This window comes from Carya illinoinensis, chromosome 2, assembly GCF_018687715.1.
Source record: "Carya illinoinensis cultivar Pawnee chromosome 2, C.illinoinensisPawnee_v1, whole genome shotgun sequence".
Taxonomy (NCBI): Eukaryota; Viridiplantae; Streptophyta; class Magnoliopsida; order Fagales; family Juglandaceae; genus Carya; species Carya illinoinensis.
Window position 1 is genome coordinate 35,997,870 of NC_056753.1, and position 103,339 is coordinate 36,101,208.

The 103,339-nt window shown below is 34.8% G+C and overlaps 10 protein-coding genes and 2 long non-coding RNA genes across 25 annotated transcripts; 7 read left to right on the forward strand and 5 right to left on the reverse strand.

Moving 5' to 3' along the window:
- Positions 1-3,917: 3,917 nt before the first annotated feature.
- LOC122301426 (L-type lectin-domain containing receptor kinase S.4-like) lies at positions 3,918-6,259 on the reverse strand. The gene has a single exon (XM_043112781.1). The coding sequence runs from the start codon at positions 6,134-6,136 to the stop codon at positions 4,037-4,039; it is 2,100 nt and encodes a 699-aa protein (XP_042968715.1). The 5' UTR covers positions 6,137-6,259; the 3' UTR covers positions 3,918-4,036.
- Positions 6,260-10,332: 4,073 nt separating this feature from the next.
- Positions 10,333-13,110, reverse strand: LOC122301427 (ribulose bisphosphate carboxylase/oxygenase activase, chloroplastic). The gene is made up of 7 exons (XM_043112783.1): positions 12,948-13,110; positions 12,296-12,612; positions 12,085-12,190; positions 11,891-11,976; positions 11,255-11,727; positions 10,824-11,139; positions 10,333-10,602 (listed from the first exon to the last, which is right to left on the reverse strand). Exons 1-6 carry the CDS (start codon positions 12,990-12,992, stop codon positions 10,859-10,861), a joined length of 1,308 nt encoding a protein of 435 aa, XP_042968717.1. The 5' UTR covers positions 12,993-13,110; the 3' UTR covers positions 10,333-10,602; positions 10,824-10,858.
- Positions 13,111-14,861: 1,751 nt separating this feature from the next.
- On the forward strand, positions 14,862-18,878 carry LOC122301429. Its single transcript, XR_006240184.1, has 3 exons — positions 14,862-15,155; positions 15,283-15,378; positions 17,446-18,878. It is a non-coding gene; the product is annotated as an uncharacterized LOC122301429 (long non-coding RNA).
- Positions 18,879-22,609: 3,731 nt separating this feature from the next.
- Positions 22,610-24,876, reverse strand: LOC122301428 (AT-hook motif nuclear-localized protein 15-like). Of its 4 annotated transcripts, XM_043112787.1 has the most exons (3): positions 24,474-24,876; positions 24,340-24,354; positions 22,610-24,199 (listed from the first exon to the last, which is right to left on the reverse strand). In XM_043112787.1, the coding sequence occupies exon 3, from the start codon at positions 23,804-23,806 to the stop codon at positions 22,823-22,825; it is 984 nt and encodes a 327-aa protein (XP_042968721.1). In that variant the 5' UTR covers positions 23,807-24,199; positions 24,340-24,354; positions 24,474-24,876; the 3' UTR covers positions 22,610-22,822. The 4 variants fall into 4 exon arrangements, with proteins under 4 accessions (XP_042968721.1, XP_042968720.1, XP_042968719.1 ...); XM_043112786.1 differs by lacking the exon at positions 24,340-24,354; XM_043112785.1 differs by lacking the exon at positions 24,340-24,354 and having other exon boundaries at positions 22,610-24,209.
- Positions 24,877-26,662: 1,786 nt separating this feature from the next.
- LOC122301430 (thylakoid lumenal 15 kDa protein 1, chloroplastic) lies at positions 26,663-29,024 on the forward strand. The gene is made up of 7 exons (XM_043112788.1): positions 26,663-26,825; positions 26,929-27,156; positions 27,276-27,348; positions 28,245-28,306; positions 28,423-28,504; positions 28,617-28,677; positions 28,755-29,024. The coding sequence occupies exons 1-7, from the start codon at positions 26,730-26,732 to the stop codon at positions 28,804-28,806; spliced, it is 654 nt and encodes a 217-aa protein (XP_042968722.1). The 5' UTR covers positions 26,663-26,729; the 3' UTR covers positions 28,807-29,024.
- Positions 29,025-41,693: 12,669 nt separating this feature from the next.
- On the forward strand, positions 41,694-43,007 carry LOC122301431 (zinc finger protein 10-like). Its single transcript, XM_043112789.1, has one exon. The coding sequence runs from the start codon at positions 41,937-41,939 to the stop codon at positions 42,816-42,818; it is 882 nt and encodes a 293-aa protein (XP_042968723.1). The 5' UTR covers positions 41,694-41,936; the 3' UTR covers positions 42,819-43,007.
- Positions 43,008-49,206: 6,199 nt separating this feature from the next.
- On the reverse strand, positions 49,207-50,226 carry LOC122301926. The gene is made up of 2 exons (XM_043113275.1): positions 49,789-50,226; positions 49,207-49,590 (listed from the first exon to the last, which is right to left on the reverse strand). The coding sequence occupies exons 1-2, from the start codon at positions 50,224-50,226 to the stop codon at positions 49,207-49,209; spliced, it is 822 nt and encodes a 273-aa protein (XP_042969209.1).
- A 9,420-nt stretch (positions 50,227-59,646) lies between these two features.
- On the forward strand, positions 59,647-62,046 carry LOC122301432 (protein phosphatase 2C 37-like). The gene is made up of 4 exons (XM_043112790.1): positions 59,647-60,357; positions 60,436-60,747; positions 61,067-61,172; positions 61,404-62,046. Exons 1-4 carry the CDS (start codon positions 59,878-59,880, stop codon positions 61,751-61,753), a joined length of 1,248 nt encoding a protein of 415 aa, XP_042968724.1. The 5' UTR covers positions 59,647-59,877; the 3' UTR covers positions 61,754-62,046.
- A 2,168-nt stretch (positions 62,047-64,214) lies between these two features.
- Positions 64,215-71,250, forward strand: LOC122301433 (protein HESO1-like). Of its 4 annotated transcripts, none has more exons than XM_043112791.1 (9): positions 64,232-64,589; positions 64,944-65,290; positions 66,889-67,053; positions 68,018-68,196; positions 68,277-68,372; positions 69,298-69,367; positions 69,760-69,890; positions 70,214-70,324; positions 70,420-71,250. In XM_043112791.1, the coding sequence occupies exons 2-9, from the start codon at positions 65,152-65,154 to the stop codon at positions 70,807-70,809; spliced, it is 1,281 nt and encodes a 426-aa protein (XP_042968725.1). In that variant the 5' UTR covers positions 64,232-64,589; positions 64,944-65,151; the 3' UTR covers positions 70,810-71,250. The 4 variants fall into 4 exon arrangements, with proteins under 4 accessions (XP_042968728.1, XP_042968727.1, XP_042968725.1 ...); XM_043112792.1 differs by lacking the exon at positions 64,232-64,589 and adding an exon at positions 66,385-66,521 and having other exon boundaries at positions 65,151-65,290; XM_043112794.1 differs by lacking the exon at positions 70,420-71,250 and having other exon boundaries at positions 64,215-64,589; positions 70,109-70,234.
- A 2,863-nt stretch (positions 71,251-74,113) lies between these two features.
- On the reverse strand, positions 74,114-75,109 carry LOC122295543. The gene is made up of 2 exons (XR_006238154.1): positions 74,706-75,109; positions 74,114-74,622 (listed from the first exon to the last, which is right to left on the reverse strand). It is a non-coding gene; the product is annotated as an uncharacterized LOC122295543 (long non-coding RNA).
- Positions 75,110-76,329: 1,220 nt separating this feature from the next.
- On the forward strand, positions 76,330-80,002 carry LOC122301434 (BTB/POZ and MATH domain-containing protein 3-like). 2 transcript variants are annotated; one of them, XM_043112796.1, is made up of 4 exons: positions 76,330-76,928; positions 78,275-78,623; positions 78,831-79,161; positions 79,561-79,694. In XM_043112796.1, exons 1-3 carry the CDS (start codon positions 76,537-76,539, stop codon positions 79,122-79,124), a joined length of 1,035 nt encoding a protein of 344 aa, XP_042968730.1. In that variant the 5' UTR covers positions 76,330-76,536; the 3' UTR covers positions 79,125-79,161; positions 79,561-79,694. The 2 variants fall into 2 exon arrangements, with proteins under 2 accessions (XP_042968730.1, XP_042968729.1); XM_043112795.1 differs by having other exon boundaries at positions 76,332-76,928; positions 78,831-79,107; positions 79,561-80,002.
- A 15,058-nt stretch (positions 80,003-95,060) lies between these two features.
- On the forward strand, positions 95,061-102,636 carry LOC122301435 (ultraviolet-B receptor UVR8-like). 7 transcript variants are annotated; one of them, XR_006240185.1, is made up of 12 exons: positions 95,061-95,434; positions 96,152-96,225; positions 96,476-96,560; positions 96,838-96,966; positions 97,060-97,296; positions 97,478-97,723; positions 98,481-98,542; positions 100,104-100,286; positions 100,961-101,051; positions 101,354-101,466; positions 101,949-101,992; positions 102,175-102,273. XR_006240185.1 is itself a non-coding variant. In XM_043112798.1 (11 exons), the coding sequence occupies exons 1-11, from the start codon at positions 95,215-95,217 to the stop codon at positions 102,295-102,297; spliced, it is 1,491 nt and encodes a 496-aa protein (XP_042968732.1). In that variant the 5' UTR covers positions 95,064-95,214; the 3' UTR covers positions 102,298-102,636. The 7 variants fall into 7 exon arrangements, 6 of the variants coding, with proteins under 6 accessions (XP_042968736.1, XP_042968732.1, XP_042968731.1 ...); XM_043112798.1 differs by lacking the exon at positions 101,354-101,466 and having other exon boundaries at positions 95,064-95,434; positions 97,063-97,296; positions 102,175-102,636; XM_043112797.1 differs by lacking the exon at positions 101,354-101,466 and having other exon boundaries at positions 95,066-95,434; positions 102,175-102,636.
- Positions 102,637-103,339: the final 703 nt, after the last annotated feature.

A 103,339-nucleotide genomic window follows, 5' to 3' on the forward strand; every position in this document is an offset into this window, starting at 1 on the left:
GATTAAAAAAATATAGAAACTTCTCAGATGTTTCTTACACATCTCATAATTACAGCCGTATTCCCATAAATCATTTTGTCTAATCAGATCAAGATCATTTCGAGTTGAAGAACTTGGAAAGATTATCTTTTCCATTAGCATCTTTTGGAATCTTCAACATTTTCATCAAGATGAAGTTGAACGGAGAAAAGGGATTTCTTAGAGGAAAGTGCAATAGCCCAAAACCGAGTGCCATATGACCCAAAGCCATCGAAATATTACTGAACTCAGCGGGAAAGCACCTTCTGTTTTCTCAAAAGTTGGTTCAAAATTCACCATCAAATTCTATTAATATATAACTCAGATGTATCTATGGTTTCAACTTACGGGGGAAGATGTCATGCATAAAGTCAACAACTGCTAATTCAGCTTTTTGTTGCTTCCTTTGAGAGAAGGAAAGACATATTTCATTATTCTAATAGAGAATCAATTACAACGTAGCAACACCCAAGCGCACTAAAGAGGAATTTCCTCAGTCAGTGGATGGGCAATTTAAACTATCATATTATATCTAAACAATTTTAACATACTTAGGACTTGTTCTTGTGAATGTATCGGTAAGAACGAGTAATTTTTGTAAAAAAGATAAAAAATTAGGCATGAAGATGGAAAATATCAAAAAATATTGATAGAAGGAAAAGATGAGGAGGGAGGAAAGAAAAGGAGAGAAAATAAGAGGGGCAGTTTACACGTCCATGCTAGAGAGTAGAACGGCATATGATTATTATATTTATATAGTTTAGACTTTCAATGCTCAAAGTTAAATGCCTTGAATTTCTTTTGTACACTATTAATGTTTTGCAAGTCAAATGCCGTGGCTTTTCAATTTTTTCATTAGGTAGTAGTTGGTTTCTCCCTAAATGTCATTTATTTTCCGTACTAAATAGCCATTGAAAATTTTAAAAACAATAAAAAATCCAAAAAATCATATTCAGAATAATATTTTAAAAAAGAAAATACTTTAATCACAAATAGATTATACACAAATAAACTCACAAACTAATGTGACTTGATATGGTACGTCAGATTGTAAAGTTACCTTTATTATAAAACAAATCTAACGAATTCTATGAAATTACATTAGTTTGTAGATTTATTTTATATTATATTTATATCTGTAGCAGTTCTCTTTTAAAAATAATATATAGCTGCTACCCCTTAATCTGCTTTGTTGGATTGTTTACTTGGGAAACATGTCATAATAACGAATTATTAGTTATTTGAAGGTTTTTATATCATCTATTACTTATGTAATATAATTTGATTTGTAAAATTTAAATTTTAAAATTTATTTTTTGATTTAAATTATATTACATGAATAATATATAATATAAAAAAATTTAAATATAATTATTCGTTACCAATATGTCCACAAATTTAAGAAGTGAAATGTGAAGGTCTGAAACGGTTGGGAGTTGGAACGACCTTAATAAATGTGCTTCTTTTTTTTTTTTTTCAATTGTAACCGAGGTTTTAAAAACCGTTCCGTTCCGGTCGGAATGGCCGGAATTTTTCGTGCCGGAACAGTGACCGGAACCGGATAGGTGTCTATTCCGTTCCGGGTCAAATTCCGGCCGGAATAGTAATTCCGGTCCCAAAAAAAAAAAAAAAACCTCTCTTGTAAATAAGTTGAAAAATAATGAATAAAATTGTACTTTTAGAATTCAAATACCTCTTTCCGTGCACTAGAAGTATTGTTACTTTTAATAATCTGTCTATTCTTTAATTTTTTTCCTTTATTTTTGTGTCTTAACTCAAGTTTATGATTTTTTTAAATATATATTCATTTTATAAATCTTTAATTCTTATATATATATATACACATATACATATCACACACTTACATATATATGTATTTATTTTATTAATTGTTAGTTTATATATACATATAAATATTTATATATAATATATAATTAATTTCGAAACGGTATATTAAAACGTACCGGTATCAAAATATTTCGTTTCAGTGTCTTGACCGGAATAGTTTCTCAAAACTTTGATTTCAAAACTTTGATTGTAACAATTGTTTTGTTCTTTTGCCTCCTTGACCGTATAATTAAAGTCCCTTTTCTTGGGCTTTGAGTGAACCAATGGCCGATTTCCTTCTTCCCCCCTTTTTTGGGCTTTCTGACTACGTACTCACGCACAGCACTTCAATTATTTCATGAACTCCATTTGAATGTAAAGCCAGTTAAAATATTATTTGTTCTGAAAATTCTAATACCACATTAAAAGTCATTAATTGTTCAAAAAGTTAAAAAGATGGAAAGAAAAAAAATAATCATTCAATTTATATAAGTTTTCCATTAATTACATTTTAAGGAAAAGAATGATTCAAGCAAGCTGGCACTCAAACCTCAAATGTAGATACAACTATACAAGATTATTGTTTCTTGAATCCCAATTCAGGAAAACAAATGATGCGAACAAACACGGGGGATATAGACTGTAGGATTCATCTAGTGCAAAACGTAAGATATGTCATGTTACGGCCTGTCAAACATAATGTGAAAGGGCGGTGCTACACACACCGCTGGGGCTCCCGCTAATGGTTCGGAAATTTTTTTTTTTTTGTATTTTTTTACATGTATTTTTTTAATATATTTAAATATTTTTTAAAAAATAAAAAAATTCATAATATTATTAAAAAATATTTATTTAATCATTAAGTAAAAAAAATTAATAATAAAAAAATAAAAACATCACAGCGGTAGAATCTAGCGGTGGAAAGCACCGGTAAGACTAGTATTTTCCAATGTGAAATGAATAGATCATAGACTTGATGTGATATTTAAATTGTAAAACATTTTTTCTTTTATAGTAACATATCAAGTCATTATAACTTGAAAACGTCCTATAATTTCTCTTGTATGCTGTCTAACCTTCGCCAAACCAAACGTACAATTTCGTATGGAATTGGGTTAAACACAATCAATCTGTTTAAAAATTGTAAAAGACAAAGGTTTATTGGTTCGGTACATTAGTCAGGCAATGCTTGAATTACATTACCAGTTACAAACGTGATTTTTGGTTTAGATCGGACAAGAAATTCATGGTTATTGCAATGATGTCAAAGTTCGATTGCGTGCACAGAAGTATGTAATGATACGCGCAACAACGACCTAAAAAAAAGGCGAACGCGTGCGGTGGAAGCTGATATTCACAAGGATAAAAAGCAGAAACTTTTACAAGTCTACCTCAGCAGCTCTAGAATATTCACAACTTTTGTCCTTTTCTATTTCCGTTGTAACCAGCTTAAATCTTTTTTATTCCCATCTCTGATATTGTATACTGCACTGCCTGACTATATAAAGGCAAGAGTCCTTCTGTAATGGATGGGTTGAATATAATGAATATTTACAAGGCATTTTACTCTTCATTTCTAGCAACATTAACTTCTCATTGCTAGCTAATTTATCATAGATCGAGTTCTTGAATCGGACATGTAGGATGTGAATAAAACGCATGGCTTAATTAGCTATATAGTACCCCTCGACGCGTTCTCTCTATAAACATGAATATTTTGGTTTAAAATGGGGATTCGAATTCCAATGCATGCAATCTAGCTACCACTACTCCACCTTCAAGCATTACATTAATTGCCATTTTTTTTTTCCTTTTTGGGAACCTGATAAGTTAGCCGGCCTGCTTATTGAACAATGAACAATGACATATATATATCGATTTAATCATAATATTATCTTTTAATAATGACTGATGAGAGGGCAGCAAACCTCAGCTTTGCAAGCTCAACCCGATCAAAATATTGGGATTTTAAGCTGCAAAAGCTAGCTCAAGTTGCGCTTAATAACTTAATCAAATCGCTATTGTTCATTGATGCTTATTAATTTATCTACTTACAGATAAAGATACTAATATCATAAGTACCATGCATGTGATGAAAATTCTAAATCCAAAACCAAATTATAAAAGAAAAGATAAGTGTTGGCGGGGGAAGGTAACTAGACAGGATCGCGGTCGCAACTCTCTCTTATGGCTACCTACCATCACCACCACCGAAAACTGAAAATTGCCTGGTTAAACCGGCGTCAACATTAGCATCCCCATCAGTACCGACCGAAGTCTGCGTGCTGGCCTTTTGAAAATACGACGACGTAGTGGGAAAAGATTGCTCGTAGTTTTCAAACTGATCACGACCCCAAACAGTATAAGCACCCTTTTTGCCATATGGCACCACCACTATCTCCACCTCCAGCAGCTCCGACTCCCTCTCGAGGTACCTCACCAACTGCCGCGTCGTGGGGCGTGCCTCGGGAGCATCATTGGAACATATTAACCCCAGCTTGAGCACCAAAACTGCCTCAACCCTATCAAAATTCCCCTCCAACCTTGGATCTACAACATCAAGTATTGCTCCTTCATTCCACTTCTGCCGCACCCAATCCACCAGCAATATGGCCTCTTGATCAGGGGATGTTTTGGAATCTATGGGTCTTCTACCACATGCCATTTCTAGCAACAAAGCACCAAAGGCAAACAGATCTGAGCTGGTTGTCGGCTTGCCCGTGCGCACGAGTTCAGGTGCCAAATAACCCAGCGTGCCCACCACCCTGGTAGTGCATGGGTTGGAGCCGTGCTCGTATAACTTAGCGAGCCCGAAATCACTCAGCCTTCCGTTAAAATCAGAATCCAATAGAACATTTCCTGCCTTGATGTCTCTGTGAACCACGGCCTGTTCCCACTCCTCATGTAAATATAGAAGCCCTGAAGCCACTCCTTTGATGATCTTGAACCTTCGCTCCCAGCTCAGGATTACTGTGTTAGGCTCGTCAAAGAGGTGCTTATCCAAGCTTCCATTGGGCATAAAATCATAAACAAGTAGCAGATCGCCTTCCCGACGACACCAACCCAATAATTGAACCAAGTTTCTATGACGAAGACGACCAATACTAGCAACCTCCGACACGAATTCTCGCAAGCCCTGTGATGAATCATGCGAAATACGTTTGACAGCCACTTGGGTGTCTGTGTTTGTCAGAGTTCCTTTATAAACTCGACCGAACCCGCCAGATCCTATCAGCTCGCTGAAACCTCTCGTTGCTTTCTTCAGCTCATTGTAAGAAAATCTATGCGGACCAATATCATGCTCCCAGGCTTCAACTACGTCAGCCTTCCCGCTTCTCCTCACAATGTAAAAAGCCAAAGCGGTCCCCAAAATCACAGTCAAAGCACCTGAAACTGAGACGCCAACAATTAGGCCTGTGCGATTCTTTTTAGTCCCAGGAATCGTGGGAAGATTAGGGAGTTTATCAAGGTACAGATTTTTAGACTCTCCATTCATTTCGAAGCTCCAACCCAGGATATAATGCGAGCTCGCGGATGAGCCAGTTGAAGCAGAAAAACCGACATACATGGATTCTTGAAGAACTTCTGAGAGGTTCACTTGACCGGACAAAAGTACAGACCGAGGTTGAGCAGAATCCGGCGAAACCTTTACAACTAGTTCACTTGTTTGCGAATTATATATGACCCAAGCCTGAATTACCTGACCACTCTTCAAGTTAAGCTCTTCCTTGTTCGTAGGACTGCCCTTAAATCGAATGATATGAACAGATTTGTTCGATGAAACGCTATTGATGTCGATGCCAACATGGTTGTCATCGATGTCACCGAACTCCGAGTCCTTGACAGTGTCCATCTCGACCGCAAATACGTGGTTCGAGAAGTTCCCATTATTGCTGGCGTTGAATAGGCCAAGATAAGGACCTGGAGCACCCCCAAGAAGCTCTTTTGTAGGAGAGATCGTGAAAGCGAGGCCATCGCCGCCTCGTTGCCCATGCTGGGTGATTATAGCAAAAGCGAACGAGGTGGAGAAGGACATGACTTCCCCGCTGGCGTTCTTGAATTGGATTGGGTGTGAATAAAACCCGTGGCCAACTACTTGGAGCGAGCCGTTTGTCAGCCTAAGTAGGCCATTTGTCTGAATCTCTGCAACGCCGTTTACGCTCATGTTGTTTCTTTCAGCACCGAACCCATCGGTGAGCTTGGTCAACAAGGGTCCACCATCGCCTAGGTCAGACTTTACTGAGCATAGGAGTAGAACAAAAACACAGAAAGAAATGAGTTTTTCTGCCATGTGAGTGAAAAGAGAATTGGGCTTTGTGAGGTAGATGATAAAGAAGCTCAGGGTTTTATATGATTACCTACACGGTGGGTGTGGAAATTTCGTCTAGTCTTTAGTCAAGTTTTTCTCCATTTTTAGTCTTTCGTCTGTCTGGCGAATATCTGGAGAGATTATTATTATTTTTTTTAAAAGAGAAGTTTATGCTCTGTGATGTTGGTATGATCAAACACCAACGCACCAGTCATTGAGTCACTCTCATGTAGTACCAACAAAAAAAAGAAGTGACAAGAGCTAACCTCATTATCACATATAATTCGATTTTTTAAATAAAAAAATTGGTTAGAAACCCCACTTCCTTTTTTTAAAAAAATAAATAAAAGATTTGGATCATCCACAAAATTAACTAGCTAGCAAGACTGCTTTTCAGAGATCAGGATTTTCAATGCTCAAATATCATAATTTAAAAAGATGTAAAAAAATTATAAAGCCTTTTGCTGAAAGGTTCCAACCTACCGCTGCTTTGTTTTAGCAATGTTAAAAAATAAAGGAAAACAAAATCCCTATGTCATCATGATTGTAATTTGTACGGCCTCGCACCCAATGTGTTGTTCACTTATATGCAGGTGTAGTTTCATTACGAGATGAGGTTTGGTCATAGGAACGTCTCCCCAAAGTCCAGTGAGTTTTCTTTTTCTATTTTCCCAGACAAGCATCATATCTATGATAACATGAGGATCACATATTACCTATCATATTACAAAGGGGATCTTTATCACTAGAGAAATCTAGTAAGCATGATGGGATAGAAATAAGTGGGATGTTTTTAAAAATGTTGTCGGAGGCTGTCTTTTCTGCAATACGCGCATCAATTATAGTCTTGATGCATCAATATAAATGAGTATAATAACCTGAAAATTTACCAAAAATTTGGCTAACCTATTATTTAAAAATACCAATAATAAAGTTAGCATTTTCGAAACCTCGAAGGTACTTTGGATATATTAATTAAAATTTGCTATATGATTAAAAAAAATCCCAATTTTTTCTTATAATATTTTATATAAATGGAAAGCGCGAGTTTTTTTTTTTTTAATTAATCAACCACAATAATTCAATTCCTCGGGATCAGTCCCATCCGGCGACTCGTCATACTGGTTGTACGGAAAGAAAACTGGGCGTGAAGGTCCCTGATTTCCTAAAGAAAGTATAATGTTCCAGAAAGGTAGTTTAATTAAGGTTGTTGTTGTTAGTTAGTTAGTGATTAATTGTCAAGAAGAAGCTGTATTTAGCTCCCTGCATACATGCATGCACTTGGTCAACGCTACCTAATATTCACTGGTACGTACCGCGTAATTAAGCATGGTCATGTTCACGAGCCTATCAATTAATAAGGGGAAACTCTACTATGCCGCCTATTGTTAACGCTCAAGTTCATCGCTTATTAAAAAAAAAAAAAAATTCTTAATTAAAGAAATAATTTTTAATATATTGATATAATTTTTTTATATTTTAAAAATATTTAAATATATTAAAACAATAAAACAAAAAGATTAAAAAATAAAAATATTAAAACATTATAGTAGTAAACAAGAGCAACAGAGTAGCACCCCTCGTTAAAGTAAATGATACTTTGAATTCTCAATGTAAAGTCGTGTTTTTTACGTTTTTATTTTTATCATGAAACGAATGGGAAGGGTTCGAGATTGACGTGTACAGCTCATCTAGTTAGAAATTGGAAAATGATAGGGCCACCGCTAGTGGCTTCTGCTGGGTCACTGTTAGTTCTATTTTATTTTATTTTTAATTTTTTTTCTTAATAATTAAGAATTTTTTTTAATATTATTATAATTTATTATATATTTTTAAAATATTTAAAAATATTAAAAAATAATTTTAAAAAAAATTAAAAATAAAAAAATTTATTTTTACCTAATGGTGACCACCAACAGTGCCTATAATACCGTCCTTAAAAATTAGCTAGATGGCCGGCCAGGGACAAACAATGGCAGTTGGGTTCCCAATGAGATCTTGGACTTTCAAATCTTATGTTTTTTTCTTTATTTTAAGTTTTTTTTCTTCATATCCCCCGTGTTCTATTGACCAATCGATTTTTTTTATTTAATATTTAAGGAAGTAAATATTAATGAATTAATATATTTAAAAAAAATATATTTAAAGATATATAAAAAATGATTATAGAAAAAGAAAAAAATAGTACATTTACACTTATCGGTCAAATTCTCAAGTTGAATTCTTCATCCTTGTAACACGGTCGTAGATTGATTACGTTGCAGAAAAAAATCATTTAGAAATAGAAAAAAATTATTTATAAGTCTTTTTATTGATGCATTTAACATGTGGGAATCTTATATATATATGATTTATAAAAATTATTATATATATAAAAAATTAGTATTTTTATATTTTAAAACACAAGTCCCAAAAATAATACAAATATCTCGAGTCTTTGACCCGTCTAAAATGTTCTCGGCCAAAGTTCCCCATATATAGCTCATAAAGGTTAACAAATACCCAAATACCAACTACAAATTCTACGAGAAAGGCATGGTTTTCTAAAGATTTTAGAAATTTATGACATATTAATAAATAAATATGCGTTCAGACCTTGAATCAATTGATATATTGATGATGGTCAGGAGCTTTTGACTCCATCCCTGATCGGTAGTTACACAAATTTATTTACTGTATGTGATGGAAGAGATGGAATAAATACTTACTTTTCGCCAAAAAAAAAAAAAAATACTAAATAATTAGTGGAGATGCCTTTTATTTGATTTTTTTTAATGTTATTATTGCCATAATATAGGTGGTTATTGAATTTGTCCAGTAGTTTTGGACCTCTCTAAATCTAAAAGTTAGTTAAAAAAATAAGATTTTTCCCTAACATTTATAAACTAACCACTTGTCTCTTCTATTATCATATATTTGTCATTATGGTCCAAATGAAAGAAAAGGAAACTTAGGAATTCCTAGCTATCCTTTGAAGTTTGTACGAATATCGATCCCTGCATGAGCTGGGGGCGGTCCTATCTATGTTTCATGGTACAGAAGTTTGGGTTAATATAATAGGAAAGATCAAATGTCTGAATTAGGTGGCTCAACAAAGACCATTAAAAAAAGTCGGCCTGTTTCGACAATGATAATATTAATATATCCTTCCACTCAAAAAAATTAAAAACTCAATTCCATACGGAAATAATGTATAAGTTGGTAATGCATGGGAATAAAGCTGTACCTAACACGACTTAATTTCTTAAGCTTTTATGAACCGTTCCCAAGATTCTAGACTTTCTGTTCTAGTTCTAACGCGTTTCGTACGTTTACCGAAACAAAACGATGAAGAACCTTTAAGTTCATGGCAGTGAATAGGGTTACTATCCTATTACTATTAATTTACTGTTTAAATTCATTTCAAGTTTTTATTATTTTTTTAAGTATTTTTTGACATCTTTAATCACTAAGAAGAAATTAAAAAAATATATAATTTACTAATACTTATTTCCTTAATTATGATGGGAAATGCTTGAGATATTTTTCTGATTCAATTTTTTAAAAATAATAATTAAAAAATTATTTTTTGATGATATTATGAAATTTTTTTGAAAAATATATATTTAAAAATATATAAAAAAAAAATGTATGCAAAAAGTTGAAATGGCCTTGTCTGGAGGATTCCTCGATGGAAAAACTGGGGATCCTAGGGAGCTGTAGTTCTACCCCGTTATTTATTGATTTTCTGCTTTTGGGGGTTCTCGGGCTCTCCCTACGAATCCGGTGCTCAGATGCTTTGGTCCTGATTGGGCTTTGTGTTTTTTGGATCTCCTGAATGGGCTTTAGTTGGATTGGGCTTCTATATTAATTGTCCGTGCGAGCGTGTGAGTATGGACACACGTGTCGCTGCGGGGTTTTATTTGTCCGGGAGTCCATTACAGAAACATATATAATATGAAAAACGAAAAAAAAAAAAAAAAAAAAAATAGAGAGAGAGAAAGAACAGAACAAAACAAAAAATGCTACTAATTACCATTAAGTTTTACTCACTTCATGTATATGGGTATGTGTAAAAGTGGAGCTAATTAAATTAAATTAATTTTTTTAGAAGAAATTAAATTAAATCAAATTAACCTCCATGTACTGGTTAATTAATTAAAAAGGAAAACGAGCAGCAGGCAGAGCAAGAGACAAAATGCACTAAAAATAAAAACCCGATGTTAGGAAGAGATCAGTACTACACATGATAAGAACACAAAATTAGAGAATCCAATCCAAAACATTAAAACATGGTACGTAACAACAATATTGTCTGTCTAAAATCCTTTAATTAACCTAGACAAGGCTTTGAAAATGTACATGCACCTCCCATCATCACTCATAGAAGTTGGATCAAAGTTCTCCGCATTTAGATCACTACATCCTTCAAGGACAGGAATCTTCACTTGCTGAGTGGGCTGCTTTGCCTGTGAAAGAAAATTATAAAAGCTTAGGATAGTTTTCTCTTCGCCTTCACTCTTTTTATTTTTATTTTTTAAGGAATGAGTAGTACTGAGCAAGGGGAAAGGGAACGGATCTGAAAGCGGAAGATCCGAGCTAGCTAGTGATCTCCGCTTCCTGATGATCAGGGAACCATATATCTTAAGGGAAAATTTGCCGTAAAATTTTCGAAAAGAAGGATCCAAACCTCCCATCATGGCCTCTAGGGACAAGGAGCAAGCCCTAGAAAGTTCCACTCTTAATAGCATCCTGGTTGGCATCTCCAAGAGCAGCCTCGCTCAAGTACTTGTCGGCCAGCTGGACTCTCTTCACATTCTCTTGCTCTTGGACCAGCATGTTTCCGTACTCCAGGAGCTTCTCGAGGGTCATCTGGGGCTGCTCGAAACTTGGAGGTCCTTCCTTTGAGTTCACAAGTTTCTTCCCAACACCGTCCACACCAACGCCAGAAATCCACTTCCTCACTTCGTCATCATAAACTCTGGCCCTTAGGGCACCAAAGAAATCTACAAAAGCATCAATAGCATAAATTATATCGTGCTATATATTTTTTGAAGAAATTAGGTTGTTCATCTATACGTACATAGTTAGAACCAAATATTCTTTCTAATTGTAACTGACCGATTGATTGGCCTGGGAAGGTGTCAACAAGCTTGACAATGTCATCATCGGCAACCTTGTCACTCCGGAAGATTCCTTTGCAAACACCAATGCGGTCTTCCCGGGTAGGTGCCCAGTAGAACTTCTCCATACGACCATCACGGATGAGAGGAGCATAAAGTGTTGAGAAGTCGTTTCCAGTGACTATGATGGGGACACGGGGATTCTCCTCCTTGTTGTACATACCGGGAAGCTGGACATTTGTTGGGTTATCAGCTATGTTCATGAGAGTTGCATTAACCATTTGGTTGTTGACTGTGTATTGGGTGGTTCCACCAAGTCGACCAGCTCCTGCATCCAGATCGTTGATGAAGAGGCAGCACATTTTTCCCTTCCTGATTATATCCGCTGCCTCACGGTACCTTTGCCTGATCAATTTTGCAGGCTCTCCTGCGTTCCCACTTTCCAGTTCTCCAGCACTCATCATGATGGGGCTGAAATTTCATTGTTGGGAAATTAAGATTAAAGTGTAAGAAGCAAAATCATTTCTAAGGGAGAGTTTGATTTAAAGTGAACAAGAGATCACACTAATATATTAAAACGATGGGTATTGGATTTGCTTGAATGACATCAGTTCATCTTGAAAAATGAACTGACCTGATTCCCATCTTGGCAAAGACAAGCTCACACTGGAAAGATTTCCCTTGACCTTTACCTCCCCAAATACCCAGGATTAGAGGAATCTGCAAACAAAGTACTTGAAAGGTTTATTTTTCCACTTTTGGGATAATTTACAGAATAAAAACTAATGTAATTTGCATATATTCCAAAAGTTTTGAATACGTACGTACCTTGATGTTGGGTAGGGTCATGAAGTTCTTGCTGATGTGAACAACAAGCTTGTCCATGAAGGCAGGTGCAATGTAAAAACCATCCATGTTGTTGTCCAAGTTGTACCTGAAGCACGATCACGATAGATCAAAACCAACTTCGTTTAAGATAAAATGGAATTATAACCAATTTTAATATCTGAGGAAGAGCATGGAGAATAAGTCCTCTTACTGGCGAAGTCCGGTACTGATGTAGTCGTAAGAACTCATGACGGCATAGTGAGTTCCAGATCCCGAGGGAGCCTGGAAGAGCGAGTCAACCATACCCTTTCCTCTGGTGATGTCTTGCTGGTCATCGGATTCGTCGAAAGCAAGGCCTTTCCATTTGTCCTTGGCGGTCTGTTTGTCCTCGTCAACCTCTGCCACAACCTTGAAGCTCCCAGTGGAAACCTTGGAGTTGTAGAATCTAGAGGTCACCTTCTTCAAGCTGCTGCCTAAGAAGGCTGAGCTTGGAACTGAAGCTCCGGCACCAGTGCTATTCAAGCTCACCTGCATCAGCATAATCCACGTGGTACATTATTGAGAAGTACAAAACCCAACTCTTTTGTAACAATTTAAATACATACTGATATAATAAAAACCAAATAAATCTGCTTAAAGGCTTCCAATTTTTCTTTGTTGCCATCGAAACACAAAGATTCTTGTCTCATTCTACATGTGTAGATTGATACGCATAAACAATTTCGCTACATAGTCTATATTCATGAAGATACATGCACGTCGGTTCAGAAACACAAATACACAAGTACGCAGTGCACGCATTGAAGAAATATATATGGAGTGAAGCCTTCAGAATCTCGAATGACGGGAAAAGGACTCCATACCGGAACTCGGTTGACAGTTCCAATGGTGGAGACGGCTGCAGCCATCAATATCCGCGATCAGATAGCTGTGAACGGCAGAACGGGGGAGGACTTGTAGGTATTTGAGAGAGGCACTGCAAGCCAATGCAGAGAGGCGCGGGAGATGATGAATTATGAGGATTGGTACCGTAAGGACTTATAGCAGCTCCTGTTTGAGCGTACACAAATCATATCCTGAGGATTGGATTTTGAATTCTTAACGGCCACACAATCAAGATTGCCCTCTATTACACGTGGCAAGCGTTAGGGTGCCTGGAACTTGAGTCCTTACAAGTCCTTGAGGCTATAATTTAAGCTCACTTCTGCTCCACTTATAATTGGGTTAATTTATTACCACAAGCATATAAAAACAAGGTTCTGTTTTTGAAAGCAAAAGAAAAAAACAGAGAGGCGAATAAAACATGCTTGTAATATTCTTTGAGTTCTGGTTTCTTCTCGAATAGTCTGTAATGGGTCCCATTTAAGAGAGCAGTCTTAAATTAATGGAAGGTACATAATTTTGGAAAAGAAAAAAAATATCGAAGTTAATTCTGCATTATCCATTCAATACGAGTATTTGAACTTTCCATGATCTGACAGTCACCTTTTACAGAAAATAAATGATATTGGTATGCATGATCAAGAAGTAATTGCCCATAATAAATAATCTGAGAAATGGTTTGCTAAGGAAAATTGTTATGAATTTGAAAATATGGTCAATACTTTTTTTTTAAAATAATGCTATATACTGTCATACATATTTTTTTTATAAAAAAATAAAATAAAATAAAATCTATCATTAAAAATATAATTTTTTTATATAAATTCTATATTTACTTATTTTTTTAAAATATATATATATAAAATTTACATATTTTAAAAAGAAATATTTTAGTCACAAAGAAGTTATATAAAAGTAATTTTACAAACTGACGTAATTTAATATAATTTATTAGATTATAATGTTATTTTTAATATAAGATAGATTTAACAAATTAAATAAAATTATATTAATTTATAAGATTATTTTTATATAATTTATTTATAACTGTAACAATACTTTATTATAAAATTATAAATAATTTTTTTTTTCCTTATTTTCAGAGCTGCTCCAGGTATTAATCGGCTTACTTGGCATCCTTGCTGAGGTCTGGAATCTCCAGGTGGGACCAGCCCACGCTAAGCATTATTCTGTTCACAAATCCTCTTCAACGGTATTTACACCGCAAAAATATATATAAATATATATATTTTTTTCCTACCGACCAACCCTCAGATCTGTCCGCACACGTACGTCTTGAAAAAACTACAATTCTTGCTTCTGACTACGCCAACCTCGTTATAATTCCATATAAATGGGGCACAAGAGGGAAAGAAATGTACGAGTAGGCAAGACAATTACTCAAACAAGATGCACGGAAGTAAAAATCTTATGCATCTAACATGTAAATGTACTAACGAGTAATGAAGTACCTAGAAGATGAAACTTAACTTAAGGTACACGACCAGTACGTAGCAACTTCTCAAACTGCAACATTACACAGAATGTTGGTTCAGTTACCTCCGAGTCAGATTGAGATCATCTTAATTCATAACCCAAATTTTCTGGTCTAATTGAACGATAGACATACAATATTGTAAATTTGTATGTTCATTTGGGGTCCATAATGTTCTGTTCCAAAAACACAATTGCATGTTCATTTGTAAAATCGCATATTTTATGTTTCAAGTTGTTGATGAAAGCAAATTCTGGGAGGACATGATGGCGAAGGGATTTGTAGTCTTAAACTAAGAGTATTACCAATGCTAAGTCTAAAATTTAACTAAATGTAGAAAAAGTCATATATATTGGACTCGCTATATGCCTCATGTTTGACATTTATGCTACAATAAGTCTTAAGGCCTTTCCAAGTCTGGCGAGGAACTGTTCTGATACCAAAGAGATATTTTATTATTTTCTTTCTTACCACCTGCTTAATCTTTTGATCATTTATTCTCTTTCTTTCCAACACTCCCAATTTCCTCTTTCTCTTCTTTCTTTCTCCAAAAACCATTTTTTTTCTTCGACTCACTTCTTTCCGTCTTCTTTCTTCTTCAACACGCAAGGCCTCTCCATCTTCTTTTCTTCTTCAATCCGCAACCCCATTGTCTCTGTCTTGCTCTCCAGCGATCATCTTCCTTATCTCAAATGTAATTCTCTCTTCCTCTCTCTTCTCTCACATATCTCTAATTCTCATTTTTTCTTCATCAATTTTGAATAGGGTATTTGTTTTGCAATTATTTACTAGAACACTAATCTCTTTCTCGATTATTACAGCAAATCGATTATCTATTTTCTGTTGGGTGTACACATAAACTCTATTGGATTCCATTCCCCCTCTCAACCATTATAGTAAGCGTTTTTCAGTAAAAGGTATATACAATCATCCTGTTCACTCTCGTTTTTGAATGAATACCGATTTTCTGATTGTTTTGGACATTTTTTTTTTATGTTTGACGCTTCGCTTTTTAAGTTTTGATTGGTGAAAGAATTCAGCTTGTTATAGTCGATTGATTTATTTTTATACATCAAGCTTTCCTCTCTGTTTTGGTTTTTTTTTTTTTTCAATACTTTAATTTTTTCAGTTTTTGTTTTGACTTTGGCTATATTCATACCTGCATAAATTTTTGTTACTGGAGCATATGACTGCCAGATGATATTCATACCTACATAAATTTTTCTTACTGGAGTATATGACTGCCGAATGATATTCATACATGCATAAACTTTTGTTTCTGGAGTTTGTTGCTTACTATTGAAATCTAATGTTTCTGGTACTCCATTAAGTAAAAGTTAAGGTTGCAGCAAAAGTTGTGAAACAACTATATGATGTGAAGCCATTATTTTAATTTGTTTGGCAATGAGGGTTATTATTGCATTAGAGAATGGTTTTTGTTTTTTTGTTTTTAACATTAGTTGTATTCCTCATAGTTATTCAATACATAGTAGCAATACATTTTTGAAACTACTCGAGTTCCACACATACATCATCAATCTCGAGTGCTTTCTTAGCTAAGCTATGGGTCTGTTTTACTTCTGAGATGATCATCCCTGTCTGACCCCAATTCTCATGGTCTCCATTAATCTCTTTAGCTAATTAAGGGTATCTCCTTCTAGAATTATCCTAGCTAGGCCTATCTCAACACCTAAATAATGTTGATTGTAGAATTGCATATGCTCTGCAAGATAAGGATCAGGGTAAAGGGGTTTGTTCATCTTCATGGTTTCCATGACTTGTCCTTCCCAGTTTCTGATGATAGTGCCAATGCTCACCTTGCAATTCTTCTTGTCAAATGTTTGCATCCCAATTAATTTTATATTGGTCAATATGGGGTGCTTTCCACTAATCCATTGAACTAGACATGTCATATGAGGAGTTTGATTATGTTTGTGTTGTACAGTAGGCTGAGATCCTGAAATTTCTGAGGAATCTATTTCCATAGGTTCGTGGGGTTGGTAAATACTTTATGAAAAAAAATATATTTCAATTAATGATAGATGGTTATCAAAGCTTTTCTACATTAGAGAAACTTATTGGATGGTTAAAGCAATTAATGATAGATGATCGTAAAGTGTCAGTTGGCCTCATGCCTCTTGCTAATGGTAGATGGTTAAGCAATTCATATTGCTTTTCTACATTGTTTTCTATATTGGGTGTTATCTCTTTCTATAATTTGAAATGTCAAGCCTCTAGATCCCTCTAGTTCAACATAACAAGTCTTTTAAAAATTTGTGAACTGTAATCTTGTTAGATTATACAATTATATAATCTGAATCTTCAAAAATCTTGAAAAAGTATTTTTAGAACTGTTGTTTCTAAAATACACTTTTTAGGTAAATCATTGAGGGTTTTCCATGGATAAGTTGAACAAGTCCACTTCTATGAAGGAAATGAGTATGCAATATGCTTTGGTACATCTATAATAACTTAGGTATAAGATAAGATAATTATCTTCTACTCTATCTTCACCATTTGTTGAGAGCTACGTTCATTAATGCTTTGCTGTCTCTCTCTGTTTTTTTTATACTGCAATGTTGAGTAACTCTATGCTTTCTATATTGGGTGTTGAGGTGTTTTCCCTTTATATATATATATATATACTGCAATGTTGAGTAACTCTATGCTTTCTATATTGAGTGTTGAGGTGTTGTCCTTTTTTTTTTTTATTTTTTATACTGCAATGTTGAGTAACTCTATGCTTTCTATATTGGTGTTTAGGTGCTATCCCTTCTCTCTCTCTCTCTCTCTCTCTCTCTCTCTCTCTCTCTCTCTCTCTCTCTCTCTCTCTCTCTCTCTCTCTCTCTCTCTCTCTCTCTCTCTCTCTCTCTCTCTCTCTCTCTCTCTACTGTGGGTGTTGAGGTGTTGTCCCTTTTTCTTTTTTCTTTTTTTATATTGCAATGTTGAGTAACTCTATGCAACAATTTATATTGGGTGTTCAGGTGTTGTCCCACTTTATGAAACTGCAACATGCTGTTGAGATATTACATTTTGATGCTGAGATATTGGATATATGTCCAATATGCTTTATTGGACTTGAATATTGGGTACATTTTCTGACTCCTTGAAAATTTAATATTTTTCAAGGATGGATACATATTTTGATGATAACCACTTCTTCACCACTTTGTTACAAAGTGGAGGAGGAGGTTGTAATAGCACCCCAAAGCAAACATTTTAATGTTGTGGTTCAAGCAACTAACCCCCAATGATGGTGAAAAGAGGCATCCTCCAAAAAAAGTCCACAGATGTGCATCTTTCACCGTAGAGGAGGAGAACATCATCGTCTCAATTTAACTCAACATTAGCATCGATGTGATAAAGGGTACTGATCAAAAGTCCATTCAAATGTGGGAAAGAATTACCACATTTTATCATGACTATAAAAAATCGAATATTGTCAACCATTCTGAGGGATCATTGATGAATCGATAGTCCACAATTCAAAAATAAACAAATAAGTTTTGTGCATATGTAGTACAAGTAGAGTCATTGCACCTGAGTGGCGCAACGGAGCGAGACAAAGTATGTACCATTTTCCTTTTTTCATACAATTTGTGATGGGCTTACTTATGAACTCACAAATATTCCTTCACATTGGTAGATTAAAAAGGTGAATATATTGTATAAAGAGATGCTATGGTGTAATTTCACAATGGAGTACTGTTAGTATCTTTTAACACACCAACCAAAATGGCAGCAACACATATCCACCTTTGGTAAGAAGAAAATGCCACAAGAGAAACTGTTTGGTGAAGTTGCTATTGACATAGCCGAGGAGGACATGGAGGTTCTTACTCAGAGACCTCTAGGAAAAAAAGTTGAGAAAAAAAGGGAGAGGAAGTGGAAGTCGATGGAAGGTAATGATTGTGAGATCAAGATTGGCTTAGCTAAGATGATCGGAGAAAGAGCGACGAGCATGGAAGAGCAGAGACAAGGTGTGTTGAAGGCAAATCGCGAAAGAGTAGCAACATTTGAACTAAAGAAGAAGAAGTTCGAGGCAAAGATGATACTGCTAGATCTAAGTAACTTGAATGCCATGCAGCAAGAATATTTCGATGCTATTCAACTGAAATTTTTTTCAGGAATAGAGGTCCCATTCCGGAAGTACATCTACATCTCGTTCAACACCTTTTGGATGTGTTTAACTTCTAATGTATGTTTTGAAATTTTTTAGGATTTCAGTGGCTGCCCAACCAGATATGGGATGGATAAACATGTGAGTGGGTAGCAACTAAATTAATGGACTGTGGTATAATTCTCATCATTTTATTTTGTATTAGAAACTGAACTGTAAGAGTAATTTATGAACTATTTTGGTATATTGTGGATTGTTTTGGCTATTTATGAATTGGAGGTCATCTTTTGTAATTGAAGCTGAATTGTGTTGATAATTTGTGAATTGTTTTGGATACTTTTGAACTGTATATTTTATTTTCTGCTGCTGGTGGTCTTGAAGTGGTACAACTTGTGTTTGTTTATCCTTGTGTTTGTGATAATGCACCAACGGTTTATTTACAATTAATAAGAACAGTGAAGTAAATGACATATGATATTGCCTGAGTCATGACTTTATTAATTATTTTTTGTTATTTTTATTGTTTTTACAATCCTTACTTGGCTAAAGTGTTAAAAAATAATAAAAAAATATATATATATCAAATATTATTAAAATAAATAATATTATATTATTATTTAAAATTTAAGATAACTAGTTTAATATTGACTAATTTAACTAAAAGTCGATGTTATAAATAAAAGACCATATTAAAATTCGATTTTAAACTTGACAATATCAGCTCTAAAAGGTATTTAGGTCCATGGAAATGGACAAACGAACAGAACCAGATGGAAAAGAGTGAAATTGATCCACGAGGTAATAAAAGTAACGTATTTTCTTAAGAAAAGAGGTAAGGTGCGTTTTAGCAAGAACAACCGTCGAGATTCCTAGCCTTTGATCACTCCACTTTCCACGATCTGTCCTATGGCTCAGTTATTTTGATATGACAGCCCCTGCCCTTTATGTTCAATAATTGCAATAATTGCACTTACCAATTTTGAAAATAGTACAGTTCTGTGAGTGAACAAAGCCTGGTATTCTTTTTCTTTGCCCAAAAATGGGAAAACCTGACTTTTTTTTTTTTTTTTACTTCTATGATTGCTTTTTTTGTGGGTAGAGGGGGATGTCCTGACATCTCATTATTCATATGCCTACTTTCAGAACCCAACAAAATAATGACCATAAGAATTCTTTTCGACCCCAAAAGAAAAGGCAATAATTTCTCAAAAAAAAAGAAAAGGCAATAAGATGATCATTTATTTATGTAAGAACCAGAGGGTTTCAAACTTGCAATAGCTTGGGCGCCTCTACTTTTGTCTCCCGCTAGCCATACAAGTGAAAATTAGGAAATGGCAAAGCCAGCAAAGCTAAACCTTCAAATGATGCAGATCATATTTGAGCTTCCCCCGACTAAATGCACAGCTAAACCTTAGTGAGAATGAACTAAACTTTTGCTTTCTGGCTGAACATAATGTAATCCACGAAAAACAAAATCATCATCTTAAATATTACTTGTTTAAGCATATCAAAGCACAAGGAAAAAGATTGGCACATGAGCCTTTAGGCAGGACACCTGGAATGGGTGCAAGGGTTAAAAGTAGGGCAAGAACTAAAAGCAAACTAGAGAGCAAAACTAAAAGCAAGAGATCTACGGACAGATTCAGAAACCATTGAAAGCGATGCAGAAACCATTCACCAAATGACTCCAACATTGGGAATTATTCAGGATCCTAATGACTCCAAAAGTTTTGTTTCCCGTAAAAGAACTTGGTCTTAATGGAATCAAATTCATCAGTTCTTCTCACAATTGCTATTGATCTTCTCATATTAATAACCAACATCTAGAACTACATCACTGAAAACCAATTCAAAGGGGCATCAGAATGCAAATAGAAGTTACTAGAGTATCAGAATAATGATACATATAAGTCTTACAGTTCAGTCAGTCATAAAAACATATGTTATTAAGAAGTTGGGATGCTAGTGCCTGCATACTAGACCAAAAACTTCCCAACATTTTTCACATTCAAACATGCAAGGTTTACTGAAAAGGATCAGTTCATGGCAAATACATAAATGAATTTTAAATACGTTGAACGGATTACAGAAAACATTATTAAAGGTTCAAGAAGCACAGCCCACGACATAGTGCACAACATCATTGGAAGCAAAGGAAAACGAAACGACATACAAACGAAACTTATGGTTTGTGGCTGGATGGTTAAAAATGTAAGAAGAGCACAAGAAGCCCCTACCCCACCTCTCTCCCCTTAAGAAGGTAAAGACGAGAGAGAAGGCATTTACAAATCCCTTTCAACCCAACTACATTTCTTCTCACATCCATTTAAATTCTTGTATTGCATATCACATTTCCTCTAGTTCAATTAATTACTGGATATTGTCCATAAAAGAACTCATACCAATCCTTGCTCTCTCAGCTCTACATGTGCACATGCACACGAGTGTATGTGTAAAATGCATATGTTGGTTCTGTTGGAGATAGGAATTTGCACTCAAACAAATCTATATATATATAGCACCACAAGAATTTCACTAGAAACTAATGATAATCAGTACTTTTTAATAGAAGTATGCATAATTCCAACAACTGCAACCACCTTGGAAATTTCTCATTGACCAACTTCAACCACCTCTTACCAAAAGAGGGTAGATGGGGGATTTGTGGAGTTAACGAGTTTAAGAGATTCTTACAATAGTTAGTAACATATACATGAATGATAGATAATGTAATTAATGATCTTAGCTTCTTAAGCATGGATCAAAATCATTGAAAATGGCGGGAAGCTATAATCATGTTTTGTAATAGAACAGTCCAAAATATTCATACTCATGTTTTGCAATAGAACAGTCCAAAATATTCATACTTTTATTATACCTTTTCCTTGCACATTATTTGATATCTAATTTATATCATACTAGACAAATAAATGAATACAACAGTACTCGAATTACCAAAACTTCACTATAGATAAACGAAAACAAACATGGATAGATGTCATAGAAGTATAATTCTCATATTAGGGCACATATATGTTGCTATGTCACCCAGCACTCTCAATTTTTTTTACCAGCAATTAACCATCATAACAATTCCTAAAAGCCATAGTTTTGCATGCCAGAATACCAAGTATATCAACTGCTAAAAATGTATTGGGTTCTTATTTCCACTTCAGATTTAACAATCTTTATAAATTTGTAAGTGTCTTGTATTGAAAGAAATCAATAGTTTATGGAAGCAGTAAAACTGGATAAAGTCAATAAACTGCCCTAAAGACTACATGAACAGAAAGAACTGCATTAAATTAAATCAAGCATGTTGCATTCAGGTAAAATCCCCTTTACTGTTAAGAATTTATCAACAAATGACCTAGTTAAAAGAAGGAAAGTTTCCGGACAAATGAACTTACATCACCACTAGGTCACTCACTTCTAACACAATCGACTAAAATGCCATATGCATTTGTAAAAATCGTTTAATGTATCTTGACATTTGGTGATACCAAAAGATAGCTATAAGGCCACATCAGACTCAACCGCATAAAACGGGCACAGCGAGTCCACTCAAGGGGAAAGCCCATGAGGAACTCAATCTGTACAGCCAAACAAGATTACAGCTGATAACCTCCCGTTCCTCTAAAACACGCCTACAATCGCTACGTGCCACACATCACTCTTACATCACCAGATGAAACCATGCCTATAAGATGGAGCACTCATATAAATCAAACCACAGATGAAACCATTCGACCGCGGATAAATCGATACACCAGGACAGCTCTCTAAGAGAATTTGTCAATTCGCTTTATGTGGTGCTCAGACATCTTGAGCTCAACAATGAAACCCAAGATATGGCAAGCGTAAAGTGTCCCAAAGAACTTGTACTCACAGAAACCATTCTAGGAGTTACTAACGAACCTCATCTATTTGAGTCGTCAAACGGAACTGCTTACCAGAAGAAATTTCTTCTCGTAACTTGCAACTCCGACTTCATTTCTTGATCACTCAACCTACATCATAAAATTGCATTCTTCCAAAGAAACTTGATTAGAGAGAACTAAGAAATCCAAACTTTTAGTACATAGAAAATACCTAACGAAGAACACAAATTAAGAAGAAGATAGAAACAAGTCTTAACCTTCATTTCTATGCTTACAAGAAGAATATTTCAAAACAAAAAACTCAGCAAAACCATACTAACATTGAACCTCTCTCTCTCTCTCTCTCTCTCTCTCTCTCTCTCAGAAAGGAGGAGGACGAGGATGACCCCAAAAAACATCCTGGGGTATCTGACCATTCGGTAGTGGATTCGGAGGTAGATTGTACATAGGCATTGAAGCCGCTGCTGTTTCACTCAAACCTTGACATGCTGAATTTCCGGAAGTACCCGAATTGACCCCTGATTGTTGCTGCACTTCCATTGCCTCCCCAGCAGCCTGCTCATCCTCTAGTGGCAATCTCTCAAATGTTGCATTCGTAAACGTCGCAGCAATTACAATAACCGGGCCCGACGCCACCAGCGCGCCGACCACAGTCCCACCAACAATCTGCCCCTGCCCGCCAGCTAAATAAACGGTTAGCCCAGAAGCCCCAGGTGGCGATGGGGCTGGCAAGAAGGCACCCGATAGGGACAATATCTCAAATCTTCCATGCAGCGAGATCACCCCGCCGGGTGCAGCAGGTTGCCTGATAGTAACGTTGGTAACAATGCCACTACCACTGAGAACCGAGACCCCTCGATACCGTCGATTCGCGAACGACGTAATGCACTCGGAAATATCGCTGCCACTACTGATTTCCAACACATGACTTCTGAGGGCATTGGGACTTTCTTTAGCAATGACTATTGGAGGCTTCGGCTTGTTCTTCGATCCCGGCGGTCGACCTCGGGGACGGCGGCCACTACTACCTGGATCAACGCTTTCTTCATGAGGTCCCGTGTTGGGGTCCTCAGCCTCGCGTTCATTGTGATCTCGGATATCTTCTTCTTCGATAATTTGCTTCTGTGGGGCAGTGTTGCTGGTGCTGATATTGGTTGGAGTAGTGTTTGCATTGCTGTTATTGTTGTTGTTGGTGATGTTGCCGTCCATGAATTCTTGCTCTCTTCTTCCGAGCCGGTTTAATCCACCATTGTCATCTTCTGGGTTTCTCAGGTCAAGCGACAAGGTCGAGGACAAGGGTTCCCCTCTCATCGCAACATTTCCAGCCCACCAGCGATTCGCCATGTTCGGGTTTTGGCAGAGAAACAGCTCTCCCCTTTCAGAAAATCAAAGCCAGAAGGAAAGACAAATCCAATGACCAAATATACCCTCTTTGTTACCTTTGTTGCATTTCTTTCTCTCTCGTGTCTCGTATATTTGCCTTGTTGAATTTAATAATGATAAACACCCAACTCAGAAAGCTAGCTTGAATACCCACCGAACAGAGACTATGGATAAAGTAGTCTTCTTTCTTCTTTCTTTGTTTGCTGTTTTTGTAGCTTCAGATGTTAATAAGCAGACCAAATCCAACAGATAAAATCCAAAACCTTATCATCCCCTTTTCTTCACGGAAATCCAGCCAGCCATCATGCATGAATCACACTACACGCATGGTTTCCCTTGTATTGCATGAAAACCCTAAACGGTACTACTCCAAATTAATTGCAAAAATCAGATCCAGCAAACAACACATGAATCATAGATAATCCACCTCACCAGAGCTCAATAACATCAAAGATCTAGCAACAATAATTTTCAACTTTAGATATAGGACAAACCTTTCCTCGCACTCCCTACAATAATCACAGATAAAAGGAAGCCATTTTCATGAAACTAGATACGTAAATAGGCAGTGCACATGGTACAAGCCTTTTCTGTTCTGAACATAAAAGAGGAGAAGCTCAGGTACTACCTGTATGCTGTATAGCAGATTAGTAAGGAGCAACGAGATTTTCAGTCTTCTTACGCCGCCGCCGGAAGGGGGGGGTGTCCTCTAGTTTCTTGAAGCCAGATGAAGCTGCGTTCTGATGCACGGTGTACGTTAAAAAACATAGCCCATCCCGGCTCTCGATAAGGATGCGTGGGGTACTGTATCTATTAGTTGCGGTTTTGCCGTGGGCTGAGTTTTCTTGTCTGCCTGGTAAACGGTATTGTTCTTTCAAAGTTTCGGGCACCAAGTTGAGTGAGATACAATATCCTATACCCATTCTCATGGAACCTAATGAGCAACAAACGTCAAACAGAGATTGAAAGATAAATTCAATGAGGGTCAACTAGAAAAATTACTGGGAAGTATAATATTGCCATTTTGAGTATTTAGAGGGTTTAGATTTTGATCAGTGTGGAGAATGGGATCAAAGTACAAAAAGCAGCTGTGAGGATTTCCTTCTTAACAGGTGGACTTTATGACAGCGTATAGGAAAGAGAAAGGGTAGTGATAACTTGGGTTGGGTGTTGGGTAACGTGCGGATGGGCCAAGGAGTAGTGGGAACACGTCACTGTCAGCGAGTCTCGACAAGGTATCAAATGCCTACATCTGCAACATCACCGCCCAAAACCGAGCCCCCAGCACCTGCCCAGCCCGGCTAGCCCTACCGGGACTCAGTCTTCTGCTTCACTTACACGCACCCTCTCTCTGTGTCATCTGAATGATTTTTTTGAAATTTTCATTGATGTTACCGATGCTTCTGGCTTCTGGGTGACCACCCATACTGCACTAAATGTGACTAGCACCGTTCTCTCTCTCTCCTTTTTTTCTCTTTATTCAATGTGAGTTTTTTCTTTATTTTTTTATTTTTTTATTTTTTTTTAAGTTTTATGGAAAATTTATTCAATGTGACTTGATTTTACAGTCGAGTTGCACACTAACGTATAGAAAAGAATTGAGAATATTTTCGGAAAGAAAATAGAAGTTCTGACTTAAAAATTATGAAATCATCACTTGTTTTAAATTAACAAAATAAGTAATAATTTTATATGTTATTAAATATATGTTCTCTATTTAAATCTTGATTTTATATTTTATTTTATTTTATTAAATATTTTATGTATTGAATTTATTTATTGAGAGAGAGTTTCATCTATATATAAAAATAAATGTTAAAAATATAATATAAATAAGAATAACCTTACATACAATCATAAAATATATAAATATTACATAATCGTTTTAAAAAAATGATGTCTATTATTAAAAAATTAATTTTTTATATAAATCTCATATTTTATTCACTTTTTTTAATCAACAGTTAAAATATTTTTGATTACAAATATATTTTCTCTATAAATAATTAAATCAATCTCTTCGTATAAGTTTTTTATTTTCTTAATATGATTTTACTTCTAAGTTGCACACACCTTCGAGTCTATGCATTCCCACCGGCCACCAGGCAATAATTTCTTACCTAGGAACGTTTTGATATTATTTATAAAAGAAATTTCTCGTTTGTTCTTGCAATATTTATCAACTCATTTTATTTTATTTATATAATTTTTTAAAATTTTCACTTAAAATAAAATAAATCATTCCTCTTTGCCAAATTTGAAATAAAAATAATATTTTTTAATAATTTTTTATTTAATTTTTAACTTTAACCTCAAATATTTTATTACATCTTATCGAAAACAAACCAGCCGTCAGCGCTTGAATTCAATGATGGGTAGCCACTACCCATTTAATATTTATAAAGGATTTGAAGTTTTTTATTTTTTTATTATTTTCTTTTAAGTATTTTTTTAATATTTTTAATCATTAAAAAAAATTCAAAAATATATAATTTTATTAAAAATTACTTCTTTAATTATTAAGTAAAACTAAAAATTAAAAAAATTAAATATAAAAAAAAAATAGTAAATAAATAATAGGAGGATTGTATCATTTTCCTTCAAAGATTGCTCTTGGATAGGCAATTTAATATAACTGTTTTGAACAGAACCTCATCAACCCGAGTTGAACAAACGGGCCAACTCGGCCGACCAGATCCAGCCCGTAATTTGTAATCGGCCCAAATTTCAAAACCCCAGACCACTATCAAACACTTCCACCGCGCGTCATAAAACTATGCTTCAAGGCCCAAGCTTCTTGGTATTTTCATTTATATTATTATTCTTCCTCATTATCCACTCTCCGAGTCTCAGATTAAAACCGCAAGGTCGCTTTTCGCTCCCAATGGCGCTTCTCAACGTCTCCTTCGCCTGTAGCCCTCACGTCTCAAATCCACACCCTCGTTATTCTTGCTCTCTCTCCCTCTGTACTACGCTCCAGGTAGATTGAATTACTCGTCTGTTTTCCTCCTCGCAACATGTCTCTCTACTGCTAGACTTTCGCCGCACCTTGGCTAATTCTCGTTCATTTTTTATCGAAACAGGTGCCGAAGAAGCCACGGACAGCTCCTCGGAATCTGATTCTGTTGTCGTTGGGCGAATCTGCGTCCAAGGCAAGCTTGCTGGCTCTCCTCTCCGCTTCTCTCTTCTTGGCCGATCCCGCACTCGCATTCAAGGGAGGAGGTCCGTACGGTCAAGAGGTGACGAGGGGACAAGATCTGACTGGCAAGGACTTTAGCGGCAAGACTTTGATCAGCCAGGACTTCAAGACGGTATCTGTTTTTTTATTTGCCGACCGCACATGAATATGTTTATCGTAATCCGTTTTGTCTATATAATGTGCGATTTGTTTTGCATATTTATTCAATTTCATTTTTTTTTTTTTTTTCAGTCTATACTGAGGCAGGCAAATTTTAAAGGCTCAAAGTTACTTGGTGCGAGCTTCTTCGATGCCGATTTAACAGGTATTTAATTCTTCATTGTGTTTTAACACTATTGTCAGTATTGACGGAGGATAGATTATTCTGTAAGTTAGTTTTAATAAATAATTCAACAGGAAAGAACGAAGAAAATCGTCCAAAAAATAGAAAGAAACATATATGATGTTTAGTTCAAAATTATCAAATTAAATAATGTCAAAAATCAGCCCACAAGTATAGCTTAAAATCGTCATTATTAGAATTTTATCAAAAATAGTAAAATCTCAACAATCATGTTAGAATTAAATATATAATAAAAAAAAATAATCTGTCAAAAATATGATTCAAATTAGGTTCAGAATCACTTTCTAAATGATAAAGGAAATATTACTATAAAAGGAAAAAAATTTCCTAAAAATGGAGATTCGGAATGGAAAACAGGAAATTTTGGTCTCAAAAAAGATGTGCGCTAGTGGCTACGATGTGCGTGCTGAAAAGAGTTCCGAATTGGAGTCATATGTACAGTTTTGATACTCGTAGTCAAAGTTATGATTAAAATATAGAAAAATCACAATTACCTGCCATATTTGCACTTATTTGCCAATTCAAAGTATCTCAGTGTGCCATCAATGTGCCATCTGAACAACTCACAATCATCTTACTCACATTCTCTTACAGCAAGTATCTTAGATTCGCAGATATTCTTCGGAAAATTTGTTAGGCTGCATGCTTCAGTACAACTTTAGTAAGTACCGTGTGATAATGTAGGTAGGTGAGACAGCTTGGAAGAGTTGTAGTATTAGATTACTACGCCATAAGTGTAAAGTATAATCACAATCAAATTGCATTAATTGATTATGATACAGTCTTACTGTGACAGTCAAATTATTCTATTATATATATTTACAATAATTATTTAGTGTCTTTTTATCTCTAAAAAGGGGCTGATCTTTCGGACGCTGATCTCAGAGGGGTAGATTTTTCCTTGGCAAATGTGACTAAGGTATCTTGATTCGATATTTTGGTGTCTGGTTCGATTTCTCTAGGAAATACTAGTTGCTATGTTTGTGTCCGTTCTCCCTCCGAGTATGTTGTGTTTGTAAGAATCACTTTCTTCAGGCCAACCTGAGCAATGCTAACTTGGAAGGTGCTCTGGCTACGGGAAATACATCTTTCAAGGGATCAAAAATAACAGGGGCTGGTATGTGGAAAGCAGAAACTCTGCTTAACATTGTTTTCTTAGAGTTGATGTCAGATTTGGCCAATTCATTTGAGAGGGAATGAATGAATCATTGTTTACTGAGTTTGCTCAGATTTCACGGATGTTCCATTGAGAGAAGATCAACGAGAATACCTATGCAAAGTTGCAGACGGGTAAATATATAGTTTCCTTTACATTTTCCTTCTCAATTATTGGCGTTATTCATTATTAACCGCATTTTTGTTATCAGGGTGAATCCAACAACTGGAAACGCAACGCGTGATACACTGCTATGCAATTAATTAATAATATTTCATTGCCCCCAGCAAACCATCACGTTTATACAGGGGGAGCGGATTTGCTGCTTCTGTAAGAGGCTGGCTAAGAGCTGCAGTTTTCGTGGGTTTGAATTTGAGGCTGATTTATTAGAACGATTGTATCATATTACTAACACAGTAGCCCTATCTAATGATTGGATTTGATATTACATATGGTCGAGGGTATTATTTGGAGTCTAAAATTGCATCGTGATTTTTTTTTTCATGTAATTGTGGAAAAGAGTGTTGCGCTTCTGACATGTCCAAAAATCACACAAGACGATAGAGAGACAATATTTAAATGGTTCGACAACTTGCCTACGTCCACTAAAGCAGAAATTCAGTATTTTCAATATATTTGTACAAAATTACAAACACTCATAAACAACTCTCTATCTCTCAAAATGGCCCATGTTCTGGGTTTTCCCATAACCTAAATCTCGCCCAGAGCTCTGCCTTGATTTTTCACCGCAGTGAGGATGATTTTAATCTTCAACAAATGATCTGCTTTTATAGGAGAAGCCATGCGAGACAAACTCCCACACTTCTTGACCAAGAGGGAGCTTCCTTTCGGTGCAGTAAATTTTAGTCAATATTTGCTGCCAAAGACTTTCGGTGGATTGGTGGGTGGCTGCAAAATCAAATGGCAATTCACACTTGGGGGGTTTCCAAAAATCACCCCCTCCACCCAAGTGTGCCATACTAGGATGCTACAAACGGTTGCATCCCAAATGATTGCACTCCTTCATTGAAATGCTTGTTAGCCATGAGAGATTTCTACTATCAAATGCATCTGCAAGTACGTCTTCAAATGGATGTCCAGATGCCTCTCCAAATGCATCTTCAAATGCATCAGCATCGTCTACATCCACGGAGCTTGTAAGGAATTTTTTCAGAGGAGATTTACAAGTGATTTATTGCACAATCTCAACTCTCTAAGATTCTTCTTTTGCTCGAGTCCATGAATTTGCACTCATATACACATTGAGCAAACTGAGTTTCGCTCGAGCTATAATCAAGCAAACAATCTACCTGCTGCCTTTACAGCTTTCAAACCAAGCTCTATAATCCTACAATCACACCAATCTCCAACTTGGAGACTGGTTCTCAACATGCTAGCCTCTATCTCCAGCATGATCCCTTATCATCTTTGCAATTTTACAGTTCATGTCTTCAAATTAGAAGACTAACTAAAGCGATGCATAACTTTAATTTATCACGTACAGTGCCCTTAATCAACACATCTCCCACTACACTGGGAATCAATGGTCTTGCACGGACCTTGACACGTATCAGAGAATCTGTTGCTGAGGTCTCCATCTCTGACCTGGGCGGCTAACTCCTCATCCTGCTACTAACATATCCTATCTTCAGTTGATATGCCCATCTTGTGTGCAGTCTCTGCTAATTTTAACTTGCATAATCTCCATTCTTACAAGATTTTTATTCATACTGTAGTTCACTACCTTCATTCAGCAAGATATAGTTTAAGGTAGTAATCATCATGGAGGTCTGATCGTCTTGGTAGTTATGTGAACATCAACTTTAGGTGTAGATATCCTTGGAACATCTGCCGTTTTGTTCCCATCTCTCACACATTTGCTTCATGTCATGGTTTAGGGAGATTTCTTTAAGTTTAGATGAGAAAAAATAAAACTGAGTTCCCTTAATTTCCTCATCTAATTCACACGACCATTACCACAAACCAAGACTAATGAATCATTCGTGACCTTCTACGTCTTTTTGAGAAAATACTATCGAATGACTACTGTCTCCAAACTGTCTTTAACAACATTGAGCACTGCAAGAAATGCAACGCCACGTATTTCTTCAATCACTATATTCACAGCATCATTCTCAGTTTTCTCCTGATTTTAGTAATCTCTTGTGGCCTGTCTTGCCACAATTTTTAGCGAGTCATATGTTGTCCAGATCTTAACTTGCCTCTGTCCTTACTATCAACATTCAGGACCAACAACTCGAGATCTTGCCAGAATCTCTTCTGCGCATCTCTTCATCTAGGATAAGATCTCTTACATTAAGAAACTTGAACATCGTTTTCTTTGTAGAATTACTCATAGTCATTCTCATGACCTCCCAATTTTTTTACCACAATGCCAAATACTATTGGGCAACAATAGTACATTCTGCATTTTCTGAAGTTGAACTGTTTCCTCATCTGCACTTTGTTATTTGCAACTGGTTTTTCAAAAAAAGCCACAATGAGATCCGTTGCGGTTCTCCTCTTAATAACATTATGTTCCATGAGTTGTATGACTTCCAAAATCTGCAGATATAATAAGTTAATCAACATCGTCCAATGATTTAAAATTTGCTCCATCAAACTTTACGATCTCAACTAGTTTAAATCAAGACCAAACGAACTGAGTCTGGCAACATTGGACTCCAACTGGCTGACATCAAGCCCAAAACAAATGAGTCTGTCACGACTCCAACTGGCTGCGATCAAGCTCTAAACAAGTGAGTCCATCACGACTCCAACTGGCTGTGATCAAGCCCAAAACAAATGAGTCTGTCACGACTCCAACTGGCTGCGATCAAGCTCTAAACAAATGAGTCCATCACGACTCCAACTGGCTGTGATCAAGCCAAAAACAAATGAGTCTGTCACGACTCCAACTGGCTGCGATTAAGCCCAAAACAAATGAGTCCATCACGACTCCAATTGGCTGCGATCAAGCCCTAAACAAATGAGTCCATCATGACTCCAACTGGCTGCGATCAAGCCCACAACTGATCTGAAGTATGAACGATCCAGATCATTATTATCGATGGCGAATCTCAACATTCCCACCTTACGGATGAGTCTAGAATGATCCAAATAGTTTGTCAGCACTATTTGATCATCGTAATTGAACTCCAACTGGCGTTGATCAAGCTCACAACAAATGAGTGCATCACAACTCCAACTTGCTGAGATCAAGCCCAAAACAAATGAGTCTATCACGACACCAACTAGTTGAGCTCTAGCCCAAAATGATCTGCAACTCGTGGACGGTTCAGATCGAATGTACCGATGGTGAATCTCAACATTTCCACCGCACGGATGAGTCTAAAATGATCCAAATAGTTTGTCAGCACTATTTAATCATCGCAATGGAACTCCAACTAGCATAGATCTATCCCAAAATGATCTGCAACTGATGCACGGTTCAGATGAAAAGTACTGATGTCGAATCTCAACATTCCCACCGTACAGATGAGTTCGAAATGATCCAAATAGTTTGTCAGCACTATTTGATCATCGCGAAGAAACTCCAACTGACGTAGATCAAGTCCAAAATGATCTGCAACTGATGCACGGTTCAAATTGAAAGTACCGATGCAAATTTCAACATTTTCACCGTACGGATGAGTCTGGAATGATCCAAATAGTTTGTCAGCACTATTTGATCATTACAATTGAACTCCAACTGGCGTAGTCATAGCCCAAAATGATTTGCAACTCTGAACGGTTCAGATCGAATGTACCGATGGTGAATCTCAATATTCCCACCATACGGATGAGTTCGAAATGATCCAAATAGTTTGTCAGCACTATTTGATCATCGTAATTGAATTCCAACTGGCGTAGATCTAGCCCAAAATGATCTGCAACTATGGACGGTTCAGATCGAAAGTACTGATGGCAAATCTCAATATTTTCACCGTATGGATGAGTCCATAATGATCCAAATAGTTAAAAAGTACTATTTGATTGTTGAAATCAGATTCCGAATGACTTAGATCTAACCCAAAATCGATCTGCGACTTTTGGACGGCTCAGATCAGTCTTTTGCTACAGTAGCGCATGGGAGCGCATGCAGGCGCGTGGGGGAGGGTGGGAGAGTGTCTCCCACGCGTCTTCCTCCTCCCGCCACCAGTGGGGGCTCGTGGGCGTGTGTTTCCCACTCGTCTTCTTCCTCTGATACGATTTAGGTGCATCTGTGCACTCTCCAACTTCTAGGGGCGCATACGGGCTCCTCTGGCATCTGTTTTTTATGCTGTTTGTGGCAAAAAATTCATCTTGATGCGAGGAACATCACTGTGTGGTCAAAATTTGATTTTGGTCAACTTTATTTTTCTAGACAGTACGTAACCAAAGCTCTGATATCAATTGTTGGGCCTGTCCAAAAATCACACAAGACGATAGAGAGACAATATTTAAGTAGTTCAGCAACTTGTCTATGTCCATTGAAGCGGAAACTCAGTATTTTCAATATGGTTGTACAAAATTACAAATACTCATAAACAATTCTCTCTCTCAAAATGGCCCCTGTTCTGGGTTTCCCCAGAACCTAAATCTCGCCCAGAGCCATGCCTTGATCTCTCACTGCAGTGAGGATGATTTTAATTTTCAACAAATGATCTCCTTTTATAGGAGAAGCCATGGGGGACAAACTCTCACACTTCTTGACTAAGAGGGAGACTTCTTTCGGTGCAGTAAATTTTAGTCAATATTTGCTGTCAAAAACTTTCGGTGGATGGGTGGGTGGTTGTAAGATCAAATAGTAATTCACACTTGAAGGATTTCCAACAAAGAGAGAGAAGATTGAGGAAGGGATTAAAAGCAGAAGGCAGGGGGTAAGATTGTGCATTATGATTTATATATTGATTTGGACCCAAACTGGAGGAAATAGTAATGAAAATCGATAGGTAGTCCTGGTATTTATAATTTTCCTTTAAGAAACTATATCACAGTTGTTATTTAATGCAACGACAGAAGTCCGGTTACTTAAGAAAAGTTTCAAGCCAAAGAACACTTCGATATAATGATGGGTGAAATACTACATAAAAGTGAGAAGAAGAAATTTTTAGTTTATGTACATTCATAAGCCAAGCCAATCCAAAAATTACGGGTAATTTTCATTGAAAAAACTTATAACCGATCAATCCAAAAATTCTTAAATAACATCCCTCCAATTTGAGAATGACACGTAGACATCACAGGATACATTTCATGTGGCTGCATGTTAGGGAATTTGAGATCCTCATTCATCCCCTAGCCTCCCTCTAGCACGAAGATAAGCCCACTTCTCGCACGACCTTCTCCAGACCACAAATCCCTCTCTTGCGATGGCCCAAGAAGAATAATTGTGGTGGCTCATCCTTTCACATGTCCTAGCACCCCAAGCAAAGCCCCTCTCTCGTGATGGTGGCACTTCACCCTCCCTTGTGAAATTTCCGTTAATCCCCTATGAAATTTCTGTTAATCGTCACCCTCCTTTGTCTCTCTTGAAGTTATGTTCGAATGTGGTTATTTTGGAGTTGGTAACTGGTAGGCTCCTAACTAATCTTGATTTTGGAAAGAAAGATTTGGTAAAATGGGTTTGCAACACATTAGACTAGAAAGGAGTCAACCATGTAATTGACAGTAATCTCAATTCCAAGTACAAGAAAGAGATAGGCAAAGTTCTGACCAAAAAGGAGTTGACCATGTATAATTTAAATACCTCACTTGAAATGAAAAAGATTCCAATGAGTTCTACTATTCTCATGGTCTTGTGTTTGGTTTCATAATAGGAAAAGAACATATTGCAGCTGATGAGAAAGAGATGAGAGGGAGATTTCTGCATGACCAATGAGTCTAAGACTATGCCCAGCATGGATTATTGTTCTGAGAAACCCATAGATATCTCATGACTTTCTTATTTTTATTTTTATTTTTTTTATTTTGTGTGTGGATAGTTTATAACTCTCTTATCATTTCCTACTTGAATATTTTGAATTTGTTCTATCAACTTTGGAACATATATGAACACATCTCCTACCCGAGAAGTACCCATAAGAAAAAACCTAAAGTGGAAATTAGCATGTAAGTGGCTAAGAGGATTGCGGCAATGGACAGACAATGATAGATGAAGGTGGTGGACGACTGCGATAAGGTTGCTGAAGTGCACTCCTATAGCGGCTTGAACGATAGAGGCATGTTGAAGGATTCATCTTCCATCGGGTGTGATAGGGCTCTCCAATTGATCTGGTGTGATAAGTTTCATTATGGGTTGGATAGACTTGTTGATTTGGCAGATTCTCATCAGGGTTGTTAAGGCAAAAAAAGTAACCATACCGCTCTAAAGCGGTTCTTATTTTCATTTAGGGAAATAGGGCCTACCCCCTGTTTGACTCGCTCCTACTATGGTGCGTCAGAATCTTGATCGAGGAACCCCTCAGATTGCAACAATAGAGAGATGTTATTTACAAGTACCCATGTTGGCTCCCATAGGCTATCTCCACCTAATGCTTAATGAACTCCTCTGCACAAGCACTCCTCTTGATTTCAGAGCAACCGGTGTTCTTTAAGAGCTCGAGAATTAGCTACTGAAGCATCTCGCTTCTCTTCCTCTAAGAGCATTCACATTAGTCTATACATATGCATATGTAAAGTCATTTTTGCATAATTTAAGCATAAATTCAGCTGCATTGGATTATCCATCTTCAAATATTTGGCTAGTTATAAACAGTGACTTTGCACTTTTACATATCTATTATTTACTCTTCAAAATATATTTTACTTATTCTTTCTCTCTCCTCCAAAATGATAAAATATAATATTTTATTATTATTTTGTCTCAAATATGCATAAGCCAATGTGGAAGTTTTGTTTGAATGACAAAATGGATATGTAAAAGAGGTGATTTTGCATATTCATATGTATAGACCAATGTTGATACTCTAAGGTGCGGTTTGGGTAATGAGTTGAAATGAAAATTGAAAGTTAAATAAAATAAATTAGAATATTATTATTGTTTTGAAATTTGAAAAATGTGAATTGTTTATTATATTTTGTGAAAATTTGAAAAAGTTGTAATAATAAAATGAGATAAGATGAAACATTTCTTGTATCCAAATATTTTTTCATTCGGCTACCCAAACCATAGTTTTCAACTTTTCATAATGTAGTCAGCTGTGAGAGATCATTGATTGTAAAAACACTTTAGAAAAGAGCTTCATGGCAAGGGTGAGGGTGCCTTCCATGTTTCGATAGTCCTTTTGAGAGTGCCCCTGTGCAATTTCAAGCAACGTGAAGATCACCATATCAAAACATTGGAACCACAAACCATGCGAAAGGTGGATCTCATCCACTTCTGTCAAGCAATTTTGTAATGATAAATAGCATGATTTCTCACTTCTTCTCTCTGGTCCAGACGAACTTTCCTTCATCACTGTAAAAGCCTCAACACATCTCCCCAATATTCTGAGACGTTTACAAAGCTTCCTCCTCCCCCATTGCTTCCTTGGCCTGACTAGCCCACCTTGCTAAACAATTCACAGAACCTGCCATGAGATCAATTGTACAAACAGACCTTTCTGCCTGCCAATACGAGACTCAGCAAACTGCTTGTTCCCTTTCTGAGGTCGCTCAGCAGCCCAAATGCGTGCTTGTGCAAGCCGAAATAGAGATTTAGATTGCAGAAACTTACTTTTGGTAAATATTCTATCAATGTGGCACTTTTGAATTGTCTGAAGGGTACGTTGATGAGCAGCAAGTTGTTGTTCAGTAAGTTGGCATGTACAGCCATTATTCAGAAGTGGATTGGGAGTATTTAGGACCCCTTTATCTTTTGGGCCATATAACTGGTCCGAGTAGACCCGTATTCTCAATTTGTTTGTTGTCTGGGTCATTATCGAGGCGGATTGGGACCCATTATCATTTGGGCCAGCTAGCCGATCCAAATAAACCCGTTTTCTTGAACTAGTCCGCTTGCGGCTTGGGCGAATCGAGTAATTAATTAGCTAATTGCTTTTTCTTTTCTTTTTTTCCCCTTAAAACCAAAACATATGCATAAGAATTGCCTTTATATTACTTTCCTCGTAGGATGTTTTCATTGACCATTAGCAAAACGTTACTTATTTGGAGGATATAAATGTTAAAAAGTTTCTTTCAAAAGTACTAAAAAAGACAGTAAGGAAGGATTGCTACAATAGTCAGGACAAACGGTCTTAATTCCGCGAGAGTGAACCATTTCCCAAAACCCATCTTCAGTTCAGATAGACTGCAACTGATCTCATATTACAAATATCCAAATTTGATGCCCAATAATACCCCATAGATGGTTCTTATTTTCTTAATTGTATCATATTATATATTCTTAGAGGGGAAGAGAGACAGCTTGTTGGAAGATCCATATAAAGAGATATAATCATATATATACCAGATTCTATCGAAACCATATATATACAGGTTGTATTACAACGAGGGAGGATAGGTCATGGCTACAAACTTTGCATGAAATACACTCGTGACTTTCAAAATCTGAAATAAAAGGATCATACAATTTTATTTAGTTTCGTGCTTAACTCTAAGCTCACTACAACAGAAGCCATTATCGCCCCGAAAGTGAAGTAAGCATGACATTATATATATGTCAGGATGGCTTGCTTCCTGGTAATTATTGAGTGAAGGTCGTCCCATCTGCGCCTGCATATAGGCGCTTCGGCTAGGAACGGCTATATATATATATATAAAAGAAGAACAATCCAAGCATGGAACCTAATTTATCAGTATTTTCACATAGAGAACCCTCAGCATACGCAACATGATATTTTATATTTTCCTCAGCGAGTGAGCTTGTATATATATATATATATATATATATATATATATAAGTAATGCTATATATAGTTAGTTTTGCTTATTCTCTATACACTCTATTGATATAATTGGTTGCATTAATTTTTTTTTGAATACATAACTAATCACATCAATAGAATATGTAAAAGAATATGTAAAAATGACTATACATAAAATTTTTGTGTATAAATAAATTCTCAGCTGATATATTTTTACAGTTTCGTCATGAGTATAAATATTAAGTGTCATTTCATACCAACTATATGTCTAATCTGACTACTGATCATCGGCAAAACGTCTAATAAATTGTTCCTTAGCCCCAATTATATGGACTCATAATTAACATGAAAAATACATTTTTTTTAAAGCCACAAGCTAGCTAGCTGCTCTTTGTTGTTTTGTAATAAAGTCATGAACATTGAGTAGGATTCGAGTTTTCTTTCCAACTTTCCTCCTTACACAAGTTGATAAAGAAGATATCGTGTAAAGAGTCTATCCGTAGCAGACAACTTTGGAAGTATATTTAATGATTCTAATATAGAAAATATATATATATATATATATAAGGAACATGTATCACACGCGCAAAATTTGAGAAAATACCACATGAATATTCGACCATAGTGGGTATTCAAGAATCAGTACATGAGATTTTAATGAATTTGAAACAAATTGTATTGAGAAGTAATCTGTATGGAATTCGTGGTGCGTCTATTTGTGTCCGTTTGTCTAATTTTATGAAATGATTATTTGTAAAAAATAATATATATTTTATAAAAATTATTGATGTCACTTAATAATTTAAGGCATATTAGAAAAAATAAAAAAATTAGTTCAAAATATCATATAATCCAATACATGTTTATAACATCTATAATTTTAGTAAAGATGTATACGAAAAATTTAATAAAAGTCTAACATAAACGGTAGTTCAAAATATGTGTCATTTGATATTTGTATTATTATTCATCAATTTATGTCATCTTGTAGACGATCAATAGAGACAACATTAAAATTCTTATTTTGCTGTTGATTGAGTCGATCAGGGACAACATAAAGTTAAAACATAATCTTTTTATAAAATTTGTGGTATAATATTTTCTATATATAGCATATATATAAATCCTAAAATATATTTTGAAGTTGTTGGCCGAATTTATTCTTTCTTGATTAGCTCAAGGATCACGGCCTTTGTCACGTACTCATTATAGCAAGCCTACGTGTGGAATATGACTTAGCGGAAGTTGCGTCCTACTACCATGAGAAAAGAAAAAACACTTTGATTAAACACACTTGTATTATATATTATATGAGATTTTTAAATTTAAAATATTCAATAATCTGAGTTAATGAAACGTATAATACACGTATATTATATTTAGGGATTTACGTCTTATGCACCTAATACACGTGTATATCTTAAGGAAAATGAGAAAAATATAATAACTAATCTTTAATTACTTATTATTATATAAACTATTAAGTATTATTATTATTGTGATTAATAAATCATATAACAACATTGAATGCTATCTCTCTCAATATTTATGTCTTCATTTTATATGTCAAACCGTTAAAACAAACGGTGTTAACTTTAACGGAAAAATAAGAAAAACCGTTAAAACAAGATTTTTCGTTTCATACACACTTTTTATATATAGAAGATATATATAGATAGATAGATAGATAGCCATCCGTGGTCAATCATTTTGATAATTAAATTATAATACTCTCTGCCTGATTGTTTAAGTTATTTGGACTTATGCATACGACCTCGACCTAGCTAGCGTCTCTCTCGATCCCCACCAAAACAAAACAAATTGTTAAATTATAGAATATTTTTTGAAAGGACTGAAGAATAAATGACAGGCCGGATATATAGGTTGAACTTTTGTCATGATACCAAGAGTAGGTAGTGCCACGTCCGTAGATTGTAAAGACATGATCGTGAGCTGCATGATGAGGGCCGGGACTTCCCTTCGATCGCGTTCTCTAGCTATACATGCATATATGATCCTCCCTAGCCAATAACATTATCTTCATCAAAAGTGGTGATCATGTATGATAAAAACGAGTTTGATAGCTAAGACTTACGCGGTACGGTCCATAAATCGTGAGAATTATTTATTTTCATTCATTTCTAATGAATTCATTAATGCATATAATATATATATATATATATGATCTTAATTGGCTTGTTTAATTAATTCCAATTTCTTATCAATTATTGCGACACCATATAATAAATTATATAGCTAGGCATGCCAACAAAAGTCGTTCAATAATTTATTTCTTGATCAATTAGTGTAAACGTGTATATATGGCTAGCTTGTAGCTATCCTGTGAAGTACTAGCGCCTAGGCACCAGGCTTGACATCGATCGACTACGTGTCCCTCCAAACAAGACATGAGACATAATCCGATTCTTCAAAAGAAAATTTTGAGTTTCGAAATCTCACTTCTTTTATAAAAATAAATAAAAATAGATCCATTATGGGGCAAGATTTAATTTGATTGTTAATTCTCACGATCCAAATATTTAAGGGATCGATATGCATTAATGCAAGGCAAAAAAACTTAAGGATACGTTTGCGTGGAATACATGGGAGTTTTCATTGAATTATAGTAAAGTTGTTATAAAAAATTGAAAATTAATTAATATTCCTCTCCTGCATTATATATTTCCAGATCTCACTGATCTGGAATAATTTGATGAGGGTAGTACCAAAGGTGTCGTTGAAATTCCTTATCTATTACATAATGCCTTCTTTGACTCGTTTACTTGATGTGATATCGATCACGTGGAAGGAAAATGATCAGATTGTTCTAGAGATTCTGATCATGCACGTTTACTACACTGCAAAAGGAACAAAAAGTCTTGCAATGAACAAATCAAGGTTAATTAGCTTATTCATTACCGTAGAATGTTTCTTCGTTTTTTATAATTTATTTAAGGAACATCATAATTATTTAGAATATTTGCAATAACAGTTGCACTAATTCAGGAAACGTCGACAATCATCTGAATGAATTATCATATATCAATTGTTCATCGTTATGAATATTATATTAAGGCCATAGACAAAAGCTAGTTAATGATGTATCAATCCTCAAATGACGCTGCTCGATCGTCTTTTTCAAACATATATATAATTAATTTTCAAGGGTACGCGCGTAGGTCTTCTTTCTCATTTTTAAAAATGGCGATCTCGTGAAGTTATGACAAAGTAGCTTTCTCTAATATATATGCCTTCATTAGATAAGGAATCTGTTTAATAATAACCTTATTCATTCACATGTGATCCTCGTCGTTATTGTTGTTTCATTTCATTTTACTTATTTATTTATTTTTAATTATTGAGTGCATGCGTGTGCGTGAGGCCAGGGGACTAAATTAAGGAGATCGCTTTCAAGTTCTAATTCAAATCTAAATTAGGCGTCAAGTGAGAGATAGAGTGGATTCTATAATTACATTCATATCGTTAATATTTATTATTATAACCTAGATAAATTTTTTGATAATATTAAATATTTAATCAAGAGAAATATTTGGTTTACATTAAAATCTTACACACTAACGTAATTTAATTTAATTTAACCATTTCTCACTTGAAGTTCGTTCTTGTTTGGAATTGGCCAAATGGTTTGTATTAAGAGTTTAATCAGTCCAGTCCGATCCAAGGGAGGTCACGAATAGAAAGTTTCGATCTATCATTTTTGCTAGACTGAACCATTAGTTATTGATCCATCAACATTTTTTTCTTCTTTTTCTTTTTTTGACAAAAAAATTTATACAGAAAATTAATTAAATTAATAAAATTAAAATTAAGTAATCTATTTTCTCTCTAATATTTTATATATTGTTAATGAATATTAAATAATTTTATTATATATATGGCCAATAATAATCCCTTAAAAATATCTATATATACACACATTCAATCGGTCTCGATCAGATCGAGTTTGGACCATCGTCTTACACCCTAATTTGTATATTTTGGGGAGATGGAAAATGGAACAAATTGTTTTTATGTTTTTAAGATAAGTAATATTAGCTACAAATCTCAACCAAGTTTCTTATAAATAAATAAGTTCCATTAAAATAAATAAATTTTTTTACAATTTTTTTATGGTATGTCCTACATGTTACAAAGAGACTCGGCAAAATTTATTTATTTACAATTTTTATGGTATGTCCTACCGTCTACTTATCTCAGTGGCAGCGTCAGAAGCAAAGCAAACCCGAACTAAAATTACTGAAGTAATACCAATAACAACGACTGTGTATCAAACCCGTACTAAAAACCAAAGGAATAGTTTCAAAGGAAAGCAAACCCGAAACGCAAATCTAGTTACAAAGACCTTTTCATTGACCTTTTTCTCTTCCTCAGAGATTCTCAAGTTGCTTTCGTGCATTCAACATGAATACGGGGAAGTATTCCTGAACCTCATATCTCTCACTCTCCATGAAAACCTTCCATAAAATGTCTATTCCTTTCTTTTTATCTTAATTTGCCAATTTCCAGTCAAAGAATATATATATATGCAGGAAGCTCCGTATTGGATGTGGATGAAGAGGAAACAAATCTTAGAGTCGGATTCTCAAAGATCAATGATTTGTCTGAACAACAGGACATGGGAAGAAAAGGCTTTTGCAGAAGATGCAGCTGGGCCTCTTGGGGGATGCATATGGCCTCCAAGATCTTATTCTTGTAGTTTTTGCAACAGAGAGTTCAGGTCTGCCCAAGCCCTAGGTGGTCATATGAATGTTCATAGAAGGGATAGAGCAAGGATGAAAGAATCTCTTAGCTCCTCCAATGATGTAGCCCCCCATCATCAAAATCATCATGGCCAGAATCGTTCCAAGTCCCTGGGTGCTCAGTTTCCAACTGATGTTTGTAAGTTGTTTCCCAATCGAGACCCTAAATCTAGTCCTAATATTGTTGCATCAGGTGCTCTATCACCTTCGTGGGTTTCAGCCTTGTACACTTCAGAAAATTTTAGTGAACAACGTTCTTCAGCGCCTGCTCATTCTTCTTCTATTGCTCAATCCTGGTCCGATCCTGTGGGCGTTAGACTTCTCATGAGTATCTCAGAATCAAAACATGGATTGGCAAATAATCCGAGGGAAGAAGATTCTACATGTTTGCGTAATGATGATTATGTGGAAACGGAATTTTCTGTCGGTATGAATTCTTTTGTTTGCCAAAATCGACCAACTGATGGGTCTCCTAGGGATGAGGCGATCAGTTGCAAAAGACCCAAGGCTGCTGTTTCTTCACTGTCGTTCTTCCTTAAGGCATGTTCGGATGCTAGATACCACCTTCAGTCAGAGGTAACCGAAGTAGTTAAGCCAATCAGCATGGAGGACTTGGATCTTGAGCTCAGGTTGGGTGATCCAGGATCACCTAAAGTGAAGCAGTAGGGTACAATTATATATATGTGCCAAGTTACATTTTGTTTGCTGTACGGAGAGAGAATATTTGATATTGTTTGCAGCTTCTCATGAGTTTCTGTTTCCTTTCCGACCTCTTTCTGATCTTATGGCTAACAGGCAGAGGCAGCTCTGTTTCTATTAGAATCTTGATTGAAATGAAAGGATTTTATTTTTCAATGAGCTGACTAAATTACACGTCTCCATTAATGTATCAGCTGATATATTTCCTTTCTATCTGTATTTCTGGAGCTAGCTAGTTGGCTGTTATCATCAATCTCGATCGGTTTGCACCATCTTCCACTTTCTTCTTATGATATAGAATGGCAAGATGGATCAGACGTACTAGTGGTTGGTAGGAGACAATTGAGGGAAAAGATGAATGTAGTTGCATCTCATTTTCAATAATACAAAACTTAAACAGATCTGAACATGTGCAATATTGATATTAAATATTCTACGATCTAGTTGCTGGCCGGCCTGTGTTCTGATGGATCTGTTCCGATCTTATAGTTCAATTAATATTGGAAAGCTGACATAATATTTTCTGAATTCAGTATCTATGGTTTTCTAACAATAGGGTTAATTATTATGAGGCGTGATCCCGGTCCTAGAAACAATATTAGATGCAAAAGTGCAAACAATTATCATTTACTCGCTGTGTTAATATATGTTAATTAGATCTTTTCTGGCCGGGGTTGGTAATCCAATATTACTCTCACACTGTGACACCCTTTGTTAACTGCAAGTTCATACGTGGAGAGAGAGAGAGAGAGGAATTGACAGGCTCAAGGAACTGACATTTAAAAGTCAGTTCAGCTACAATATCCCCAAGGATTAAAAGTAAGAGCTAGCTAGACAGACATGACAAAACATGGATTCCCTTTTCACCTGTATCATTACCATCAGCGAAATCTATTACCCTCACATTCCAGTCCTCCCAATAAATTTCAAACTATTCGATTCTTTTCCACACTTTTTACTCGATTTAAACCCTCCAAATACTCCACCAACTCCGTGGGATAAAAAACAAGACAATTATTTTATTTAGCCCGAGAGAGAACATTAATATAGATTTATATATATATAATCTATAATATCATTGGCATCATTTACCTTTTTGTTTTTCCTTTTGGTGCTATACTTGGTACTGATTATATATAAGCTCTTAATTAACAACCGAGGATCATCACCAACCCTAGAACTAGAAGCCTAAAAGCATCCGATAATTTTCAATGTTTCGAAACCCTAGGTCCTGTCTGGACGTTGTAGTAATGTGGTTGCTGTTTATAGCCACCTTTCGACAACGACGGGTCCTCCAGTATAGATCCATGGCGAGGTTTGGTTGTTTTTCAATGCTTCTTAACAAGGAAAATCGATAAAACATCGCTTTTGACTTGATGGGTCGTTCGGAGTGAAAGCAACTGTGCTGATGATACATTGCTGTGTTTAGAGTGATTTATGTTTCCCAACAAATTTTGTTCCCATAAAAGATGCTTTGTAGTACGAGATAATTGATGGGTTCTCTGTGTTTAACTTTGGGTTCAGGAAATGGGCAGATGGGAGAGAGAGTGAGGTTAGTGTCTTGGTCTTTGGTTGCTATTAAGTGTCTGTTTTGTGTAAGAGAGTTGTAATATCTGTTCGACTCGTGTGGATTAATTAAGAAGTTGGGTCCTTTTTTTTAGTAAACAGTTATAATTAGCGAGGTGATCTGAGTGTGCATGGCTGGCTCTGTCTGAGTGAATTTTAACGTACGTACAGTCGCAGACAGAGAGGCACATGGGTATAACATGTATGATATGTCTCCATCTGATTTCTTCAAAGATTCACTTATAGTAAGCCAAAAGTAGAAAGAAAAAACAAAGGACATTTTCTCAGCTTTACACAGGTTTCTTTAATTTAGGCTTGTTTGAAAATTTTATGGTTACCATATATATGACGGTTTCTCTTTCTGTTCCTGTTTTTTCTTTCGACTATATTTTCCTTTGCCATTTTTGTTCTTTACAAAAACATAACCCCAAGTTGGCGGAAGAAAGATTGTATTTTTACAGACCACATTTTACGTATTTATTTCTATCATATATATAAACAAAACAAAACAAAAAAAAAAGCACACCGAGGTATGCATATAGGATCCCAAATGATGGCTTCTCGTGGGGGTATATTACTGCATTTTCATCGAATGAGAAAATGTTCAGATTAACCTTAAAATTTAAATACATCCGGCCTAGTCTTCTGCAATTAGTGGTGGCTGGTGGCCGGCCAAGCGTGTACGTACCTAGAAAAATATCAGTATTCTTGTACAACGGCTTTTTGAAGTACCAAACAAATCATGAATTGGGCCCAACCTAGCTAGCAAGCACGTACGTACATCACAGAATGTTATCAGGGTGTTTGGGCAAATTGCAAAATAAGAATATCATGTACGTGTAACGTGGGACTGGGATCGGATCACTAGAACTAGATAAAGGTGAATCGAAAAACTTTTCACACCATATTCTAATAGCCAACACATTATTTTCCTCGAGAAACGGAGAATTTGAGATTGATCCATTTATATAGGAATTTTATATCATATTTCTATATATATAAAAGAGTCGTTTTTTTTTTTTTTTGGCTCAACTAGTACTTCTTTTGGGTCTTGACTCTTACGTTCTAGATACGTGTGTTTTAGCTTTGAGCAATACTACATACAGTTGTGTAATTGCAAACGTCGCGCAATCGCTTTGAAAAAGAGTGGGGTCCACGATTAAAAAGTTAACTTTTTTTCATGTGAGTCCCATATTAATTCATTTTTTTCAAAACGTGATACAGAGTGAAATCTGAAATGAACTAAAATGAACTATTGTTTATTCAAAGTAACTTTACAGTATGAATCCTCTGTATTTATAACAGAGAATAGAAAGAAGAAAGTAAAGAAGAAGTGAATAACAGAAATAACAGAAAGTGTAACTAACTAACTAACTATTACATTCACGTGTTGCATTAAGTCTTCTTTTATCTGTGATAGTCCCCCTCAAGATGATGTGTATATATTATGCACATTCATCTTGGATAAAAGAACCTCAAATGACTTAGAACCCAAAGGTTTGGTCATTAGATCTGCAACCTGATGAGCAGAAGAGACATGCAAAGTGGTGATCAAACCTTCTTGTAACTTTTCACGCACCAAGTGATAGTCTATTTCTATGTGTTTAGTACGTTCATGATAGACTGGATTGGCTGTTATGTGAAGAGCCGCTTGATTATCACAAAATAGGAGAGCTGGTTGATTGTGCTGTTGATGCAGATCAGCAAGTAAAGCTTTGAGCCAAATAATTTCACAAACTGTGAAAGCCATTGATCTATATTCAGCCTCAGCTGAAGATCGTGATATTGTGTGTTGCTTCTTAGATTTCCATGATACAAGAGAGTTTCCAATAAAAATACAATAGCCACTAATTGATCTGCGAGTATCTGGGCAGCTAGCCCAATCTGAATCTGAAAAAGCTTTGATATGAACCTTTGATGAAGCTGGAAACAATAGGCCTTGTCCAGGGGCAGACTTGAGATATCTTAAGATTCTCATAGCAGCTTGTAAATGGGGCATTCGAGGGCTATCTAAAAATTGGCTAAGGCGATGTACTGCAAATGTAATGTCAGGTCTGGTATGAGTCAAATACAATAATCTGCCAATTAGCCTTCTGTAAGCTGAAACATCATCTACTAATTCACCATCATCTTTTGATAACTTCACATGAGTATCCATAGGAAATAAGGCTGGTTTTGCAGCAAGTAAACCAGAATCTGAAATGAGTTCTAAAGCATACTTTCTTTGAGACAAAGAGATGCCCTTTTTTGATCTAGCAATTTCCATGCCAAGAAAAAATTTTGCTGGCCCCAAATCTTTCAACTTGAACTCAGCACTTAGAGATTTTTTAACAATCTCAATTGCATCTATATCACTACTGGCTAGCAATATATCATCTACATACAACAATAGAGCAACAAATGAATTTCCTTCTTTCTTGGTAAACAAGGAATAGTCAGCTTTCGATTGTGAGAATCCCATGTTAAACAGCACAGAGATAAACTTAGAATTCCACTGTCTTGAAGCCTGCTTTAAACCATATAGAGATCTTTGTAATTTACATACTCTTTTGTCCCCCTTTCTAAGATAACCTGGAGGAGGCTTCATATAAACTTCTTCATCTAATTCCTCATATAGAAATGCATTATTAACATCTAGATGAAAAAGATGCCAATTGTGTATTGCAGCAAGTGATAGAACACACCTCACAGTGACCATCTTTGCAACAGGTGAAAAAGTCTCAAAGAAATCCAAGCCTTCCTTTTGAGTATACCCTTTGGCAACAAGTCTTGTCTTGTGTCTCTCTATTGAACCATCAGAATTGTATTTTATCTTATATACCCACTTACAACCTATAGGAGTTTTATGAGGTGGTAATGTGGTGAGGGCCCAAGTGTCATTCATTTCTAATGCAGATAATTCTGCAGACATAGCAGCTCTCCAATGAGCATGCTGGACAGCTTGGTGATAAAATGAAGGTTCTAATTCTGAAGAAATAGCAACAGAGAAGATTTTATGTGATTCAGATAATTTGGAGTAAGAAAGAACCTCAGATATGCTATATTTATTACCTGGATTAGTAGCAGGATCCCTGGTAGATGATTGAGAAGCAGAAGTAGCTAAATTGCAATGATAGTTTTGCAAATAACTAGGCATCTTATGCTGTCGAGTTGATTTTCTCAAGGGTGGAAATTGATATTCATCATGTAAGGATAAATCTGTACTAGGTTGAGTAACTGAATCAGAAGGAAGAATTTCTGATTGCAATGATTCAGAATGGATTACATTTTCACTGTAATCTGGAACTGGTTTTGGAAGAACTGGAGTGAAATTTTCTGAAATGCTATTTGGCTGAGATGCATTTTCAGTTATGGAATCTGCATTCGAGTGACATGAAAAAGGAAATATTGATTCATGAAATATTACATCTCTGGAAACAAAGAATATTTGCTGTTCCAAATCATAAAGCTTGTAGCCTTTTATACCAAATGGATATCCTACAAACATGCATTTTCTTGCCCTTGGTGAGAATTTTGATCTGTTTTTGGTAAGGGTTGATGCATAACATAAACATCCAAAAACTTTTAAATGATGATATGTTGGAACTAAATTGTACAAAATTTCATGTGGAAATCTGTTATTCATTACTAAAGAAGGAATTCTGTTAATAAGATATGTTGCAGTAAGTAAGCATTCTCCCCAGAAAATCAAAGGTATATTGGATTGAAACTTTAAAGCTCTTGCTACATTTAATAAATGTTGATGTTTTCTTTCAACTATAGAGTTTTGTTGAGGTGTTTCTACACATGACACTTGATGCATAATTCCTTTTGAATTAAAAAAATTTGTCATTTTGAACTCTAAACCATTGTCAGATCTCACACATTTTATTTTCTTCTCAAATTGTGTTTCAACCAGATTATAAAAAGTAATGAAGATATTTTGAACTTCAGATTTTGTTTTCATTAAGTATGTCCAAGTAAATCTAGTGTGATCATCCACTAAGGTAAGAAAGTATCTAGAGCCATTATGAGTTGAAACAGCAAAAGGACCCCATATATCAGCATGAATAAGATTGAAAGAAGAACTTTTATTATATGGATGAGTCTCAAAAGAAAGCCTTTTCTGTTTGGCTAGAGGACAAACTGTACAATGATTATCAAGTTTGTCTAAAAAACTAATATCTGATACATTCTTTGAAAGGAGATTCAATCGAGACATAGAAGGATGTCCTAATCTACTATGCCAGATTTTGGAGTTTGTGACAGAGTTCACATTATTTGATTTTGGTGGAAACTCAACATCATAAGCACCTGATTGTTGCAAGATGTATAGCCCAGCAGACTTTCTAGCAATCCCAATCATCTTCCATGAGGTAAATTCTTGAATAAAACAAACATCAGGTAGGAATATAAAAGTGCATTTCTGTGATGAAGTAAGTTTGCTAACCGAGAGCAAATTATATGAAAAAGATGGTACACAAAGTACATCTTTGAGAATTAAATTTTCAGACAATTTAACTGTGCCAAGATGGGTGACTGGTACAGTGTTGCCATTTGGAAGCTTAACAGAAGTGTTTAAAGACTTTGTTATGGAGGTAAAGATATCAATGGAGTGAATAATATGGTCTGTAGCACCAGTGTCTATAATCCAACTATTCTGAAATCTTGATGAAAATGATGAACAATTTGAAGAAAAAATGGAAAAACTCATACCTCGAGTGGTTTGAGAAGAATTATTAGAAATAACATTGGTTGCTTGATGAGTGCTGGTTTCACTAGATTGTGAGTGGATTAAGGCTAACAATTCCTAACAATCCTCTTGAGAGAAAGGCAGATTATTATAAGACTCAAAGGGTGTATCAAGAAGTTGGCTTGTGACTTGATTTGCTGATGAAGACTTTCCTTTCTGTCGATAGTTGTTAGATTTGAAACCAGGAGGATAACCATGTACTTTGTAACATTTATCAACCGTGTGATTAGTCATCCCACAATGAGTGCAAATCAATCTTGCTCTTCTGTACTGCTGATTTCCAGGAACAAATCTTTGGCCTGATGATTTCGATTCTTGCATTTTACTCATAAAAGCAACAGTATCAATGGCACTGGTTCTACTAATTTCTCTCTGTTTCTCTTCTTGGACCATTAAGGAAAAAACCTTGTTTATCTCTGGTAGAGGTTCCAACATCAGAATCTATCCTCTAACAGGAGAAAAACATTCATTCAATCCCATTAAGAACTAAATGACATGTTGTCTATCTTGATATTTCAAGAATTGCTGAATAGCATCATAAGTGCAGGTTCTTAAAATACCACAAGAACAAGTGGGAATTTGATTGTAATCAACCAATTCATCCCATAAAAACTTGAATTTCGTGTAGTAATCTCTTACCGACATATTTTCTTGAGTCAACATCGATAAATCTTTCTGAAGTTGAAAAATTCTTGGCCCATTTCCTTGTGTGAATCTGTTCTTGATTTCTTGCCACATATCCTTAGCAGTTTGAGCACAGATGATGCTGGCCCCAATTTCTCTTGATACAGAACTGATGATCCAAGAAGATACCATATTGTTGCATCTTTCCCACAAATCACTCGAAGTATCTGTTGAAGCTGGTCGAACAATCGATCCATTTACAAATCCAATTTTATTTTTTGCCTTCAATGCCATAATCATGGACCTGCTCCATGTATGGTAATTTTCCCCAGTGAGGACGTTGGATACCAAGATTGCTCCTGGTGAATCACTATTCTGTAAGTGGTATGGACTGCTTTCCATATTCGTAGTGTTTGAAATAGAAGCAGAAATGGATTCTGAATCAGCGGACATTGAATTCTTTTACACTGATACCATGATACAGAGTGAAATCTGAAATGAACTAAAATAAACTATTGTTTATTCAACGTAACTTTACAGTATGAATCCTCTGTATTTATAACAGAGAATAGAAAGAAGAAAGTAAAGAAGAAGTGAATAACATAAATAACAGAAAGTGTAACTAACTAACTAACTATTACATTCACGTGTTGCATTAAGTCTTCTTTTATCTGTGATAAAACGACTGCACGCCGCTTACATAACCACGACTGCAAATATCATTTCTCTTTAACTTTTTTACCTCCAAAAGATACCTGGTCGGCTTTACAGTGTTGAATCGAAAACCACTCCAACACCTACCTCACTTAATTTTATTCCTTAATTCCTAGCTACGTACGTACGTCAGTTTTATACCTGGCCTCTCTTAATTCATCGCTGCGGAACCAGATCAGGAACTCATATCTATTGATGGAGGTGGAATGAGCGCAATGGTACTTTTCAGTATTATAGTTTATCAAAATTATTTTACCGATATCGATCTTTCCATGAATATGATTTTAATAATGATAAATGAAGTTGTGGCATCGAAGTACTGGCCGTGATCTGTTACATTATAGGCTAGTTTCTTCACATGCACGTGTTTGTCCTTTGTATCTTCTTAACACGGATTGAATACTTCCTGGTTTTATTTGTTTTTGGAGATTTTCATGTGATGTTATGCTTATAATTTTGGTGAGATTTCTTTTTCCATTCCGGAAAACTTCGCCAGCCAATAAGATCCCAGAATGGCCTAGAGAGGAGGCAAAGATCAATAACCAAGTGCTTTGAAAGAACTTGCATGCATGCTGTATAAATCGTCACGTCAGTACAAACATAACTACCAAAAGATTAGCATTGCAAACTATGTAAAGTTCAAATCATGTCTAAATCAAATGTTCGGAGCCAGAAAGTAGACATCAGAATTGGCCCAATAAAATGACAATGGAAGGCCCAGTGGTCCAATCTTAGTGTCAAAAATAGCCTATAAAGTTTAAACTAACGCCATCATATCACCCTTTCAAAACAAAACAAAATACCATTATATCACCAGTAGTACTTATAATATCTACAATCTTTTTTTTATGTAAAAAAATGTAGATTTTAATTATTAGAATTTTATTCTAATAATTTTTTTCAGAGTGTAGATCATCATTTTTTCTTAATAAGTATGTCTAATATATAGAATATTCAATTATATAAGTTGATTTTTTTTTTATTAAAATCCAAATTCGACATCTCTATTTATATCATATTGAATTATCATATACAAACGTGTAGAGTAGATAATAAATAATTTAGAGTATCGTTAGTTATTGTGTGAATTGCGTAAGTGCAATATAATTTTTTAAAAATAATAAAATTTATAATTAAAATTTTAATTTATTTTATATCTGTATTTATTCACTTTTTAAATAAATATTCCATAATCATAAATATTATTCAATAATTTAAACAATAATGTTAATGAAAAAAAAAAAAAGTAGCTCGGCTACGACCCATTGGGCTTGGGGTTGGGTTTAGGGTCAGGCTAAGGGTTAAGGTTAGGTCATTGACCGACTCACGGGTCAACTCTCGCCTCAAGGTCACCCCGTACAGGATAGGAGGGAGTCATTGCTTGACAGCGTAGTCTCTTCGACGTGGCGGATGATCGTTGGGGGTATAGATACTGATATCAATATACTATTACGTTGTGTCGCGACTGCGTTGTATGTTACTTTGACCGGCGTTGTTCAAATAGCAACTGCCAAAGATGGCCACGCGTCGTGCGAAAGGCAACCATTAAATATTAAAAAGATTTGAGGAGAGTTAAAAATAATAATATTACGTAGATTCTATTTAGATATATTCAAATTTTTTTAATTAAAATATATAAAATATATTGAAATAAATTTAATTTTTTTATAAAAAATTTAATAAATAAATAGTCATATTAATAATTTATTTGAGATAAATTGAATTTGTTTAATAATCAAACATAACATTAGTTGTAACTTTTTTATAATGCTACATCCCCCCTACTTTCTTTTTTTTTTGAGAAGGAATGCTACGTGCACTTTTAGGCCTGGTTGGAATTGATAAGTGGTCTCATTTTATTTTATAATTATAATTTTTTAAAATTTTTATATAAAATATAATAAATAATTTATAATTAAATTTTTTTAAATCTAAAATAATAATAATAATAATATTTTATTTTATTTTTATTTTTTATTTAAAATTATTCCATCTCACCTCTAAATGTACAAGTTTGAACTTTAATTTTTCAATTACTTTACTTTTTGGTGCAATTTATAACTATACAAATTTTTATTTTTTACTTTAGTAACAATAGGGCAGAAGGCCCCATAAATCTGACAAGGATATGTGTTAGGTGTAAAATAGATTAACATTCCGTTTGAATGTTAAATTGAGTTGGGATAAAAGTTAAAAGTTAAATAAAATATTATTATAATATTATTTTTTAATATTATTATTATTTTAATATTAAAAAAATTAAATTATTTATTATATTTTATATTAAAATTTGAAAAAATTATAATAATTAGATGATATGAGTTTGGAAACTAAATTGGCCCTTCCACCCGCTGTCTAGCATCATCAAAGGAACGGAGAGATTGAAGAGAAGAAAATGTAAGAGCTTAAAGAGGTGAAAATAAAGGGTAACCAAGTCACACTCACAAAAGGAGAATGTAACGGGAACAAAAAAACGATAAGAGATCAAATACTTCCAAGAGGCCTCGATATAAGGAAATTTTCTTATTATTACCCCCTTACCATTTATTTACTATTTAAATTTATTTAAAATTTTATTTTTTTATCATTTTTTAAGTATTTTTTTAATACCCTTAATCATTTAAAAAAATATACAACTTTAGTAACAGGCATGCCTTGTTGTCTTAATTGATCTATTGCATTTATCTTTCTTTCCCCCTTTTTTCCAATACTCATCTATTGTAGTAACTTCAAATTTTAAATAAAAAATTAGAGGAACTTGATTTCAGTATAATAAATCAAGAAAAAAACCTTTATACATATACAAATTAGGTTTTTCTCTTAGACATATACAAATACAATAAGATTCGGATATTTATACAATTCAAGTTGGAAATTTATGAGTGATAATCCAAGTTGGAAACCCCCTACTAGCAATGAGATCTCGATTTCCTTCGATGTGGCAGTTAAGATCTCAGTTAGTATACAGTTTGCAGAGACCATACAGGAAACATTATAGTGTGTCGCAGAGTTTTACAGTAATCGTAAGATTCATAAATTAAATAATGGATAAGCTTTAGCAGATTTTATTGTGATCAGATTAGCCAGCAAAAATGGATGGAAGAAAATCAAAATTGAAGGGGACTCTCAAGTGGTAATATCAGCATTGAACAGCCCACTTAACACTTCTGACTAGACAATAGAAAATTTGATCAATGATTCAAGAGTTTTCCTGAACAACTTTGAAAGATGGGAAGCAATAAAGATACACCGAGCTCAGAATCGATGCGCATATTTTAATGAGCATCTTCAAATGTTGAATTTGGAAAAATACCCGAAATCAATATTCCATAATACTTACTGAATTTCCGTGGTAGAAAAGACCCTCCCACTTATGGTTTGTAATTTAAAATGTCTAGTTTGGTTAGTAATAATAGGAGTAACTGAAAGCTATGTATTTATTATATATAAGTAATGAAAGTGATCTATCGTTGGACCAAAAAAAAAAAAAGTTTTGTTCTTTGTGGTACAATACCTTAGTAGATTTATTGGATGGGATGGTTGAGAAGGGAGGGTTTTTGTTAGGACTGTTTATTGGATTCATGTCATATTTACTCTATGAGCAATGATGAATCCAGGCATTTTTAAGTTTGTAGGTATGATTTGTAGTTGTATTTATTTTATTTTGAAATATAATTAATATATAAATAAATATAATTTATTTATATTATATTTGTACTAAAACGAAATATATTAACATTTATGAGAAATGTTATAAATATAAAGAAATTATATAAAGTAAATTTATAAATTGACGTGATTTTATAAAATTTGTTATATCTACCTAATGAGAAAAATAACTTTATAATTCAACATATTATATCCAATTATATCAATTTATAAATTTATTTTTATATAATTATTTTATTAATAAAATATTTTTCTTATGTATTTCGTTCTAATATATCAATCAAAACAGTCACCGAACAGATTTCAAAACTGTAATTAATAAATGATGGTCAGTTTGTCATTGCTATCGTAGGTGGAATTCAGACAGTTAAAGGTGTGGCGCCCATTTCCATATATATTATATATATATATGTATGCGAAATTGTGGGACGGGCAGTTTTAGGAGGATTTATACAAAAATATAATGAAATTTTGTGCAATTAAGAGATGACACTAAATGGCTTTAAAAGCTAATTTGTTCTAACAGAAATTCTTCAATCAACACTCCAAGAAGCTTTGCCAACATGTTACTTTCATGGAGTGTGACGCCTCCAAATTTTGTTTGAGATCGGACGGACATTTAAAGCGTCGAGACATGCAACACAAGGTTACCTACCCCCGTTCATGACATATAAAATGCAATATTCCTAATATGAATCTAACAATATGCAATATTCGCAGCGGATAAATTTTTTTTCTTTAGCAATACTATGCACCAAATTGAAAATATCCCAAATGTTTAAAACATACTTCATACATAAAAATCAATTGAACAACTAAGATCACAACACTAGTCCAAAATGGTTATGATCTAAAAAGTAATAAAAATGCAACTCAATCGTACAAGTAGTAATTTACGTTAATTACTATATCAACATTTATGTCGCACCGTCACTTAGTCAACTGTGTCTAGTTGATCAGCTCCTGATTCTCTTTCAGGTCCTGTAACAAGATCTACCATTCGGGGATGGTAGTTGGGACAACCAAAGTGAGATTTGATTACAAATCTCAGTAAGTTAACAAAAAACTTCCACACAAGCTAATGATGCATGGATGACAGTAAAAGCATAAATGCATAATCAAATTCATAAGTAATTAAAGCATAACTTGGAGTACAACATAACATAATTGACATAATTTAAATTGAAACATGAACTGAACTTGACTTGACATGAACTTGATCTGAAACTTGACTTAGCATGAACTTGCTTTGAAACTTGAATTAACATGAAAAATACATACTCCACAGTTGTTGTGGCCCCATGTATTTTACGTGTAAATACATACTCCACAGTTGTTGTGGCCCCATGTATTCTACGCAAAATTGACTTAACATGAAAAATACATACTCCACAGTTGTTGTGGCTCCATGCATTATACGTATAAATACATACTCCACAGTTGTTGTGGCCCCATGTATTATACGTATAAATACATACTCCACAGTTGTTGTGGCCCAATGTATTCTACACAAACTTGACTTAACATGAAAAATACATAATCCACAGTTGTTGTGGCCCCATGTATTCTACACATCACAATTGTAGTTAAATACATACTCCACAGTTGTTGTGGCCCCATGTATTCTACACAAACATAATGTACTCAAGATGAAACGTGACTGGAATACAAAAGGACTGAAACCCTGACGTAACATAACGTGACTTGAACATAACTTGAAATACATGACCAACTTGAGATAGAAACATTTCGTAACATGGCATAACATATAATAGACAACATATTTAACATGACATATTTGCAACAGTGAATATTACATGACTTGACATACATGTAATAGATGGCATACTTAGCATGACGTATTTGTAATGTACAGTAATACATAACAGAATATATTATGTAACAGATAAAAATTGATGACAGAATAAATTCTGTATAATAGACAATTACGTGATAACTTGGCATGGCATGACATATATGATAACACACATACATACACTGTAGTTCTTTTACTTAGCACACATACACAGTAGATTGCTAGTAAGTTAAAAGCTAACTTACCTCGATCTCCGCGTTTCTTATAAAACTTCAAGTGCGATCACGATGAACTGTAATTAGTGATTCTAAAAGTTAGAACTAAATCACTAATAATTTGAAATATGGAAAATACTAACTTAAAGAGTAAAATTTTCATTTTACTCTCTACATGTGATAAAATGACCGTTTTACCCATAACTTAAAGATTTTGCATACTAACTCCAAAAGTTTCCAAAATTTACATTCCTCATGTAAATTTTGTCTTAAACTTAAATATTAACTCAGAAAAATTTAAAACAAAACACAACTATGGAAAACACACTATGGCCGAAACATCCATAGGCCATTTCCCTTGGTTTTTTTTTTGTTGCAATTCTTTTCAACTTCAAAACTCATGCTTAAACCAAAATTTTACAACAAACATCTTCCAATCCTAAGTTCAAAACCATACTTAAAACATCCATTTAGAAAAAGCTAATAATCAACACCAAACTTTTTTGTAAAAAGATCCAAGCACTTGAATCACAAGTTTTGATCTTAAATCAAAACATCTCCAAGAGTTTCAAAAATAAAATCTTACTTCTAACATATTCATAATATCATCCTAACATCAACCATGCTTTAAATCATCAAATCAAAGTCACCAAAATCACAAAATAACATTTGGAGTTTTTGGTTTTACACTTAGTCTAAAAACTGAAACTCTTTCCTCAACTAGTTTTGATAAATCTCTTGATCTATGACTTATAAATATATGATCTTCAAACTAAACCATCACATGGTTTAAAAAGATGTCCTAAAACATATATAAGCTTCTAATTCAAGATCACATGGTTAGAAATTAACCAAAACATAAATTTAGCCAAGAATATCCACACTTTGGCTTATTTGAATATCTCTTTGCATAAAATTTCATATCTTTGACACTAACATCAAATATTTTCAAAATAATAATATAACATGTATATAAGATACTTAAGATCCTCCAATAAAATTATTAAAGTCATTAGAATAGGTTTAGACCACCAAAGAGTTAAACTTTCTCAAAACAGAAACTGTTTTTCTTCTTCCAGTTTCTAAGTTTCTAAATCTAAGAAAATCTTTCATCAAAACCTTTAATCATGCAAAAATCCTCAACCAATAGTCACATATACATGTTAACAATACTCCATAAAAATTTTGGATCAATATCTATCCATTAGCTTGGTAAAAAACTCCAAACTATAACATATTCTCCAGTTTATCTCCCAGAATGACCTTTATATAGTTTACACAATATTTGACTGACCAAATGATCTTCAAATGGGGCAAATAAGATATCCATGTAAACTAGACTAAAAAAAGAACAACTTATATGAAGGAGAATTTATGATAAAACACTTACAAAAGTTTCGAAATGGGTGTACAAAAGACCTCCTAAAAGCTGTCCGAGAGAGAGTGTTTGATATTCTTTCAATGGAAAGTGTAAATGAAGATAATTTCGTGGGGAGAGGTGACTGGAGATACTTATGTATGAGATATGGAAGAGATGAGGCTGGAGTTGAGAGTTGAGTGTAGTTTTCTGCTACCCAAAAAAAATCTATAAATGATTATCTTATAATATTCTATCCAATAATATCTAAAAAAAAAAATCAACTTAAGATATTTTTATCTAATAATATCTATCAACTCAAAATATTTTTACCCAATAATATTCATGAAAATTACCTCAAGATATTTTTTTTTATCCAATAATATCTACAGTTTTGAACAGACGTTTTGTCCGAAAATATGAAAAAGTGTTATTGCGCCATAAGACTTTAAATAGCCCTCCGAGTCTAATGACACAAACCATAATACATTTTGACACTTCTAACTATCTCCAATAATCAAAAACACATTTCTGATACCATAGTAAATAATAACACTAACTATGTAGTTAGACAAAAACCTATACGATTAATGGATTCGTGAAAATTTATGAGGTTTTCACGAGATTTCTAAAGTTAATAGAAATTTTACAATTGAATTTCTAGCGGGCTGTTACATGGAGTGCATGTCAGCATTTAATTTGAGCACTAATTTGACAAATTCTACCGTTATCAACTAAAACAAGTACTTATGTAAATCTACATTACATTTTAAGTTACGTTACTTTGCGTTTACGGGGAGATATGATCACGGTGAGATATCATTGGAAGAGGGAGTTGGTTTCAATTTCTCAAACACGTGGGGCTGGAGTGTGCAATTTAGAGTAATTCTAAATACAAATTTTTCTCTTGTATCTTATTTTAAAAAATTAATTTTATATTTAATCACATTTAAAAAAATATACAAAACTTGTCCATTTTAAAATTGATACACAACACATTTCATAGCTATATTTTAAGTTTAAAATATTTTCATAATTTAATATTACTTTTTAAAATTATTTTATAAAAATATAATTAAATAAAAAATATTGCAAATAAATCATTTTATTTCGAAAATATCATTTTTATTTTTCCCAATACAACTTCATGCAATGGGTGGTGGAGCTTTTAGGTAATATATAAGAAAAATTAAACTCATAATTTTCATAACATATGTCATATATAATTTTTTAATTTTTTTATAAAATATATAGTTTATAAATAATGAATAGAAAAATTAAATTATTTTTATAATAATAATAATAATAATAATAATAATAATAATAATTAAATAGCATAACTCGTTATACAAATTTCCAGAGTTGGGTTGGGGAATAGCAGATTAGCGCGAAGGACGAGGGGTTTCAGCTTCAGCACCACGTCAGCAACCACTGCGTGTCCACTAAACAAGGTTCACCTTCTGAATCAGTTCTGATATTCCCGTAAGCGTCATTCGACTCTGACATGTGGTCCCACACGTGTCCCTACCTCCCTTGTTACGTAGCCCCCTTTCATTGCCCAACAGGAGCAATCAAAATAAAGTGAGGACCCCACTGCATTTTTTTTCTACATTCTCCAAACCGTCGAAGATGCGGGTGTTTCTGTACTCGCGGTTTAAGGGGGGAATCCCAACACGAATCTCGTCTTCCACGATCACGCCACGTTGTGATGTCCTCTGCGGCAATTGTTTTTCTTCAGAAGGAAAAATGTTCGCGTGTGGGACTCTAGAAGGCAGAGAAAGATTAGGCGGTATGTTGAGGACCACAATCCACATGCGTGTCCGAAAACAAGGCAGGGTCTACCTAGCCTGTTGGAATTTGATTGGGCCACGTGTCGAATCTACGAAAAGGTTATGCACGTGGTGATTTTTGGAAGGACAGACGGAGATGGACGGTAGAGATGAAATCTATAGTATTCAGTACTTTGACGTAATACCATTTACCAGCTATACGTGTCGGATCCCTGCCCATGACGGTGGGGGGCAGCTGCCCCTGACTAGTGTGGCCCCCAGGTGGTATTGGGGCTGTTCAGCTATTCTCGTCTTAAAGGTTCTGGTGGAAGCCATTTAAAGACGTTCCCCCAGAGCGTGTTCAAAATCTTTCATTAACTTTTGTCCCTCGCTAGCTTTTATTTACAGAGGTCTTAATTGCCAATCTTTAATTTTTCTTTTTATATAAATATTTTTAATTTCAATTGCGCGGCTTCAAATTGAGCGGAACAACGAGAAGAGTGAGATTTACTACTTGAGAATTGTGCGACTGCGTCGATTGATTAATAGCTTCACAGAATTTTAATGGCTGGGATTTGCTGCGGAGTTGTTGGAGAGGTAGAGGCATCGTCTGCAATTGAGCCGAGCTCACGTGCTTCTAGGCGCCGGAGACTGGAGCTCCTGCCACTAAAATTAATTGCCGATGTGGCCGTACCACCGGTTCTGGAGAATGGTCAGAAACGCCAGAAGATCGATCCATGTCCTCGGTCTTCACCACCAAGCGAGTTCGAAAACGCAGTCAAAACTTGCGTGTCCAACCAAGTGGAATCCAATGAGGAAAACGAAGAATCGAGGCCGGAAATTGAAGCGGGGAGTTCCGGTGAAAGTTCCTCGCCCGCGGAGAAAGTGCAGGTTTACTTGAAGTTCGGCGTGACGTCTGTTTGTGGAAGGAGAAGAGACATGGAGGACGCCGTTTCGGTTCACCCTTTGTTTTGTCCCGAAAAGAGTCGGAGTTCAAACGGATTTCATTTCTTCGGCGTGTTTGATGGGCATGGTTGCTCTCATGTAAATGCTCGCATCTCGTCCTTTCTTTCACTGAATCGTTAATTTTTGGATCTAAAAAATTCCATTTTTTTTTTCCAGGTTGCGGCCAAGTGTAGGGATCGGTTGCATGATATAATGAAGGAAGAGGTGGAAGGCGAAGAAGAAGCTGTGGAATGGAAGGGCACGATGGAGAGGAGCTTTGATCGGATGGACAAGGAGGTGCAAGATTTGAATGGTTCTGGGAGTAGCAGCTGCAGGTGTGATCTCCAGACCCCGCAGTGCGACGCCGTTGGATCTACTGCCGTTGTAGCTGTAGTGACGCCGGAGAAGATAATCGTCTCCAACTGCGGTGATTCTCGCGCCGTGCTTTGTCGAAACGGCGTCGCGATCCCGCTCTCGTCCGATCATAAGGTGAGAAAATCTCGCCAAAAACAAGTGGAAAAAGTATCTAATTTGGGATCACTGGAAATCTTTTTTCAAGCCTGTGTTCGAGATCTAAATCTCCGGTACGGCAAAACGGAAACAGTTTTGTTGCAAGTGCTTTCGACGATTCCTTTCACGTGCGAATCACTTGGCTCGAAAGTGTGAAAGTGTAGGCCCCCCACTAGTTACATGTGGGTCTCACTTCCCCTTTCTGTGTTAGCTTTACTTGGAATCAGTTGTGCTGCGCTTGTTAATCAAGCTCCCGGTTTTCTCACTCCTAATATGCGCCTTCTAATTTTACCTGCAGCCTGACCGACCCGACGAATTGCTTCGCATCGAAGCCGCAGGTGGCCGCGTAATTTATTGGGACGGCCCTAGAGTTCTTGGAGTTCTGGCCATGTCCAGGGCAATAGGTATGCGGGCCGTACAAAGACTTAGCTTTCGTATTTAATTTGCGTAAGATTTTTAATCCAAGGGATTGGCCAAGTAGTGAAGGCCGTTGTCTTACGGTCTCATTCGCTGTTAAGTGCTTGAAGAGGTTCCGACATAAAAATAAAAATAAAAAAATAAAATTTGTGTAACATTTTTGTTAATTTGGTGCATAATAGCTACTTGACTGCTCTTTCTCACTCCAATTCTCTCAGGTGACGATTATCTGAAACCGTACGTGATTTCGAAACCGGAGGTAACGATAACGGATCGGAGGGAGGACGACGATTGTCTTATCCTAGCGAGCGATGGTCTTTGGGATGTGGTCTCCAACCAGACCGCATGTGGAATAGCGCGAATGTGCCTGCGCGCACAAAAGCCCCCAACACCGCCCGGATCGCCGCGCAGTGAGGAGGAGGTTGGCGTCGCCTCGGGCACCCAGGACAAGGCCTGCTCCGACGCGTCCATTTTGTTGACCAAATTGGCCTTAGCTAGGCATAGTACGGACAACGTGAGCGTTGTCGTGGTTGATTTAAAAAGAAATCACCCCACCAATTGTCAATAAGAACAGGAAATTAATCTCTGTCCAAATGGGACTTTTAAAAAAAATAGGGAAATACAAACGAGCCATCCTATTTCGAATTGTAATTTGCATGGTACTATTTTTCTTTATTTTTCCCCTTTAATAGAACATGGGGAGGCATTTAAGGGCTCTGCAGAAAACTACTTATTGCCTTACCCACTGGAGGAGTCAAAAATCATAGGCTCTGAATTGTAAATGAGATGATGCAACAAATGAAGACATCGTCTTCATCGTAATAGACGGGGCTTGCCCAATATCAACTATCATTCCTTTTACTGAGTTCACTTTTTCCTTTTTCTCTCTCTTCATACGAGGGCTAATTTTGCTTTTGTCTGTCACACACACACACACATATATATATATATAATAAATAATTTATCCAGGTCTCTCTTTATAAAAAAGTACTCGATCTTTAAAAAAAATAGTTTTTGATCTTAAAAAAATGATTCTTTATTAGTAGGATTATTTTTTTACAAATAATTTGTATAGAATTTATCTATTTAAAATTTATATTTAACATTATTTTATATATATCCTTCGGCGAATCAGGCGTAATATTTATCGATATATGTGTTGTGAGATATTTGTAGGTGGATCAATAATCAAATATCGATAAAAAAAAAAAAATTTTGGTTGAATTTGGCACGAAAGAAGTATACACCCCCGAAATCCATGGGGCATGAGGTCTTGAATCCAGAGTGGAGATGCGATTGCATCCACTTACGTGAAGAGTTTCGATGGACAAAAGAGACTGGGCTTTGGGACCTCATTATCGTAGATAGATGGATAAAGGCTAAGCTCCCTTCCATAATTCACCCCATAAAACGGATAGATATTTGGTAGATTTTTGGGCTCCACCACTTTAGTTGAGCCAGCTTTCTCGTGGGGGCTCACCCAACTCATCTCATCAGCGCAAGACATGTAGCATTTGCTCACGGTTGTGGTATCCTTGTCAATTAGCTGGACTATATTTGATTAGATTTGATGATGTTGACGGATTTATTTTTTTTTTTTTGACCTTTTATTTGTTGGGAAAATGTCGAGACACGTCATTTTAGTTTCGGTCAACTAAACGCTGGTTAATTGGACGATATTAGTTGATTTTTTATTAGATTTCTGTTATATGTAATAATTTTTATTTATTTTTTATATATTTTATTCATGTAATTAGTTAAATTAATTATTTTATATTAAAAAAATAATGTAATCAATTATATCAATAGAATATATAAAAAATATACAAAATGACTATACATAAAATTTTTATTTTTATTAACAAATATGATATCGGTAGTTGATAGTTGGTGTAAAATTTGTGGCTAAATTAAATGAAAAGAGAGTATACTACACCAATATAAATAATGCTATCCTGAATTCCTATTAGCTTGTAAAGAAATAAATTGACCAGTCATCAAGCATCGGGATGAATTAGCCCTATGCTTATAAAAAAGTACGAATCTTATAAAAAATAAAATATACGCTGACGTGATTTAATATATAAAATTATATCTATTTTATAAAAAAATAAAAATTTACAATCTGATGCAAGTTAGTGTATAAATTTATGTGTAAATCAAACATTTTCCAAAAGAAAAAGAAGAACCGGATTCTGTATGGATTTGGGCATATTGGTATGGATACCATATTTAGTGAAAGTTGAGGCTTCTGCTCGGCTCACACAAAAATATAATGATCCACGCAAATAGATTCTTTTCCCCCTACTCATATGGTATATGTTTGTAAAATGGACCCAATTAAGCCTATTATCTTTTTGTAAATTTGAATAAGTTTGAATATCTAAACATTAGTGCATTTGGTTAGAGCAATAGTTTTTAAATCTTATTGCTGTAGAGCCAAGGTCGCAGCCAAAGAAGTAGCGACCCAGAAATTAAAAAAAGAAAAAAAAAAATTAATACGAAACTAATTATAAATATAATTAAGAAGTGCTACAACTCATATAAAAATAAATCTATAAATTAATATGATTTCATATGATACGTTATATCTATTTTATTATAAAAATAACTTTATAATCTAACTTGTCATATCAATCTATGTCAGTTTATAGTAATTTTTACGTATTAATTATATATTCTATTGATATGATTGATTAAAATAATTATTTTATATTAAAAAATGACACATTCAATTATATTAATAAAATATGAAAAGAATATATAAAAGTAATTGTACATAAAAATTTTTGATTATTATAGAACAAGTTTTTTGTATGAAAATAATAATATCTAAACAAAAAATAATTTAATTTGAAATGATATAGTTTTGGAGGATGACTTCGTAGGAGAAGCAATTATCCTTGCATTAACCATCTGTCCCAAAAAAAAGAGAATTTTCATGACCAAATAAAATATCAGAAGATTTTTCAGACAATGACTAATTGAAAACCCATCAAAATCGAAGTCATTGCTGGCTAGTGGCTGCTCACAGACGAAAATACGCTTATTACTGGAAAAGGAAAGGGAAAAAAGAAGTAATAAAGAAGAAGAAGAAGGAAAAAAAGAAAAATAAAGAAGAAAAAAAAGATGAAAAGAAGTCCGAGGGCGCCAGAGCGAGTTTTCAAGATTGCGACCCAATTTTGAACCCACTTTCCTTTTGCTGATTTCCAAGCACTCCGTACATCGTCAAAAGGTCACCAAAAAAGGCAGAGAAAAGTAGAAATCCAATCTGGCGAAGCAAAGCCACGGCACTGTACTGTAATTTCTAGTGGGTTAGCCTTACGACAGGCGATGTGAGACGGTCCCTTGGTTGGATTGGAACCCTAGAAAAATTAGGTGGCAAGGGTTCCATTATGCTTGTGGTAATGCTTTATTCATTTCTATTTGTTACTAGTTTGACAGCTATAGATATAATCAAAATCGATTTTTTTGTAAAAGATGTTTTGTATTTATTTGTTGTTTGGTTTTTGTTGATGAACAGAAATGAAGGAATTAAGGGTATCCCAAATTCTTGTTGATTTAATTCTCCCATTGCACGTTTTCTTCACAGGATAGCACAGTATAATTTGATGCTCAAGATTACGTGTATTGTTATGCGTCATTCATTCTCTCCTTACTTCTATATCTAAGTGTATTTTAGGTGGAATGAGCTTTGTTTAGTTACAACATGATATATGATTTACATCTTAACTTTGTGCACGATACTCGAAATTCAGGTTATGGTTGGTGAAGTAAGGAGCTTTGACCCTTTGATTTGATGAACTTCTTCATATTGGAAGAAGGTATTAGCTCTTAGAGTTGGGACACTGGGACTTGATGGCTTCTACCTTCTGTGATGGTTGATTTTATCAGTATTAAAAGCAATTGTTATTCTTGAGTTTTGACACATTCTGATGTGTCGATATTGTTACCCGGAAATAAGAGATGAGTGCCTATAGTGCATTGGAGAATGTCCTTAAGGAAATACTTCAAGTGGTCAAACCCCTGCCAGAGGATTGGGAGAAACGGTCTAGAGTTATTGATGAATTGCGAAGAGTTGTTGAATCTGTGGAAAGTTTGAGAGGTAATTTCTGCTGATTTTCACGGTTTTTCATAGAAAATTGTTTCTTATGCCATTTACAGTTTCTAATTTATTGTTAACAAATATTTAAAATGAGTAAAATATGATTGATTGCCCTTGAAGATATGAATATAAAAGGTGGCGGGACAAGAAAGATTCCATTATATTGTCAGTGAAATTTCTATCCACATTTAGATCCTGGTGAATGGATAATTTTAAAGAAGGGAAAGTCAACATTTTCATCATAGGAAATCCTGAAGCTGGTCTACCTTCATACACTAGAAGCTGGTAAAAAAGGGCTCCGAGTCCATAGCCTGTTAGGTAGCATTTAAGGGGCCAAGATCAACAGATTGAAAAAAATCATCCAAACCTCTAATATGCCAACCTTGGCCAATATTTGTTTTTTTACATATAAAAAAAGCATTTAAGGTGTGCTACTGGTTAACTTACAACCTGGCTTTGATACCATATGTTACAACCCAGGGAAAGCACTAGCCTAGGTTTGCGCTAGCCTAAGTTTACTTAGTAATTGGCGAATGTAGGGTTTAGCACCTGTGACTATCTTTATATGCCACCCACTTTATATGGACCATTCATATTCCAAATGCTGGCCTAGTAATTGTAGTTCTGAGTCCAATAACATTGACATGGACATATACCTCTTGACTCGTATTTGTTGGATCCTTGGACGTTAGACGAAGAAGAGGGAGCTGGCAAGGAAGTTGTGAAGTTGAAGTGGTCAATCAGATGTTATCTTTTTCTTTTCTTTCTTAGAGTGATTATTTTTGTGCAAACATTATTATGATGACTTTGTTTTCCTTATTTGGAAATGTGAACAACTTCTTCTGGTTCTTAGAACTTTTTACACTGGATTGCAAATGTGGAATGCCATGTGACGGGACCCTACATTTCTACTCTATAATGAATGAAAGTATTGGTTATCGAATGTTACTTGTGTCGAGTCATTTTGAGGTTCTGTACGATGACATTATTTTTCTTGAAGGAATTACAGTTTCTTATAAATGTTGATTTTGGTTTGGAAGCTTCACTTTCATGTGCATAAACATTGGAGCCTCAGCCATTCACTATTTCTACAGATAAATGACCACTGCTGCCTGGCATGAAGGAGATCCATCTTCTCCAAATTGATAGGGGGGCCAGGATGGGGTTATTGTGGTTTATTCCCCCACTAAAAGAAATATTTCTTCAAAAAGACTGAAAATCTACGAGTTCTGTAGGTTTCTATCACTAGTAAACCTTTATATCTTCACTGCTTTTTTTACAAGTCACCTATAATATAGATACATCAATTAAGTGAATTTTCATTCGTGTTTCTCCTCTGGAACAAAAAGGCTACTCATGTCAGTCTTCACACCAAATCTCAAAAAGTGCTGTATGGTTGAATTCAAAGCCTTCAAAAGCCGTTCAAAGTAAAACATCAGGGTCGTTTGAAAAATTAAACATGAGGGGATTTCCCCACACTTCATTTGTTTAATTAATAATCATCAGTGTATTTCATCTTATTCCATGAGGGATAATAATTGCCAATTGGTAAAAAAATTTATGATTAACAATACAAATTCATGATTTGGCTCAAACAGGTGCAATGGTGGAACCGTTTGGTTCATTTGTGTCCAATCTGTTCACAAGATGGAGTGACTTGGATATTTCTATTGACTTATACAATGGTTCTTATATTTCATCTGCTGGAAAAAAGCGCAAACAAAATTTACTGGTAGATGTACAAATAGCTTTGAGACAGAAAGGTAATGTACTTGAGAATAAAACCTTTCAGAAGATCCATATTTCTTTTATGTTTACTCTCTCTCTCTCTCTCTCCCCTCCCCCAAATCATAATTTTTTTTTATAGGTAATCAAGAAGTTTTATTTATAAGAAGAGAAGGCATAGCCCAAGTACATCCCCCAAATCCTATTTAATTGTTGCACCATTGTAATTGCTTCTCTTTAGTACCTGCCATGAAACACATGTTACTCTTGAGTTATTTTATAATAATGGTCAGAAAGTTTATATAAATACTGCAATTTGTCTTAGAAAAAGAATATATGAAGAATCGGATTTGAGCTGTAATTAACTTGAACTGCAAAGTGGGGAATGCCAGTCATTTTACCATCTTCACCTGTTGCTATTTTTTGTTGCTCTCGAAATTTTGGTTAGTTTTACAATGCATGTAGGTCAGTTGTGAGAGTATAATTTCTTTTAGTTTGCTATTATGCTGTAAAGAAGACAATCATGGCCTTTTTCCGGGTTGTTGTAAACAAATGTGTAAGATTCTACAAATGACTTTTATACATGGCAATGAAATGCATCATTTCATTTTATTGAACCTTGCATCTGTAAAAATAAACCAACTGCATATATAGGATAAGTGCTGGGGTGTAGGGACTGAAAAGAATTTTCTTCTTTGTTAATAGTTTCTGTGATGGAAAAATGGATACAAAAAATCTCTGGATGACACAAGAGTGGCCGCTCTATAGTCTCTGCTAATTCAGAATGTAGGGTTCCATTTCTAATGATTATTCAAACCTCCAGTGATTTTCTTGAATTTTAAATTCTGTAATACTTTGTCATATGGGAAAGCAATAAGGAATAGAAGTCCATGATATCATGCAAGCTCTTATTCATTAAAGGGTTTGACATTGCTCTTCCTATTTGGTTTGATTATTCTTTATTACAAACCGTATCTTCTCTTTATGATGGTTGATCTGCAGGTGGATGGCGCAGGCTGCAATTGATCCCTAATGCAAGGGTTCCAATTCTAAAATTTGAGAGCAGCCACCAGGGCATCTCTTGTGACATGTCAATTGATAACATACAGGGCCAAACGAAGTCCAAAATTTTGTTTTGGATCAGTGCGGTAGATGGGCGCTTTCATGATATGGTTCTACTGGTACATTCTTGTGGCAAAACCATACTTGATTATGTGAGAATTAGTGATAGTATTTGATGTGTTCTTTCTAGCTTGTGTAGGTCAAGGAATGGGCGAAAGCACATGACATAAATAATCCAAAAGTAGGGACTTTTAACTCATACTCTCTCAGTCTGCTTGTAATCTTCCATTTTCAGGTAATCTTTGGTCATTATTTTTTTTGATTAAGTAAAATAAATTATATTATCAAAAGAAGGCAAAAGCGTGATACAAAGTTTAGTGACCACATCTAGGTATGATCAATGGATATAAGGAATTCATGTAGCCCCAAACCATTGAAATCAACCGCTAAGGTCCAAGTACAAAGAGTTCTAAAGAAAAAAACTTTCAATTCCTCCATCGATCTCTCTGTCCTCGACCGTCCTGTCATTGCGCTCTTGCCATAAACACCACATGATACATATAGGGATTATCTTCCACACTGCTTTTATCTATTGGTTTCCTCTCTGATTTTTCCAACTAGCCAATACCCCGACCACCGTCTCCGGCATAGCCCAAGCCAAGTCCATTCTGCCAAGTACCTCATTCCATAACCTTCTCACTACCTCACAGTGTATTAAGAGATGGTTCACCGATTCACCTCCCTTCCTATACATGCAACACCAATCTGTGATGATCACCCTGCGCTTCCTCAATTTATTAGTTGTAAGAATCTTACCCAATGCTGCAGTTCACACAAAGAATGCTGCTTTGGGTGGCGCCTTATGTCTCCATATCTTTCAATCTTTGGTCATTATTTCTGGTACAATTTATAAAAAATGATTAAATTAGGAGGAGGTTTCCTTTATGATCCATGAAGTTCACTGATATGGTTGCTTTGGATCTGGTTTGTTGAATGTTTATACTGTTGCATCAGTTTCGTTCTGTTTATTTCATTTAAGTATCTTATCCTGTTGTAGGACACCAGGATATAAACTTCTTCTGGCTTACATATTTTGATATATTTGTATCTTCTTGAGTTGGTCTGGTTTCCTGTCTTCGCTTCCTTGCCTGTGGAAATTTACTGCTTCAGTTCTGATGAGCGATGGGATTTATTTTTCTTTTCACTTTTTTTTTTTCCAGACATGTGTCCCTGCAATTTTACCACCTCTTAAGGATATATACCCGGGAAATATTGCTGATGGCCTTCAAGGTACTTTTGGTCCTCAGTCTTAAGTACAGAAAATCAATATGATCCATACGATAGTTGTTGGCTGTACCAAATGGCACCATCTCATAAGGAATTAGGTAGAATTAATATATTTGATATACTAAAAAAGTGTATTCACAAATTTAGTTGTGCCTACCATATATCTCAATCATCAATTTGTTTGGCCATGCTCACATACACTGCATTCTTGTTTTGGCTCAAATTTTTGGCACAATTGCTTGCATAGACTGGGTGAAGCTTTTTCTTCTCCTTATTTTTGCCATTACTGAAAGTATTTAGAAGTACTCAAAATGATATGTTGAATTCAAATACCATCAACTACTTCTGAAGACAAATGGAGTCATGAGACCTGTCTTTCAACATGCTTTATGCAGGTGAGAGAATTACTGCTGAGAGGCATATTGCAGAAACATGTGCTGCTAACATAACAAGGTTCAGACAAGACAAATTCAGACCAGTTAATCGAAGTTCTTTGTCTGAGCTTTTCGTTTCTTTCCTTGGAAAGGTAATCATTTCTTTGACAACGATTTTCTACTTTTATAGATTAGGGAAAATCATTGAAAGAGAGATTTGTGTGAAATGTTAATTAAATTTTAAGATATATTGAATTTGTTTATTCAACCATGTGCCCATGGATTATAGCTTCATGGTAAAGATTTTTTCAATCAAATGGCTTGGCTGTGATTAGGTGCTGATGAGGTTAAATGTCCTTTCCCATTTTAGGTTGGTGATGCTTGCATATCATCTTTCCCACATGATAGGGTGCCCACGCATGCACTGTAATTACACTCGAATTATATTGTTCAAGGTCCTTTATATGTTTCGCAGTTTTCTGACATAAGTTTGAAGGCCTCAGAGCTAGGAATTTGTCCCTATACGGGACAGTGGGAGCACATAGAGAGCAATATGAGATGGTTGCCCAAAACTTATGCTATACTTGTAACTCTCTCTCTCTCTCTCTCTCTCTCTCTCTACACACACTGCTGCTGCCATTGCTACTGATTTTGTTGTTGGCACTGCTGATGGCTGGTTAGATTGAGGATCCTTTTGAGCAGCCAGCAAATTCTGCGAGGGCCATAAGTATGAGTAAATTGATACGGATATCTGAAGCATTCCAGATGACCCGCCGGAGGCTTATTTCAACCAATCAGTATGAGGGTTCTCTACTTGCTACCCTAGTCCGACCTGAAGTATCACAATGTATTCCAAAAGCACCTGTTCAGAACCCAACTTACGGCAGGCGCTATCAGTCCCACCCACCTCGTCCACAGGTTCACAGGAGTATATACTCCACTTCACAAGCTCAGCATCAATTTCAGAACTCGAGGGTAGAACGCCGGTCCAACAATACAACCCTGCAAAGATCCATCTTGCAAAATCGCAATCAAGGCCAGCAAATATGGAGGCCTAAATCTCATGGATAGGTGTCGTCAGTTTCTGATTAATCAAACGGATTTTCGCTGCATTGTCGTTGTTCATCTTGAAAGGTGTAATTAGGGCCAAGCTGTTTTGATGTCTGCCAGGATACAATTGCTGGAGAATATACTCAAAACCCGAAGCTGCATCCTAAGCTGATAATGCAAGCAATGAGGGTGTAAAATGTTTGAGGAGAGATTTACTCTACTTTCTAAAATTCGTAAGATTAATTTGTACGGAGGATGAACCCACCCCCCCCCCCCCCCCCCCCCCCTCTCTCTTTTCTCTTTCCTTCTCTCCTCCTCCTCCTCCTCCACCTCCATTTCTTTCCAGCCCCTGCAACCAACTATCTGGAAGGCTAGAAGAGGGGGAAAAAAAACTATTAAGGCTCCGTTTGTTTTAAGTGCCAACGTTATCTGGGAGTCGAAAGGGGTTCTGATTCTACTGAAGCATCAAGTTTCAAGCTTGCAAAATCATGCTTTGAGCATCAAATAATGGTCAAACCAATTGAGGTTTGCAGAAAAAATGAACGTGTATACGCTTTGGCAGCGTTGGTGCTAAGACTCAAATCAGGTTTAGTGTTGTATTCCGATTAGGAAAATTTTGTTTGCATGCTAAGGTGATTTTAGATTATTTGTAAATAGTAATGAAAAAGTAATAAATAGTAGTGAATAGTTTGTGAATAGAATTATAATAGAAACAAAAATGAATTGAACCAAATATAGGACTAGAGAATACTTAAAACAGTTGTACACAATGATCAATACAACGAACATATTCAAATGAAAGAATAAGGGTTACATATATCTCTTAAATCTGGTTAAAGAATATAACAAAAGATTTAGCTTAAAAAACTTGGATGTAACACGACACGGTGTTTTGCACGAGCCAACATTTAGCATGAATTGTCTGAATTACCACCCAGATGTTGTTCCCAGCATTTGCGGTCACCGCAAGGTTAGTCTCACATAACACAATGCGATCTGCATATGCCAGATGTCAATAATCAAATTATTGCACAAAAAATCAACTCTCTATCCATCCATGTTTGTCATTCACTCGGTGATCATCTTTATTTTCAATGCTTTGAAGACTCCGGTGTAAGAGAAACAATGGCTTGGCTTGCTTATCTTCCTTCACGGCGATCAGCAGGAGGAAAATAACAATGATTTGTGAACTAAAGGTTTTAAGTTTTGTGTAATTATATATCTACAAATGGATTTTAATGATAATAAATTAATTCAAAGAATAAAGGAGTCTCAAGTTCAAGTTGTCTATACAATGGAGTCAAGCACATCGAGGAAACAAGCATGAGCAAGAAGGGAACAAGTTCACATTAAAGTGATAGAATAATGTTGTAAATCTCTTAAAAATTCGAAATTAGTATTAAGGCTCAAAATTAATATTTTATTATAAAGCATTAAAATATATTTTTCACATGTGCATGAATATTTTGAAAATTAAATTTGAAAATTTTGAAAGATGATTGATTGTCATCTTTTACATGTGCATGCCTTGATTAAAGGGTTGAACTTTGAAAATATTAAAAATGATTGGTTGTCATCTTTCACATGTGTATGTTTTATTTGAATATTTTCAAAAATGATTGATGTTTTTTTTGACTTATGCAAAAGGTAGATGATTTTGTTTGAAATATTTGAAAAGTAAAGTGTGCTCCTTTTGTCATATACAAAAAGTAAAATATTAGGTTTGAAATTTTTAAAAAGTAAAGTGTACTCCTTTTGTCATATGCCAAAAGTAAAAGATTAAGTTTGAAGTTTTTGAAAAATGAATGATGTTGTCTTTGACAATTGAAAAAGAAGAACCCTTTATTTGAATTTTTTGAAAAATGAATGATGTTGTTTTTGACATGTGAATCTTTTTAAATTTGAATATGAGGTCTCATAAGCCTATAAATAGATCATTTGAGAGTTTCATATTCACAACATCAAGAGCATACAACATTCATTCAAAACTTTCATTCTCTCTTCTCTAAACATTGAGCCTTAATCATTATTCATTTTGAGATATATAGTTCGCGCTGTATTGTTTTTATTTCACTCATTGAGGAGTGTTTTCTGATAATCTACCCACTATCAGCTCTTGTATAAGAAAAATGGTGCGTATAACCCTTGTGCGTGTAGAAAGTGTTCTACACGGGGAATAGTTGAATCACCACGTGTAAGGTAATTGCAAGTGTAGAGGGTGTTCTACACGGATCCTTTGTAGCGGTGTTGTTCAAAGGTGTAATAGGTTTCTATCTCCACCTGAAAGAGGTTGAATAGTGAATTTGGGGATTTTCAAGGGGTAGCTTGAGGCGAGGACGTAGGCAGTGGGGCCGAACCTTGTTAACATACTGAGTTTGCTTCTCTCTTTACTCTTTATATTTATTACTGTTTCGTATTTTGTTTATATTTTATATTGTATATTTGATTTATAATTGTTATTTTTTTTAATATAACTCAATTCACCCACTCTCTTGTGTTAGTCATCTAGGCAACATCAACAATTTCAACCTTGCAACAAGCGTTTATTAGCGGTCAAGTCGTGCCCAAATTAGACTTGCCTCACCTGTGCTGTTGCAGTGCAATGTCATGCTGAGGTCGTGTTATCTTAGAGATGCGTCGTTGCGTGTTCGTGTCTCCTAACACGTTTTGAATGCGACGTGTCTCTAACTGAAATGTCCATGATGGGACATGACCAGTTGTTGGTGTACTGTACGGTTTCCTGTATATGTACCTTTAGTTAGGTCCCAACTCCCTAATGCGGCCTAGGGTGGACTGAGCGTGTAATGGGCCTCTTGATCAACCACGAGCCTTGACTTGAGAGCCCTTTTGTGAGGCAGAAGGAGTACTGGGAAGGGCTGGGTCCTTCCTCTTCCAACCCTCCATGCGTACCATCAGTTGGCCCCTATCTCAGTTTGCAACTAATTTTCTCATTCACTTTGGTTTTGGGGCTACCAAGAGGTTCTAGGCAGGGCCATTGGGCCAACGGCCCTGGGGCTGTTCCCTCACAACTCTCAATAGAGAACAGGCCAGCTGCATGCAAGGAATCGTATGTCTTTTGGTATGTACCAAATGGCTCACACCTGGATGGTAATATGCAAGAATATTTCAGCAACAAAAACTCAATTCAAGGATTAGCAAGAATTGTAATTAATTTCAGGGATTATATAACTGGTCCGAAACATTAAAAATTTACTAACTGATATAGCAAAATATTGGATAATGGAAGATATGTTATTGATGTTGATATTTTTATGTCAGATATCTAGTAATTTGAACCATCGATTATATTATCCAAAGAAGAATCTGATCGAATAACCTCAAAAACGTACAATTTGAGGTGTGACCAATATAATTACTTAATCTGATGAACTACAATATCCATTATATAACAAGCAGCGTGTTGGGTCCGCTGACAGGAACAACGTTCATAACCCAATAATCAAGATTTTGTTCTATTAGTGCCGCTGCAAATCTGCCAAAGCCAGTTTATAGCTCATTAGGAGAAATGTAAAACCAGTATTACAATGGAAGAGTAGAGCATGAGATGATTATGATACCCTCCAAAGCAGCTCTCATGTCCATTACATTTCTTAACCTAATCTTTGTCCAGTGTAAAACTCGGCCATATCTTGCTATTATCTCATTCCAGTATTTTGATTCCGCCTTGAAGAGCTCCTTTCTTGGTATGTAGGCATCAATTTGTATGCTCTGAAGCCTGCTGGGTGGTGTTTGCAAACGTGCAGGCCATGTCATTTCATTGATCCATACCCATTCTCTGGAAGCCGGGTAATGCATGCCTTCAGATCAGCATACCTAACATGATTATGCAAAGAATACAATTACTCCAAACCAAATGACCTCGTAAGACATTGCAAAAAGGAGTAAGAAGCTGCAACCTCACTGAGCATGCCTGAAAAGGTTTCACAAATCATAAGTCATCAGCACATAAATCTGAACTGTCTGGAAAAGAGAATTTTGAAAGGAATCTAGAAGTGACTGATCGCTTATTCTTAATCCAATCAAATAATTAAATATCATATAAGCAGTTATTTTCACTTTAAAAGAATGAAATTCTTCAAATCCTCACGAAATGGCCCGTGAATAATTATACTTGAATCGCAACACGTCCTGTCTAAGTGCTCAATCATCTCTTCGTCTCATCAACCTTTGGAGTTGGGATCTAGGCGCGCACTCGAGAGAGCATAACAATTCAATTCTCCCACTGGTAAGATTAGTTTGAAATACAATTGTGTGGCGCTGTGTCAATTAGACACTGTTAGAGCCACTGGTTTGGACCGAAAAAATTGGCTGGATTGAATGGTTCAGTTTAGACCGGATTGGATCGATAGTTTTACTGGTCGGTTTTAGAATGTGATTTTTTTAGACTGGATCAGATCGAGACTGATTGAATGTTTATATATATATTTAAATATTATATATACTATATTATTTTATATAGTAATTGTATAAGTTAATTATATAATTTTTATAAAAATAATTAACTATATATAAAATGTTAAAAAATCCCTTAATTTTAATTTTAATAATTTAATTAATTTTTTTTCCTCTAAAAAAAGAAAAAGAAGAAAAAAAATGTTCACGAATAAAATATATATAAGTTATTTTTTAATATTATTATTATTTTAGAATTTAAAAAATTTAAATTTAGATTTAAAAAAATTAAATTATTTATTATATTTTATATAAAAAATTAAAATATTTGTAAGGATAAAATGCGACAAGACGAGGGAAAATGTTTTTTTTTTTTTTAACGTTTTCTGAAGGAAAACTGACCTTAAGATCAGCTGGGTTAACATGCACCCGGCATTCCATGTGAGTTGCTTGACTTCGATTGGACCAGATCTACCCAAAGAGGGGTGTGCGAACGAGGACACCACAGGATGTTGTAGTCTTGTAGATAATCTAAGAAGTTGAGTATATCATTGTTGACCCCACCATGGGTTAACCCAAACACCCACTGCACGAGTGGAATGCTAGTCTGTCAAGTAGAAGAGACAAGACAATACATAATTCTACGGTAAACTACTTTTGTATCCCTCCAATGAATATAAATATACACTTGGAAAAATGATAAATATACGTTATTTTTTACAATATTTTATATAGCAATATTTTAAAATAAAAAATATTTTTATAAAATATTACATAAAGTTAACATTATTTTATAAAAATATTTTTATTTTACAATATATATTATGAAAATCTACTACTAACGAGCCATATGATAATTACTGCTAGCGTGCCTGTTAATTTAATTTATTTTTTTAACATATTTAATTACAAAAAATAAATAAGTAAAAATATATAACTTTATTTAATAATTAATAAAATAATTAAAATAATCAAATTATAAACTTAAGCAGTAAGTTTGAAGGGCTCACCATCCTTTTTCGATTACGAAATATGTTGGTAAATATGCTGCGTGGTATGGTTACTCATTCACGAAACATAAAGAAGTAAAAAAGTAAGGCAAGCTTGTATTTATAGACCATCCATCTAGGACGGGCCCGTTAAACATAAAATCGCCCCCACGAACTTTCTCTTCTCACTCTCCCTTCACATCATATTTTCGCACCTCTCTGGCTAAACCCTACTTCTCGTAGGTGGTGCAATTGTTCGTTTCCAGCATTGGATTTTTGTACCTATAATTCTTTCAATTCAATTAGTTTTGAAATCGCCTCAATATATGTTGCGAATTGCACGGTGATGGCTTCCGCGGCGAATTTCAAGCCCGCCGATTACACGAGCTTGTGCTCCATATTTGTAAGCGAGACGGTGAACGGGTCTCACCGATTCACCGTACAGGGTTACTCTTTGGCTAAAGGGATGGGCGTGGGGAAGTACATAATGAGCGACACTTTCACGGTGGGTGGGTACGAATGGGCGATTTACTTCTACCCCGACGGTAAAAATCCAGAGGATAACTCTATGTACGTGTCGGTTTTCATTGCGCTGGCGAGCGACGGCGTGGACGTGAGGGCGTTGTTCGAGCTGTCGATGCTGGACCAGAGCGGAAACGGAAACAACAAGGTGCACAGCCACTTCCTACGCGCGCTGGAGAGCGGGCCGTACACGCTTAAATACAGAGGCAGCATGTGGTAATGGATTAATTTGATTTGGTTGATTGGGTCTTCGTATTATTTACATTGTTAATTTTGGTGCGTTGCGAGTTGGGAACAGGCCTTTAGAGGGAGGGATCTGCCGTTGTAAAACAATCAGGGTCGAGTTCTGGGACAAATTGATTTCAATCAGAGGGCTTTATGATAGTTCAGGAGACTGGTAGATGTTCGTGAGTTTAAGTCTGAGTGTGTGAGAGAGTAATAAACCTTTGCTTCTGAGGTGGATTATGGTATGGGAATTGGAATTTTGGTGTGGGGAATGCGTTTGATGTGGAGAAGTGTGATTCTATATTTTGTGCCACAATTGTGATGAGTTTATGTGTTTAAATTGCGTCTGTTTGTTGTATTCCAAAGAAGTCTGTTCTACGATAGAAGAAACACTCGTCCAAGCAATTACGCTACTGTTATTCCTATTTGGAGTTATAATGAATCCAGGATATTATCAATTGGAGAGACTAGCGACTTCTCCAAACTTTCTTTTGGTATTTAGATAATAAAATATGTTAGTTTGCCCAGTTGATGAAAAAGTGAATGGGAGATCCAAGAAGGAAAGAGATGTGGAAAACATAGAAAAAAAAAATCCTATATTGAAGAAGAGGAAGAGGCATGGACAATCGGTTGATGGAATTGCTAAAGTTGGGAAGCCTTGAACATTTATTTTATATCAGTAGTCTTAAACAAAAATAGAGAGTTGTATTGAGATTTCAGGGAGATTGAAATTGGAAAGCCGCATCATGAAAATAGGATGCATTGAAAAAATGGATGACGCATACTCAAAATTCCTCGGTTTTAGTTGTTTTACACAGTCTATGATGTTAAAAAGTTAGTAGTTCCCATTGCAACAACAGTTAAATTTTTTTTTGGGTATGGTAAATCAGTAATTACATATGAGAAATGCTTGGTCTGCAAATAAATCCTACAAAAGGAGATTTACAAATTGATGTGACTTGATGTGATACATCAAATTATAAAGTTCATTTTATTGTAAAGTAGATATGAATCATGATGCCTCCCATTGAGTCACATCAGTTTATAAGTTTGTTTTTGTAAGGTCCCTTTGTAGATGTAGCACTTCCTATTCCAAATAGTAAACCAATACTTCGATTTTTTCTTGGTTTTATTTGGGATAAGCCTATTATGCTTAATGCCTGGGTTATCAAAACTGATTTGATATCTATGCATGAATTAATATTGTTTGCACATATTGCCCATAACTTCGGATGTTCCAGCTGTGTTTTTTTTTTTTTTTTTTTTTTTGGGGGGGGTGGGGGGGGGGTGGGGGATTTTACGTTTTTTCTCATACTGTTGTTGCACTTGCATTTCAGGGGATACAAACGATTTTTTAGAAGAAATCTTTTAGAAGCTTCTGATTATTTAAAGGATGATTGCCTTGTCATGTACTGCAAGGTTGGAGTTGTCAGAAATCATCTTGAGTGCCCAAAATTTCGTACCATTTCTGTACCACCATCGGATATGGGTCGAGGTTTTAAAGACTTGCTAGTATCTAAAGTCGGTTGCGATGTAGTTTTTCAGGTCGGCAATGAAATGTTCAAAGCTCATAAGTTGATACTTGCTGCTCGTTCTCCTGTATTTAGAGCTCAGTTTTTTGGACTTGTTGGGAATCCTAACATAGATAAACTAGTCATAAAGGACATTGATGCCTTCATCTTCAAGGTAAGGCTTCTTGATCACATTGCTTCCTCTTATCACAATGCTATATAACCCATCTTTAAAACTTTTCCCAAAAGTTTAGAAAATTTCAAGAAAATCTTTTGAGAAAGTGGTGGGAACTGTTAAAGATATGTTACGATTGAAGAACTTTTTGAGAAATGTTTTTATTGGGGTTTGAAAAAGTGGTGGGCCTGCTATCTGTATTTTCAGGCGATGCTTCTCTTTATCTACACAGACAAACTTCCCGATGTAGATGAAGTTGAGAGCACGACAACTATTTGCTCGTCCACTGTCATGGTGCAGCATCTGTTGGCTGCTGCTGACCTATATAATCTGGATCGACTGAAATTATTATGTGAATCAGAACTGTGTAAAGCAATTAATATCGACACAGTGGCAACAATACTTGCCCTAGCCGAGCAACACCACTGTCCACAGCTTAAGGCCATCTGTTTAAAGTTCACAGCCAATCCAGAAAACTTGGGAGGTGTGTATTATCCATAGGAATGCTGTGCAAACTTTCGGGTTATGTCGATTTCAAGTATGGTTCTGCTTGATGCTTCTTCATGCATAGCTAACATGTCGAATATTTTCAAAATGATTTGTGAAGGTTTGTTTTTACAATGTTTTTTCCCCCCTCAAAAAGTCAGCATGGAAGAAGTTTGGATGACACTTTTGTAAAATTTATTTGGATGAAGAGAATGTTTCTTATTTAATTGCATGATTTGATGTTATCTTGAGGACACGGTAACTGTGGACATCCTTTTCCTGTTTGGTTCATCAAAATTTATAATTACACTAAACTTTATGGTCGCCAAAACACACTTGTCACATTCTTTTGTGAAGAGAAATATCTTGGTTTTGTTACTTTTGTACATAACCATTGTCTTTGTGTTGTATGTTGAAGTCTTGAAATACTAATATCCTTCATTGTTTGCAGCGGTAATGAAGTCTGAAGCATTCAGGCACTTGGAGGAGAGCTGCCCGACGTTGTTGTCAGAGCTGCTGGCAACATTTGCATTGATGGACGATAATTCAAATTCTCTATCAAATCGGAAGAGGAGTAGCAGCAGCACGTTCGGGATGGATCTAGCAGCAGATGGGGGAGCTGAAGCAGAATCGGCTAATCCTAATGGCCGGCGCCTAAGGAGGCGATTATAGTCTGTAGTTACATGTAGGTGCCTTTAGAAACAGTAAGCCTGAAAGTTGTCCCATAAAGAGAATCCTAGTTATGCATAACGTTCCAGTCATTCATCGTGTTCCATTTAGTTAGTCAGCCCCTATACAAAGTTCATGCGTTCTTTCCAAAGTTTGAAATCTCTCTCTAGCCACCACTTTTATCAAGTAAATTAGTTTGGGTGCATTTGAACATTTCCCGCAAATCGTACGGCTTCGTCATGTTATTTTCTGTCGAGCAAAGCAACCCTCCTTCCGTTATTCTCAATATAACAGAACGGCCATGGCTCCCCCCACCAGTTAATTGGCGTGGATCCAAACCTTTCAGGTTCCATCTAAGGTCTTCATCCATTGTGAGCACCACTTTGAAAAGGGTCTCTTGTGCCCCGCAGTTAATGCTCGTGCAATCCCGCTCTTCCCCCAAGATTTACTTGGCGATGATCTACATTAGTAAATGATAAATGAACCACTGTTTTGTACAATATTTTTTGTTACTTTATTTTAGATGATAGGTATCTTTACAAAATATAGTTATAAAAGTATCAGATGTTTAAGAGTTGTAAAATATTTATATATATTAATATTATTGGCGTTTGATGATGATGGGAAAAAAAAAAAATAAAAACACAAAATACAATCCAACTTCGTCAATACTAATTGAAAATTTCTATATACTATATTACTATCATGCTTATATTTCACTAAGTAAGATGTGTCATATTTATCACTATTAATTGATTATTTATTGTATATTTTTTTATCATCAAATAGTGATAAATACATCACATTATATATAATAGAATGTAAGTGAGATGAGGACATAATGTATAACATTACTCAACTCCTGACATACCTCATCTTCCCATTTTCTTAAACGACAGGTAGCTTTGCTAGCCACCACCACTCCGGTTATGGTGCCACCATCATCAACGCCTAAACTTGCTTGATTTTACTCTCGTCATTAATAGGATGTGAAATATTTAGTTAGCAAAAAAACTTACTCGGTAATGCTTAATTAATAATTAGATACTAATAAAAAAAATTAGCCTCCATTAAAAATAAAAACAAAACAGCTTATAAATGAGTTGAAGTTAAACACTCTTGAAAATGAGGACGAGCTGTAAAAATATATGTTGAATCCAAGATTTCAAGTTTTGTGTAATTATATATCTACACATAGATTTTGATGATAACAAATGAATTCAAAGAATAAAGGAGTCTCAAGCTCAAGTTGTCTACACAATGGAGTCAAGCACATCAAGGAATCAAGTATGAGCAAGAAGGGAATAAGTTCACATTAAAGTGGTAGAGTAATGTTGTAAATCTCTTAAAAATTCGAAATTAGGATTAAGCCTCAAAATTAACATTTCATCATAAAACATTAAAATACATTTTCCACATGTGCATGAATATTTTTGAAAATTAAATTTGAAAATTTTGAAAGATGATTGATTGTCATGTTTTACATGCGCATGCCTTGATTAAAGGGTTGAACTTTGAAAATATTAAAGATGATTGATTGTCATCTTTCACATGTGCATGTTTTATTTGAATATTTTCAAAAGTAATTGATGCTTTTTTTGACTTATGCAAAAGGTAGATGATTTTGTTTGAAATATTTGAAAAGTAAAGTGTGCTCCTTTTGTCATATGCAAATAGTAAAAGATTAGGTTTGAAATATTTGAAAAATAAAGTGTGCTCCTTTTGTCATATGCAAAAAGTAAAAGATTAGGTTTAAATTTTTTGAAAAGTAAAGTGTGCTCTTTTTGTCATATGCAAAAAGTAAATGATTAGGTTTGAAATTTTTGAAAAATGAATTATGTTGTCTTTGACAATTGAAAAAGAAGAACCTTTTATTTGAATTTTTTGAAAAAGTGAATGATGTTGTCTTTGACATGTGAATCTTTTTTAATTTGAATATGAAGTCTCGTATACCTATGAATAGATCATTTGAGATCTTCACATTCACAACATCAAGAGCATACAACATTCATGCAAAACTTTCATTATCTCTTCTCTAAGCATTGAGCCTTAATCCTTGTTCATTTTGAGAGATATAGTTCGCGCTATATTGTTCTTATTTCACTCATTGAGGAGTGTTTTCTGATAACCTACCCACTATCAGCTCTTGTATCAGAAAAAGGGTGTGTATAACCCTTGTGCGTGTAGAAAGTATTCTACACGGGGAATAGTTGAATCACCACGTGTAAGGTAATTGCAAATGTAGAGGGTGTTCTACACGGATCCTTTGTAGCGGTGTTGTTCAAAGGTGTAATAGTTTTCTATCTCCACCTGAAAGATGTTGAATAGTGAATTTGGGAATCCTCAAGGGATAGCTTGAGGCGAGGACGTAGGCAGTGGGGCCGAACCTCGTTAACATACTGAGTTTGCTTCTCTCTTACCCTTACTCTTTATATTTATTGTTATTTCATATTTTGTTTATATTTTATATTATATATTTGATTTATAATTGTTATTTTTTTAATACAACTCAATTCAGCCCCCTCTTGTATTAGTCATCTGGGCAACAATATATAATGAAATAAATTCATAAACTGATATAATTTTAAATAATATATTATATCTATTTTATAATTTAATTTACCATATTAAATAATGCCAAGTTATGAATTTATTTTTGAAAACTCTCTTTATTGCTGCAAGGCGCAAGGGTCCCTTTACCATGGAGATTCATTCATCACCTACACAGAAAAGTAGGGGTGGGATTCAACCGGTCTGGACCGGCCAAACCGATTGGACCATAGTCATTTTTGGACTGGACCAGACAGAATTGGTTCTGGTTCGGTCCGGGGGTTTTCCACCTTGGACAGGACCGAATGAAAAACAAATAAAAAAATATAATTTATATAAATAATTTTATAAATTAATTATATAATTTTTAACTAATACTAATATTTATACTAATACTTATAATCTAATATGGTATTAAAAAAATAATACTAATAGTCTAATATTATAATATACTGTAGTTATACTTATACTAATATAGACTATATAGTTATATTAAATACTATAAGTAATACTAATACTAATATAGTTATAGCTAAATCATTATATATATTTAGTATGAATGTATTATTATATTATTTAATGTATAACTATAATATATTGTACTACTATATATTAACATATTATAAGAGTTATAGTATAAATTATAATATACTAAATCACTATAACAGCATAACTAATACTAATATATAACAATACTATTAGTCTACTATTAATTCTATTATATAGTTATACTTCTCACTATAATTAGTATTAATATATAGCTATACAGTATACTTATATAGTTGTACTAATACTATTAGTCTATTATATAGTCTAAGACTTTTAAGTCTAATATAGGCTATATGACTATAACTGTAACAGCCCGCTAGAAATTCAATTGTGAAATTTCTATTAACTTTAGGAACCTCGTGAAAACCTCATAAGTTTTCACGAATCCATTAATCGTATAGGTTTTTGTCTAACTATATAGTTAGTGTTATTATTTACTATGGTATCATAAGTGTATTTTTGATTATTGGAGATAGTTAGAAGTGTCAAAATGTATTATGGTTTGTGCCATTAGACTCGGAGGATTATTTAAAGTCTTATGGCGCAATAACATTTTTTCATATTTTCGGACAAAACTTCTGTTCAAAACTGTAGATATTATTGGATAAAAAGAAATATCTTGAGGTAATTTTCGTGAATATTATTGGGTAAAAATATTTTGAGTTGATAGATATTATTAGATAAAAATATCTTAAGTTGATTTTTTTTAGATATTATTGGATAGAATATTATAAGATAATCATTTATAGATTTTTTTTGGGTAGGAGAAAACTACACTCAACTCTCAACTCCAGCCTCATCTCTTCCATATCTCATCCATAAGTATCTCCAGCCACCTCTCCCCACGAAATTATCTTCATTTACACTTTCCATTAAAAGAATATCAAACACTCTCTCTCGAACAGCTTTTAGGAGGTCTTTTGTACACCAATTTCGAAGCTTTTGTAAGTGTTTTATCATAAAATCTCCTTCATATAAGTTGTTCCTTTTTTAGTCTAGTTTACATGGATATCTTATTTGTCCCATTTGAAGATCATTTGGTCAGTCAAATATTGTGTAAACTATAGAAAGGTCATTCTGGGAGATAAACTGGAGAATATGTTATAGTTTGGAGTTTTTGACCAAGCTAATGGATAGATATTGGTCCAAAATTTTTATGGAGTATTGTTAACATGTATATATGACTATTGGTTGAGGATTTTTGCATGATTAAAGGTTTTGATGAAAGATTTTCTTAAATTTAGAAACTTAGAAACTGGAAGAGGAAAAACAGTTTCTGTTTTGAGAAAGTTTAACTCTTTGGTGGTCTAAACCTATTCTAATGACTTTGATAATTTTATTGGAGGATCCTAAACATCTTATATACATGTTATATTATTATTTTGAAGATATTTGATGTTAGTTTCAAAGATATGAAATTTTATGTAAAGAGATATTCAGATAAGCCAAAGTGTGGATATTCTTGGCTAAATTTATGTTTTGGTTAATTTCTAACCATGTGATCTTGAATTAGAAGCTTGTATATGTTTTAGGACATCTTTTTAAACCATGTAATGGTTTGGTTTGAAGATCATATATTTATAAGTCATAGATCAAGAGATTTATCAAAACTAGTTGAGGAAAAAGTTTCTGTTTTTGGACTAAGTGTAAAACCAAAAACTCCAAATGTTATTTTGTGATTTTGGTGACTTTAGTTTGATGATTTAAAGCATGGTTGATGTTAGGATGATATTATGAATATGTTAGAAGTAAGATTTAATTTTTGAAATTCTTGGAGATGTTTTGATTTAAGGTCAAAACTTGCAATTCAAGTGTTTGGAACTTTTTACAAAAAAGTTTGGTGTTGATTATTAGCTTTTTCTAAATGGATGTTTTAAGTATGGTTTTGAACTTAAGATTGGAAGATGTTTGTTGCAAAATTTTGGTTTAAGCATGAGTTTTGAAGTTGAAAGGAATTGCAACAAAAATAAAGGGAAATGACTTATGGATGTTTCGACCATAGTGTGTTCTTCATAGTTGTGTTTTGTTTTAAATTTTTCTGAGTTGATATTTAAATTTAGGACAAAATTTACATGAGAAATGTAAATTTTGGAAACTTTTGGAGTTAGTATGCAAAATCCTTAAGTTATGGGTAAAACGGTCATTTTCCCACATGTAGAGAGTAAAATAAAAATTTTACTCTTTAAGTTAGTATTTTTCATATTTCAAATTTTTAGTGATTTAGTTCTAACTTTTAGAATCACTAATTACAGTTCCTCGTGATCGCACTTGAAGTTTTATAAGAAACGCGGAGATCGAGGTAAGTTAGCTTTTAACTTACTAGCAGTCTACTGTGTATGTGTGCTAAGTAAAAGAACTACAGTGTATGTATGTGTGTTATCATATATGTCATGCCATGCCAAGTTATCACGTAATTGTCTATTACACAGAATTTATTCTGTCATCAATTTTTATCTGTTACATAATATATTCTGTTATGTATTACTGTACATTATAAGTACGTCATGCTAAGTATGCCATCTATTACATGTATGTCAAGTCATGTAATATTCACTGTTGCAAATATGTCATGTTAAATATGTTGTTTATTATATGTTATGCCATGTTACGAAATGTTTCTATCTCAAGTTGATCATGTATTTCAAGTTATGTTCAAGTCACGTTATGTTACGTCAGGGTTTCAGTCCTTTTGTATTCCAGTCACGTTTCATCTTGAGTACATTATGTTTGTGTAGAATACATGGGGCCACAACAACTGTGGAGTATGTATTTAACTACAATTGTGATGCGTAGAATACATGGGGCCACAACAACTGTGGAGTATGTATTTACACGTAGAATACATGGGGCCACAACAACTGTGGAGTATGTATTTTTTATGTTAAGTCAAGTTTGTGTAGAATACATGGGGCCACAACAACTGTGGAGTATGTATTTACACGTAGAATACATGGGGCCACAACAACTGTGGAATATGTATTTTTCATGTTAAGTCAAGTTTGTGTAGAATACATGGGGCCACAACAACTGTAGAGTATGTATTTATACGTATAATACATGGGGCCATAACAACTGTGGAGTATGTATTTTTCATGTTAAGTCAAGTTTGCGTAGAATACAAAGGGCCACAATAACTGTGGAGTATGTATTTACACGTAAAATACATGGGGCCACAACAACTGTGGAGTATGTATTTTTCATGTTAATTCAAGTTTCAAAGCAAGTTCATGCTAAGTCAAGTTTCAGATCAAGTTCATGTCAAGTCAAGTTCAGTTCATGTTTCAATTTAAGTTATGTCAATTATGCTATGTTGTACTCCAAGTTATGCTTTAATTACTTATGAATTTGATTATGCATTTATGCTTTTACTGTCATTCATGCATCATTAGCTTGTGTGGAAGTTTTTTGTTAACTTACTGAGATTTGTAATCAAATCTCACTTTGGTAGTCCCAACTACCATTCCCCCCGAATGGTAGATCTTGTTACAGGACCTGAAGGAGAATCAGGAGCTGATCAACTAGACACAGTTGACTAAGTGACGGTGCGACATAAATGTTGATATAGTAATTAACGTAAATTACTACTTGTACGATTGAGTTGCATCTCTACTACTTTTTGGATCATAACCATTTTGGACTAGTGTTGTGATCTTAGTTGTTCAATGGATTTTTATGTATGAAGTATGTTTTAAGCATTTGGGATATTTTCAATTTGGTGCATAGTATTGCTAAAGAAAAAATTTATCCGCTGCGAATATTGCATATTGTTAGATGCATGTTAGGAATATTGCATCTTATATGTCATGAACGGGGGCAGGTAACCTTGTGTTGCATGTCTCGACGCTTCAAATATCCGTCCGATCCCAAATGGAATTTGGGGGCGTCACAATAACTATTACCAATATTATTAATACTAATAATGTAAAAAATAGTTATATTAACTGATTGATTCAACATAAGTAATATTACTAATATAATATAGCTATACTAAATTACTAATAGTCTAATACAAATACTATTATATCGTTATACTAATCGTAAATTCATAATAACTAAATCATTATAAGTTTATAACTATATATATTTAGTATCAATGTAATATTATACTGTTTAATGTACAACTATTAACAATAATATATAGTACTAGTATATATTAATATATTAACATATTATAAGAGTTATGGTATAAATTATAATATATCATATATGTATAAATTTATAATGTATTAGTATATTAGTATAGTTAACTTAATATGTAATATGTTAGTATTAAATCACAATAACTGCATAAAGTATTAGTAATAAGAGTATTACTATTATTTAATATAGTATTACATAGAATATTAATTAATGCGAAGTGTTTGAAGAGATATAGTAATACTAGTATATTACATATAGTATTACTATTATTACATATTGTTATTAGTTATAGTATTAGTACTAGTGTATTATTAGTTATAGTAAATAAGTTAATAACTATTACTAATTTAGCCAAGAGCATGTAGCTCAGATGGCATGAGACCCAACCTTCATAAGAGAGGTCATGGGTTCGATCTCCCTCCCCAAATCCCCTAATATAAAAAAAAAAAAAAAACTATTACTAATTTACTATATACTAATAGACTAATAGTATTAACATATTATTAATATATATATAATAGTATACTATATATATTAAATATATCACAATATAATTACATAAGTATTAAACAAAATGTCATAGAATTAAAAAATAATAATAATAAGAGTCAACCGTGGACCGATCGGACCAGACCGTCCCTGTGACGCCCCCAAATTCCGTTTGGGATCGGACGGACATTTGAAGCGTCGAGATATGCAACACAAGGTTACCTGCCCCCGTTCATGACATATAAGATGCAATATTCCTAACATGCATCTAATAATATGCAATATTCGCAGCGGATAAATTTTTTCTTTAACAATACTATGCACCAAATTGAAAATATCCCAAATGCTTAAAACATACTTCATACATAAAAATCCATTGAACAACTACGATCACAACACTAGTCCAAAATGGTTATGATCCAAAAAGTAGTAGAGATGCAACTCAATCGTACAAGTAGTAATTTACGTTAATTACTATATCAACATTTATGTCGCACCGTTACTTAGTCAACTGTGTCTAGTTGATCAGCTCCTGATTCTCCTTCAGGTCCTGTAACAAGATCTACCATTCGGGGGGAATGGTAGTTGGGACTACTAAAGTGAGATTTGATTACAAATCTCAGTAAGTTAACAAAAAACTTCCACACAAGCTAATGATGCATGGATGACAGTAAAAGCATAAATGCATAATCAAATTCATAAGTAATTAAAGCATAACTTGGAGTACAACATAGCATAATTGACATAACTTAAATTGAAACATGAACTGAACTTGACTTGACATGAACTTGATCTGAAACTTGACTTAGCATGAACTTACTTTGAAACTTGAATTAACATGAAAAATACATACTCCACAGTTGTTGTGGCCCCATATATTTTACGTGTAAATACATACTCCACAGTTGTTGTGGCCCCATGTATTCTACGCAAACTTGACTTAACATGAAAAATACATACTCCACAGTTGTTGTGACCCCATGTATTATACGTATAAATACATACTCCATAGTTGTTGTGGCCCCATGTATTCTACGTGTAAATACATACTCCACAGTTGTTGTGACCCCATGTATTCTACGCATCACAATTGTAGTTAAATACATACTCCACAGTTGTTGTGGCCCCATGTATTCTACACAAACATAATGTACTCAAGATGAAACGTGACTGGAATACAAAAGGACTGAAGCCCTGACGTAACATAACGTGACTTGAACATAACTTGAAATACATGACCAACTTGAGATAGAAACATTTCGTAACATGGCATAACATATAATAGACAACATATTTAACATGACATATTTGCAACAGTGAATATTACATGACTTGACATACATGTAATAGATGGCATACTTAGCATGACGTACTTGTAATGTACAGTAATACATAACAGAATATATTATGTAACAGATAAAAATTGATGACAGAATAAATTCTGTATAATAGACAATTACGTGATAACTTGGCATGGCATGACATATATGATAACACACATACATACACTGTAGTTCTTTTACTTAGCACACATACACAGTAGACTGCTAGTAAGTTAAAAGCTAACTTACCTCGATCTCCGCGTTTCTTATAAAACTTCAAGTGCGATCACGAGGAACTGTAATTAGTGATTCTAAAAGTTAGAACTAAATCACTAAAAATTTGAAATATGAAAAATACTAACTTAAAGAGTAAAATTTTCATTTTACTCTCTACATGTGAGAAAATGACCGTTTTACCCATAACTTAAGGATTTTGCATACTAACTCCAAAAGTTTCCAAAATTTACATTTCTCATGTAAATTTTGTCCTAAATTTAAATATCAACTCAGAAAAATTTAAAACAAAACACAACTATGAAGAACACACTATGGCCGAAACATCCATAGGTCATTTTCCTTGATTTTTGTTGCAATTCCTTCCAACTTCAAAACTCATGCTTAAACCAAAATTTTGCAACAAACATCTTCCAATCCTAAGTTCAAAACCATATTTAAAACATCCATTTAGAAAAAGCTAATAATTAACACCAAACTTTTTTGTAAAAAGATCCAAGCACTTGAATCACAAGTTTTGACTTTAAATCAAAACATCTCCAAGAATTTTAAAAATCAAATCTTACTTCTAACATATTCATAATATCATCCTAACATCAACCATGCTTTAAATCATCAAACTAAAGTCACCAAAATCACAAAATAACATTTGGAGTTTTTGGTTTTACACTTAGTCCAAAAACAGAAACTTTTTCCTCAAATAGTTTTGATAAATCCCTTGATCTATGACTTATAAATATATGATCTTCAAATTAAACCATCACATGGTTTAAAAAGATGTCCTAAAATATATATAAGCTTCTAATTCAAGATCACATGGTTAGAAATTAACCAAAACATAAATTTAGCCAAGAATATCCACACTTTGGCTTATTTGAATATCTCTTTGCATAAAATTTCATATCTTTGACACTAATATCAAATATTTTCAAAATAATAATATAACATGTATATAAGATACTTAAGATCCTCCAATAAAATTATTAAAGTCATTAGAATAGGTTTAGACCACCAAAGAGTTAAACTTTCTCAAAACAGAAACTGTTTTTCTTCTTCCAGTTTCTAAGTTTCTAAATCTAAGAAAATCTTTCATCAAAACCTTTAATCATGCAAAAATCCTCAACCAATAGTCACATATACATGTTAACAATACTCCATAAAAATTTTGGATCAATATCTATCCATTAGCTTGGTCAAAAACTCCAAACTATAACATATTTTCCAGTTTATCTCCCAGAATGACATTTCTATAGTTTACACATTATTTGACTGACCAAATGATCTTCAAATGGGGCAAATAAGATATCCATGTAAACTAGACTAAAAAAGGAACAACTTATATGAAGGAGACTTTATGATAAAACACTTACAAAAGCTTCGAAATGGGTGTACAAAAGACCTCCTAAAAGCTGTCCGAGAGAGAGTGTTTGATATTCTTTCAATGGAAAGTGTAAATGAAGATAATTTCGTGGGGAGAGGTGGCTGGAGATACTTATGGATGAGATATGAAAGAGATGAGGCTGGAGTTGAGAGTTGAGTGTAGTTTTCTCCTACCCAAAAAAAATCTATAAATAATTATCTTATAATATTCTATCCAATAATATCTAAAAAAAAATCAACTTAAGATATTTTTATCTAATAATATCTATCAACTCAAAATATTTTTACCCAATAATATTCACGAAAATTACCTCAAGATATTTCTTTTTATCCAATAATATCTACAGTTTTGAACAGACGTTTTGTCCGAAAATATGAAAAAAAGTTATTGCGCCATAAGACTTTAAATAACCCTCCGAGTCTAATGGCACAAACCATAATACATTTTGACACTTCTAACTATCTCCAATATCTTCTATATATAAAAAGTGTGTATGAAACGGAAAATCTTATTTTAACGGTTTTTCTTGTTTTTCCGTTAAAGTTAACACCGTTTGTTTTAACGATTTGGCACATAAAATGAAGACATAAATGTTGAGAGAGATAGCATTCAATATTGTTATATGATTTATTAATCTCAATAATTATAATACTTAATAGTTTATATAATAATAAGTAATTAAAGATTAGTTATTATATTTTTCTCTTTCTCCTTAACATATACACGTATTAGGTGCATAAGATGTGAATCCCTAAGTATAATATACATATATTATACGTTTTATTAACTCAGATTATTGAGTATTCCAAATTTAAAAATCTCATATAATATATAATACAAGTGTGTTTAATCAAGTGTTTTTTTTTCCCCATGGTAGTAGGACGTAGCTTCCGCTAAGTCATATTCCATACGTAGGCTTGCTATGATAGGCACGTGACAAAGGCCGTGATTCTTGAGCTAATCAAGAAAGAGTAAATTCGGCCAACAATTTCAAAATATATTTTATGATTTATATATATGCTATATATAGAAAATATTATACCACAAATTTTATAAAAAGATTATGTTTTAACTTTGTGTTGTCCCTGATTGACTCAATCAACAGCAAAATAAGAATTTCAATGTTGTCTCTATTGATTGTCTACAAGATGACATAAATTGATGAATTATAATACAAACATCAAACGACACATATTTTAAACTACATCTTTGTGTTAGACTTTTATTAAATTTTTCGCATACATCTTTGCTAAAATTATAGATGTTATAAACATGTATTGGATTATATGATATTTTGAACTAATTTTTTTATTTTCTCCAATATGCCTTAAATTATTAAGTGACATCAATAATTTTTATAAAATATATATTATTTTTTACAAATAATCATTTCATAAAATTAGATAAACGTGCTTTGCACGTTACTCCCACCTAGTAATAAAAAATACACTTATGATACCATAGTAAATAATAACACTAACTATATAGTTAGACAAAAACCTATACGATTAAGGGATTCGTGAAAACTTATGAGGTTTTCACGAGATTCCTAAAGTTAATAGAAATTTCACAATTGAATTTCTAGCGGGCTGTTACAGTCCCGACCCTTAGAGAGTTCAGTTTGGTCTAAGATGGAAAAGAATAGGTCCAGTCCGATCCACAAAACCGGATCGGACCGAACTCCTCCGTACAAAAAAGATATATTAAGGGATCCCCATCCTACACTCGATTATAGGCCAAGATTAAGGCACACGATCAACACTTATTACCCGAAGGCTACCTGATCATCATCATCCATACTCACCGCGGGATCACAAACACAACCGGTTGACATTTGATTTTACACTCAAATCTAAGATCAACCTCTCAATTATAGGGCCCATTCCGTACAATCATTACACCCTACGATCCATCGGCCGGATACCAAAACAAGTCACCTGTCTTCGTCTTCGAATGCACAATCGCGGAGCTGAAACAGTTTGCATACATTATTTTATGGGGCCGCACCTCGACACATTTGAGAGAACATTTCCAACTATATACATTGATCACAAATTTATCTTATCATATACACCTTGCGATGTTCCAAATCAAAGCATCATCAACCACTCAAATTATAGGGCCCCTCTCGTACCGTACGTACGGTCACGCACCACCCTAACCAAACAAAAAAAAATAAACAAAGCAATCAAATGAAATGATTTGGGAGAGGCCCATTTTCCGACTCTGAGAATTGTGTATTATGTAATGTAATGGGGTGTCCCCCTTAAATGCGAGCAAAGTCCAAGGACTTGATCATCATCATGGAACTGTTCACACACAATCATGGCTTCCTAACGGCAGGATTGCAGATTATGATGGGTCCCGTTTTGATAATTGGGGCACCCTATCATGTGGTGCATGAGGCCCAAACGTAGTGGCTTCGTGCGCTCCGCAACAAATTGGCCGAATGAGTGGCTTCCAATTTTTTACCACTTTATCCAAATCACCCTTTTTTAATTGTGATGCTTGTCGATTGTTCTTTTGGGCTGGACTGTGGGCCAGTTTTCGAGCCAGTAGGCTTAATTTTGACGAATCATGAACTAAGGGCCTTTCATCCCTTTTGATGAATCGTGTATTCAAAAGACATTTGATATTTTACAGACTAAACTATTAAAATGTTACTCATTTGTTATATTTGCAAAGTATATTCGATAAATTTTCACATTAAAATGGAGGAACTTCTCTAAACTTATTTTGAAAGAAAATCAATAATTTATAAGAAGAGTATTTTTCAAATTGAGTTTCTATAATCCAACTCTTGATCACGAATCGTGAATCTAGAATTTTCATACCATTTATTATTATTATTTTTGTTTCTGATCTGTGAAGTATTGTTAGATGGCTACTCTCATTTGCCTTTCCCCTCATAAACTTGGGTTGATGATTAGATTACTTGAGAAAGAATAGGCTAAGCTTCTCAACTATATACACTAAAATCCATAAAGTCACACATCTTGATCATTCAAAAAAAAAAAAAAAACAAATAAATATACGTCTTAATCCTAAATCAGAGAAGCTGAGACGATATGTCCAATAATGCAGTTGTGAAATCACCAAAAATGGGCATGTAGTTTTCAGCCGTCCAATTATATATGGAAAATAATTATTTAGGTGCTGAAACAAACTCGATTGCATTTATTTGATTGAGACTTGTCAATATCTAATAAAAAATGAAGAAAAATCTTAGAAGGCTGCATGGACAGGTCTCACGTACGTACATCTTTTATTTTTTTCATTGCCGCTCGATGTTTCACAAAATTATTTATTTATTATTAGTTGTTTTCATTAAAATATTTATTTTTTTAACCAAAATGAATATTTTTTTTATCATAAATAATTATTTTTGTCGTAAATAATTCATTATAAAAGTTTATTTTATTTTTTTACAACCACGAAAGAGAAGAAAGTACTGTTCTATTGCCGGAGAATCAAACTCAATTTAGAGCTAGCAACTGCTTCATGAGGAAGCGTAATATTCTCAGAATTGGGTGATTTGAAAATCAATCTGTATATGCGAAAAGCCATTTTTTCTTTTGGATACATATAAACTGACTCCGACATTAATCTAATATTGTAAATGTTCCATGAACTTTCTGTATAAAGCATTGGAACTCAAGTCTATTTATTTATTGACATTGTCTTTTTGGCCAAAAAAAGTACGTACTCGTGAAGTGAATGAGAATGCATGAATATTGGCTCATGCGAATTAGACAAAGGAACTATGAGTCTGCTCGTACGTACGTCTTGTCTCTTGGCCTAGTGTTTTGTGAACTCGGGAGAAAATATGACTTTTTCCCCCCCTTCGATATTTTAGATAGTGCCATCCATGGGCTTGGAAGATCGTCACGGCCAGCATTCTTAACACACAGATGTCGCAGACGAGCAATGCTCCTGAACGAAGGCAAAGAGACATGTTTGTCATTTTTATCGAATGAAGTTACGCGAACGAGAACAGACATATTAGAGACGAATAATTGGTTTCACGAGGCACGTGCCCTACAAAACTGTCAATTTTTTATTAAGAGGGATAATTCTATACATAAGCTGTCAACACATCACAAACTATATTCTTTTTTAATTTTTTAATTTTATCAAATATTTAATATATAAATAATAAATAAAAAAAATTAATTAACTTAAGAAAAATAAACTTAAAAACAATTTAAAAAAATAATATTATATATAACGTGTAAACTTACGTATAGCAATTCTTTTATTCAGAAATATCATTTGTTAAGAAAACTTGGAAAATCAGCGGGCCCCACGAGTGACGTGGACGACACTTCAGAATACAGGAACCTTCGCATCCTCCACCTTACACTTGTAGACGTCAATGATTGGGGTTCAAGTCCGAGGCAGACACGTGGCAAGGAATGAGGCCGGACACGACAACTACCCGCGCATGGCCTCTATAGTTCGGGGTGGGACTGTGGTCACCCTCCAGAAACTTCTGGCTACCAATGTCGGAGCCATCTACCGGTCAGAATATTGCCACGTGTTCATAACCCAGGTGAGCATCCTACGTGGCATCCCCTTGTCCCTGAAAATGATACGCCCCCTTTTAAGGGACCAGCCACCAAGCGAGCCGAAATGTTAGGGCACCTTGTACAGAGTCCTTCCCAAGTCCACCAATGACCAAGTTCAGGGCTCTCTCTCTCCCCAAACTGAAACCTCAAGAAAATTTTGTTTTCGTATCTTTTTATTTCGATTAATTTCCTGGTTAAAGGCAATGAATGGGGAGGGTAAAGGGGGCGACGTGGCTGTGAAAATGGAAGAGGAGATTAGGGGGAAATTAGTGTACATGTGGGGTTACCTTCCGGGAGCTTTGCCACAGAGGTTGCCGCTGACATCTCCGGTGGCAGTTAGAGTTCCGGCGACCATCAGCTTTGCAGGGGACTCCTGGAAGGATGTTTGTGGAGGGGGTTGTGGATTTGCCACGGCCTTATCTGGTGTGCTCTTCAGTCTGTCACTATTTGATTTTCGTTTTTTAATTTATTTTTGAAGATTGTGGTTCTCTTTTTGGACACTGGCTTTGGGAATGTCGGTTGGTTGGGTATAGCAGTGGTGGTGCTTGATTGGTGCATTTGATTCTGTTTGGTTGCCGAGAAAATGTGGCAAAAGGAAGGAAAAAGAGAACGTGGAGCGCATGCGATCTACATCGTTTTGGTTTTGGGACATTGAAATATTTTGAAATATTACGTTGTTTTCCTTCATAGTTCCTCCACCATCTTATTTTCTTTCAAATATAAAGTCTTCCCTCTTTAAAACAATTGTGGCCCCGTACTTGATTACAAGCGAAGTGATTTGTATTATTTATTTTTTTGGTGGTTTTTTTCTTTTTTTAATGAAAAAAGCATCTCTTTTGAATATTAAACCGGGAAAATGTCCGTCCTACTGGATGTGATCTTTCCCTCTCTATTAGCTTTGGAGCACCATTTTTGGGCACTTTGAAATTTTTCTTGCTAGAATTGCCCTCAGACATGAATTTGCAATATGTGGGCTTTTCAATACTTATTTTGAAATAATTTTCAAGTAGAGAGTGATATATTTGTCCTTCTTGTAGTTGAGTCTTTAATTACTGTTCTCATAAATTTCTAGCTTCTTTAAAACCCAAGTTATATTTGTTATGTTTAGTTGCACTTTCCTGACCCTTCTTTCTCAATCAGAGTCCGGAAAGCTCATTACATGGGGTTCAACAGATGATCTCGGACAAAGCTATGTGACATCCGGGAAGCACGGGGTACTGCAATTGCTCTTAACTCTCTAATTTACAAATTTTTAACGAGTCCCCCTACTCGTAAAAACTTGGTAACACCCACATAATGCAATTTACATGACATGCATTGATATGCTTGTCAGGTCATCCATCAAAAGATATTGGCTTGATTTCTGCCATGTCAGCGGTGTTACAAGTAGAATTTTTCTTTTTTAACTAATCATTATTTCTTTGTTTGTTTGCTGAACTAACGGAAATTTTAATAACTGAGAAGGAAACTCCGGAGCCTTTCCCTCTTCCAACTGAGGCTTTGATAGTGAAAGCTGCAGCAGGTTGGGCACATTGTGTTGCAGTAACAGGTAATTCTGATTTCTTAAACGCATTTCTGCTTGTCATCTCCAGGCTGTCAAAAGCATCCTAGCAATTGATAACTAATTTTCTGATATGTAAATTCTTAAAAGAAACGAAAGTTTGCAAACGAAGTTGACAAAAAGTATAGGAGAGAACCAACGTATTCAAGCTATTGGTAACTGATTGATATGGAGAAGCAAATCATTCAACCATGTCATGTAGTTCTCTGTGTAATCTACGCTGCATAGAGCCATTTAAAGAGTTTTTGTTATTGTTTAAATACAGAGAGTGGAGAAGTTTATACGTGGGGATGGAAGGAGTGTGTTCCCTCTGGAAAGGTCTTAGCAGACCCAACTTTGGGGGTTAGCTTCGAAAAGGATGTTTTTGAGAGGCAGTGTTCATTGACAGACCAAGGTACTATCAGTTTGGCATCCTTATCATGGGACTTGGAAATGGAGATAGCTTTCTATTCCTTGTCTCTGACTACTCAAAGTGGTTCTCTGACAGTAGGCCCTCTCTCTCAAGGCTCACGAACAACCGGTGGAATGCTATCTGGTACTGATGCTAGAGGAGGTGGAGAAGAAAGTACTAAACGAAGAAGAATATCTTCAGCAAAGCAAGCAGCTGAAAGTTCATCTTCGGGTGATGAAACACTCTCGGCATCACCATGCCTTGTAACACTGAGCCCTGGAGTAAGGATAGCTACGGTTGCTGCTGGGGGGCGCCATACTTTAGCATTATCTGGTAATTTAACTCTGTTCGCAATAGCTTTTGCGTCATAGCCTCAGTTTTGATGCATATTTTTTTTTCTATTTCTTTTTTATTTTAGTACTTTGGTTATCGTACCTAGGTTGGTATGCAGTATGAAATTTGAAGTGGAAGATCAATCATTTAAAGCAAGACATATGATACTGATTTCCCCTAGTTTCAGATATAGGACAGGTGTGGGGTTGGGGCTATGGAGGTGAAGGGCAGCTCGGTTTGGGTTCACGGATACGTATGGTGTCCTCTCCTCATCCTGTACCTTGCATAGAGTCCTCTCCTTGTGGAAAAGATAGATCCATATTACTCTCTAGAGGAAGCATGAGTTCTGAAGGACAGGGTTTCAGAGTTCCGGGAAGTTATGTGAAGGGCATTGCCTGCGGAGGGCGGCATAGTGCAGTAATCACAGGTGCGGCTATGAAGTAGTTGTACCATCAAGTATAATGTCATGAGCTTTTGTGTTTGATCAATTCTGGTATTATTAGTTTGGAGTTTGAACTCATCTGATTACCTGTTCATATTTGCCTATGTAGAGGTTTCAGTATTCTGAGCTCTAGAAAGAGACTGTTTTTCATGAGTGAATTCAGTTTAAGATTGATTGAAAGATTATAATAGCATACAATTCTCAAAGAATTTGTAGAAATATTGTGTTAATATTAAAAAATGATAAGAGAACTTTCAAATTTGAGGGAGAGAATCAAAATATTTGAAAATTTTGCATGATTTTAATTCATATATGGTAGCATATAAAGAGTGAATGCAGATCTCCAAAATCTGTCTGTCTTGACTATACACGAGTTACGAGTGGGAGTTGGACTAAAACGTACAGTAGGTTGGCAATTAAATTTTATATATTTTGAAATATATATATTTTTAATAAGTACTAAGAAATTTTATTGATATAAAGATAGGCGTAAGCCATGTAAACCGGAAGTATACATGTGAATACACCGCTTTAAGAACTAGAAAATATTACAAGGAAATCATGGAAGCTGAGACCATTAAGTAGGTTGCAATTGAGTTTCATGTGTTAGTATGCTTCATCTAATATTTATACTACCTATATGTTCTGGTTGCTGCAATGCCAAATTTGTTTTTGTTTGCCCATTGAAATGGTTAACTTGTAATGTGCTGACATTTTCCATATGTCATTACTTGTATTATAGATGCCGGAGCACTACTTGCATTTGGTTGGGGAATGTATGGACAGGTGAGTTCTTTTGGACATGTGAGTTCTTTTTGTTGAATGCTTTTGTGCCTTGTGCTCTCTCCTGTTGAAATTGTTAGTGTGGCACGTTATTTTCTTTTTCAGCAAAATATGCTGATTCCTGATTTAATAATAATTTATCAGCATCTATGCTTTACTTTTTCTGAGGTAGTTTGTCTGAATATGTCTCTTAGGTTTATTGTTGTCTTCAATGAAGCAATTTGTTGTGCTGTATGATGTTTGTGATTCAAAATGTTATGTAGTTCTAGTTAACGTTATATTTCTGTTAAGAGGATCTATCATGTCACTTATGATAACATAGATTAATGGATAAATAGTTATTGGGATTCAATGTCATAAATTCCAAGCATTATGATCTAGTGTGAGCTCTTTGAAGCTTACTGCTAACGTTTGTAAGTGCAAGAAGTTCATTGAAGATTTCTTTTAGCATCACTTTAGTCAGAGATTACAGTCTCTTCTTAGTTGCCATTACGAAGTGGTATTTTGCAAAGTTTTGAATACCGTTCCGGTTAAAGCATTTGAACGAAATATTTCGATACCGATATTGTTTCAGAATGTCTATATATAGATAAATTAATTATATATGTATAAATTATATTTGAAAATAACATCAATGAAAGTCTTAAAAAGTTAAAACACATAATTATAAAACTCAATAATACTTCTAAGTTCTCAATCCAACTATTAAAAAAAAATAACCACTCATTTTTATTACGAAAAAGGAAGTAGGGATTTGATTTTCAATACTTTAGAAAAGGGAATTAAAAAAGTTAAGAAAATAGTCTTTAGATGTGAGAATTGGAGTAAAAATTATGAAAATACACTAAAAATACAAAAATATAAGTTTTGGTTGGTATTGACTGAAACGCACTGAAACGGCCGGTATTTGACTTGGTATGAAACAACTTATCTTCCCGTACTGGTGCAGTGACCGATATGGTAAATACTGGCCGTATTGGCCAGTACAGTACGAAATTCACAACTTTGGTATTCCAGCAACCTTGTTATCTATGTTGTTAGTTGATATAAAGTACAAACCACCGTGTTGAATTCCATCTACTGCTTTGGCTGATATGTGGTACTATTAATTTAAGGTTTCTACAAAATGATTAGACACACTTCTATTAGGATGAAGTGAAATTCTATATCTTGAGTGAAAATTCATATGCACAGGCCAGCAGGATCCTATTTACCCAATTGTTCAATAGAGTCTAAAGCAAAGCAAAAGTGGTTCATGAAATAACTTCACTAACTTGAACATTTGGCTGCTTGACCATGAAAATCATTGGATTGTTGCTTCACAAATATGCAAAACCACGCATCATATATTCTCTTTTACTCCAGGTGGCATGTATAACATTTAATCATCATATTTCTCCCGGGAAAGTAGTTGAGTCCCATTTCTTGGCTGTTCTTATGGATTAGCATGTAGGCAAAGTTGAACATGGTGAAGAAAAGGCACTTTAGATTTTCAGCATATACTCTCTTTGTTGCTTTATGTTTTGACTAACCATGATAAAGGAGTAAAGTTGTTTGCTTTGCCATGTTTTTTATGTCAAAGTGTGGGCAAGGGGGTACAGATGATGAGTTAAGCCCAACTTGTGTATCTTCCTTACTTGGTGTCCGAATAGAGGGCGTTGCTGCAGGACTGTGGCACACAGTCTGTATATCTGCTGATGGTGATGTGTATGCATTTGGTGGGAATCAGTTCGGGCAGTTGGGAACTGGTGGTGATCAAGCCGAGGTATAATAATCTATTCTTTGGTTTTTGGATTCTCTCAGTTCCTTTGCTAAAATGGAGAGATGACTATATCCTCATCATATCACACGAATTTGGTAATCATACCGTCATAGGGGGGTCTAGATTCCTAGATTGAAAATTCTTGGAAAAAAACCCACCTATGCTAGTTGTACCATGAAAGCTTAGGTTCTTACCTTGATAATCTAGTCAATGGTGCAACTAGATCATACTAATTTGTATTTATATTTTTATCCTTTTTCAGATTGTTTATAAGCTAACTCTTACCTTTGTCTGGTGAAGTTAGAATGTTGATGGCTTCAATCACATAAATTAGGAGCTAAGGATGTTATTTCTTCATATTTATTAAATGTCTAAATTTACCTTTTTCCATTAGATTAAGCTTTTAGGATGTTAATGATATAAATATTATCATATTTCTAGTCCTTAGTTTGAATGCTGACCTTACTCCCATGTCCACAATATATTTCACATGTCAGACTGACTTACTAAAGGGGATTCTAGCCCAAATGTGAAAGAGTGTTTAGACGATTGGTTATTTAACAATATGTATTTATTTGTTACCACCATGTCAATGCTCTACTTTTTATGTTGTGAGAAATTATTGTCCTTGAATGGAATTTTTGCGATTAACTTTATTATTTGCACTTTTAAACCAGACCGTGCCGAGGCTATTGGATGCTCCAGGCCAGGAAAATATGCATGCAAAAATTTTATCGTGTGGGGCACGTCACAGTGCCTTAATTACAGGTATGCCACCCCGGACTTCTGTAGGCCTCCATTATTCCTTTTGCTAGTGCCGACTAAGGACCATCCTCAGACCCATTAGATTCTATGTGTGCAATTTTGAACACTGCCTGACTTCAGCTTTGCACATTTGTACACCAACATTCCAAATTGAGGAAAAAAGGCACAGGGAAAGAACTTGTGGTGTGCTTGTTGGACACATATCAATACTGAATCCAGGTGTGGAGTCCAATGAAACTTCAACGAACCTATATGTCATGCTCTTGAGTTGTTTTCTGATAAACATTTGTTTCTACGTCATGTAGTTATTTGTCCCAGACTGTATTCACTTCATTTTTGTCAGTCACTAGACTCAGCATAATTTGTTTGGGGAATCTGAACTCAAGTTCGAGTGGGCAAAGTCATGTACAAGTTTATGGTAATCAATAGTCTCATTTTAGTAAATTTCAGCTAATTATAAATTTTATTATTGAATAGACAGCATGCTGAACAAATACAACTCACTAGGCGTTTTGAAAGATCTGTACTGGGAAAAGTTCTTCTTTTACTCTCTCTCTCTTTTTTCTTTTTTTCCTCGTTGTTGAAGGGGGGGTTTTTGTGTGGTTTTTTTTTTTTTTTTTTTTGGGGGGGGGGGGGGGGGGGTGTTGATTTAAGCTCGTGTTGCTGCTAACAAATTGGACTAATTAAAAACTGAATTATATGTTGAAACGCTGAAAGATTAAGGTAGTACTTTGATTGGTATATTCCTTTTTTACCGTGTCATAGAATGAAGTTGCACTGCATATATGTACTCTATTAGACGACTTAGATCGTGTGAGAATTTTAACTTCATATGAATTGATGCTCAAAAGTTCATTTTTGCTGATATATCTGTTGACTTGCTTTCTCTGTTTCTTGAAGACGATAGGAAAGTTTTCTGCTGGGGATGGAACAAATATGGCCAGGTATAATGCCTTGGACTCATCAATCATCAAGCTACCGTTAGCAGGGCACTGCACTGCACTGCATTAATATAACACCATCTTTTTTTATTTTGTATCATATGAAATGACAGAATCTAGCTTCACATTATTTGATTACCAGTCTAAAGTTATACTAATCTAGACTCCATGTCTGCATGTAACAGCTTGGTTTGGGAGATGTGATCGACCGCAACATTCCTTCTCAAGTCATTATTGATGGCTGTATTCCTAAAAATGTTTCTTGCGGCTGGTGGCATACCCTTCTTCTCGCTGAATCTCCCACTTGAATTCCTCATTTTCAAGAGGCCTTGGCAAAATTTTGCAGGTAGCAATTGTTTAGATTGGTAACTTATTGAGTAAAATATGAATATGTACATACAATATAGCTTGTATACTTAATACAACTGTGCATGTACTCATTCTTTCATGGCTGACGTGTCCCATTCACAATCACTGGCCCTGTCTTTAACACCGTTGCAAGAAGGAACCTTTGTTGGGTTTCCAGATCATGTATAGCATCGTTATTGCATTGTGTACGTCTCTTTTCATGCAATTTGAACTCACTGATGTAATCATCATCTAGCCTTTCTAGTTATGTATAGAAGTTGTCTACGGATTTACTCAAATTATTTGTGGATGATGGTTGGACGTCCTAGGGCTGTGAATGAAACATGAAAGCAGTTGAACTCATCTGAATTGAGTTTAAATTTAAGACTAGTCTAATATTCAGACACAATTTTCAAGTCACTAAACATCATTTAACTCACAATACCTCTTTACAAATAGGACTGTAGGATTTATAATTTTTTTCAATTTAATATTTTTTTATACGTAAGATTTATAAATTTTTTTAACTTTTTATAACTTATCTTAATATTCAAATACATTTAAATTTATCTTAGGTGGATTTTTTAAAATTTATTTTTTTATTTTAATTTACTATTATTTATAAAGAATTTAATTTATCTCTATTAAGCTTAACATCAAAATTTTAATACAACCTTAGTCTTTTCAGCCATCAACTAATGAAATTGTAGTAAAAAATTTATGGGTGTTTCTCCCTCTGTCAATGCTCGTCCTTTCATGGTCCAACAACATTTCTTTCTTGCGCTAACTAGTAGCCCCGGTAGCCCAAACCGGGGCTGGAAATTGAATGGGCATGGCCGCATAAATCTGTGGGACGCAATTGCAGGAATATGTAACGTTTGACAATATTTATTGTCGGAAAATGAAGTCAACGAGATGGGGGTGGTTTTTGAACGAGAAGTGGGAAAAATTTAATTGTAAATATAACTGTATATTAATAATTTAATATATTTACTAATTTAA

Coding starts and splice junctions, on each gene's coding strand:
- LOC122301426 (XM_043112781.1), bottom strand. CDS start 6,136: ATGGCAGAAAAACTCATTTCTTTCTGTGTTTTTGTTCTACTCCTATGC.
- LOC122301427 (XM_043112783.1), bottom strand. CDS start 12,992: ATGGCTGCAGCCGTCTCCACCATTGGAACTGTCAACCGAGTTCCG. Junction 11,977..12,084: donor TGACCCTACCCAACATCAAG/GTACGTACGTAT, acceptor CTTTGTTTGCAG/ATTCCTCTAATCCTGGGTAT. Junction 11,728..11,890: donor TTTGCCAAGATGGGAATCAG/GTCAGTTCATTT, acceptor ATGAAATTTCAG/CCCCATCATGATGAGTGCTG.
- LOC122301428 (XM_043112786.1), bottom strand. CDS start 23,806: ATGGCGAATCGCTGGTGGGCTGGAAATGTTGCGATGAGAGGGGAACCC.
- LOC122301430 (XM_043112788.1), top strand. CDS start 26,730: ATGGCGCTTCTCAACGTCTCCTTCGCCTGTAGCCCTCACGTCTCAAAT. Junction 27,349..28,244: donor CTTCGATGCCGATTTAACAG/GTATTTAATTCT, acceptor ATCTCTAAAAAG/GGGCTGATCTTTCGGACGCT. Junction 28,307..28,422: donor CCTTGGCAAATGTGACTAAG/GTATCTTGATTC, acceptor CACTTTCTTCAG/GCCAACCTGAGCAATGCTAA.
- LOC122301431 (XM_043112789.1), top strand. CDS start 41,937: ATGCAGGAAGCTCCGTATTGGATGTGGATGAAGAGGAAACAAATCTTA.
- LOC122301926 (XM_043113275.1), bottom strand. CDS start 50,226: ATGTCCGCTGATTCAGAATCCATTTCTGCTTCTATTTCAAACACTACG. Junction 49,591..49,788: donor TGACTCAAGAAAATATGTCG/GTAAGAGATTAC, acceptor GTTAGAGGATAG/ATTCTGATGTTGGAACCTCT.
- LOC122301432 (XM_043112790.1), top strand. CDS start 59,878: ATGGCTGGGATTTGCTGCGGAGTTGTTGGAGAGGTAGAGGCATCGTCT. Junction 60,358..60,435: donor ATGGGCATGGTTGCTCTCAT/GTAAATGCTCGC, acceptor TTTTTTTTCCAG/GTTGCGGCCAAGTGTAGGGA. Junction 60,748..61,066: donor CGCTCTCGTCCGATCATAAG/GTGAGAAAATCT, acceptor TTTTACCTGCAG/CCTGACCGACCCGACGAATT.
- LOC122301433 (XM_043112791.1), top strand. CDS start 65,152: ATGAGTGCCTATAGTGCATTGGAGAATGTCCTTAAGGAAATACTTCAA. Junction 69,368..69,759: donor TATTGCTGATGGCCTTCAAG/GTACTTTTGGTC, acceptor TGCTTTATGCAG/GTGAGAGAATTACTGCTGAG. Junction 70,325..70,419: donor CCAAAACTTATGCTATACTT/GTAACTCTCTCT, acceptor ATGGCTGGTTAG/ATTGAGGATCCTTTTGAGCA.
- LOC122301434 (XM_043112795.1), top strand. CDS start 76,537: ATGGCTTCCGCGGCGAATTTCAAGCCCGCCGATTACACGAGCTTGTGC. Junction 76,929..78,274: donor AAATACAGAGGCAGCATGTG/GTAATGGATTAA, acceptor CTTGCATTTCAG/GGGATACAAACGATTTTTTA. Junction 78,624..78,830: donor TTGATGCCTTCATCTTCAAG/GTAAGGCTTCTT, acceptor CTGTATTTTCAG/GCGATGCTTCTCTTTATCTA.
- LOC122301435 (XM_043112797.1), top strand. CDS start 95,215: ATGAATGGGGAGGGTAAAGGGGGCGACGTGGCTGTGAAAATGGAAGAG. Junction 97,297..97,477: donor CCATACTTTAGCATTATCTG/GTAATTTAACTC, acceptor GATTTCCCCTAG/TTTCAGATATAGGACAGGTG. Junction 101,993..102,174: donor GATGGAACAAATATGGCCAG/GTATAATGCCTT, acceptor TGCATGTAACAG/CTTGGTTTGGGAGATGTGAT.